Here is a 144,179-nt window from a genome sequence, read left to right as displayed (position 1 = left end):
AGGAATGCTGATGTTTCAGACTTAAGTATGAGTAAATCAGCTGATGTTCATTTGAATATCCGGTTGCCCTATGGTTCTAGACTACAAGAGAAGTTCTCCTTAACGAGCACTTTGAGAATGGTCAAAGTCTATGTAGATGAAAACCAAGCAAGTGGCATTGGCTCTTATGATTTAGCTGTTCGTTATCCTCTTAAAGTATTCAACGATCAAGGTATGAATATCGGGCACTCTACTTGCCTACTTGTTTTGCCTTAACTAATTTGCTTGATCGGTATGATCATGTTATTTTTTACTTAAGAGAATGGTTTTCTTGCCATTTCATTTCATTGCCTCCTTGCACCAATTTCTGCCATATATTATTTATATATTATGGGTAATTGGTTTGACGAAAAAGTTACATAGTTTACATTGAGAGTTATACTAAGGGAAGATGAAGACTAAGGTTAATGTGGGTAGAGTTAGTAAAGGAAGATATGATAGCATGTGGATTGACTAAGACTATTGTGAGTCGTACGCAGCAGAATAAACTTTAAAAAATTTTAAATTTTGTAAAAACAGATCTTGTGTTTTTCTAACTTACTTTATTTTAGCAATTAAACAGTTAATCACATGCAGATAAAATAAAGCAAAGTATAAAGTTAGTGATAACACCAGGATTTTAGCGAGGAAATCCTAGTGGATAAAATACGTCAACTGTTATGGGAAAAATCTCGTGGACTTAATCCTAAGGCTTTGAATAATATCTGAATAATAATGTAAAAGCCATTCATAAACCAATGTATATGACATGGTTTATATAGAGTTTAAAATGATCTAATCCCTCTGAAAATAAGATAAAATTCGTGCATAGGATCTGGTACAATTCTAGACCAACTAGGAGAGAAATCTGAAATAGGAAACTAAACTTTCCACAGGCTATTAGGACTCTTGAACCTTTTCAAAGAATTAGGAACAGGTTCAAGGATGGCAGAATGATTTCTAGGTGAAATTCTAATGGCTTGAATCTGTTCCAAGAATCATGAACAGGTTCAAAGCTGCCAGACTTGATTCTTAAGGTTCTAGGCACTGTTTTTGGTATATTCTAAAAATTACCAAATATAGAATGTGTCCTAACCTTTTTGGATTTCTTCCTAACATAGTGTTCTTCCTTTTTGTGATGATCACAGTTATAGCATCTTTGAACAACCTTCCAAATCTATAGTCTCCGCCGATCTTGATAACTTGCATTATAAGTAACTTGAATTACAACTCGACATAAACTTGTTGTCATAAAAAAAAAAAAAATAATATAAGTGATCACGGTTTATGAACCTCATATGGAAATAATATCTTTGAGCTTTAATATCTTTCCTTGGTTACCAAATACCTAGCCTATGTTAGAGTACTAATTAAAGTCCTCTTTGATTGACAAGCATCAGCAGAAATTGAAAACTCTTGCTTATTAAAGTCTCACATAATGAGCAATATTTGTCATCATCCCCTAAACTGGGGCAGTTTTTGAAGGAAGTTCAATAAGACATGGTTCGTCACCGAAGAATCGTTTTGCAGATTACTCAAGAACAAGTGTACACATGGATATTATATCAAGTGTTGGCAGAATTAATGCTACTTGTAAGCTGTCGACCACCTTCAGAATTTAAAAAAAAAAGAAAAAGACAAAAAAAAAAAGCCGGACTCAGTGAAAACCCACTTAAGGGCGCTGAGGGTAAAAAAAGTGCAAAAAGCAGACTTGGTGAAAACCCAAGAATGGGCGCCAAGGGTAAAAATGCAACCAATCTTGATGAAAATCTCTTTTGAGACGTTAAGGGCAAAAGTGGTAGACCAGACTTAGTGAAAACCTAGAAGGGCGCTAAGTGCAACAATATGGTTTTGAAAAAATAAAAAAAATAATTCTCACCCAACTAAGGGTCCTGGTCCTTAGATCAAACTATGTCTGACCCTATTCTCACTATGCTACTTATAGTTAACAATCCATATTTCACTTGGGTTTGGTTATACAATTATTTAGGTCATCATTTATCCTACCATTTTGCCCTACCCTCGAACCAATCCTTTGAGTTTCAACATTTTTCAAGAGGAAACTATGAATAACCTGATACTTGACCATTTGGGATCCATCCTAAGTGAGGTCAATCCACTTTCCAAACTTCATCACTCTATGATTATTCTGGTGTTGTCAAGCGACAAATCAAAGGTCGTGTCCCGTGAAGGAGGAATCAAGCTATATATCAAAAGCCATATTCAAGAGAGTAATGGATAATCGATAGACAAGGAGAACAGTATCCTTATTTGGCATTAGACAAATAAAGTTAATTATAGTATTAATTACTTTACGTTCATTACATTCAGAGTAGTACATTCATATCTATGTTGTATGCTAAAACACATGCTCAGACATTCTTCAAGCAGATCATAGAACCTAAGTCTCTATATTTTACATATTGCACCAGTAGATAGCATGCTCATCGTCCCAGCTCAGAAGATATATCATCTTGCTCATATTCAAAGTGTAAACTTGTGCCCATAATGCATCTATTTAATTACGTTTCTTTTCCCACTCATTTTTTTTCTTTAAGATATTTCCTTACTAAAGGATTATGAGAAGAAATATTTCCAATCTTTTCCATATAATATAATTTGTCTCTATGTAAACTGACAATGCACTCATGCAGGTACATAAAGTCCTATAAGCTTCATTAATAATCTTTTTGTAGTTCACCATGTCAAGACGTTGTGTGATGTTCAAAAAAGACAATGAAAGCTCCATCCACTAATTGAAGCCGGCCACTAGGCAACTCAATGAAATGACACATGCCACCTATGGTATGGAATAATGTCAAGTTTCAACCGAGTATGGGTAACTACATGGGCAATAAGGAAAAGATGTACAGAAACCTACACCTAAAGATGGGCTTCACTTAAATAGGGTGACATCTAGTCGACAAGTGTAAAGCCAAAGCAAGCAACACTTATGATTGCCACAATTTTACTCTCCTTGCCTTGACAAAGAAATAGTCATAACGTACAGAAGAAGAAGGAAAGGAAAGTGAAAGCAACAAAAGTGGTATGACGACCCAGGATTTTTAAACCCAGTATATCCTGTGATAAACCAAAAGATGACCCGATAACGGATCCAAAATGTGGAAGCGAAAGAAGTAAAATGGCCTCAAGAGATGTACGTCATCCCTAAGGAACCAAAGTGACTCCCCAAGAAGCCACGGAACTCAGTTGAGCCAACAAATGAAGCAAGAATGCCAACCAGAAAAGAAATGAACCAAGGCCAAAATGATCATTCTAAACTGAAATGGGTGCGAATGTGCACACTATTGGCAAGACAACAAAAAATGAATGAAGTTAGACTCAAAAATCACCTGATTCTGAGTCCGGACGGAAAAGATATGAATTAAAAACGAAGTGGCCTTCTTCGTCTAAGAGTTACCACGAACCTATCTCACTAGAACTGGACTAACTCTCACTACAGGTGGAGTTTTGATGAATGGTTAGTACCATTAGAAGGCTTACTTCAAGCTCTTAAAGTTAGGCTCAAGAATGAACCAATTTGGACAAGAAATGAAAGAGTTATGATCCCTCAAAGTTGGAACAACAAAGCTGTCCAAGGAAAAGATGCAGGAATTGTCCCCAGGGAGGATCGGTCGACTGAAGGCAAGGGTCAGCTGGCTGAAACTCAACCGCTGGTCATCTGAAACCCAATCATCAATTGGCCGAAACAAGGTTTTTCCTAAAAAGCCTATTGGAATGGAGTCTCGAGAATTGTCGGTCGACCGATGGTGCTTTATCAGCCGATCGACACATCTGTTGAAGCTATAAAAAGCTGTTGCAATGTGTGAAAATGGTGTCCGGTCCATTTCTATGGTTTTACATGCTTTCTACATGATCCGAACATGTCTCAAAACATTTCCTAACCCCGTTCAAGCATCTAAAACATGCCAAAACAAGGAGGAACTCTAAATGACACCCCATGGATGAATTTTTCATAAAAATTCATAAAATTGCCCAAAAATAAGTCAAAAGTTGAAACTTGAGTGTTTTATGCAATGTGGAGATGTACGCAAATGTAAAAAGACATTTAAGATGCGTTCCAATGGTCCGCAGCTTCAAAATGTCAAGAATGCAAAATATGACCTCTCAATGGCCAAAAATGCCTAAAAATGGAATAAATGAAACCAAAATGCAAAACCTAGAATGAAATGGTGTTTGGACCTTGGCCACACCTTATACATGATCATAGAAACCCTACAAAAGAAAAAGAATGGAATTCCCACACCCGATGCAAAAGTTATGAGATAATGACTTAGCATTTTCCAATATTTTCATAATGAACCTTGAAAACAAAAGTGCATGGTATACAAGATACATATCATTGGCCTCTGGCCTCATCTTATACATGTCAAATACATTAAAACGAGTGTACTTATGTACACTTTACATATACAAATCAAAGAATATTAATTTAGACAAAAAAGGCTGCAAAATGACATTTCATGCCAACTTTTACAAGAATTGAAAATCTTCAAGTCTACAAATCATCCAAACAATATGAGAATCTCAAACCTTGATTCCTGTACCTGACAAATGTCCCCACTACGTGGGTAAGTAACATAAAGCTATTCGTAGGAGATGAGCATGCATCGACTTAGCATTTTACAATTCTATCACCTTAAGGTGAAACATGTTAAAGGGGCTCATGCCACCTAACGTCTATGTTAAGTGAGACTCGGGGATCATCCTAAGCTACTTATGCAATATAAATGAATTACGGTATACAAGTACACATGCTCAAGTACACTAAACCGTATTAAAACATGATACATAACATACATGCATACATGCTCAAGTACCATAAATCATGTTAAACGAGTTATGCACTGGATAAGCATGCATATACAAACATACAATTAACATGGAAAGCTCATAAATCAAGTATACAGGCACATGTATATTAAGCTAAATGAATTACGTATAAGACAAGCGTGCACGGCACAAGTATACATAATGAAGTCCGATTGCACAAATCAAACATACAATGCGTAAGTATACTAATTAGGGTTTAGATACACAACCAATGACACAAGTTTAAGTATGGTACATGAGATCTAATTATATAAAACAAGTATATAGTTTCAAGTATACTAAATAAGATCTAAATAGAAGAAGCAAGTATATAGTTTCAAGTATACAAAATAGGATTCAAATACCCAAAGTAACCATCAATTCTCAAGCTACAAGTAATCCATGATTAACAACTTGAAATTAAATGCAAAATCAAATAGTGGAAAGACTAGGATCCTTGGCTGCAGACTAATCAAGTTATTTCGGGTTACTAACCCGCAAGGTACTACCTAGTGCGCACGTGTATAAGTTATTCCAGGTAATTACAACCCACAAGGTACTACTTACTATGCACTTCATATGACTTAGGAAACTCACGAATCCGTACTAGGGCCAAACCCTTGCCATCATATGAACATGATCCTTACAAGCCTCCAAAAATAATAAGTTCAAAACTTATGCAAAAATCAATAAGTTAAACCAAACTTATACATTTTAAATAATGTCTAGGAATCAATTTACATGCACAAGTAAGGTTGAATCACAAAGCAAGAATATTTTACAACAATTGAATTACATTACCATCCTAAGCCACAAGTACTAAATAAGCTACAATTTAGTAACAAGCTCCCAAGGTAAGCAATTGTAATATTCTAACAAGCTATATACCTATACAAGATATATTTAAACGAGCTATTTAAGACAATGATACCACTTACCATGCTAAGTCAAATTACCATCTTTAAGGGCTACAAGTACTAATTCCACAACAAGTTAGTAGCATGCTCACAAGGTAATTAAACGAACTACATTTCAAGGAATTATCATCCTATTACATCCAATATCAATTTAAGTGACTAACATATTTAAAACAAAATTAATTAAGCTAATTAATTAATTTTTCTCTAGATTTTCAAACATATCCAATTATCCTCAATTTAATATATGTTAAAGAACTCACCAAGGCCTACTTAAATATCACATTACAAGTTAATTTCATACTTGAAACAACTATGCGAATTAATCTTTCACTAAAGATAAATATTAAATAAAATTTTCAATTCTTAATCAAATGCCCCAAATTTAATATATGTTAGACAACTCACCAAAGCCTAATTTAATAGCATGCTACAATTTAATTCTAAACTATATACCATCATTAGAATTAAATCCTAAATAAAGAAAATAAATAAATTAAATTCTAAAAACTTGAACAAGGCATGCTCACAAGTTGTATAGGCTTATAAAATAATCAATACAACAATAATATAAACCTAAGACATCCCCTACCTCAATTTGAGATGAAAATCTCAAAAGCCTACTGAAAAAAAAGTGCTCCAAATCCGAGAATATCGAATGGTTTTGTTGGGGACAACACGATCTACATGAACCCCCAAAAAGCCCCATCAAAAGCACAACTTGACTTCAAACCCGAACTCGAGAAATGGTCAGAAATGAATTCTAATAAGGGGAAAAGGTAGAGCACGTCGAGGGGAATGATAAACGTTAAGGCTGAAGAGTTTCCACTAAGGAAATCAAGTGGAGGAGAAGAAAGAATGAAGGCAGCCCCTTGGACTCCCATTGCTGTCGGCCAAGAGGGTGAAGAAGAAGAAGAAAATTTGATTTTTTCTTCTTTAAGTCTCCTATTTATAGAAAATCTCAAAAAGTGCCTCGAAAGGGTCCCGCTAGGTCCGGAAAAGTAGATTTTGAGCAAACACGCTCAAACGGCAAAACTCCGTGAACAAAAAAGGTTCAAAATGAGAAAATATGAACAACAGAAGAAACAGCGTAAAAAATTGAGTCCCTGAGCAGAGAGTTATGCTCTGAACAAGTTCGGTGGCAATCGGGGCCAGAAACCCTGAAACTGGAGAAAAATGACCAGAAGAAAATTCTATGAGTACACGACTCGACGAAATGTGAAAATAAATCCCATACTAGGATCCAGGCTCCAGACGAGGTATTTTGTAATAACTTTAGTTTATTGCACAATGACCACTCCAAAAAGTTAAAACTGCACAACTTCCTTAGAATGAAAATATCTTCCAAAAATATTTTCTTAAAAACCCCTGAAATAAAATATCTTCAAAAGATATTTACAAAAAACACCTAAGAAAAGAAAAAGATTCTGAAAGACTGTGCATCCATGCCCCTATGGACACCGGGAGCAACTAGAGTATTTTACTACAAAAGTAAGGATACGTATTTCGTGGAAATCACTTAGAATGAAGATACGTGAAGTCAAAAACCAACTCCGAACACAAGGAGTGAGGTTATACCAACAAAGTGTCAAACGGCGAAAAGACAAAATAGGGAAGAGGACAAAACAGGGAAAAGGACGAAAAGTGAATAGTGTCGAAAAACGAAAAAATATGGAAATGACTCGGTCTTCAAAGGAAGTTGTCAATCCAAAGGAAAGAGTCTTAGAAACCATTTTCGAGCACTCGAGATGACACTAAGCCACGAGAACTGAACTCAGAAAAGAAATTTCAATGAAAAAAAATTCATCCGTGAAATTCTGAGGAAAAGAAAAGGAAGGAAATGACCGGGTTATTACAACCTACCCTCCTTAAAGAGATTTCATCCCCGAAATCAGGAACATTCCTAGAATAACCGAACAAGGACTGTACACAAGGTCACACCAAGGAACAGATCATAAAGTACCCAAGGACAACTCCAAAGGCCTCGAGATCAACGAAAAGACACGAAACCGCAACTAGTGAGACACCTCTCCAGCGAATTGACATACCAACCCAATGTCAACCACCCAAAAGAGATCAAGGCAACTACATAACTAAATAAGGAACACAACCAGAAGAAATATGACAACACGAATACTAACTAGAACCTGCCCACAACGTACCCAAGGTGTGGTAGCATCCACAGTGTCAAGTGCTTGCCCACACCCACATTACTAGCTAGGTAATGCAAGGTAGCATCAACGGCAACTAGCACTCGCCCACACACAACCTGTACGGTAACATGACAGTATAAAGCCCTAAGTCGTCACCTGCCCCCAACAAGCTCACCCGTAAAACCTATCGATACAAATGACATCAATGTCAAAATGATCATCACCAAAAGCATCACGGACACCAGGTATTCTGCTAGAGTTGCGATATGGTCTAAAATGTCCGGCTGGACCATTCTGGCCAATCCAAAACTCTGACAACAATGTCATAGGCACCGCTACGCTTAAGGCCTTTAATCCTTAATACTGGAAAAACTGACAACCCCAAGTCTCAAAACACTGCTATCAACCACATCAGTCATGAATCCAAAGCCTGACAAGTCTATGCCCTCAAGCCAATGGATCAGAATTTACAAATCAAACAACATCATCATCACCCTAGTCACAACGACTTCCAAAAAGACAATGCACCTAAGAACCTCCACGTTATCCTAAAACTGACCTATTACAAGGCTATGCCTATGAATCTAGACATCGGATCAAGTTCACACACACAATCCCTGACAGCCAAAGTCGCACAACCCCAGGCACAGTACAGGAATGATAAAAGAAATGAACTAATAAAGCAATTAGTCATGAAACATATATATATCTACGCAAGTATACATTTGTGATACCCCCGGATCTCCGGATGCAGGTTGGCCAGGCCCACGCCCGATTACCCAAGGATATCAAACCAATTAGCAGTTAACGAACACAGAATACAATTAAGAAAACAGGAATAAATAAATTGCGGAAAAGAAACTACAATGATAATCCAAAAACTAAAACCTCAAAATAAAATTTTATTGATAAATAAAACTATTCTGTTACAACTGATCCTTCACGAATACAAATCTTTCTCCAAATTATACAACTCGGGAATCCATCTAGTGGACCCCTAAAATATTCCACTGAACTCAAATGATTGGAAAAAAACCAGAGCCTAAAATATGAAACAAAATCCTACAGCATCGGTGGAGTGAGTGTCTGTATCTGCTCAGCACGATCCATCTCTAAGACTGGAACTAACGAACACCTGTAAAAATAAGAGTGGGTCAGGCCCACATGCAAATTCTTCTCTAACTGCAATCCAAACAGTGACCCAATACGCAGATACACCCTAGATATCTCAACAATAGCTATCTAGTCCATACATACATATATATATATATATATATATATATATATATATATATATATATTGATCGGTTGGTCAATCATACATCAACCTTCGCAATAGCACGAATCATTGTAAAATAGGGCTATTGGTCGGGTAAGTCGAACCACAGGGACTACGCTAGTCTAATACAACCTAAATGTCTAGAATCATTCTTAGAATGATGAAGGGTGTATAGAGGTTTTGTTGGATGTCACTTAAGTTAGGAAATTAAAAGTGCATAAAACAGTAAATTGCAAGAATTTAAGGGAGTGAGTACAAGTAAAGAAGGCTAGGGAAATGAATCCACCTCCATCCCTATACACATGCTAGGTTAAGATTAATTTAAGGGGAAAACAACATATATGATAGTCATGATACATAACAATACTAGGTTGCTATAATATCCTTAAGAAGTTCATTTAATTAGAAAGGCAAGAATAAACCATCAAAGGTTCACATGATCAACTACCTAAACTAAAATGTAGCTTAGAACATGCTTACTAAGCCAAGGATTATCAAGCCCTAATTTAAATGGTGAATGCACATAAAGCTAAGAATCAAGTATAGCCCATCAAAGGGAAACCCTAAGCCATGAACTATCTAGGTTCTCCAACTCCATGCCATTAAAACCATTCCATGATCTAACTTCCATTGTCACCATGGAAGTGCAAGCAATATGATTAAGAAAGGCAACCATCCAAGACAAGATGAGTAACTCACAATAATCATTTAAAACATTCAACATTCATTACAACAAAAGTGAGGCTCTTGACCATGGAAAGACTATCAAAAATACATTGTAATCCCCAAAAATAAACTATACTAATACATGCTTACAAGGGAGGGGTTTCATCACCTCCCTAGATGAGGTTTAGTTACCCATTGGTGAGCTAGAAGAAGGAAGAAGCATCATCCTCATCTCCATTTTCGAGCTCCTACTGTAGCACTCAAGAACACCCTCTCCTTCTCTCTTCTCTCTCCTTTCTCTTGCTCAAGATAAAGCTTAATGATATATGTGGCCTTTGGGTAGCCTTTTATGCTCCAACCATACCCTCTCTCCTCCAAGGGACACCTCCAACCACTTCATAAAGAGGGAAGATGGCATTGAGGAATCCAATGTGCAAGTGGGCTGAAATGAGCCATTTCCGAAGGGCATTCTGCCTGATTTTCGAGCGCACGCTTGGTGACTTCGAGCACTCTAACTTAGTGCAATGTGCAACATGCTCCTCTTGCTCAGTGCTGACCTATTTTGGGAAAACTGCTATAACTTTGTGCCCCGAACTCCGAATGACGATCTGTTTGAAGCTTTGGAGAGCTGATTCAGTGCTTTAAAAACTTCATGTTTTGATGAAGACCCAAATCTCCAGTCTGGTTGGTCGAAAATGGGGAGAAAGGCAGTACATCAGTGCTGCCAGGCAGTTCTGCGCACCTCTGTTGTGAAGATCATAACTCTCTGCTCCGAACTCCGAATGATGAACCACTTGAAGATTTGGAAAGCTGATTCAGAGCTCTAAATCTTTCATGTTATGAGGGAAGTCCAGTTCTCGAGTTTGGAAGGTCAAAATGGCAAGCAAAGACCAGGCTCTACTGCTGCCAGAATTCAGCATTGGTACCCTTTTGTTGCTCAAGACTCCACAAGGCCTTATTCTTGTTCCATTTTGGCCAATGAACCTGAAAATGCATAAAAACATAGAATTGGAGTTAATCTACATAAAATAATTAATAACTGGACTTTGTTAATGTAATTTAGGGCGCTTGAATATACATTATTCGGCGCTCATCATATATATATCTACACTAAGGGACATTCACTGAACTACAGTAGGGGTCTCAACCTGAATAGAAGGTAACATGCGAAAACGCACCCAAAGGTGGGCATGAGTACCTAGACCTAACAGGGTACACCTCAACCTACTATAGCCAGCTACGCATCCACTGCATGCGGCTTTTACTTTCTTTTCCAATTCCAAGGTACAAGTTTTCAAGTCAATGAATTCCCTTTTACATAAAGTCCCTAAGGCATGATTTTATTTTCAAGACAACTTTTGTTGCTTGTTAACAATTTATTTCAACACATAAGCGAAACATAGAATGGTTGTGCAATGCTGAAGTCCCTTAAGCTTTCTAACCAACCCTTGCAGCAAGCGTTAGGCCAACAACTCCCAAACCAGATGGCTTTAGGGTGCTAAGTGTAGAGACACTCCTAGGGCTTAATAGCTCGAGCTGGAAAGGCTACGAACTCCAACGAACCATGTTTATTACTAGTTTAAATTTTTTTTTTTTGAATGACCGTGCAATGTTTAAGTCCCTTAAGCTTTCTAACCAACCCTTGTAGCAAGCGTTAGGCCAACAACTCCCAAACCAGATGGCTTTAGGGTGCTAAGTGTAGAGACACTCCTAGGGCTTAATAGCTCGAGCTGGAAAGGCTACGAACGTCAACTGGTCATTATTATTATTATTATTATTATTATTATTATTATTATTTTTTTTTTTTTTTTTTTTTTTTTTTTTGAATAAACATGCCAAAGGTATCCATCTATCAGGTTCATCAAATCAGATTAACTAGGCCAAGGTCAAGGTCAATCAAGTTGCATGCCTCACAGTTAAGTTTCCAATGTGCATCTGTGCATTGTGAAGCTTATAAGAGTGTAAATCCAGCAAGAATCTAATTGAGGCATTTATACAGACTACATTGTATTTACATGATCATTTCAACTCAAATTTTTCTTTATTTTCAAAATTTTTCAATTGCTTCTATACACAAGGTATTAAACATATGTTTCATCTCCGACAAGTGTCAAGTTATACTATCATTGCTTAGCAAAAATTATGGAACCAAAAATATGCCAAGAATGCTTGATGCACCCCCAAACTTAAACGACACAGTGTCCTCAATGTGGACATGGATGCAAGTGAGAGACAAAAATGACAACGAGTATAAAAGGAACAACAATACCCGGGGGAGGGAATGGCATTTGGAGACAAAAACCCCCAAACTTGAACCGGACTGCGCAACCTGGAAAGCAATATGAAGAACCAAAAGAAACAACCACAAACATATTAATAGCACAAGCATAAAGACAGAAAACGAATGTATCGAAAGTTAACAGAACATAAAGAACTTGCATTGCAAAAAGAGTTTACATGATGACAAAAAGAACTGTACAGGGATCATGTCGACCAGAGTAACCTATACATAGCAAATTCTTACAGTTTAAAAGGAAAACAAAATGTACAAGAGAAATAGGTACAGATGAAACAAAAGAGAAGGTCCACACGCGCAACAAGCTACTGGCCAGAAGGTAAACGGGCGAGGATGGAATGGAGGAGAGATTGAGTCTTACGCCGTTCAGCGGAAGCCAAACGACGGTCCTCAGCGGCGACACGGCGGTCTTCAGCAGCAAGACGACGATCTTCCTCAGCACGTGAAGAAGACTCACACAGAGCCTGAGTGCACGCGGACAAAGAATGCTCAAAACGATCTAGTCGCGCATGAATACCGGCAATGGAAGCCCGGATGAAAGCCTGGTCCTGGTGAGAGTCGACCGAAGGCTCTATCCTCGCAGTGGCTGCGGCGGTGGAAACTGCCTCAGAAGGAGGAGGAGGTGGAGCGTGGATGAACAGGGGGGCAGGAGGCGGAGGGGTACTAGAATGGCTCAGAACATTGATCCACCGGCGCTGGGTAAAAATTTTGATTTTGTCGCCTCTTGGTTCGTGGGGAGGAACAACGAAACCCTTGTGCTGAAGGAGTCGAGTGATGAAAAACGGCAAAGGCAATTTCCGATTTTCAACTCGCGGAGCCCGTGCATTATGAGCATCATGCCAAAACTTCATAAAGGTGGACCAAATGAGCTCTGGGATGGAGAACCATTGGCCTTGGTCCATGGCATATAAGGCTTGCAGAAAGAGGCCCCGACGCTCGGTGCTGTGCACCAAAGGGCAAACATTGTGCTTGAAGACAGTGTCAATGAACCATAGGCGTTCCGGAAGATTGGTTTTGCGGATAAAAGACCGGGGCCGAGTAGGATCGTCAATAGGGCAAATGGCAGCGGCAATCTGCGCCACAGTTAATGTATCCGGCTCCTCATATAAAGGGAGATTCTCACGATTGACAATGTCATCGGGGCACTCAATGGGGCAACCAGAAACCTGAATGATGTCGGTCATAGTGAAAGCATAGGCGGTGCCGTCAATGGATGTAGTGAGAGAAATGGGTGGCTCTTCAGGGCACTGGAGATTCTGGTAGAAGAGGCGCACTACACGGGGGTAGGCAACCCTGGCAAGGGGTGCGCAAATGTGTTGCAGACGCCGGTTAGTCAATTCGGCGACAGCCCACGAAGTTGTGGGTAGAATGTCAAAGGCATCCGTGAGCAGAAATGAGAGTTCGTAGTTGAGTTGTTTGCGATCCCAAGGATCACGTGGTCGCTCACGAGTGACAGCACGGGCACCTGAAGAGGGTCGAGGAGGGCGAGAAGGACCGGCACGAGACATTTAGAGAGGTGGACTTGGTTGAGGAATTTCAGCGAACACCTGGCGTGCACCACAAAAAGGAGAAGAGGAAAGTGAGTGGGATGGAGGAGCAAACCCAAAATTTTTAACAAGGAAACAAGCACTAGCATTGACAAAGCAACAACAAATCATCAACAAAACCAAACTCCAACATTACTAGCCCATCCTCCGTGTAAAACACCATGAATGAACAAAGGAAAAGAAAAACTAAGGAAGAGGACACAAACCTGAATGTCAGGGTATCCGAGAGCAAGAAGGAAGGCAGGAAGAGGGAGGTGAGAGGATGGGGTGGTGAGGTATGGAGGTGGGTTGGTTATGCAAGTGGATGCTGAAGGTGGTGGGTGGAGGAGTTGGCTGCGAGGATGATGGGTGTTGGATGTTCATGCAAGCAAGGTGTGGTGCATGCTGGTGGTTGTGCACTTGGTTGTGAGTGGGAGGGAGAGAAAAGCTGGTGTGGTGTGTGAGAGGGTCGAGCAGGTGGTTGGGGAAGGTAGAGAGAGAGAGGTGAAAAGTGGGTGCAATAAGGGTGGGGAAGTTGGAGCCAAGAGAGGGGGAGGAAAGTGAGGTGGTAGCTTCGGGGTTTAAAAGAGGGAGAGTGAGAGCTTGGTTCGAGCACTCGAAGGCCCACTTCGAGTGCTCGAAATGGGGGCAGAGAGTTGGGTGAGGGGCTCGGGTGTGTGAAGGGGAGTTCGAGCACTCGAGGCTGGGTCTTCGAGTGCTCGAAGTTTGAGCAGTGTGAGGGTTTGAGGTTGGTTGTGAAGGTTGGTTGTGATGGTGGGTAGGAGGGTGGTGAGGGGAGTGGTGAGGGGTGGAAGGGGTGGAGGCCGAGAGGTGGTAGTGGTGCAGGGTGTTGGAGGGTGTGATGTTGAGAGAGAGAGAATGTGGGTTTGAGAGGTGGCATGCATGCATGGACGTGCATGCATGCATGCATGGTGGGGATGTATGGTTTGGTTTGGGAAGAGAGAGAGAGGAAGGTTGGTGTGCATGGTGTGAGATAGAGTTGAGGGTTTGCATGCAGGGTGTGGTTTGCATGGGATGGCTGCGAGGGCTTGGGATTGAGTGAGCTGAAAGCTGAACATGGTTGGTGGGTTTTGAATGGTGGTGAGTTGAGGGAGCTTGAAGTTGCCGAGAGAGAGAGAATGTGGGTTTGAGTTGATGCATGCATGGTTCTATGTGTGCGAGGTGGTGAGGTGGTGCAAGCATGGGTGAGTTGAGAAGTGGGTTGCAGAGAGGTGGGATGATGTTGGTTAGGGTGGGAAGGGTGGTTGTGCATGGTGTTGTGCATGCATGGGGGTAAGCCGAGAGGATGAGGGTGTGGGAGGGGTGATGAGGTGAGAGGGGTGGCATGCACGCATGGGCGTGCATGCATGCAGGCAGGGTGGTGGAGGTTGAGAGGTTTGCTGAGTGGGATGGAGTCTTCGAGCACTCGCAAGGGGGAGGGCGAGTGCTCTGCATGGAGACAGCAGGCTCGAGTGGGTTGTATGGGGAGTTCGAGCACTCGGAAGAGGAAGCTCGAGTGCTCGAAATGAGAGCAGTGAGTTGGCCAAGCAAATGGTGAAGCTTCGAGCACTCGAAGCTTGGGCTACGAGTGCTCGATTCTGAGGCAGTAGCATGCAGCTGCGGAAGATGGGCTAAAAAGCTTAGAGCACTCCAACTGGGAGCTAGAATGCTCTAAATGAAGGCAGCAGGCTCATGATTTGTGGTGCTTGAACCTTGAATGGAGCTTGAATGCTGTTGCATGGCCATGCATGAGCTTGCATGGATGGAAAAAATTGCATGGAAAAAATTTTTCTGGAAATTTTTCATGGAAATGTTTTTCTTTACTGATGCATGCATGAATTTAAATTGCATGGAAAAATTTACAACTTTTACAACATCACACAAAGCTTGAATGCAATTTCTGAAGAAAAATTTTTTAAACGTTGCAAATTCATTCCATTCCAATGCATGGATGAAATTTTTTTTTTTTTTTTTTTTTTTTTTTTTTTTTTTTTTTATTTTAAACTTTGCACTGCACACAATGCATGGATGAGTTTAAGAAAATTTTCAAGCTTTTGGCAACATGATGCAAAAGGGATAGAATTCTCAAAAATGAAAATTTCAAACTTAAAACATTTCAACATGATGCAAAAGGGATAGAATTCTCAAAAATGAAAATTTTAAGCATAGAGAATTTTTGAAAATTTGCATGTCAGTCCTAAATTCAAGGCATGCATGGAAAATTTGAAACTTGACACATTATTCCAATCCAATGCATGGATGGATTTTTAGAAAAAGTTGGAAAACTTTTCAACTTCTTTCTAATGCATGGATCAAATTGGAAATTTTTTCAAAATGTAACACCTCTCCAATGCATGGATAGAAAATTTGTGGAAAAATTGTCAAATTGCTCAACATTTCTAATGCCTGGATGAAAATTTTTCAAACTTTGCATTTCATCTCCAATGCCTGGAAAGTTTTGAGAAAATTTTCAAACCTTGCAGCTTCTCTCTAATGCATGAAAATTTTTTGAGGAACCATGATTCAACAATGCATTGAAAAGGAGAGGTTGTGCACATGAGTTGCATGCCAAAGGTCCTATGAAATTGCTCAAAAGCGATAGAAATTTCCGGGAATGAAAATTAGAGCTAAGAAGGTCTAAGAGGCCAGTCTAAAATTGCGAAACACAACTGAAGACCATTTTAGAAAAATCAAATTTTTGGCTTATCGAAACCATTTCCCAGAAAATTTCAAGGCACGAGCAATTTAAGAAGGTAGAGAAGCTTGGAACATCGAAAGAATTTATTCCCTTGCTTTGCTAAATTTAATGTCGATAGCTAGACGCAGTTAGAGCAGGCACTATTCCTCATAATTGGGATCCGTCAAGGGGACTTCCTCAACTTTTCGGGTTAGAATTGTGCTGTCAATGCAAGGCTTAAGCCTTTGGCCATTTACCTTGAAGAGTGATCCACTTGCAGGATCATGAAGTTCGATTGCTCCATGAGGAAAGACGGTAGTGACAATGTATGGACCATCCCATCTTGACCGGAGTTTACCGGGAAAGAGTTTCAAGCGGGAATTGAAAAGCCAGACCTTTTGTCCCGGGGCAAAAGACTTTTTGACGATGTGTTTGTCATGGAAAGCTTTAGTCTTTGCCTTGTAAATTTTTGCATTTTCATACGCGTCATTACGCAATTCCTCAAGTTCATTCAATTGCAACGCACGATTAGAGCCGGCTTGTTTGAGATCAAAATTGAACCTTTTTACGGCCCAATAAGCACGGTGCTCTAATTCCACCGGGAGATGACATGCTTTGCCAAAGACAAGTCGATATGGTGACATGCCAATGGGTGTCTTATAAGCTGTCCGGTAAGCCCAAAGTGCATCGTTTAGCCGTAATGACCAATCTTTGCGATCCGGTCTAACCGTTTTTTCTAGAATGTGCTTAATCTCCCGGTTAGAAATCTCTACTTGACCACTCGTTTGAGGGTGGTAAGGTGTAGCAACCTTATGAATGACTGAATACTTAGCAAGGACGGATTTGAGATAACGATTTCGGAAATGAGATCCGCCATCACTAATGATTGCTCGGGGTGTACCAAAACGACTAAAGATGTGAGATTGAATGAAATGGATCACGACTTTATGATCATCGGTTTTGGTAGCCGCGGCTTCAACCCATTTAGACACATAATCCACCGCTACAAGGATGTACTCATAGCCATAAGAAGATGGAAATGGTCCCATGAAGTCAATCCCCCACACATCAAAAATTTCAACAATTAAAATGTTGGTGAGGGGCATCATGTCTCTTCGGGACATGGATCCAAGTTTTTGACATCGTTCACACGATTTGCAAAAATTGTATGCATCCCGGAACAAGGTAGGCCAAAAGAATCCGCTTTGAAGGATTTTGTTAGCGGTCTTTTTGGCACTGAAATGGCCTCCACAAGCAAGAGTATGGCAAAAATTTAAAATGCTTGTGGCCTCGGTTTCAGGAATACATCGCCGGATGATTTGGTCCGGGCAATACTTGAATAATTCCGGATCTTCCCAAAAGAAATGCTTGACTTGGGAGAAAAACCGGTCCCTCTCTTGTTTGGACCAATGAGCTGGAATTTTGCCAACCGCAAGATAATTGACAATATCCGCAAACCACGGAAGAGTAGAATGTGAAACTTGAAGAAGTTGCTCATCCGGAAAGGAATCACGGATGGCTGCAAATTCCGAAGATTTCTCAATAAGTAAGCGAGAGAGATGATCGGCGATAACATTGTCGGTCCCTTTTTTGTCCCGGATGTCAATGTCAAACTCTTGAAGTAAGAGGATCCATCGAATTAAGCGGGGTTTTGTCTCTTTTTTCGCTAACAAATGCCTAAGGGCGGCATGATCTGAAAAGACGATGACCTTGGAGCCAAGAAGATAGGAGCGAAATTTATCCAAGGCGTACACCACAGCTAGCAATTCTTTTTCAGTGGTGGTGTAGTTCAATTGGGCATCACAGAGAGTTTTGCTAGCATAATAAATGACATGCGGAAGTTTATCCACACGTTGGCCCAAAACCGCCCCTAATGCATAATCGGATGCATCACACATGATCTCAAAGGGAAGAGACCAATTAGGGGGTTTCATGATCGGGGCAGAGGAGAGGAGAATGCGAAGTTTGATGAAAGCTTCCATGCAAGCGTCATCAAAATTGAACGGAACATCCTTGGCTAAGAGATTACACAAGGGCCGTGAGATTTTGCTAAAATCTTTGATGAAGCGACGATAGAATCCGGCATGGCCAAGAAAAGAACGGATTTGACGGACGGAATTCGGAGGAGGAAGATTAGAGATTAACTCAACTTTTGCTTTGTCTACCTCGATTCCCCGCTTAGAAATGACATGTCCTAAAACAATGCCTTCTTGGACCATAAAGTGGCTTTTCTCCCAACTTAGAATGAGATTCGTCTCTTTGCATCTTTGGAGCACAAGAGATAAATTTTTGAGACACGAGTCAAAGGAGGAGCCAAATACGGAAAAGTCATCCATGAAAACTTCCAAGAACCTTTCAACCATATCGGAGAATATGGACATCATGCACCTTTGGAACGTTGCCGGTGCATTGCATAGACCAAAAGGCATGCGTTGATAGGCAAAAGTACCAAAGGGACATGTGAATGTTGTTTTCTCTTGATCTTGGGGGGAGATGGCCACTTGGTTATAGCCGGAATAACCATCAAGAAAACAATAGAAGCTTTGGCCGGCTAACCTTTCTAGGATTTGATCAATAAATGGGAGCGGGAAATGATCCTTCCTAGTTGATGAGTTGAGTTTACGATAGTCAATGCACACACGCCACCCGGTGGTGGTTCGTTGTGGCACGAGCTCGCCCGCTGAATTTTCAACAACGGTGAGCCCGGATTTCTTGGGGACAACTTGTGTGGGGCTCACCCACTTGCTATCAGAGATAGGATAGATGATTCCCGCATCTAGCAATTTGATCACCTCTTTCATGACCACTTCCTTCATGTTTGGATTTAACCGGCGCTGGACCTCTCTAGTAGGCTTTGCGTCATCCTCCATATGAATGCGGTGCATACAAATGGAGGGGTCAATTCCTTTCAAATCTGCCACTGTCCAACCAATAGCTTCTTTATGCTCTTGGAGCACTGCTAAAAGGTTGGTCTCTTGGTCTTTTTGAAGGTCCGAGGCAATAATGACCGGAAGGGTTTGCTTTGGACCAAGGAACACATACTTGAGATGGGCCGGGAGCGGCTTAAGCTCAAGTTGTGGCGGAGATAACAATGATGGGACCGGAGGAGTGGTGGAAAGTTGGGGAAGTGGTTCTTTTGGAATTTTCCAAGGAGGTACATCCATGATAGCATTAATATCAAGCAAGGAATTGACTTCTTGAATGGCTTGATCAACATCAAAGTTTGAGAAGTCAAAATGAGACATGCAAGTTTCAAGGGGATCTTTGCTTAGGATGAAGGGGAGAGATTCTTCGACCACTTCATCAATGACATCCACAAGAAAACAATCATCCTCATTGGAGGGATGTTGAGTTGCATGAAAGATGTGGAGTTTGACTTGCATGTTTCCAAAAGCAATGTCCATCACCCCGGTTCTGCAATTAATTGATGCATTAGCCGTAGCCAAAAATGGTCTACCAAGGATCACGGGAATGTGCTTTTTTAGGTCATGGACTGGTTCCGTATCAAGAACCACAAAATCTACCGGGAAGTAGAATTTGTCCACTTTGATGATGACGTCCTCAAGAATACCTCGTGGATGCTTGACCGATCTATCGGCAAGTTGCAAAACCACGGAAGTCGGCTTAAGATCGCCCAAACCAAGTTGTAGGTAGACCGAGTATGGAATTAAATTCACACTAGCTCCTAAGTCAAGGAGGGCCCTCTCGATTTTGCTGTCACCAATGACGCACGAGATTGTGGGGGCACCCGGATCCTTATACTTCGGGGGAGTGCTGTGCTGAATAATAGCACTAACATTTTCAGTCAACCTCACTTTTTTTGGCAAATGATTTTTAGAAGTGCGCTTTTGAGTGCACAAATCTTTGAGAAATTTTGCATAGGGAGGGATTTGCTTGATAGCATCCAACAGGGGCAAGTTAATCTTCACTTGCTTGAAGACTTCCCACATGTCTTGAATTTTACAATTCTTGTTCCCAAAGTGTGTTGACTCTTGAAGACGTTGAGGAAACGGAGCTTTTGGCTCATAAGTAGTTTCCACATTTGGGGAGACATGTGTGGGATATCCGTGAATGGTATTGGGACAAGAATTTGGATTAGAAGAGCTTGAATTTGGATTTTTCAACGGCGAAACTTCTTCACTTTTGTCTCCATCGACCTTGTTGTCCACCACTCTACCACTCCGAAGGGTGGTGATAGCTTGAACTTGTTCATGAGTCGGCCCACTCGGAGGAGGGGTTTCGTCAATCACATGCATTCCTCTAGGATTTTCAAAAGGTTGAGAGGGAAGCTTGCCCTTGTCCTTTTGAAGCAATTGATTCACCGAGTTAGCTATTTGGCCCACTTGATTTTCGAGATTAGCTATGGATTGAGTATGAGAGTGGACCATTTGGAGAGTAGGCTGCAAGGATGTCAAGAGTTGCTTGTTGGCATCCATTATTTGCTTATTTAATGATTCCATCATTTGCTTGTTTGCAGCTACTATCTCGTCAGTTGGACACACAGGAGGTTGATTGGAGACATTTGGATTGTAAGGAGGACGGTAGCTTGAAGAGGCTTGGAAAGGTCTACCTTGATATTGAGAAGAGGGCTGATTTTGCCGCCCTTGGTTTTGGAATTGGGAATTCTGTGGGGCTTGTTGCCGCCATGAGAAATTCGGATGATCACGCCAACCCGGATTGTAGGTGTTGGAATATGGATTGTTCCCGGGCCGCGAGAACATGGCATTAGCTTGCTCTTGGTTGGGACTAGGAAATTGCTCCGTTGTGGGGCAATCTTCCGAGAGATGGAATGGACTAGTACATGAAGCACAAACTGAACTTGCCGAATTTTGAGACAATGAAGGAGGAAGATGTGGTGCCATCAATTGATAGAATTTATGAGCGATGGCATCCACTTGAGATGATTCCTCCCTTATTGACTTTGGTTGACAAGGGTTGGTGTTGCTTGGAGTGGTTGGGGTCGGAGCCCTACGAGAATTGTGTTGAAGTGAATTTTCACTCAAATTCTCAAGTAAGGTCCAAGCCTCATCCGCATTCTTGGACATGAACATCCCACCACAAGAAGAATCAACCATGAATCTATGGGTTTCGGTCAAGCCGGCATAGAAAGCTTGCACTAATTGCCATTTTGGGATCAAATGATGAGGACACTTCCGAAGAAGATCTTGTAACCTTTCCCAAGTCTCGTGGAGTTGTTCTCCATCAACTTGAGAAAAGCTTAGAATGGAACGCCTCATTTGGTTGGTTTTACTCACCGGATAATACTTCTTAAGAAATTCTTGTTGCAATTGAGCCCAAGAAGTAATAGAGTTGGGAGCGAGGGAGTTCAACCAATATTTTGCCCTATCTTTTAGGGAGAATGGGAAGAGATGGAGATGAAGTGCATTGTCCGGAAAACCTCTCAACCGGATGGTTGAACAGATTTCAAGGAACTCATCAAGATGCTTGTATGGATCTTCATTATCAAAGCCATGAAATGATGGAAGCATTTGAATGGTACTAGACTTGATCTCATATTGAGCTGCATCGATGTTTGGCATCACTATGCAAGATGGAGAAGCATAGGTGGTAGGGATGAAATGATCTCTAAGAGTCATTGGCTCGATATTAGGAATTTCAGCCCTTTCATTCCCCGGATTTCCTACGTTATCCCCCATTATATTGAATTCAGTTTCAAGGTCCCTTGTAAGAGTGGGTTCCCTAAGGTTCCGTCTAAGAGTTCTTTCAAGAGAATTGATATCAATGGGCGAATCGATTGTGGGTAAGGAAAGTGACCTACGACCGAACATCAACAATAAAGCATATACTCAATCAAAGCAATTCATCAACCACAACTCCACATACGATGTTCCCTTTCTCCTCAATTATCAAGACGGAAAATGTAAATGGCCACGACAAGGGCCGATGCTTTAACACAAAATTTAAACAGGATAAGAGCCTCAACAAGGGCTTCACAACTAAACTAAAACTAAATTTAACACATGCACAATATTCACAACTCGAAACTAGAAGTCACGAGACTTACCTGGGGTCCTCTAGACTTACAATTTGCTAGCATTCCCACGGCGAGCTTCGAGTCCCTAGAATCTTACAACACTTAAAACACAAAGGTGGTCAAAACACACAAGGAATATTCACAAGACACAATATTCACAATCAAACTAAATTTAACCCTAAACTTTGGTTGCTAAACCGTTTGCAGTCCCCGACAACGGCGCCAAAAATTGATCGGTTGGTCAATCATACATCAACCTTCGCAATAGCACGAATCATTGTAAAATAGGGCTATTGGTCGGGTAAGTCGAACCACAGGGACTACGCTAGTCTAATACAACCTAAATGTCTAGAATCATTCTTAGAATGATGAAGGGTGTATAGAGGTTTTGTTGGATGTCACTTAAGTTAGGAAATTAAAAGTGCATAAAACAGTAAATTGCAAGAATTTAAGGGAGTGAGTACAAGTAAAAAAGGCTAGGGAAATGAATCCACCTCCATCCCTATACACATGCTAGGTTAAGATTAATTTAAGGGGAAAACAACATATATGATAGTCATGATACATAACAATACTAGGTTGCTATAATATCCTTAAGAAGTTCATTTAATTAGAAAGGCAAGAATAAACCATCAAAGGTTCACATGATCAACTACCTAAACTAAAATGTAGCTTAGAACATGCTTACTAAGCCAAGGATTATCAAGCCCTAATTTAAATGGTGAATGCACATAAAGCTAAGAATCAAGTATAGCCCATCAAAGGGAAACCCTAAGCCATGAACTATCTAGGTTCTCCAACTCCATGCCATTAAAACCATTCCATGATCTAACTTCCATTGTCACCATGGAAGTGCAAGCAATATGATTAAGAAAGGCAACCATCCAAGACAAGATGAGTAACTCACAATAATCATTTAAAACATTCAACATTCATTACAACAAAAGTGAGGCTCTTGACCATGGAAAGACTATCAAAAATACATTGTAATCCCCAAAAATAAACTATACTAACACATGCTTACAAGGGAGGGGTTTCATCACCTCCCTAGATGAGGTTTAGTTACCCATTGGTGAGCTAGAAGAAGGAAGAAGCATCATCCTCATCTCCATTTTCGAGCTCCTACTGTAGCACTCAAGAACACCCTCTCCTTCTCTCTTCTCTCTCCTTTCTCTTGCTCAAGATAAAGCTTAATGATATATGTGGCCTTTGGGTAGCCTTTTATGCTCCAACCATACCCTCTCTCCTCCAAGGGACACCTCCAACCACTTCATAAAGAGGGAAGATGGCATTGAGGAATCCAATGTGCAAGTGGGCTGAAATGAGCCATTTCCGAAGGGCATTCTGCCTGATTTTCGAGCGCACGCTTGGTGACTTCGAGCACTCTAACTTAGTGCAATGTGCAACATGCTCCTCTTGCTCAGTGCTGACCTATTTTGGGAAAACTGCTATAACTTTGTGCCCCGAACTCCGAATGACGATCTGTTTGAAGCTTTGGAGAGCTGATTCAGTGCTTTAAAAACTTCATGTTTTGATGAAGACCCAAATCTCCAGTCTGGTTGGTCGAAAATGGGGAGAAAGGCAGTACATCAGTGCTGCCAGGCAGTTCTGCGCACCTCTGTTGTGAAGATCATAACTCTCTGCTCCGAACTCCGAATGATGAACCACTTGAAGATTTGGAAAGCTGATTCAGAGCTCTAAATCTTTTATGTTATGAGGGAAGTCCAGTTCTCGAGTTTGGAAGGTCAAAATGGCAAGCAAAGACCAGGCTCTACTGCTGCCAGAATTCAGCATTGGTACCCTTTTGTTGCTCAAGACTCCACAAGGCCTTATTCTTGTTCCATTTTGGCCAATGAACCTGAAAATGCATAAAAACATAGAATTGGAGTTAATCTACATAAAATAATTAATAACTGGACTTTGTTAATGTAATTTAGGGCGCTTGAATATACATTATTCGGCGCTCATCATATATATATCTACACTAAGGGACATTCACTGAACTACAGTAGGGGTCTCAACCTGAATAGAAGGTAACATGCGAAAACGCACCCAAAGGTGGGCATGAGTACCTAGACCTAACAGGGTACACCTCAACCTACTATAGCCAGCTACGCATCCACTGCATATACGCACCCTAACCGACGAGTCTGAGACTCAAGCTCATCTCATGGTACCATAACCATATATTTAAAATCCGTTCATATCCATCCATAAGAAATCCAATAAGTCTTTCAACTTATTCAGCCGCACAGACTTATATAAGAGATCCAGTAAGTCATTCAGCTTATTCAACTGCACAGACTTAAATATAAGGAGAATTATGTTTTTATAATTCGTACCCTTATTCCAAAATAGGTAGGACTGAGTATTTTGAATCAGTCTGTCCCTAGTATGACACCGTCCCATACCGGTTCGTACAATCCACAAAATCCATATAATTGATAAAACAGATAAAACTGTTCACCAATTAAAATCCATAAGGTAGGAATTAGCGTTTTGAGCTAAACCATACCTAGTATGCCACCGTCCCATACCGGTGCATACAATCCTCCATATCCATATAAATTACAACATATAAATACTAAGCACGTAATTTATAGTCCAAAACCAAATATCCATATCCTTGCAGAAAAGTGTTTTAAGTTTCAGCAATTTAAAATCCAAAACCATGTAAATTACAACATATAAATACATGTTAGTAATTTACAATCCGAAATCATTCCAAACAATTGCAGAAGAATATTTATTATTTCAGCAATTTAAATCCAGAAGTTAAACCATGTATTATTTAACGGTTCATCAACAAGCATCCAAAGCATGAATAAATTAGTTTTAATAAATCAACTATTCTATCATACATTCAAATAAGATTTAAAATCATAGTATTATCCAAGAATTTGCTAAAAATTAGTTCTAGCAATTCAGTTCCTTTTATCCGTTAATAGCAAGCTAGGTTGCATACTTGTATATTGTTTTGTTGTTTAAGCACCCAGCCACAAACTATGCTACGTGTCCAATTTATTAATTAAAAGACTCCCTCATGCATCTAAAATTTAATTTAGAACATATATAACACCTTAAATTGTCAAATTAAAATTAAACAATTTATTTCCTTCCAGCCGTTAACCGTACGCAAAATTGTTAATTAGCGCACTGTTAATTCCATTATTACAATGAGGGTAGTTTATGCAATTTAAGATCTTAATTACATGTTAAATTAATTATTTAAACCCCCATTAAAGTTCTAGAATTTTTCAAGAACCCCAAGTGCCCAAACAGTAGCAAAAAGTTCGTAAAAACATTAACTGAATATGCAAAATGAAGGGAGCCTGCTCTAATCCTAAAAGAGCAGGCTCTTTTAGAGGTAGAGCAGCCTCTTTTAAAGGTAGAGCCTGCTCTACTTCCTCTAGAGCAGGCTCTACTCATGGGGGAGGCGGCTCCTCCCTCCATGGAGCCGTCTCTCTTCCCCTATGAGCCTCAGTTCAGTTACTTCTCCGTTTCCGACCGTTCTGCTTCTTCTCCGGCCTTTTTCCCCCATTCAATTGATTTCAAAAACTGATCCTAAAGGTATTATTAATACCAAAGATCATCCCAATGATTTGAAAACAACACTTAAAATCAACTACAGAAATTAAATTCGCTACCGAATTAACATGTATTAAGAACAAAACTAAAACTATTTTTCAACAACAATTCTACTGAATTTAGGAGCCTTATCAAATTTAATTAATTCAAGGTCTTAATAACACCCGAAATCAACCTTCTAACCCTTTTGTGAAACCCCAGAATCAACAGAAACATTCCCACGCTCCAAAGTAACAAACAGTTCGTAGAAAAGTTTACAGAACATTCACTATTAAAGAGAGCCTGCTCTAAGTTATAAAGAGCAGGCTCTTTTGAGCCTGGACCCGGCTCTATAGGTCTTAGAGCCGGCTCCCACATCCATGGAGCCGGCTCTCACCTCATTTGAGAGCCTCCGTCCCCGTTCTGCTCCTTTTCAGCCTATCTGCTCCACCTCCGGTCATTCCAGTTCCTCTGTTTCTCTTAAATACTAAACTTACTAGTCTTATAAATACCTAGTATCATTCTAATGGCCTATCTACAGTAGTTGGAAACAATTACAGAGGCTAAAATTGCCACTAACTTAACATACTTTAAGAACAGAATGCTGAAACGAAAGCATGCATAAATTTTGTTTTACAGAATTGATATCAACACCTACAAATCATTGATATAACATGTTCTAAACATATAATTTCCAATGAAAGTTCATTTAAACCCTAGAAACTATCTAGGTGCACAGAACACAAGCCAAAGGGAAGGAGAAAGAGAAGAACTTGCCTGCAGTTTTGGTCTCAAAACTTTGTCGCCGTTTTCCTAATTTCCTGCAAACACTGACCACCTTCAAGCCTCCCATGGTTTTGTTTTAATCCACCATAACTCTCCTTTGGTCCTCTCTGATTTCCTCCTTGACAATCCTTATAATGCTCTATTCCTCTACCCTCTGTTTTTACAGAACAAACCTACGTGTATGATATGTGATATATCGTAAACCCTAAGCTTAAAGCATAATGGTATATTTATAGGCTTAATACCAAAACCCTAATCCTTGTCATAATAGAGACAGAGCCCTAAACTTAATCCTAGTCGGCCCATAATAAAGCCTACGATTAAATTCTATGTCGGCTACACCAGATGACGTCCCAAAACTTGTAAGTAAAAATAACTTAATATATTTAAAAACTCACGTAGTTTAATTCACATAAGAATTCCAATAAGTTAATAAATGCAAACAAACAATTTCAATTAAGTCACTATAATGCAATTAATTCAATTAATGCAAATAATTCAAATAAATCAAATAATAAACACAAATAAATAATCTGACACATAAACACTTAGCCACAAAATAAATAAATAAAATAAAAATAAAAATGCACATAAAATAACATTTAAATTCTAATTTTTATCCCTTTTAAATTAGGGGCATTATATTCTTCCCCCCTAACAAAAGGAATTCCGTTCTCGGAATTCACGAAACTTTGAATTATATATATATATTTTTATGATTATTATTATTATTATTATTATTATTTTTTATTTTATTATTATTATTATATTTTTTACTCCGTTTCGTTGTGGATTCTGCCTCTGTGTATGGGCTCCACTGATTTCCAAATCCGTAAAGAAAAATATTGGTCCGATATAAAGGGCACACCAAAAAAAAAAATTTATCCAGCTCGTAAGTTGTATTTAGCAACTACTCATCCTTACCCAAATTTGTTTATAAAAAAATTCACATTCTTCCAAATTCCATAGCATAAATGTGTAAAACTTCTATGCATCCCATCCCAATGTTTTAAAAACACCAATCGATAGGCTATCGCTTAAAAGGAGAACCATCATCCACGAAAAGTCAATTTAAGACATAAAAATTGACCTTCCTGAAATACACACTTTGCTTCTGATACGGAAGACATCCCTAATTAATGGTCTCTTGATTGAGAACGCTAGTGTAAAAGTGTACCGATCTACAAAATCGTACTGCCACCGCCTAACCACACGAAATCCATTATAAAGGGGAGTATTTCTCCCCGATGTATCTTTTAAGGAAACCAGGGTCTGATTATACAACCCATGCTGCCATTCTAAACCAACAGGTAAGAGGTCTACTCTATCAATATATAAAACCCCAAACTTGGTCACACAAACCTTCTGGTGCCATCAAGATAAGAAATGAAGTAAACACTTCCAACTTCCCATAAAAACCTAGGATATCTATCCCAAGTATCTCTTTCATGATCAAATGTACCCTCTCGATCCAATCCTCCATCGAGAGATATGTAACACAGTTATACCTCTGTTAGCAATGCAATGAGAACCTATTGCGAAGTCCAAAAGTGAACATTACTAGAATTTAGGCGAGCAACAAACTTGCTCTGTGACAACCCTGGATTTTTCAACCCAGTGCGTCCTGTGATGACCCAAAACGGATCCAAAATGCGGAAGCAAAAGATAGAACAACAGTCTCTAGAGATACAACACTCCTCTAAGACACCAATGTGACCCTCAACGAGGTCACGAAACCCAAAGGAAGAAAATGCGGAAGCAACATTTCAAAAACGAAAAGGAATGAACCTAGGGGCAAAATGGTCATTCCACCCTAAAATGGGTGCCACCGTGCACACCATTGGAAAGACAACAAAAAATCAATAAATATAGACTCAAGAATCACTTGATTCGGGGTCCGGACGGCAAAGATATCAAGTTCTGAAGTCGAAGGAAGGAATACCCTATCCCGGTTCGAACCAAAAACAGACACTACCTTACTAAAACTTGAATAACTTGAGGCACAAGAAGAATCTAAAGCTCTAATTAGTACCATTGGAAAGCTTATTTCGACGCGATCAATTTAGACTCAAGAATGGACTAATTCAGAGTTAAAACGAAGAAGTTATGATGATTTGAAGTCAGAGGTGCAGTGCTGAACCAAGACACACACACCCGAGAACAGTACTACGAGCGCTCAAACAAGGACTTCAAGCGCACAAAATTTTCCCTAAGAAATCTGCCCAAAGTTCGAGGGCCCAAACTCCCTATTTAGAGCGCTCGAACTCCTGTAGGCTGCGCCTGAAATGCTGACTTGAAATGCAATTTTGAGGACTTTCTGGGCTTTTTTGAGAAAAACACAAAGAAGAAACTACCCTCAAAATCATGTTTCCTAACCAACCATTCCAAAAGAAAACTTTATTTTTCAAGTAAAAACCCCAAAATGCCCTTATGCTCAGTTTAGGCTCAAAATGGTAAAAAATGTAAGTTTGCACCAAACATACTTTTGACCCCAAATACAGTTCTAGGCTGAAACGAATATGCACGCAAACGTAATAAACGATTTTGTGCACGCGGTAATGGTCCGCGACTCCCGAAAATGGTCGAGTCAAAATCCGACCCCCCGACGGCCAAAAATGCGAAAATGAAAATGAAATGGAAATTTTGAAAACCAAAATTAGCAAATGATTGGAAATTACCATTTGGCCCTTGGCCACACTGCATACATGATTAATGAAATCCTATGAAAGAGTAAGAATGGATTTCCCACACCCGATGCAAACATAGTGAGACAATAACTTAACATTTTTCAACATTTTCATAATATTTCATGAAGTTAAAACTACTTAGGATACAATTACATGTCATTGACCTCCGGCCTCATCTCATACATGTCAAATATATTGTAAGGAGTGCACTCATGTACACACTACATGTTTAAATTCAAATATATATATTTTGACTTATAAGGCAAATGGCTTTCCAAGCCAACCTTTACAAGAAATGAAAATCTTCAAGTCCACCAATCATCCAAGCATGACGAAAATCGCAACCTTGATTCTTGTACCTGAAATATGCCCCAGTATCGTAGGGGTGAGTAACATAAAGCTACTCGTAGGAAATGAGCATGCATCGACCTACGTTTTACAAGTTTGCATGATTTAGTTATTGTGGTTCATTCCACCTAACGTCTATGTCAAATGTGAGACTCAAGGAGCATCCTAGCTACCTAGGATCATTTCTAGCATCAATCACCTCATTCATGCAATTTTAGCAACATAGGGTGATGCTTACACGCAACAATATAAGAGCATGCTTACACAAAGCACAACATATAGATTCTCAAGGTAATCAACTTGAAGTCTAAAATGCAACATCAACTAAATATAACAATTTAGCATAATTAGAATATCTAATACCACACATCAAGACATAGGTTCTCTACGTTATCAACTACAAATCTGAAAGTGTGAAATCAACTAAATATATCAATTTAGTATGGATGTACTTAACAACATCAAAATCGCCAATAACTAAAACCACAAGTTACAATATAAACATGATTGTTAACTTGGAATTGAATGCGAAAACAAATAATGGAAGACTTGGACATTTACGCTCGGAATTCTGCCGAGACCTCAATGGTTATTCTGGGCACTAACCCGCAGGGAAGACCAGCCTAAGTGCGCACTATCTCAATGACTTAGAGGACTCACGTCCCCGTACTAGAGCCAAACCCTAGCCATCTCAACTCAACAATGTTCCAAGATTCCAAAATTAAAGCAAATAAGTTCACAACTTATACATAACTTATATAATGTATGAAAACACCTTCCATGCACAAGTAGGTTGAAACCACACAATCCATGCCTTAGAGTTTCAATTCTAAAATGACATACATAATGTCAATTATAAAGTGTGCAATTCACTACATATGGCATCAATATATTCTATAAAGAAAACATGTTCTCATGAATATAAATATAATAACAAAGTTGTCCAATGCTCAAAACACAATCAAGTGAATACATAACAAGTTTAAATCCATGATTTGAATATAGAAACAACTTCTAAAATACCAATAGATCCATGGAACAATTTGATAGAATTTAATTAAACAAGGTGATTAAATTCTCTAGATTTCAAATAACCTCAAATTAATATATGTTAAGCAACATACCATGGTCTTTACATATATCAAATCAAAAGTGCAAGACAAGTAATATATCATCAAATAGAATTTAATTAATTTAAATTAATTAAATCTCTAGATTTCAAAAGTTGTCCAAATGATCTCAAATTAATTTATATCAAGCACTAAGTGATAGTCATACCATATATCAAGTCTAAGATGGATTACAAGCAAAACACAATTTACTAGAATTTAAACCAAATTAAATCCATTTACTCTCTAGATTTGAAAACTCATCTAAATCAACCCAAATTAATATATATCAAAGATCAACTCATAGCCATGCCATTTACCAAGTCTAAAATGAGTTATAAGCAAACTACCATTAATCATAATTTCTCAAATTAATACACTACATGCATACAAGTTGTATAAGCATCCAAAAACATGCAAGACAACAAACATATAACCCTATAACATTCCTTACCTCACTAGAGAAGCGTCTTTCTAGCATCCAAGGCAAAATCAACACAAAACGGCAAACCCTTCTAGGGTGATGAAGAGGAAGATGAGGGGAACAAAATGTATTCCCAAGTTCAAGCTTGGAAATCAATGGAAGGCTCTCAAAAATCAAGGTCAAAGCTTAAGGCTTTAGGCTCCATCCATGGAGGCTAGGGTTTTCTTTACAAAAGAGGGAGGAAATGAAAAATGATGAAGATGAAATATGAGTGGAGGGGATAGAAATCCTCCACTCACTATGTGCTCTTACACTACCTCTCTCACACACACTAATGCAAGATCAAATTGTGAGCCTACACTTGTCACAAATCCAAGGCTCCATCCTAGGTTAAATCTCAAGCCTACACTTGTCAACCATCCAAGCCAACAAGTGCACCAATCCTAGGCTAACAAGTAATTAAATCTCCACCCTCCACATGTCCTCATCCAAGGCCTCAAAGTGTTTCCACACACATGTCAACAAGTGGACCAATGAGAGTGTGACACTTGTCACACTTTCTAAAAATTGCAAAAAAATCCTTTTTGAAAATATCTTCCAAATTAAATTGCAAAATGGTCCCTAAGACGAAAAATAATTACTTTACAGTAATTACACAAAAACCCCTAAAGTTTGGAAAATTACTAAATGGTCATGCATCTATACCCTTTACAAGAAAAGTAAGCACTTAGCATGCTTTTCTACAAAAGTGAAAATACATATAGTATGGAATTTAAATATCGTGGAAGCATGCAAAATCGGAATCAAATCCGAATACGAAAAGTGAGGTTATGCTAACAACGTGACAACCGAGAAAAAGACGAAAGTGAATAGTGTCACAAAAGTGAAAATGTGAAAATGACTCGATCCTCAAAGGAAGTCGTCAATCCACCAAAAAGAGTCTCAGAAACCATTCCCGAGTACTCAAGATGACCCTAAGTGACGAGAAACTGAACTTAGAAAGGAAAAGATCAACGAAAAAAAAAATATCTGTAAAAATCTGAGAAAAGGAAAGGAAGGAAAATGGCCGGGTCATTACAACCTTCCCACCTAAAAAGGATTTCGTCCCCGAAATCCAGCCCTAACCAACCAAAGGCGAAACAAGGAACACCACAGAGTACATCTCCGAGTATCCCACACAACACGCTACACCAGCGACCTCAAAGTTGAAAGGAACCCCATAACCTAATGTTATTTGCACCCACGTGCTCATGACAAGACAACCTCTCAAAGGGAAAATGACCACGCTGCCATACAACAAGTCAGAACTCACACACAGAACCCAAGGTCAAACAAGGGAACGGAAGACAACAACCGAAAGCATCCCTCCTGACAACCATCAAACGGATCTGAAAACAACCACTAAAAGAACTCCAAGATATCTACGTATCAAATCAGGGTATAGAATAAAAACAACGTGGCAGTACGAATAGTGACCAAAACCCGCCCACAATGCACTCAAATGTGTGCTAGCAATGACAGTACCTAGTGCCCGCCCACACTTACTCGTCAGTAAGGTAGCATCGACGGCAACTAGTACTCGCCCACAATATACAATTTTGTACGGTATCATGACAGTATAAGGTACTAGTTCATAACCTGCCCCCCACTAGGTCTACCCATGAAACCTCTCGATACCAATGACATCAATGTCAAAAATGATCATTACCAAAAGCACTACGGGGACCAACATTTTGTGAGAGTTAAGATATGGTCCAAAGATGTCCGGCCGGACCATCTTGGCCAATCCCAAAACTCTGACAACAATACTATAGGTACCACTATGCTTAAGGCCCCAAATCCTCAACACAGCAAAACCAACATCTCTAATGTCTCAAAATACCCCTATTAACAACATTAATCAGGAATCCAAAACCTGACAAGCAAGTCAATGCCTACAGAAATCAAAACAAACCTCACAATAAGATATTTCATCGAAAGTCCTTCATATCTCCCTGAAACAGATCAACTACAAGACTACACTGTAATCAAACATCAGATCCGCATCCCTATCATGGATAACTAAATCCTCCAAATACAAATCCACCAAGTGGCACATACATCAGAATGCCAACAACCAAGGTCACAAAATGAATCTCTCAAAATCGTACCTGGAAACACCAAGTTAAATCAAAATTCCTCAATTTTTGATCCACAACCAATCATCAGAACTACGATTCCTCAAAGCTACGCCTAGCCGTAACTAGGACGAGAAAACTCCCCAGACAAGCCATATCCAACAACGATCTTTCAAAACTCTTCTAAGAGTCAACCACATCAAGGTCTCCAAAACTGAAACAAGTCTCCAAAAAACATTCCTAAATAGTGTCAAACTCACGCAATGAGTCAACCATATCCCCAATCAAATGGACACAAGTCCCCTTAAAATGATCTCACACCAATCCACTCACACTGAGCACCACAACCCGTCAGCAACCACGGCAAAACTCCCCAAGGGAAGACACGAAAGAAAAGGAACCACCAGTCTTAAGAAGAACAACACCACGACTCCATTTCTGAAATGAAGACAGCAAGGTGAAAGACTTCACCTCCTATATGGAAGTAAGTCGACCAAATTCATCAAATCCTCACCAAGGACTCAAGACAACGATAGTGATCCTCACGGACCAACTAACCCTAAAGCTGTGCACACTGCAACGAAGAGAAGAGACTCACTCCTTGTGATGTCCCTAGCACGAACCAACACAAAACCCTTGTGGAAACCCACATACACACTACGTGCGACCGAGGGAAACGAATGGGGAAAACCAAACCTAGAAGTTATGCATATGATAAGGAAATGCAACTATCAAAAATAAATCTACTCACATAGATAATAATCAAAGGTACATGCAACACGTCTCCACGTAAGCACAAAAGCATGTCACTAAAGTGCAATAACAACATGGCATCTCTAAGCATATAAAGAAGGCATGCTAATGCCACACAACGAGGAAACAAATGTGGATACACTTCCACCTACTTATGAATCACAACATCAAAAATCATACTACTAACATGGTAGTTAACGAAACTGCAGAAGAACAAAAATGATGCAACAATGAACCCTATGGATACCGTGTCCTAGAGTGTCTATGTAATAGGAAAGACCAGTCCTAGTCATAACTATCTCCAAAAACCAATGCGACAATAACCTGTCTCAAAACAAACGTGAGCCCTTACCACAATGGTAAGACTCCAACAGTAATTACACAAAACCCCTAAAGTTTGGAAAATTACAAAATGGTCATGCATCTATACCCTTTACAAGAAAAGTAAGCACTTAGCATGCTTTTCTATAAAAGTGAAAATACATATAGTATGGAATTTAAATATCGTGGAAGTATGTAAAACCGGAATCAAATCCGAACACGAAAAGTGAGGTTATGCTAACAAGGTGACAACCGAGAAAAAGACGAAAGTGAATAGTGTCACAAAAGTGAAAATGTGAAAATGACTCGGTCCTCAAAGGAAGTTGTCAATCTACCAAAAAGAGTCTCAGAAACCATTCCCGAGTACTCAAGATGACACTAAGTGACGAGAAACTGAACTTAGAAAGGAAAAGATCAACGGAAAAAAAAAATATCCGTGAAAATCTGAGAAAAGGAAAGAAGGAAAATGGTTGGGTCATTACATGCTCAATCCACCACTCTTAATCTATAGGAAATTAAAATTCTAATAAATTTTGATGATCTCAACCAATTATCCACCCCTGACTAGGCTTACTCTCTTTTCCATCTACTAAAAGTACCCTTAGTCTGGTACCACCAGCTTCCATCTGCATCCAATACTTAATTTGGAGCATCGTCAATAGCTAACCCTGCAACTGAACCAATGCAGTACCAGTTTGTGATAAACTTACCGATCATAAAATCAACCGAAAATTCCGGTCATCGAAAGTCAACTTACTATGACCTTTTTCACACATACCGTGCACCGCTTCCTTATGATAAGTGATCGGTTTCACCATCCTATCTTCGACACACCCTACTTGCTTAATATAAGTAGTGTCAATTTGACTCCTTGTTTCGTTCCAAACAAATATGAAGCTTTTCCCATTCTCCATATAATCATTAATGTCCGAGGAACAACAAATTGTTGCAAATTAGGACCCTAAAAATTTTCACATTTTATTCTCAGTGTAGAAACTTAGATTCCTCCTCTAAGTGCAACACCAGCAACCCCTCCAAATGACACTCTCGTGAATCGTGTCTTAATTACGAATAGACTGATAAATATTTAATCAATCAACCCTCTTTTCTTGACGACATTCAAATAAATATCCACCAACACGAACTCCTCCTTTCGACTTGGTGGTCGCTTCAGAAATTTCTCTGAAGATATTTTGCACCTCCAACACCTTTCACAAATCATGGTGGCATGACAATGGTCTTTATCTACCACAACCCCATGGATATACTTATAATAACATCCACCAATCTCAGGGTGTTGCAAAAAAAAAAAAAAAAACAAATCCCTATCTAGTGTGAAATATATCAAACTAATCATTTTAAGATAGTTAACACGTATCGATAGTTTAACTATCCCATCCCATATAGCATACCATAATGCTACATGTCCAAGTCCAAAAGGTTGGCTAAACTCATGTATATTTACAACATCCTATGACCACATGCTCACGAATCCTAGCGCATATAGCGCTATTACTCCATGCTATAAATACAATAGTTGACGGATCACATACGTGTGCCCCAACCAAAACATAATCCCAATCCAGACTAATAAAATAAAAATAAAACACGTAAGATACATAAAATGACTAAAATGAAACATATAAGAGACACAACCTAAAACAAAAATATAATTCTACTTAAAACTTCGTTCCTTCCAGAAAAGTAAGTCTATTTTGGACCCAACCTTACCAAATTGGGTTCACTATTTCATTTTCTAGTTTCGTAGGTAATCATCCAACCTCGAAACCTATCCGTTAAACATAACTTAAAAGCAACCTTCAGTCGTCTAAGCAATAACCAAAGCTTAACTCTTATCTTCCTTATATGCGAAGAACAAACCGTCTAACATGGCTTTAATAAGCAACTTAAAATGTTACAACCTAATCCTCATACTCTCTAGAACGTGATCTATAATCTGGTATTTCATTCTGCGAAGAACTCCATCCGATCTCTAAACTCCTAAAGAGTATCTCATTCATATTTCTCTTAGAGATGCTATGTAAATTGACTATATGTAAATTGGTTCACTCCAACTCTACTTGTATCCTTCATTCCACTATGAGTGAATCAAAATCATCCTCATGTAATCCTTCATCCTGAAGATTTAGTATCATTTCCCGTGGATACTCTGAAATCTCCACCCTTAGGATCCTCTTCGGACTCCTACTCCCCACTTACCTCCTAGTTGAGATCAACTGAAGTCGTGTTGATCCCGATAGGCGGTGACCTAACGCATACACCTTAATCCTCTCTTGACTCATACTTTCTAAACAATGCCAACCTCAGAATTAAAACTTTGATCCCAAGTTCTATATCTGGCAAAGAACCCGATCACACACTCCTTTACTCCTTTGGGTCTCTATCGCTTTCGCCTTGGACCCAATCCTCCCTCCTAGTGTCAACCATTCTGTATCTACAGAATATAATTGACATCAGCTCCTCCTAACGAACCGTAAATAGAGTACAACGATTCCTATTATGGCTCTAAGTTTTAGAGAGACGCAACGCGGAAGTCCTATAACGAAAGACACTCCTAAGGACACTAGAACCTGGAGTGCTCTGATACCAACTGTGATACCCCCGGATCTCCGGATGCAGGTTGGCTAGGCCCACGCCCGATTACCCGAGGATATCAAACCAATTAGCAGTTAACGAACACAGAATACAATTAAGAAAACAGGAATAAATAAATTGCGCAAAAGAAACTACAATGATAATCCAAAAACTGAAACCTCAAAATAAAATTTTATTGATAAATAAAACTATTCTGTTACAACTGATCCTTCATGAATACAAATCTTTCTCCAAATTATACAACTCGGGAATCCATCTAGTGGACCCCTAAAATATTCCACTGAACTCAAATGACTGAAAAAAAACCAGAGCCTAAAATATGAAACAAAATCCTACAGCATCGATGGAGTGAGTGTCTGTATCTGCTCAGCACGATCTAGCTCTAAGACTGGAACTAACGAACACCTGTAAAAATAAGAGTGGGTCAGGCCCACATGCAAATTCTTCTCTAACTGCAATCCAAACAGTGACTCGATACGCAGATACACCCTAGATATCTCAACAATAGCTATCTAGTCCATATATATATATATATATATATATATATATATATATATATATATATCCACACTAAGGGACATTCACTGAACTACAGTAGGGGTCTTAACCTGAATAGAAGGTAACATGCGAAAACGCACCCAAAGGTGGGCATGAGTACCTAGACCAAACAGGGTACACCTCAACCTACTATAGCCAGCTACGCATCCACTGCATATACGCACCCTAACCGACGAGTCTGAGACTCAAGCTCATCTCATGGTACCATAACCATATATTTAAAATCCGTTCATATCCATCCATAAGAAATCCAATAAGTCGTTCAGCTTATTCAGCCACACAGACTTATATAAGAGATCCAATAAGTCGTTCAGCTTATTCAACTGCACAGACTTAAATATAAGGAGAATTATGTTTTTATAATTCGTACCCTTATTCCAAAATAGGTAGGACTGAGTATTTTGAATCAGTCGGTCCCTAGTATGACACCGTCCCATACCGGTTCGTACAATCCACAAAATCCATATAATTGATAAAACAGATAAAACTGTTCATCAATTAAAATCTATAAGGTAGGAATTAGTGTTTTGAGCTAAACCATACCTAGTATGCCACCATCCCATACCGGTGCATACAATCCTCCATATCCATATAAATTACAACATATAAATACTAAGCATGTAATTTATAGTCCAAAACCAAATATCCATATCCTTGCAGAAAAGTGTTTTAAGTTTCAGCAATTTAAAATCCAAAACCATGTAAATTACAACATATAAATACATGTTAGTAATTTACAATCCGAAATCATTCCAAACAATTGCAGAAGAATATTTATTATTTCAGCAATTTAAATCCAAAAGTTAAACCATGTATTATTTAATGGTTCATCAACAAGCATCCAAAGCATGAATAAATTAGGTTTAATAAATCAACTATTCTATCATATATTCAAATAAGATTTAAAATCATAGTATTATCCAAGAATTTGCTAAAAATTAGTTCTAGCAATTCAGTTCCTTTTATCCGTTAATAGCAAGCTAGGTTGCATACTTGTATATTATTTTGTTGTTTAAGCACCCAGCCACAAACTATGTTACGAGTCCAATTTATTAATTAAAAGACTCCCTCATGCATCTAAAATTTAATTTAGAACATATATAACACCTTAAATTGTCAAATTAAAATTAAACAATTTATTTCCTTCCAGCCGTTAACCGTACGCAAAATTGTTAATTAGCGCACTGTTAATTCCATTATTACAATGAGGGTAGTTTATGCAATTTAAGATCTTAATTACATGTTAAATTAATTATTTAAACCCCCATTAAAGTTCTAGAATTTTTCAAGAACCCCAAGTGCCCAAACAGTAGCAAAAAGTTCGTAAAAACATTAACTGAATATGCAAAATGAAGGGAGCCTGCGCTAATCTTAAAAGAGCAGGCTCTTTTAAAGGTAGAGCCTGCTCTACTTCCTCTAGAGCAGGCTCTACTCATGGGGGAGGCGGCTCCTCCCTCCATGGAGCCGTCTCTCTTCCCCTATGAGCCTCAGTTCAGTTACTTCTCCGTTTCTGACCATTCTGCTTCTTCTCCGGCCTTTTTCCACCATTCAATTGATTTCAAAAACTGATCCTAAAGGTATTATTAATACCAAAGATCATCCCAATGATTTGAAAACAACACTTAAAAGCAACTACAGAAATTAAATTCGCTACCGAATTAACATGTGTTAAGAACAAAACTAAAACTATTTTTTCAACAACAATTCTACTAAATTTAGGATCCTTATCAAATTTAATTAATTCAAGGTCTTAATAACACCCAAAATCAACCTTCTAATCCTTCTGTGGAACCCCAGAATCAACAGAAACATTCCCATGCTCCAAAGTAACAAACAGTTCGTAGAAAAGTTTACAGAACATTCACTATTAAAGAGAGCTTGCTCTAAGTTATAAAGAGCAGGCTCTTTTGAGCCTAGAGCCGGCTCTATAGGTCTTAGAGCCAGCTCTTTAAGTGTGGGAGATGGCTCCCACATCCATGGAGCCGGCTCTCACCTCATTTGAGAGCCTCCGTCCCCGTTCTGCTCCGTTTCAGCCTATCTGCTCCACCTCCGGTCATTCCAGTTCCTCTGTTTCTCTTAAATACTGAACTTACTAGTCTTATAAATACCTAGTATCATTCCAATGGCCTATCTACAGTAGTTGGAAACAATTACAGAGGCTAAAATTGCAACTAACTTAATATACTTTAAGAACAGAATGCTGAAACGAAAGCATGCATAAATTTTGTTTTACAGAATTGATATCAACACCTGTAGATCATTGATATAACATGTACTAAACATATAATTTCCAATTAAAGTTCAATTAAACCCTAGAAACTATCTAGGTGCACAGAATACAAGCCAAAGGGAAGGAGAAAGAGAAGAACTTGCCTGCAGTTTTGGTCTCAAAACTTTGTCGCCGTTTTCCTAATTTCCTGCAAACATTGACCACCTTCAAGCCTCCCATGGTTTTGTTTTAATCCACCATAACTCTCCCTTGGTCCTCTCTGATTTCCTCCTTGACAATCCTTACAATGCTCTGTTCCTCTACCCTCTATTTTTACAGAACAACTCTACGTGTATGATATGTGATATATCGTAAACCCTAAGCTTAAAGCATAATGGTATATTTATAGGCTTAATACCAAAACCCTAATCCTTGTCATAATAGAGACAGAGCCCTAAACTTAATCCTAGTCGGCCCATAATAAAGCCTACGATTAAATTCTATGTCGGCTACACCAGATGACGTCCCAAAACTTGTAAGTAAAAATAACTTAATATATTTAAAAACTCACGTAGTTTAATTCACATAAGAATTCCAATAAGTTAATAAATGCAAACAAACAATTTCAATTAAGTCACTATAATGCAATTAATTCAATTAATGCAAATAATTTAAATAAATCAAATAATAAACACAAATAAATAATCTGACACATAAACACTTAGCCACAAAATAAATAAATAAAATAAAAATAAAAATGCACATAAAATAACATTTAAATTCTAATTTTTATCCCTTTTAAATTAAGGGCATTACAACATTCACAAGTATACTAAGAAATGTCAAAATGGAAACGCAATATATGTATAGGTACAAGTATACACTCATAAGTATACTAAGCAGTACTAATCTATGGTAGACAAGTATACGGGCTGAAGTATACTAAACCAAAACGAAATGAAATAAACAACGTGTAAACATACTAGGTACAAGTATAGTAAACGTAACTGAAAATCTACGCACCAAACAACTAAACACATAGTGTACATGGGCAATCAAATATGCTACCTATCACATAGGGGTCAAGCATCAGAGACACGCTACACATCACCTATGACGCTAGTATGATAAGCAGATATAGTAAATGGAAAACACATCATCTATACCAGCACATAACCATCAAATAGTCACATCCCCTAGCATGTTTCTAAGGCATGCTTAAAACAACAAGGCATTTAAACAGGTAGGAATGACTATGCAAATAACAACCCCACAATAACAAAAGCAAGAAGGGATGAAATGCCTCTCTAAAGGACAAACTCACTGAAAGTGAATCCCAAAAACCTGGATAAGTCAAATCCCCCACCGCGAGGAAATAAATCATCTCCTAGAATGAACACTAAGGTCCTTGAAACAAAAGTCTACAAGTTTTTCCCAAGACTGGCTGAAACACAAGGTGGAATCCTAACACCACACAAAACAAACAACGAGGTAATGGGTAGCCCCAATACTAACCATTACGAGACACCAACAAGAGAACTCAACTCAAGATGCCAACGAGTTTGGCAAGAACTCTACAGGATCCTATCGGAGCCTTAAACATAACCCCAAGACTCCAATGATGATGAAGAGTAATTAATTGCACCAATGCAATTAATTACACGGAAACACTCACACCCCAACCTTAGCTCATAAGAGTTGCCCAAGATAAGACAGGAAGAATTACAGGTCAATGCACCTATCAAATCCCTAACCATCACTCTAAGAAGAAAAGACACCAGAACCCCGTTGTTGAGGCTCACGAAAACAAATCTCCCTATCCCCAAGGAAGGACTTAAGTTAATCTGACCTATCATCCCATAACGCTAGAAACAAGACCCTAATGATGTCATCACATCAAGGTCACCACGAAATCCCAAGAGATAATGCCCTAGCATCAATCTCAACCAACCAAGCTGGAATAACCCATAATGCCTAAATAAGACATAAAAGTAAACAGTTGACACGTAACACAACAATAGAATACGTACTCACACAAGTAGAAAGAATCACATAAGACATGTCAATGTAACCATCATACGATCATGCTAAGAATAACAAACACATGCAACACGCTAAGGCAAACAAGCATTACCATCATGCTAAGCATACAAGCGTAAATCAATATGCTAAATAGACAAGCACATACAATGTACTAAGACTTACAAGTATATACAATGTACTAAGGTAAACAAGCACATGTATCATACTGAGACAGTTAGAGTAAACTTCTAAACATACGTCCACATGAGCACGTAAATATGTTATCAAGAAGCAATTAAGCACATAGAGCATGGCAACACAAGCATGATATGCACCCAAAACCCGTCGTCCTAAGGTTTTCGAACCTAGGAGCTCTGATACCTATGATGACCCTGGATTTTTAAACGTAGTGTGTCATGTGATGAACTAAAAGATGACCCGATAACGGATCCGAAATGAGGAAGCGAAAGAAGCAAAATGGCCTCAAGAGATGTACGTCATCCCTAGGGCACCAAAGTAACTCCCCATGAAGCCACGGAACTCAGTTGAGCCAACAAATGAAGCAAGAATGCCAACCCGAAAAGAAATGAACCAAGGGCAAAATGATCATTCCAAACTGAAATGGGTGCCACTGTGCATACCATTGGCAAGACATCAAAAAATGAACGAAGTTAGACTCAAGAATCACCTGATTCTGAGTCCGAACAGAAAAGATATGAATTAAAAATGAAGTGGCCTTCTCTGTCTAAGAGTTACCACGAACCTATCTCACTAGAACTGAAGTAACTCTCACTACAGGTGGAGTTTTGATGAATGGTTGGTACCATTGGAAAGCTAACTTCAAGCTCTTGAAGTTAGGCTTAAGAATGAACCCATTTGGGTAATAAATGAAAGAGTTATGGTCCCTCAAAGTTGGAACAACAAAGCTGTCCAAGGAAAAGATGCAGGAATTGCCCTCAGGGAGGATCGGTTGACCAAAGGCAAGGGTTAGCCGGCCGAAACTCAACCATCGGTCGGTCAAAACCCAATCAGTAGCCGGTCAAAACAAGGTTTTTCCTAAAAAGCCTACTCGAATGGAGTCTCGAGAACCATCGGTCGACCAATGAGGTCGACCAATGGTGCTTCATCAGTCGACTGACACATCTGTTGCAACTTTGAAAAGCTGTTGTAATGTGTGAAAATGGTTTCCGGTCCATTTCTATGGTTCTACATGCTTTCTACATGATCCGAACATGTCTCAAAACATTTCCTAACCTCGTTCAAGCATCTAAAACATGCCTAAACAAGGAGGAACTCTAAATGACACCCCATGGATGAATTTTTCATAAAAATTTATAAAATTGCCCAAAAATAAGTCAAAAGTTAAAACTTGAGAGTTTTATGCAATGTGGACATGCATGCAAACGTAAAAAGATATTTAAAACGCGTTCCAATGGTCCGCGACTTCAAAATGTCAAGAATGCAAAATATGACCTCTCAACGGCCAAAAATGCCTAAAAATGGAATAAATGAAACCAAAATGCAAAACCTAGAATGAAATGGTGTTTGGCCCTTGGCCACACCTCATACATGATCATAGAAACCCTACGAAAGAAAAAGAATAGAATTCCCACACCTGATGCAAAAGTTATGAGATAATGACTTAGCATTTTTCAATATTTTCATAATGAACCTTGAAATCAAAAGTGCATGGTATACAAGATACATGTCATTGGCCTCTGGCCTCATCTTATACATGTCAAATACATTAAAATGAGTGTACTTATATGCACTTTACATTTACAAATCAAAGAATATGAATTTAGACAAAAAAAAAAAAAAAAAAAAGGCTACAAAATGGCATTTCATGCCAACTTTTACAAGAATTGAAAATCTTCAAGGCTACAAATCATCCAAGCAATATGAAAATCTCAAACCTTGATTCCTGTACCTGAAAAATGTCCCCACTACATGGGTGAGTAACATAAAGCTACTCGTAGGAGATAAGCATGCATCGACCTAGCATTTTACAATTCTATCACCTTAAGGTGAAACATGTTAAAGGGGATCATGCCACCTAACGTCTATGTTAAGTAAGACTTGGGGATCATCCTAAGCTACTCAGGCAATCGAAATGAATTACGACATACAAGTACACATGCTCAAGTACACTAAACCGTATTAAAACATAATACACGACATACATGTATACATGTTCAAGTACCCTAAATCATGTTAAACAAGTTATGCATTGGATAAGCATGCATATACAAACATACAATTAACATGGAAAGCTCATAAATCAAGTATACAGGCACAGGTATACTAAGCTAAATGAATTACACATAAGACAAGCGTTGTGATACCCCCAGATTTTCTGGATGCGGGTTGGCCTGGCCCACGCCCGATTACCCGAGGATATTAAACTAATTAGCAATAAATGAACACATAATACAAATAAGATAAACAGGAATAAATAAAATTTCTCAAAAGAAAGACGAATAATAATTCAAAAAACTAAAATCTCAGAATAAAATTTTATAGATAAAGAATTATTCTGATACATCCAACTTTTCTATTTTTAATACAACTCGGGAATCCATCTGGTGGACCCCTAATAAACTCCAACACTGGAAAATAACAATTGAAGAACTCCAATGCTAAACCATGAAGAAAACTCCTACATCGTCGAAAGAATGAGTAACCGTCTCTGCTTAGCACGAACAAGCTCTACAACCTGGAACCATCCGTTGCCTGAAAAATAATAGTGGGTCAGGCTTACGAACAAGTTCTAATCTAACTGCAATCCATACAGAGACCCGATGCGCAGATACACCCTAGATACCTCATAATATCTATTTAGTCCATAAGTATATATATATCCACACTAAGGACATTCACTGGACTACAACAGGGGTCTCAACCTGAATAGAAGGCATCATGCGAAAATGCATCCAAAGGTGGGCATGAGTACCTAGACCTAATAGGGTACACCTACCTACTATATCCAGCTACGCATCCACTGCATATACGCATCCTAACCAACGACTATGAGACTCAAGCTTAGATCACGGTACCATAATATATATATATAAAAATTTCCATCTAAACTAATGTAGTACTGCTTAACTGTTCGTTGCCATGACACGATATAAAATTAGGATTTAAATGTTTTAATTAAATCCCTATTCTTTTTACTACAGAACGTAAATAACCATCCAATATGTCGTTCAACCGTTTTAGTTGACAGGACATGCAACCATGTAGGATTTAACTGTTTTAGTTAATCCATTCCGTATGTATGAATGGGTAGGAATTAGCGTTTTGATCTAATCCGTCCCTCCATATGCCACCGTCCCATACCGGTGCATACATGTAAATGATCCGTAAATGATGCAACATTTATGCAGTATATCAAATAAATTCACATAATCCAAATAGATAATAAATAGAATTTAAACAGTTCATCATCTATAATCCAAATACCATACCTGTAATTGCTTGAACCTGATTTACTAGCCCAGCAATTATCGTCCAAGACCATGTAAATTACAAAAAGTGCATAACAATTCTGTAATTTAAATCCCATTAAATCCATAACCTAATTAATTGCAGAAAGAGTTTCATATCTCGTCAACACAATAATCCAGACTAGAATCCATGTAATTGTAGACAAGGTTTAATATTTCGACAATTAGCATCCCAAAACATGAATAGATCAAAACAAATACATAGATGACCCTATCATGCATTTAAAATAAGTGTTATAAACATATTAGATCCCACTGGATTGCCAAAATTAAGCTTAGGCAATTTAAGTTTTCTTCCATCCGTTAACCGTATACAAGATGCGTAGATTTTATACGGCTTGTTCCGTTAACTCAGAGATAAACTTTAACCAATTAAAGGTCCTATTAACACCCTACATTAATTCTTAATCACTTTGTAAAGTCCCAGAATAACTAGAATAATTCCCATGCTCAAACAGTAACAACAGCTCGTAACAAAAAAACACAAAATATCAAAGTTGAAAAGAGAGCCTTCTCTTTTAAAACAAAGAGCCCTCTTTTTTGACATGGAGCCTTCTCTTTCTAAATCCAGAGCCTTCTCCTTTCCATAGAGCCTTCTCTTTCTAATTCTAGAGCCTTCTTTTTTCCTTACTACACATCTTGTGCTTCATCTCCGGCAACATCCGACCTTACTATTCTTCCTTTAAATTGATCTTAAAGGTCTTAAATTACACGTAGTATTAATTTAGACCTTGGTTTATTTCAGTGAGTTTCAAAACAAACTTAAAACAGTGAGACGTTTTATGTCGAAATAGAGACGAGAAAAACCCATATGACAGAGCTATTACAAATACGTTTTCACATATTAGAGATGATCAAAGTCAAATATAAAAAATCATGCATTTTAAACAAGATTTATATTCATGCTATAATCCAGCAAATTGTTAAAATTAAATTAAACAATTCAGTTCCTCCTACCCATTAACCGTATGCTAAATTGTTTACTTTTATACTGTTCCATTCTTTTGCGTAGAACATAAATCATACAATAAGAGATTTTAATAACTCTTAAAACTTCACTTAGGAACCCCAGTACACTCACAAAGCAGTTTAGGAAACATTCAACCATCCAAACGCTGCCCAGAAAACTTCAGAAAACAACTCCCGTGGGAGAGCCTGCTCTAAAACCTGTAGAGCAGGCTCCAGAAAACAAAAGAGCAGGCTCCAAATTCTTGGAGCCTTCTCTAGGTAGGTAGAGCCAGCTCTACAATGGGGGGCATTCGGCTCCCTTCTCCTGGAGCCGGCTCTCTCCCTCTCTGAGGGCTGTCTCTTGCGTTTGCGCTTTAGGCGACCTTCTTCTTCAACGCCGGCCGCTTCCAACCCTTTCTATCTGGTTTTAAACTATTCCTAAGAGTCTTAACTATGTCTAGTACAATCCCCATGGTGTTTTTACAACAGTTGGAATCCAATACAGAGATTACAAGTTCTACAAACTAAATTTGCTTTATGAACACAATTTAAATAAGACATGCACGAACTATACTTAAACAGATTTCAACACATACAGAGCATCAATATAGATCTAATATAACTGTAAAACTCAGTTCATGATTAATGAAACCCTAGAGGTTACCTAGGTGCACAGAACACAAGCCAAAGGGAAGGAGGAAGAAAAGAACTTGCCTGTGATTTCAGTTATGAAATCCAGGCGCCGTGTCCACTGTTCCGGCAACACTGAGTTACTGTCTAGCCTTCTCTTACTTCTGCTTTTCCCTTCTCCTAGGTCTGACCTTGAAGCCTCAGTCGGAAACCTCACAAACTTGCTCTGTTTCTTTCCAACCTCACTTTGTATCTTACGTTCTCTGTTTACTTCAGAAGTTTGCTTATTTTACTAAAACCCTAAACCACCGTATAACTTATATTTATAGGTGTAAATCAATAACCCTAGTCCATGAATAATTAGAGACTATACCCTAATTCCAATCCTAATCGGCCCATGAAACTATATATGTTACCAACTAAGTCTGCTACAAAATTAATTATTTAAAACTGTTAATTCACCGAAAGCTAAACTACAAAATTAATCCAAATAATGCAAATAGTTATCAAATAAATCAAATAATAACTATTAATGCAAATAAATACAAATAAATCAAACAAGATGCAAATAAATAATAAATTAAATACTAGGAATATCCTTTTAAAATTAGGGGTATTACATTCTTTCCCCCTAACAAACAGAATTCCATCTTCGGAATTCACAAAACTTTGAATTATTTGCTTTTAAAATTCAATTCCGTTCTCACGTGGATTCAGTTCTATCAGTATAGATATATTTTTATTCATAATTGGGCAACTAACCCATGCCTCCCTAAATATAGTTATTTATACTTTGGCAAATAAACCATGCCCCCTTTTTATATCTTGTGTGAAACCTTTGCAAATCAACCATGTCTATGGCAAATCACCCATGCCGCCTTAAGTATATTTAGTTATACTTGAAAAATCAACCATGCCGACAATTCAACCATGCCTTTGGCAAATAAACCATGTCATCTTAAGTCTATTGAGTTAGACTTTGGCAAATCAACCATGCCTTAGTTCAACCATATACCGATTTTAAACTTAACAAAGAACTAACTCACCCATAGTCCCACTATGCACCTCATACACATCACATTAATTTAAAACTAACCTATCCAGATAGACAAATTAAACATGTCTAACATCATCCAATTCACTTGACCAGACATTCGACGTCCTGATGTACCTTATAATCGTCCGAGTGCATTGAAAAGAAGTGCCGATGTTAAATCACAATGCATTCTGACAACACTAACAACATCTACTAATCCTCCAGTAGTACCTTAAGCTCTAGTTGAGTAAGGTAACGCCTCCACAAAGATCAACCCCAATATTTGCAGTTGACTTCCGTAATTTCTGTGATAATAGCTTGTGTCATTATTATACAGGCTAACCTTGAACTGCTAATTCAACAAAGAATAGAAAGATATGAATATTCTAGCAGTTGTTGAGAACGTCCGCTTCCTTATTCCCTTCCACCAGACAGAACTTAATGCAAAGTGTGAATCACCACTTTGATGCATCTAAGTCGTCTTATATTCCCCTCTATTCAGATGAACTGATGTCCCACTAGTCTGAAAATAAACAAGAATTAAGCTGATGCAATACAGAAACTAACCAATATCCCAACCAAAATCCTGACCCTTTGTAAAAGTTAGCAACCCCTCATCCAAACTTATTGGTAATAAATTTAACCGGTAATTCCATTCATCAAAAGTCAATTTACTATGACTTTTTCACACACCCCGTACACCATTTCTTTATATAGGCATTCGGTCTCTCCTTCCAGTCCTTGACACACCTTATTTCTTTAATATACGTAAGTGTCAACTTGACTCCTTGTCTTGCTTCAGACGAATATGAAACTTTTCCATCCTCTATATAGTCATCAATGTCGTAGCAACAGCTAATTGTTGCGACTGATGGCCCTAAAAAAAAAAAAAAAAATCACATTCTATACAGTATAGAACCTGTGGTTCCTCCTCCAAATGCAACTCCAGCTACCCCTCCAAATGACATTCTTGAGAATAATGTCTTGTTTACGAATAAACTGATGAAGCTTTCCTCTCCCGGCGTCATTATAATAAGTACCTACCAGTACGAAATCCTCCATCCAAACCATAGTGGCATTACAGTGATCTTTACCTACCACAACCTCCACGAATCCCCAAAACATTAACAACCAACATTCCTATAGCATTGTAAAAATGAATCCCTACTTAGCATAAAGTATATCAAACTAATCATTGTAGATTATTTGACGCGTATTGGTAGTTAACCATCCCTTCCCAAGTAGCATACCATATTAAGGCACATCCAAGTCCAATAGATTTGCTAGGAGTTTGTATTTCTACCCAATCCTATGACCATATACTCACAAATCCTAGCGTACATAGCGCTATTACCCATGTCATCACAATAATAGTTGGCTGATCACATATTTGTGTCCCCAACCAATCCATACTCCCAATCCGGACTAATTAATAAAAATGAAACACATAATCACAAAATGAAACACATAATAACACAAATGAAACACGTAGATACACATATTATAATTCAAAATAATATTCTACTTAGGACATCCTCCATTCCAGAGAAGAAAACCTCTTTTGAACTCAAGTTCACAAAAGTTCGTTCCATAGTTTTGTTGGTAATCATCCAACCTTGAAACCTATCCACTAAACATAGCTTAATTGCACAATCATTTGCCTAAGCAAATACCCAAAGGCTTAACCCTCATCCTCTTTATACGCAAAATGCAAACCGTCCATCACGGTTTTATAAAGCAACCAAAGCGTCACAACCTAATCCCCATATGCTCCGGAATATGATAAAAAATTACGTCTTCATTCAGACAAGAACTCCATCAAATTCTGACCCTCCAGAAGAGTACTTCCCAAATAACTCCCAGAAAGATGATACAAAACTTTAACTATATGTAGATTGGTTCACACTAACTCTACCAGTATTATTCACTATACCACTAGTGAATGAAATCACCCTTGTGCGATCCTTCATCTTCAAGATTCATTATCCTCTTTCTTGGATATGCTGAAATCTCTTCCCTTCGGATCCTCTTCGGACTCCTACTCTTCGCTTATCTCCTTTTCGAGAACAACTGAAGTTATATTGGTCTCGATATGCGGTGACCTAACACCTACTCCTTAATTCTTTATTGGCTTATACTTTCTAAGTAATGCCAATCCCATAACTAAACCTTCGATCCCAAGTTCTGTTTCTGGCAAAGAACTCGACTACGTACTCCTTTACTCCTTAGGGTCGTTACTGCTTTTGCCTTAGACCCCATCCTCCTTCTAGTGTCAACTATTCTGTATCTATAGAATATAATTGACATCAGCTCCTCCTAATGAACCGTAAAAAGAGTACTACGAATCCTAATATGGCTCTAAGTTTTAAGAGACGCAATACGGAAGTCTTATAATGAAAGACACTCCTAAGGACACAAAAATCTAGAGTGCTTTGATACAAACTGTGATACCCCCAGATTTCCGGATGCGGGTTGGCCAGGCCCACGCCCGATTACCCGAGGATATCAAACTAATTAGCAATAAATGAACACATAATACAACTAAGATAAATAAGAATAAATAAAAGATCTAAAAAGAAACATGAATGATAATTCAAAAAACTGAAACCTCATAATAAAATTTTATAGATAAAGAATTATTCTGATACATCCAACTTTTTCATTTTTAATACAACTCAGGAATCCATCTGGTGGACCCCTAATAAACTCCAACACTGGAAAATAACAACTGAAGAACTCCAATGCTAAACCATGAAGAAAACTCCTACATCGTCGGAAGAATGAGTAACGGTCTCTGCTCAGCACGAACAAGCTTTACAACCTAGAACAGTCCATTGCCTAAAAAATAATAGTGGGTCAGGCCCACGAACAAGCTCTAATCTAACTGTAATCCATACAGAGACCCGATACGTAGAAACACCCTAGATACCTCACAGTATCTATTTAGTCCATAAGTATATATATATCCACACTAAGGACATTCATTGGACTACAACAAGGGTCTCAACCTGAATAGAAGGCATCATGCAAAAACGCACCCAAAGGTGGGCATGAGTACCTAGACCTAATAGGGTACACCTACCTACTATATCCAGCTACGTATCCACTGCATATACGCACCCTAACCAACGACTATGAGACTCAAACTTAGATCATGGTACCATAATTTATATATATAAATTTCCATCCAAACCAATGTAGTGCCGCTCAACTGTTCGTTGCCATGACACGACATAAAATTAGAATTTAAATGTTTTAATTAAATCCGTATCCTTTCTACTATAGAACGTAAATAACCATCCAATATGTTGTTCAACCGTTTTAGTTGACAGGACATGTAACCATGTAGGATTTAACTGTTTTAGTTAATCCATTCTGTATGTATGAATGGGTAGGAATTAGCGTTTTGATCTAATCCGTCCCTCCATATGCTACCATCCCATACCGGTGCATACATGCAAATGATCAGTAAATGATGCAACATTTATGCAGTACATCAAATAAATCCACATAATCCAAATAGATAATAAATAGAATTTAAACAGTTCATCATCTATAATCCAAATACCATACATGTAATTGCTAGAACCTGATTTACTAGTTCAGCAATTATCGTCCAAGACCATGTAAATTACAGAAAGTGCATAACAATTCTGTAATTTAAATTCCATTAAATCCAAAACCTAATTAATTGTAGAAAGAGTTTCATATTTCGTCAACACAATAGTCCAGACTAGAATCCATGTAATTGTAGACAAGGTCTAATATTTCGGCAATTAGTGTCCCAAAACATGAATAGATCAAAACATATACATAGATGACCCTATCATGCATTTAAAATAAGTGTTATAAACATATTAGATCCCACTGGATTGCCAAAATTATGCTTAGGCAATTTAAGTTTTCTTCCATCCGTTAACCGTATACAAGATGCGTAGATTTTATACGGTTTGTTCCGTTAACTCAGAGGTAAACTTTAACCAATTAAAGTTCCTATTAACACCCTACATTAATTCTTAATCACTCTGTAAAGTCCCAGAATAACCAGAATAATTCCCATGCTCCAACAGTAACAACAGCTCGTAACAAAAAACACAGAATATCAAAATTGAAAAGAGAGCCTTCTCTTTTAAAACAGAGAGCCCTCTCTTTTGACATGGAGCCTTCTCTTTCTAAATCCAGAGCCTTCTCCTTTTCATAAAGCCTTCTCATTCTAATTCTAGAGCTTTCTTCCTTACCTTACTACACGTCTTCTGCTTCGTCTCCGGTAACATCCGACCTTACTATTCTTCCTTTAAATTGATCTTAAAGGTCTTAAATTACATCTAGTATTAATTCAGACCTTGGTTTATTTCAGTAAGTTTCAAAACAAACTTTAAACAGTGAGACGTTTTATGCCGAAACAGAGAAAAGAAAAACACACATGACAGAGCTATTGCAAATACATTTTCACAGATAAGAAATGATCAAAGTTAAATATAAAAAAATCATGCATTTTAAACAAGATTTATATTCATGCTCTAATCCAACAAATTGTTAAAATTATATTAAACAATTCAGTTCCTCCCATCCATTAACCGTATGCTAAATTGTTTACTTTTATACTGTTCCATTCTTTTGCGTAGAACATAAACCATGCAATAAGAGATTTTAATAACTCTTAAAACTTCACTTAGGAACCCCGGTACACTCACAAAGCAGTTTAGGAAACATTAAACCATCCAAACACTGCACAGAAAACTTCAGAAAATAACTCCCGTGGGAGAGCCTGCTTTAAAACTTGTAGAGCAGGCTTCAGAAAACAAAAGAGCAGGCTCTAAATTCTTGGACCCTTCTCTAGGTAGGTAGAGCCGTTTCTACCTCTCCTAGAGCTCGCTCTACAATGGGGGGTAGCCAGCTCCCTTCTCCTGGAGCCGGCTCTCTCCCTCTCTGAGAGCCGTCTCTTGCGTCTACGCTTTCTGCGACCTTCTTCTTCAACGTCGGCCGCTTCCAACCCTTTCTATTTGTTTTTAAACTATTCTTAAGAGTCTCAACTATGTCCAGTACAATCCCCATGGTGTGTTTACAGCAGTTGAAATCCAATACAGAGATTACAAGTTCGACAAACTAAACATGCTTTATGAATACAATTTAAATCAGACATGCACGAACTATACTTGAATAGATTTCAACACATACAGAGCATCAATATAGATCTAATATAACTGTAAAACTCAGTTCATGATTAATTAAACCCTAGAGGCTACCTAAGTGCACAGAACACAAACCAAAGGGAAAGAGGAAGAAAAGAACTTGCCTATGATTTCAGTTATGAAATCCCAGTGTCGTGTCCACTGTTCCGACAACACTGAGTTACTATCTAGCCTCCTCTTACTTCTGCTTTTCTCTTCTCCTAGGTCTGACCTTGAAGCCTCAGTCGGAAACCTCACACACTTGCTCTGTTTCTTTCCAACCTCACTCTATATCTCACGTTCTTTGTTTACTTCAGAAGTTTGCTTATTTTACTAAAACCCTAAACCACTGTATAACTTATATTTATAGGTGTAAATCAATAACCCTAGTCGATGAATAATTAGAGACTATGCCCTAATTCCAATCCTAGTCAGTCCATGAAACTATATATGTTACCAACTAAGTTTGCTACAAAATTGATTATTTAAAACTGTTAATTCACCAAAAACTAAACTACAAAATTAATCCAAATAATGCAAATAGTTGCCAAATAAATCAAATAATAACTATTAATGCAAATAAATACAAATAAATCAAACAAGATGCAAATAAATAATAAATTAAATACCAGGAATATCCTTTTAAAATTAGGGGTATTACAAGCGTACACGACACAAGTATACATAATGAAATCCGATTGCACAAATTAAACATCAAATGCGTAAGTATACTAATTAGGGTTTAGATACACAACCAAAGACATAAGTTCAAGTATGGTACATGAGATCTAAATACACAAAACAAGTATACAGTTTCAAATATACTAAATAAGATCTAAATACAAGAAGCAAGTATACAGTTTCAAGTATACAAAATAGGATTCAAATACCCAAAGTAAGCATCAATTTTCAAGCTACAAGTAATCCATGATTAACAACTTGAAATTAAATGTGAAATCAAATAGTGGAAAGACTAGGATCCTTGGCTGCAGACCAATCAAGTTATTCCGGGTTACTAGCCCGCAAGGTACTACCTAGTGCTCACGTGTATAAGTTATTCTAGGTAATTACGACCCACAAGGTATCACCTACTATGAACTTCATATGACTTAGGAAACTCACGAATCCATACTAGGGCCAGACCCTAGCCATCATATGAACATGATCCTTATAAGCCTCTAAAAACAATAAGTTCAAAACTTATGCAAAATCAATAAGTTAAACTAAACTTATACATTTCAAATAATGTCTATGAATCAATTTACATGCACAAGTAAGGTTGAATCATAAAGCAAGAATATTTTACACCAATTGAACCACATTACCATCCTAAGCCACAAGTACTAAATAAGATATAATTTAGTAACAAGCTCCCAAGGTAAGCAATTGTAATATTCTAACAAGTTATATACCTACACAAGATATATTTAAACGACCTTTTTAGGACAATGACACCACTTACCATGCTAAGTCAAATTACCATCTTTAGGGGCTACAAATACTAATTCCACAACAAGTTAGTAGCATGCTCACAAGGTAATTAAACGGACTACATTTCAAGAAATTATCATCCTATTTCATCCAATATCAATTTAAGTGACTAACACATTTAAAACAAAATTAATTAAGCTAATTAATTAATTTTTCTCTAGATTTTTAAACATATCCAATTATCCTCAATTTAATATATGTTAAAGAACTCACCAAGGCCTACTTAAATCTCACATTACAAGTTGATTTCTGATCGGTTGAGAATTCGATTTATAATAAATCAACCTTCGCAATAGCACGAATCATTGTAAAATCGGGCTATTGGTCGGGTAAGTCGAACCACTGGGACTACGCTAATCTATAGTAACCTAAGTGTCGAGAGTCTTTTTAGAATGATACGGGGTGTTCATAAAGGATTTGTTGGTTGTCACTTAAGCTATGAAATTAAGATGCATAAAATAAAAGCTTTCAAGAATTTAAAGGAGATGAAATACAAGTAAAGAGGACTAGGGAAGTGAATCTGCCTCCATCCCTATACACATGCTAGATTAGAGCTAAATTGGGGGAAAAATCAATATCTGATGGTTAAGAAATATATAACAACACATAGTTGTCATATAATCAACAAGATGTACATTAAATCTCAAGCAAGCATGATCCTTCAAAGGTTAACATGTTTAGACTACCTAACTAAAGTGTAGCTTAACCACATTTACTTGAATGAAAGATTATCAAGCCCTAGATAAAATGATGAAGCACATGAAGGTAAGAAATAAGCATAAACCATCAAAGGCATCACCTAAGCAATGATCTATCAAAGTACTTATCAACATGCCATTAAACCATTTCATAACCTTGTCTCCATTCTCACCATAAAAACTCAAGCAATATGATTAATATAAAACATCATCTAAAACAAGATAATCAACTTAAAGAAATCATCCATACATATATTAACATTAATTACAACAATTAAAGTGCTCTTGGTTATGAAAAGACCATAGAATATACATTGTAATCCCCAAAATAGAGCTATACTAGATCATGCTTACAAGGGAGGAGCTTCATCACCTCCCTAGAGGAAGAATTAGTTACCCATGGAAGCCCTTGAAGAAGGAAGAAGCTTGGAAGATCCCTCCATTTTCGAGCTCCCTATTCTTGGCCACAAGAACTTTATCTTCTCCTCCTCTCTCCCTCTCCTCAAATCTTACCAAGTTGAGATATATTATGTTATGTGTGGTTCCCCCCACCTTGTAGACATCTTGTCCACCAAACCCTACCAAACAAGGCCCTTCTCTTTTCTACCAAAAGACATCTCCAACCAATTCATAAAGATGGAAATCAGAATTGAGGGAATCAAGGTGCAAGTGGGCTAAAATGATGGTTCCCGGAGAGCATTTTGCCCAATTTTCGAGCGCTCTAAATAAGCCCTTCGAGCGCTCAAAATTTCACCAGCTTGCACTCTTCCACTTGATCTGCTTTGCACTACTTTGGTAAAATAGCCATAATTTTCTGGTCCGAACTCCAAATGACAAACCGTTTGATGATTTGGGAAGTTAATTCAAAGCTCTAATTATTGTATGTTTTAATAGAAGTCCAGTTCTCAAGTTTGGTGGGTCAAAAAGGAAGAGAAAAGTCAAACTTCACTACTGCCAGACTATTCTGTGCACCTTTCGAAAAAATGATATAACTCTTTGCTCCGAACTCCAAATGAGGCAAAATTTATATCTATGGAAAGCTGACTCATAGAACTTCATATTTCATGTTTTACTAAAGACCAAATTCGCATATAAAAAGGGTCAGAATTGGAGGCCAAAATCTGATGGAAAATGAACTAGCGCCCACGCTGTTACAGCCTTGCACCAATTTGCTACTTGCAACCTGAAATGATTTGGCTCGGCCCGAAGATGCGGCAATTCTTCCTAAAACTTTTTGCATAGAGCGTCATGAGTCCCATGGATCATTAATGTTGGCCAAAATGAAAGTCCCTGGCAATGGCGTGCTTTGATTCTTTAAGAACTCGTCCAAGCATCTCTTTTAACTCTCTTTGGGGAACCAACCTGAAAATAAACAAAAGCATGCAAATGAAGCTAGAATATGCAATATGATAAAATAATGGATTTAACTAATGTAAATAAGGGCGCTTGAATATGCAATATTCGGCGTTTATCACACCCCCAAACTTACATTTTGCTAGTCCCTTAGCAAAACCAAAATGAAAAACTCAATGAAATGACAACCATGGGAATGCTACCACAAAAATGTCAACCATGGTAAAATGAAATACATGCATAGCTCAAATACAATTTGAAGCAAACAAAGGACTGAAGACGGGGTCATTAAGCAGACTACCATGCATATATGAAGCATTGATACAAAAGTTTGCTAAACACGTTTCAACATACATGCATCAGCATCCAAGTCTATATAAATAACTCAATTGTCATCTCTTGAATGGAAATCAACTCTAAATTCAGCAAAAGTGGATTGGATTCTTAACATGCGGCTTTTACTTTCTTTTTCCAATTTCAAGACACAAGTCTTCAAATCATTGAATTCCCTTTTAAATGAAGTCCCTAAGGCATGAATTTATTTACAAAGCAACTTTTGTTGCTTGCTGACAAATTATTATAACTCAAAAATGATACGTAAAATGGTTGTGCAATGCTGAAATCCTTTAAGCTTTCTAACCAACTCATGTAGCAAGCGTTAGGTCAACAACTCCCAAACCAGATGGCTTTAGGGTGCTGAGTGTAGAGACACTCCTAGGGCTTAATAGCTCGAATTGGTAAGGCTACGAACTCCAACGAACCATGTTTATTACAATATATATATATATATATATATATATATATATATATTTGAAAGACCGTGCAATGTCTAAGTCTTTTAAGCTTTCTAACCAACTCATGTAGCAAGCGTTAGGCCAACAACTCCTAAACCAGATGGCTTTAGGGTGCTAAGTGCAGAGACACTCCTAGGACTTAATAACTCAAATTGGAAAGACTATAAAAACTGGTCATTATTTTCTTCTTCTTCTTTTTTTTTTTTTTTTAAAAAAAAAAAAAAAAAAAAACCTTAGAAAAATCATGCCAAAGGTATCCATACAATAAGTTCATCAACTCAGATTGACTAGGTCAAGGTCAAGGTCAATCAAGTTGCATGCCTCACAGTTAAGTTTCCGATGTGCATCTGTGTATTGTGAAGCATAAAAGAGTGTAAAATCCAGCGAGAATCTAATTGAGACATTTATACAGACTAATTTGAATCCACATGATCATTTTAAATTCAAATTTTTCTTTATTTTCAAAAATTCACAATTACTTCTATATACAAGGTATTAAACATATACTTCATTTCTGACAAGTTTCAAATTATACTATCATTGCTTAGCAAAAATGTGGAACCAAAAATGCAATATTGCACCCCCAAACTTGAATGACACATTGTCCTCAATGTGGGACAACAAGTAAAACAAAATAAGAGCAAAAAGGGTTAAAGAACAATAATACCAAGTGGAGTGACGAAGGCAAAGGGTTCTATCTATGTGAATGCGCAAATGTTTCCCCCAAACTTGGACATGAAAACCTGTCAAAACACAACTAATATACACTTGTAAAAGCATAGGTCTTTTAAGAAAAACCAAAACAGAAATAATAACACTAACATGAATTTTATTAAAAGATAAAAATCCATACAAAACACAAATATGCACACATTAGCCACAAGTTTAAAATGGATAACAAAATAATGCCAAAAGCGGTGCCATTTAGAGAGATGAAGTTGGCTTAGGTAATTCGTCGAACATGTGGTGTGCACTCTGCAAAAATTAGAGGCAAAGACAGTGAATGGTTCTTGAAAACCCAAAATTTTTCGCCTGCAATTGACAATATACAAGCCCTAAACACGTACTACACCTCTACACAATCAATTCCATCCTCCATTTATACCAAAAACGTGAAAGAGAAAGAGAAAGAAGAAACTTACCCAAAAATGGAGAACCAAGGGCCCCATGTGCTTGGTGGTAAGTGGTGGTGATGTGGATGAGAGAGTGATGGAGATGGGAGAAGGTTGGAGATGAAGAAGTGAGGAAGAGGAAGGGGTGGAGAAGTTAAGAGAGGGTGCATGCATGGGGGGGTCGTGGGGGGCAAGGGGAGAGAATGAGTGAAACTGAAAAATGGGGAGAGGGAAAGTTGGTTTTTAAAGTAAGGGGTCAGTTCGACTGCTCGAAGAAGGCTCTTCGAGCGCTCGAAGAGTGGACAAAACGTTGGTGGAAGGCAGCTTCGAGGTTCGAGCGCTCGAAAAATGGACAGTGGGCTTTTTGGAACTTTCGAGCGCATGAAGGTGAGGCTTCGAGCGCTCGAAGACCTGGCATTGAGTAATTTGGCTCCTTCAAGCCCTCGAACTACCGTGCAAAATCTTTCTAAGTCTTAAAAGCACTTGGATTTCAATCTTTGCTAAACGGTAATGACAACAAGGTTAGAGAGTGTACTAATATAGGACTTAAATGCTCGGATGGACTTGGGGAACTATAATCAACCGGTGCATTGAAAATAGGAGGTTATGCACAAGAGTACCATTTCGAAGGTCCGATGAAATTGCTGAATAGAGCTGAAAACTTTTGGGAATGAAGACAAGGGTTGAGAAGGTCTAAGAAAACCAGTCTGAATATTTGGACACAATTTAAGATAATTCCAGATAAGGTTAAAGTTTTGGCTTTTCTTAACCATTTCCCAGAAAATTTCAAGGCTCAGGCAATTGGAAATTAGGGAAGCATGGAAATAGAAAGAATTTCTTCCCTTGAGTGTTGGATTTTCATTCTTAGCCGAATGGGATCAGTACCGGGGTCCAAGAATTTGTCAATTAGAACTTAAGATCTAATGGACTCGGGATACCTCGTAAAACCTTCGGAACGGGGTTCGGTGTTCATTTGCAAGAAGCGCTTTGTTTGAGGCCCGAATTTCCCGTGATTTTTGAATTTTTTGAGAAAATTGCCGGAATGACCTTGAAAATTTCTGAAAATGGTACTGAGACCTTAAAATGACTAAGAAAACCAAATGTGACTTTTGGAATGCAATTCGAGACAATTCTAGAAAAAGTCACATTTTGGTTATACTTAGCTAATTTCTAGAAAATTCATGGCCAAGGCAACTTAAAGGAGGGAAGCTTTGGAATTGAAAGAATTGCTTCCCATGAGTGCTAAATTTAATGTCGATAGCTAGACGAATCTCAAAGTAGGGTTTACCCTACACCAAGTCTCTCTAGAAAGTTATGCTTCCCCAAATAAGAAAGTTCTTTTAGAAGCGGAAGAAAAAGAGCTTGAAGAAAAAAAATGAAAAGGGGTAAAGGAAGACCTCAACCCACTCTTCTTCCTCAATGAAGAACTTTGCATTATGGGGCTGATTTGGATTATGGGAAGATGAATCAAGTGAGGGCACACCAAGCAAAGGTTTTTGAAAGATCATATTTAGCACGGGAATGCCCAGAAAATTGTCCTTCAAACTTTCAACATCCTCCTCACACTTATCCGGTGGTTCGGGCTCAACAGTTTGAGACAACTTAAGTGAGGGAATGGGAGGAGATGCAAGCTCCGCAGAAAAAGATATATTTGATGTTGCCCAAGGAAGAGAGTGAATGGGGGAAGAAATATCAAGCAAAGAATTTACCTCCCAAATAGAATTGTCAACATCAAAATCCTCACAATTGAAATGAGCCAAGCAAGCCTTTAGAGGATCCTCCATTAAAGGAGGTGTATCAAGCGAAGGATTCTTTAGGGGCTGTTTTGGATTTTTAAAGGAGACAATCTCTTCATCATTATTTTTCTCATTTTGAACCACAAATTCTTCAATTTTTTGTGTGGCAACAATTTGATCTTCAACCACAATTTCTTCATTTTCATATGTGGTAACCATTTGATCATTCTCATGATGAAAGTTACTAGGAGTAATCTCATTATTCATAGAATTTTCTTTTGGATTGGCCACAAGTTCAATGGGAAATTCTTCTTCCTTTTCATCATTTAGAGCATTAACCATTTGTTGAATTTGGGCTATTTGGTCATCTAACTCAACTCTAGATTAGGTATGGGAATAGGTGGTGGATTGCATGGTAACAGTGTCATCCAACATTTGCTTGTTGAAATCCATCAATTGCTTGTTGATAAACTCCAACATTTGTTTGTTGGCAGTAATAAACTCATACAATTGAGACGGTGGAAAAAGAGAAGATGGCTGGAAATAATGATCATTGGGTTGGAAATTGGCGTGAAAATGTTGCCCATGAGATTTTGGCGCTGAATTTCCCATGTCATGCCATAAGAAGTTTTGATGATCTCCCCAACCCGAGTCATAACCATTAAAGTATGGATCATTACCCGGTTCAAAGAGATTTGCATTGGGTTGCTCTAGATAAAAATCTGAAAATTGTCCTGGTGGAGGACAATCTCTTGTATGATGTGTATGACTAGAGCAAAATGCACAAAACTCATGTGGTGTGTAAAATTGAGTTGAAGGAAAATTACGCTCTATTTAGGACTAATTCAACCTCTTGTTGAGATACAAAAAAAAAAAATATATATATATATATATATACAACACAAATAAGATACACAACAACCCTTCACCAAAACTTCCACATGCAATGATCCCTTTCTCCTCAATTCAACTAGACAGAAAAAAATGGCCACAACAAGGACCGATGCTTGTAATTGATAATAAATAAGAAACTAGCCTCGATAAGGGCTTCACAACTACATAACACTAAGTTAAACACATACGAGATATTCACAATTCGAAAATAGAAGGTCAAAAGACTTACCTGGAGTCCTCTAGAGTTACGAATTTGCTAGGGTTCCCCCGGCGAGCATCAAGTCCCTAGAATCTCACAAACAACTTATACACAAAGATAGTCAAAACCACATAAGAAATATTTACAAATCACAATATTAACAATCAACCCAAAGTTAACCCTAAAACTTCGGTTTTTCTAAACTGTATGCAGTCCCCGGCAACGACGCCAAAAATTGATCGGTTAAGAATTCGATCAATAATAAATCAACCTTCGCAATAGCACGAATCATTGTAAAATAGGGCTATTGGTCGGGTAAGTCGAACCACTGGAATTGCGCTAATCTATGGCAACCTAAGTGTCTAGAGTCTTTCTAGAATGATACGGGGTGTTCATAGAGGATTTGTTGGTTGTCACTTAAGCTATGAAATTAAAATGCTTAAAATAAAAGCTTTCAAGAATTTAAAGGAGATGAAATACAAGTAAAGAGGACTAGGGAAGTGAATCTGCCTCCATCCCTATACACATGCTAGATTAGAGCTAAATTGGGGGGAAAATCAATATCTGATGGTCAAGAAATATATAGCAACACATAGTTGTCATATAATCAACAAGATGTACATTAAATCTCAAGCAAGCATGATCCTTCAAAGGTTAACATGTTTAGACTACCTAACTAAAGTGTAGCTTAACCATATTTACTTGAATGAAAGATTATCAAGCCCTAGATAAAATGATGAAACACATGAAGGTAAGAAATAAGCATAAACCATCAAAGGCATCACCTAAGCAATGATCTATCAAAGTACTTATCAACATGCCATTAAACCATTTCATAACCTTGTCTCCATTTTCACCATGAAAACTCAAGCAATATGATTAATATAAGACATCATCTAAAACAAGATAATCAACTTAAAGAAATCATCCATACATATATCAACATTCATTACAACAAATAAAACGCTCTTGTTTATGAAAAGACCATAGAATATACATTGTAATCCCCAAAATAGAGCAATACTAGATCATGCTTACAAGGGAGGAGCTTCATCACCTCCCTAGAGGAAGAATTAGTTACCCATGGAAGCCCTAGAAGAAGAAAGAAGCTTGGAAGATCCCTCCATTTTTGAGCTCCCTATTCTTGGCCACAAGAACTCTATCTTCTCCTCCTCTCTCCTTCTCCTCAAATCTTGCTAAGATGAGATATATTATGTTATGTGTGGTTCCCCCCACCTTGTAGACATCTTGTCCACCAAACCCTACCAAACAAGGCCCTTCTCTTTTCTACCAAAAGACATCTCCAACCAATTCATAAAGATGGAAATCAGAATTGAGAGAATCAAGGTGCAAGTGGGCTGAAATGATGGTTCCCGGAGAGCATTTTGTCCAATTTTCGAGCGCTCTAAATAAGCCCTTCGAGCGCTCAAAATTTCATCAGCTTGCACTCTTCCACTTGATCTGCTTTGCACTACTTTGGTAAAACAGCCTTAACTTTCTGCTCCGAACTCCAAATGACAAACCGTTTGATGATTTGGGAAGCTAATTCAAAGCTCTAAGTATGCTATGTTTTAATAGAAGTCTAGTTCTCAAGTTTGGTAGGTCAAAAAGGAAGAGAAATGTCAAATTTCACTGCTGCCAGGCTGTTCTGCGCACCTTTCGAAAAAATGATATAACTCTTTGCTCCGAACTCCAAATGAGGCAAAATTTATATCTATGGAAAGCTGACTCATGGACCTTCATATTTCATGTTTTACTAAAGACCAAATTCGCACATACAAAGGGTCAGAATTGGAGGCCAAAATCTGATGGAAAATGAACTGGCGCCCGCGCTGTTACAGCCTTGCACCAATTTGCTACTTGCAACCTGAAATGATTTGGCTCGGCCCGAAGATGCGGCAATTCTTCCTAAAAATTTTTGCATAGAGCGTCATGAGTCCCATGGATCATTAATGTTGGCCAAAATGAAAGTCCCTGGCAATGGCGTGCTTTGATTCTTTAAGAACTCGTCCAAGCATCTCTTTTAACTCTCTTTGGGGAACCAACCTGAAAATAAACAAAAGCATGCAAATGAAGCTAGAATATGCAATATGATAAAATAATGGATTTAACTAATGTAAATAAGGGCGCTTGAATATGCAATATTCGGCGTTTATCACACCCCCAAACTTACATTTTGCTATTCCCTTAGCAAAACCAAAATGAAAAACTCAATGAAATGACAACCATGGGAATGTTACCACAAAAATGTCAACCATGGTAAAATGAAATACATGCATAGCTCAAATACAACTTGAAGCAAACAAAGGACTGAAGACGGGGTCATTAAGCAGACTACCATGCATATATGAAGCATTGATACAAAAGTTTGCTAAACATGTTTCAACATACATGCATCAGCATCCAAGTCTATATAAATAACTCAATTGTCATCTCTTGAATGGAAATCAACTCTAAATTCAGCAAAAGTGGATTGGATTCTTAACATGCGGCTTTTACTTTCTTTTTCCAATTTCAAGACACAAGTCTTCAAATCATTGAATTCCCTTTTAAATGAAGTCCCTAAGGCATGAATTTATTTACAAAGCAACTTTTGTTGCTTGCTGACAAATTATTATAACTCAAAAATGATACGTAAAATGGTTGTGGAATGCTGAAATCCTTTAAGCTTTCTAACCAACTCATGTAGCAAGCGTTAGGTCAACAACTCCCAAACCAGATGGCTTTAGGGTGCTGAGTGTAGATACACTCCTAGGGCTTAATAGCTCGAATTGGCAAGGTTACGAACTCCAACGAACCATGTTTATTACAATATATATATATATTTTTGAAAGACCGTGCAATGTCTAAGTCTTTTAAGCTTTCTAACCAACCCATGTAGCAAGCGTTAGGCCAATAACTCCTAAACTAGATGGCTTTAGGGTGCTAAGTGTAGAGACACTCCTAGGATTTAATAACTCAAATTGGAAAGGCTACAAAAACTGGTCATTATTTTCTTCTTCTTCTTTTTTTTTTTTTTTTTTAAAAAAAAAAAAAAAAAAAACCTTAGAAAAATCATGCCAAAGGTATCCATCCAATAAGTTCATCAACTCAGATTGACTAGGTCAAGGTCAAGGTCAATCAAGTTGCATGCCTCACAGTTAAGTTTCCGATGTGCATCTGTGCATTGTGAAGCATAAAAGAGTGTAAAATCCAACGAGAATCTAATTGAAACATTTATACAGACTAATTTGAATCCACATGATCATTTTAAATTCAAATTTTTCTTTATTTTCAAAAATTCACAATTACTTCTATATACAAGGTATTAAACATATACCTCATTTCCGACAAGTTTCAAATTATACTATCATTGCTTAGCAAAAATGTGGAACCAAAAATGCAATATTACACCCCCAAACTTGAATGACACATTGTCCTCAATGTGGGACAACAAGTAAATCAAAATAAGAGCAAAGAGGGTTAAAGAACAATAATACCAAGTGGAGTGACGAAGGCAAAGGTTTCTATCTATGTGAATGCGCAAATGTTTCCCCCAAACTTGGACATGAAAACCTGTCAAAACACAACTAATATACACTTGTAAAAGCATAGGTCTCTTAAGAAAAACCAAAACAGAAATAATAACACTAACATGAATTTTTTTAAAAGATAAAAATCCATACAAAACACAAATACGCACATATTAGCCACAAGTTTAAAACGGATAACAAAATAATGCCAAAAGCGGTGCCATTTAGAGAGATGAAGTTGGCTTAGGCAATTCGTCGAACATGTGGTGTGCACTCTGCAAAAATTAGAGGCAAAGACAGTGAATGGTTCTTGAAAACCCAAAATTTTTTAACTGCAATTGACAATATACAAGCCCCAAACACATACTACACCTCTACACAATCAATCCCATCCTCTATTTATACCAAAAACGTGAAAGAGAAAGAGAAAGAAGAAACTTACCTAAAAATGGAGAACCAAGGGCCCCATGTGCTTGGTGGTAAGTGGTGGTGATGTGGATGAGAGAGTGATGGAGATGGGAGAAGGTTGGAGATGAAGAAGTGAGGAAGAGGAAGGGGTGGAGAAGTTAAGAGAGGGTGCATGCATGGGGGGGTCGTGGGGGGCAAGGGGAGAGAATGAGTGAAACTGAAAAATGGGGAGAGGGAAAGTTGGTTTTTAAAGTAATGGGTCAGTTCGACTGCTCGAAGAAGGCTCTTCGAGCGCTCGAAGGGTGGACAAAACGTTGGCGGAAGGCAGCTTCGAGGTTCGAGCGCTCAAAGGTTGGCTTCGAGCGCTCAAAAAATGGACAGTGGGCTTTTTAGAACTTTCGAGCACTCGAAGACCTGGCATTGAGTAATTTGGCTCCTTCAAGCCCTCGAACTACAGTGCAAAATCTTTCTAAGTCTTAAGAGCACTTGGATTTCAATCTTTGCTAAACGGTAATGACAACAAGGTTAGAGAGTGTACCAATATAGGACTTAAATGCTCGGATGGACTTGGGGAACTATAATCAACCGGTGCATTGAAAATAGGAGGTTATGCACAAGAGTACCTTTCCGAAGGTCCGATAAAATTGCTGAATAGAGCTGAAAACTTTTGGGAATGAAGACAAGGGTTGAGAAGGTCTAAGAAAACCAGTCTGAATATTTGGACACAATTTAAGATAATTCCAGATAAGGTTAAAGTTTTGGCTTTTCTTAACCATTTCCCAGAAAATTTCAAGGCTCAGGCAATTGGAAATTAGGGAAGCATGGAAATAGAAAGAATTTCTTCCCTTGAGTGTTGGATTTTCATTCTTAGCCGAATGGGATCAGTACCGGGGTCCAAGAATTTGTCAATTAGAACTTAAGATCTAATGGACCCGGGACACCTCGTAAAACCTTCGGAACGGGGTTTGGAGTTCATTTGTAAGAAGCGCTTTGTTTGAGGCACAAATATCCCGTGTTTTTTGAATTTTTCGAGAAAATTGCCAGAATGACCTTGAAAAATTCTGAAAATGGTACTGAGACCTTAAAATGACTAAGAAAACCAAATGTGACTTTTGGAATGCAATTCGAGACAATTCTGGAAAAAGTCACATTTTGGTTATACTTAGCTAATTTCCAGAAAATTCATGGCCAAGGCAACTTAAAGGAGGGAAGCTTTGGAATTGAAAGAATTGCTTCCCATGAGTGCTAAATTTAATGTCGATAGCTAGACGAATCTCAAAGTAGGGTTTACCCTACACCAAGTCTCTCTAGAAAGTTATGCTTCCCCAAATAAGAAAGTTCTTTTAAAAGCGGAAGAAAAAGAGCTTGAAGAAAAAAAATGAAAAGGGGTAAAGGAAGACCTCAACCCACTCTTCTTCCTCAATGAAGAACTTTGCATTATGGGGCTGATTTGGATTATGGGAAGATGAATCAAGTGAGGGCACACCAAGCAAAGGTTTTTGAAAGATCATATTTAGCACGGGAATGCCCAGAAAATTGTCCTTCAAACTTTCAACATCCTCCTCACACTTATCCGGTGGTTCGGGCTCAACAGTTTGAGACAACTTAAGTGAGGGAATGGGAGGAGATGCAAGCTCCCAAGAAAAAGATATATTTGATGTTGCCCAAGGAAGATAGTGAATGGGGGAAGGAATATCAAGCAAAGAATTTACCTCCCAAATAGAATTGTCAACATCAAAATCCTCACAATTGAAATGAGCCAAGCAAGCCTTTAGAGGATCCTCCATTAAAGGAGGTGTATCAAGCGAAGGATTCTTTAGGGGCTGTTTTGGATTTTTAAAGGAGACAATCTCTTCATCATTATTTTTCTCATTTTGAACCACAAATTCTTCAATTTTTTGTGTGGCAACAATTTGATCTTCAACCACAATTTCTTCATTTTCATATGTGGTAACCATTTGATCATTCTCATGATGAAAGTTAGTAGGAGTAATCTCATCATTCATAGAATTTTCTTTTGGATTGGCCACAAGTTCAATGGGAAATTCTTCTTCCTTTTCATCATTTAGATCATTAACCATTTGTTGAATTTGGGCTATTTGGTCATCTAACTCAACTCTAGATTGGGAATGGGACAGGTGGTGGATTGCATGCTAACAGTGTCATCCAACATTTGCTTGTTGAAATCCATCATTTGCTTTTTGATAAACTCTAACATTTGTTTGTTGGCAGTAATAAACTCATAATATTGAGACGGTGGAAAAAGAGAAGAGGGTTGGAAATAATGATCATTGGGTTGGAAATTGGCGTGAAAATGTTGCCCATGAGATTGTGGGGCTAAATTTCCCATGTCATGCCATAAGAAGTTTTGATGATCTCCCCAACCCGAGTCATAACCATTGAAGTATGGATCATTACCCTGTTCAAAGAGATTTGCATTGGGTTGCTCTAGATAAAAATCTGAAAATTGTCCTGGTGGAGGACAATCTCTTGTATGATGTGTATGACTAAAGCAAAATGCATAAAACTCATGTGGTGTGTAAAATTGAGTTGAAGGAAAATTACCCTCCATTTAAGACTAATTCAACCTCTTGTTGAGATACAAAAAAAAAAAAAAAAAAAAAAAAAAAAAAAATTCACACATAACATATATACAACACAAACAAGATACACAACAACCCTTCACCAAAACATCCACATGCAATGATCCCTTTCTCCTCAATTCAACTAGACAGAAAATAAATGGCCACAACAAGGACCGATGCTGGTAATTGATAATAAATAAGAAACTAGCCTCGATAAGGGCTTTACAACTACATAACACTAAGTTAAACACATACGAGATATTCACAATTTCGAAAATAGAAGGTCAAAAGACTTACCTGGAGTCCTCTAGACTTACGAATTTGCTAGGGTTCCCCCGGCGAGCATCAAGTCCCTAGAATCTCACAAACAACTTATACACAAAGACGGTCAAAACCACACAAGAAATATTTACAAATCACAATATTAACAATCAACCCAAAGTTAACCCTAAAACTTCGGTTTTTCTAAACTGTATGCAGTCCCCGGCAACGACGCCAAAAATTGATCGGTTAAGAATTCGATCTATAATAATTCAACCTTCGCAATAGCACGAATCATTGTAAAATACGGCTATTGGTCGGGTAAGTCGAACCACTGGGATTGCGCTAATCTATGGCAACCTAAGTGTCTAGAGTCTTTTTAGAATGATACGGGGTGTTCATAGAGGATTTGTTGGTTGTCACTTAAGCTATGAAATTAAAATGCATAAAATAAAAGCTTTCAAGAATTTAAAGGAGATGAAATACAAGTAAAGAGGACTAGGGAAGTGAATCTGCCTCCATCCCTATACACATGCTAGATTAGAGCTAAATTGGGGGAAAAATCAATATCTGATGGTCAAGAAATATATAGCAACACATAGTTGTCATATAATCAACAAGATGTACATTAAATCTCAAGCAAGCATGATCCTTCAAAGGTTAACATGTTTAGACTACCTAACTAATGTGTAGCTTAACCACATTTACTTGAATGAAAGATTATCAAGCCCTAGATAAAATGATGAAGCACATGAAGGTAAGAAATAAGCATAAACCATCAAAGGCATCACCTAAGCAATGATCTATCAAAGTACTTATCAACATGCCATTAAACCATTTCATAACCTTGTCTCCATTCTCACCATGAAAACTCAAGCAATATGATTAATATAAGACATCATCTAAAACAAGATAATCAACTTAAAGAAATCATCCATACATATATCAACATTCATTACAACAAATAAAGTGCTCTTGGTTATGAAAAGACCATAGAATATACATTGTAATCCCCAAAATAGATCTATACTAAATCATGCTTATAAGGGAGGAGCTTCATCACCTCCCTAGAGGAAGAATTAGTTACCCATGGAAGCCCTAGATGAAGAAAGAAGCTTGGAAGATCCCTCCATTTTTGAGCTCCCTATTCTTGGCCACAAGAACTCTATCTTCTCCTCCTCTCTCCCTCTCCTCAAATCTTGCCAAGATGAGATATATTATGTTATGTGTGGTTCCCCCCACCTTGTAGACATCTTGTCCACCAAACCCTACCAAACAAGGCCCTTCTCTTTTCTACCAAAAGACATCTCCAACCAATTCATAAAGATGGAAATCAGAATTGAGAGAATCAAGGTGCAAGTGGGCTGAAATGATGGTTCCCGGAGAGCATTTTGCCCAATTTTCCAGCGCTCTAAATAAGCCCTTCGAGCGCTCAAAATTTCATCAGCTTGCACTCTTCCACTTGATCTGCTTTGCACTACTTTGGTAAAACAGCCATAACTTTCTGCTCCGAACTCCAAATGACAAACCGTTTGATGATTTGGGAAGCTAATTCAAAGCTCTAAGTATACCATGTTTTAATAGAAGTCTAGTTCTCAAGTTTGGTAGGTCAAAAAGGAAGAGAAAAGTCAAACTTCACTGCTGCCAGGCTATTCTGCTCACCTTTCGAAAAAATGATATAACTCTTTGCTCCGAACTCCAAATGAGGCAAAATTTATGTCTATGGAAAGCTGACTCATATACCTTCATATTTCATGTTTTACTAAAGACCAAATTCGTACATACAAAGGGTCAAAATTGGAGGCCAAAATCTGATGGAAAATGAACCGGCGCCCGCGCTGTTACAGCCTTGCACCAATTTGCTACTTGCAACCCGAAATGATTTGGCTCGGCCCGAAGACCCGGCAATTCTTCCTAAAACTTTTTTGCATAGAGCGTCATGAGTCCCATGGATCATTAATGTTGGCCAAAATGAAAGTCCCTGGTAACGGCGTGCTTTGATTCTTTAAGAACTCGTCAAAACATCTCTTTTAACTCTCTTTGGGGAACCAACCTGAAAATAAACAAAAGCATACAAATAAAGCTAGAATATGCAATATGATAAAATAATGAATTTAACTAATGCAAATAAGGGCGCTTGAATATGCAATATTCGGCGCTTATCAATTTCATGCTTAAAAGAACGATGTGAATTAATCTTTCATTAAAGATAAATATTAAAAAAAATTTGCAATTCTTAATCAAATGCCCCAAATTTAATATATGTTAAACAACTCACCAAGGCCTAATTTACTAGCATGCCACAATTTAATTATAAACTATATACCATCATTAGAATTAAATCCTAAACAAAGAAATAAATTCTAAAACTTTGAACAAGGCATGCTCACAAGTTGTATATGCTTATAAAACAATCAATACAACAATAATATAAACCTAAGACATCCCCTACCTCAATTTGAGATAAAAATCTTAAAAGCCCAAAAAAAAAAAAAAAGTGCTCCGAATCCGACGATACCGAAGGGTTTTGTCGAGGACAACACGATCTACATGAACCCCCAAGAAGCCCCATCAAAAGCACAACTTGACTTCAAACCCGAACTCAAGAAACGGTCAAAAATGAATTCTAATAAGGGGAAAAGGTAGAGCACGTAGAGGGGAATGATAAACATTAAGGCTGAAGAGTTTCCACTAAGGAAATCAAGTGGAGGAGAAGAAAGAATGAAAGCAGCCCCTTGGGCTCCCATGGCTGCTGGCCAATAGGGTGAAGAAGAAGAAGAAAATCTGATTTTTCTTCTTTAAGTCCCCTATTTGTAGAAAATCTCAAAAAGTGCCCCGAAAGGGTCCTGCCGGGTCCGGAAAAGTGAATTTTGAGCAAACGCTCTCAAACGGAAAAACTCCATGAACAAAAAAGTTTCAAAATGAGAAAATATGAATAACGGAAGAAACGGCATAAAAAACCGAGTCCCGAGCAGAGAGTTATGCCTCGAACAAGTTCGATAGCAACTAGGGCCAGAAACCCTAAAACTGGAGAAAAATGACCAGAAGGAAATTCTATGAGTGCACGACTTGATGAAATGTGAAAATGAATCCCGTACGAGGATCCAGGCTACAGAAAATGTATTTTGCAATAACTTTCGTTAATTGCACAATGGCCCCTTTAAAAAGAGAAAACTGCACAACTTCCCCAGAATGAAAATATCTTCCAAAAATATTTTCTTAAAAACCTCTGAAATAAAATATTTTCAAATGATATTTACGAAAAACACCCAAGAAAAGAAAAAGATTCTAAAGACTGTGCATCCATGCCCCTATGGACACCGGGAGCAACCAGAGTACTTTACTACAAAAGTAAGGATACGTATTTTGTGGAAACCACTTAGAATGAAGATACATGAAGTCAAAAACCAACTCCGAACACAAGGAGTGATGTTATGCCAACAAAGTATCAAACGGGGAAAAGACAAAATAGGGAAGAGGACAAAATAGGGAAAAGGACGAAAAGTGAATAGTGTCGAAAAACGAAAAATATGAAAATGACTCGGTCCTCAAAGGAAGTTGTCAATCCAAAGGAAAGAGTCTAAGAAACCATTTTCGAGCACTCGAGACGACACTAAGAGATGAGAACTAAACTCAGAAAAGAAATTTTAACGAAAAAAAATTCATCCGTGAAATTCTGAGGAAAAGAAAAGGAAGGAAATGACCGAGTCACTACAAATGGCATATCCACCTTAAAGCTCAGTCACTACCTATGCAATCAAAACCCTTTTCAGCTCAAGTATCATCTCCATTGCCATCCTTGCCATCCTTATCTCAAAACCGAAGTCACTATTTCTACAATCTCAATGCCCCCTCATATGGTATACCGTATCTCAATCCTTATCCATTGCAGATCGAATTTGGCATTTTTCAAGCAGCGGCATTCAGATCATTAGAGTCTGGTAAGATTGTATTTTTACCAAAGCAGTGCTAGAATAGGTAAAATAAATTTTTTTTTTTCCACTTCTCACATGGAAAGAAACATAGTTTTTACTCACCTAATATATATCACAAAGATAAAAGCTGTCTTTGACATTTTTTTAAATTCATGCAAAGTCTAGTATCTAAATTTCACCCTTAGTGTGTTAATCATTTGCCAATAAAGCACCCGTAGTATGTGATTCCAAATATTCAATAAAAGCCTTAGCGTGCCATTCATCAAAGTAAGCACCTCTTTTGTGCTAAATATATCTTTTCAAAACACACCCTTATTGTGTTATCCTAATGGATGACCCAATTCGTAACTAGGACTAGAATGCTCCATGCACACACTTAAAGAACCCGTGACCAATTTTGTGCCAACCAAGGCGCAAAATGGGTTATGTCTATGTCTTTGTTTGTCATTGCTTCACAACACCGAACAAAGAGGGGCAGCTGTAGACACCCAATTTTGGCCCTACCCATTTGTAGGGGTATTCCAGTAAAATTAGTTTGGCCAAGGTAGGAAAATCAGGAAATCCGACCACCAAATCATAAAATGGATGCCGCCAATGGTTCCGGAAGGACTCAAAACATTAGAGTACACTTAGAGTCAAGTTCGCAATACGACTCCTCGCATTTGATCAAGGAGGGGGCAAAATAGTAATTTTTGCATCCCTAACCCATTTTAAAAGGTCAAACATAATCTCTAAATGAATAAATGGACCTTGCCTTCACGTCCAGAATGCTACGAAACCATACGGTATAAAAAGATAAAAAAGAAAAAGAAAAAAAAAAGTGTAATAAAACTAACAAATATAATGTATACAAATAAAATAATAATAAATAATAATTAGTATATATAGTCGTGGCTTAAGACCAGTACCTAATCTCATTAGGTGGGGCATTAAGCCATGGCCCAATGTAATGGTAATAAAAATATATAGTAATAATATAATAATTAATATAGTAATAATATAGTATATATATATATATATATATATATGTGTGTGTGTATACGTATATATGTACCAAGTAACCAATTTTGGCATTAGAACACTAGCTGATTAGAGCAACTCCAATGGTCTTCTATATTGGGCTCTCAAACTCATAAATTAAGAGATGAGTAAAAACAGGTGCTCCAATGGCCTTTCATTTGGCCTCTCAAAATTTGGAAATCTCATTTTTTCTCTCAAATGTAAGAGCTACCAAATTTTTTTGGTAGGTCTGTTTATTGGCCTAAGACGCCGTTTTTTCATGTCTCAGCCGACCCTTTCTCTCTTATCTGCAACAACCCTTTCCCTCTCATCTGCAATGTCCCCTTTCTCTCTCATCTGCAACAACCCAAGATGCTGCTCAGCCGTGGTTCTGAGTGGTCCAATCGTGGCTCCCTTCGCCATCGCTGTGGTTCTAGGTTGTGGCATGAGCTCCGGTGAAGAGGGCGGTAGTGACCGGAGATCGGATGAATATGACGACTTTGGATTCTTGCAGACAGATAGATTCCATTGGCTCAGCAGCTCCAATTGTCAGCCTTGAAAGAGGAAATGAAAATAAACCAAATACCGGCACTGAGGGTTCGCATCCCATGAAGACACCTGCAGTAGTAGATTCCTCGGGTCTTCTTAACCTATTGGTGGGATGGGGTGGTAAGATGAACTGAAATATATGGGTTTTGAGCTTCTGATTCTTGTAGATTTTGTGGTTTGCAGTTGCAGAGAGAGAGAGAGAGAGAGAGGGCAAGTTCTCGGAATTGAGAATGAGCACACATATACATAATATATATATATATATATATATATATAAAGAAAAAAAATTATATAAAAAAATTAATTCCCAAATAGTAGTAAAAAAAATTATAAATTTATTTTTTATTTTTTATTTTTGTTCCTTTTTTGACCGATATTTTAGATTTTTGCTCTTTTTTAATTAGATTTAATTTTAATTTCCTTCAATATCTACAACTTGACTTGGAATGTGCCTAATATTTATATTATTGATGCAAATATGAATGGTAGGAATGGTAGTTGAAAAAAAATGGTGGTGGTCAAAAAATAGCATTTTGCACCATTCGAGCAGAATTACTAAATTGTAGAATTTTGACACTGTAGCACCTGTCAAAATATAGATTTGGCATCTAATTTAGCATTTTACCATTGGAGATGCTCTAAGGCAATGTGTGGGGATCAAGCCGAGAACCATTAAAATAAAATAATAAATAAATAAATAAAAAGTAAAATAATAAAATAAATAAAATAGGGTATTGCAATATATCATGTTGTGGACCCGATCATCGTTGATCATTCAGGTCGTGCCATAAGCCACGACCCAAGGAAAAGGACCAAATATATAAAATAAATATAATCCAATCAATATCATAAATATGTGGTTGGTGGCAACAATCAAATAATTAAGGCAATAAAATTAAATATTCATTATATGAAAAGTAACGTATAATTAAATATTCATTACATGGAAAAATAACGTAGAATCTTATTTATTGTCCAACACGAATCCTTCATCTACAAATACAACCTCAGAAAGAGGGAGAGGGGGAACTTGGTGGAAGACCAATGAGAAACCCTGAAGCTATAAACCGTTCTGCCGGCAAGAGACCAATACACTACACCAACCCTAGACACGAATGAACCATAAAAGATACCCATTATCAGTAGATGCACGCATCAGCCCCACTCCAACAGTCTTGAGCATTCAAAAAGAGTTGAAGCTTCATTGGAGGTAGGCATCGAAGCTCTGATGAGTAACTTTCTAAGAGACGAAGGTATTCGGGAAGTCATTAGGGGTAGGCGATAACTAGATAACTGGCTCGCAGATCAACGTAAAAGTTAGTGCAGTTATGATTTTTATTTAATCAGACTGTTTCTTTTGATCATTTTATTATGTTATATCGTAAACATGATCCTTTTCCAGGTATACATCTGTTGATTTTTGGAGTGATGATATATGCTTTTTATGGTCTCTGGTTAATATCTATGATGTGTGTGTATATATATATCTGCTATGTATATATTTATATATCTATTATGATTTATTTGCAAAAACCATGTTCTAAGGAAGTCTTATCTTAGAAAATATATATACTCGTATTCCTAAAGCTCCATTTTCTAGAAATTGTATTTTTAAATTATAAAATATATATATATATATATATATATATATATAGAATCATACATTTCTTAAAAATAATACTTTTAAAAAAAATCTCATTAGAGATTACTTTTCCAAAAGTAATGCTTTCCAAAAATTATATTTTTCTAAGCAATATTTTTCATCCTCCATTGGTCATTATTTTCTGTGAAACGTTAGAATTCTCCAAAAAAAAGTGTCCTTCCTTAGAAATGGTATTTTTTAAAAATAACTACCCATTTTAAATCATATTTCCCTAAAAAAAAGAAAAAGAAATGTTGTATAGATAATCAAAGTTTTACCCAAAAGGAATAAATTTCTTTTCTTTTTTACATCTTCCAAACAATTTAAGTGAGTATTTGGTTTTCTTAAAACCAGGTTTTTACTCACTTTGGTTTCCTTAACAACTACCTCTAATGAAATAAATGTCTGTTTTTACTAACTTTGGTTTTATTAAAAATCATCTCTTTAAAATATAAATCTATTTTCTTAAAACCACCTCTATAACTTTATTTGGTTTTCTTAAAAACTATCTTTATGAAATAAAATTTAATTTCCTAAATAATCAACTCTATAAGACTCTGGTTTTTAGAAGTAAAATTCACTTTAATCATAATGTTTTATCTGAAATCATATTTTCCGAATAAACTTTTATTTTATTTTATTTTCCAGTCAAAATAATATTTTTCATATATCAGAGAAATATATTCTCTAAAAGCTATATTTTCTAAACAAGGATAAGTTTTCTAAAACAAAGCCATGTTTTCCCAAAAACAAAGTTTCTTAAAACATAACTCTAAAACAAAACTCTCCCAAAAATCAAGTATATTAAAATATAAAATTTCTAAATATCATTTCCTAAAGAGTCGAAAATAACGCATCTCTCCTATATATATATATATATATATATATATATATATATATACAATTTTCCTAAGTATCAGTTTTCCTAATCCAAATAAAATATTTTTTTTATAGGTTATATCTTTTCAAATAAAATATATATATATATATATATATATATATATATATATATATATTTAAATATATAAATATATATTACTTTCAACATAGTAATACTATATTCGAAATCAAAGATTACTATATTTTTCAAAAATATTATTTTTCCTAAAAGTAGTATCTTTTCTAAATTAAATAATATTTAAACCATATCTCTTTCAATGTAATACTAAAATTATATCTTTTCCAAACAATAATATTTTCTTTTAAAATAAAACTCTTTAGAACAATGTTTTCTTAAAATAAAGCTTTCTTAAAAAGTCATTTTTCCTAAAAGAATCCAAGATTTACATTAATTATACATATATGTATATATATAAGGCTTTTTTAAAAAGTCTTTAAATTAAAAAATTTCCTTAGAAACATTTTGAAGATATAAGTTACCTTAGAAACCTATATACAACTCCTAAATTGTAAGTTTCCTTAGAAACATTTTTTTTTATACTTTTCTAAAAACACACACACATATATATATATATAGATATATATTGTCAAATCATAGTTTCTTAAAAGCATATATATATTTTCATAAGTTATATAATTTCGTTATAAACATTTTTAAAAATACAAATGTCATTAGAAACATATACTCATACTTTCTTAAAATAAATATTTTCTGAGAAATAAATATACCTTCTTAAATTATAAGCTTCCTAAGAACAATTTTAAATTTCAAATTCTCTTGGAAATATATATATATATATATACACACACTTTCTTAAATTATAATATTATATTAAAACACTTTAAATTACCAATTTCCTTAGCAATGTATATGCACTTTCCTTAAAAATATATTTTGCTAAACTATAAGTTTCCTTATAAATATATATCCTTCTTAAATTATAATGTTTCCTCAGAAACATTTTCAAAAATCAAATCTTGATTTTCAAAAATCAAATCTCGTTAGAATATATATGTTTCCATAGTAACAATTTTCACTTTATTAAAAATATATTTTCTCTTACAAATATTTCTCCTAAGATAATTATTAAATGCTCATCGAACTACATCTGACCTGATCCTCGCCACTTATGGGATGAGGTATGTAGGCAACCTAGGTTGTCATGGACAAAAATCTATATTCTCTTATAAAACTCGTATGTTTATATATGCATTTTTTTTTAATGATCAATCCTTAGGAAAGAAATGATCTTATTTTCCTTTAGGTAAGATTAAATTTTCAAGTCATTCAAATAAATTATCTTTAATTATTAAATTACCAATATAGTACTTTTTGGAATGCAATATAAAAATAAGGTAACCGTGTTTCACAGATGTTGTGGGGTGCCTAACACCTTCCCCATGCACAATCAAACCCCCGAGCCCTTTATTCTGGTTTCGTAGACTAAAATGGATGCCGAATAAATAATACTTAGATATCATTTTTTTTTTTAGTCCTTATACATCATAGGGTGACCTAACACACCGAAATCCTCTGTTAGGTGGCGACTCCAAAATAAATAATAATTTGACCATAGTCACTTCGTCGCATTAAACCCATTTTCGAACCCATAAGTGTTTAGTTTGACCCCCTTATATAAAAGGCGGGGAAAATCCGGGCTCGACATTGTCTTACAAAGTTATTGGGATGTTTGTTATAAATTATTAACGAGGATAAATAGAACATATGTATTTGCATAAATGATTTATTGAGAGTTGTATTTCGATTATATTCATTTGGGCCTTCAAAATTGTCTTACTAATTTAATGGGATGTTTGTTATAAATTATTAAATGCAATATTTGGATGTTTTATTAACAATGATATTAATTATAATCCTTAGAGAAGTAAACTCTAAAGTAAAAAACATTTCTTAGCATTGATATGATTTATATAATTTGCTATTTCGTTCTCAAGTTATAGCAAATTATATCAATTATAACCCACACATGTAAACCCTAAAGTCATTCATAATAAATTAATTAATATGAAATATATAAGTTTATCAAATTATATCAATTATATCCTTGTCTTTAAAAGGAAAAGAAAAATGAAATTGTGGTAATTTAGAATACCCTAAAATGCTGGACTATATAATGTTGTGTGAAACTAAATTAGAATCGGGCAATTGAATAAATATTTTGCACAACTTATTTTTTCGGTGCAAGGTTAGGTATCAATCAACTGTATTTGTTCCACTAGCTATCCGAAATTCTTAAGGAAGGTAGGTACACCAAGTTTTATATCAATCAGTCGAATACATTTATTTGAATTATGTACTCAAATAGATAAGCAAGCAAATACAATATCAGCTCGCAAAAGGCAAAAACCTTAAACCATAACCCCAACAAACCCTAGCTTTGTAGCTTCAAGGGTCAACTCTGCAACTCCACTTCCACAGACTTGTAATTCTTATAGAATCTTACTTAATAGAAAATAATAATAAGTATAGCAGGATATTCAAAAGTCGTAAGCTCAGCTTCAATACAAGAGTAAAAACACCAAAACACAAGGTTTATCAATCACATCCTTGGAATACACCACACATCAACGTAGTATGATTTCAGTAGCAAAACAGCTCAGTTCAGGGTATCTTTTTAAGCTTTTGTGGTGCTTCAGTTCAGAGGGTACAATAGGTATTTTGAACTGCCTCAGGTCAGGAATATACTCTCATATACTCAATTCAACTTCACATAAAATCTCAGGAGCAAAGCACATGAATAAGGTTATTAAATTCAGCCTTAAAAACTACTCTCAGCTTATTTCTGCAGAAACCTGTGAGTCCTTCATTGCACCAGAAATACCAATGTAATACCAGAAATGCCCTCACAATAGTGCTGTATTTGCTGTCACCTGTGTGTGAATACAAACCACACTACGAACCTGTGATATTTTACAAAACATAGAGAAATACTAATCCATTGACACACACATAAGTGTAGAGACCAAAATACCCTTGTGATGGATACCAATATAACAATGTATAGCCATGAACTCAATCAATTGATTTTACTGTTGACATTAATAGGGCAAACCTCAACCAACATAAGACATTTAACATCATGGAATCAAACTTAGCTATATAATATTCTATGCCATTATGATTAAAACACAAAATTTTATCAAGGAATGATTTTATTCAACAAACAAAGCTAAATAGAATCAACTTAGCAAATTTGTGATCATAACCATTCCTTTCCCATAGAAAATTTATACAGTCAAGGAATCACAGACTTGAAAAATTCAATAATGTCATCCAATTACACCTGTAGAGATAATACAAAAATAACATAAAGTTGCACCACCTAACTGCTATAACAATAACAACTCACATTAACAACAATTCCTTCTCAATAAGCAATTAATGAACTTGTAACGACCCACTCCACCACATGGTATGATATTGTCTGCTTTGGGTCTGAGCCCGCACGGTTTTACTCTTGGGCTTCACCCCAAAAGGCTTCATACCAATTGGAGATGACACACTTACATATAAGCACTTCACCTTTCCTCTACCCAGGCGATATGGGACTGTGCACCAGTAGCTCGCCAGTGTGGTAGCCTGACAGTGTCTCTCGCACCCTCCCACAGCACACCCGCCCACAAGGTCATCACAATCCACCCTTCTTGGAGGCCCGACGTCCCCGTCGGCACACTTTCGGCTGGGTCAGGCTCTGATACCATTTGTAACGACCCACTCCACCACATGGTATGATATTATCCGCTTTGGGCCTGAGCCCGCACGGTTTTACTCTTGGGTTTCACCCCAAAGGGCCTCATACCAATTGGAGATGACACACTTACATATAAGCACTTCACCTTTCCTCTACCCAGGTAATATGAGACTGTGCACCCATAGTTCGCCAGTGTGGTAGCCTGACAGTGTCTCTCGCACCCGCCCATAGCACACCGGCAAAGGTGTTAGAGCACTTCCTTATTCTACCCACAGTTTCAGGTTCTAGTCTTTGGCCAAAATTTAATCATTGTGATGACCTTATGGGTGGGTATGCCGTGGGTGGGTGTGAGAGACACTGTCAGGCTACCACACTGATGAGCTACGGGTGCACAGTCCCATATTGCCTGGGTAGAGTAAAGGTGAAGTACTTATATGTAAGTATGTCACTCCAATTGGTATGAGGCCTTTTGGGGTGAAGCCTTAGAGCAAAACTGTGTAGGCTCAGGCCCAAAGCGGATAATATCATACCATGTGGTGGAGTGGGTCAGTACAAATGGTATCAGAGCCTGATTTAACCGGAAGTGTGCCGACGGGGACATCGGGCCTCCAAGGGGGGTGGATTGTGATGACCTTGTGGGCGGGTGTGCCGTGGGTGGGTGCGAGAGACATTGTCAGGCTACCACACTAGCGAGCTACGGGTGCACAGTCCTATATCGCCTGGGTAGAGGAAAGGTGAAGTTCTTATATGTAAGTATGTCACTCCAATTGGTATGGGGCCTTTTGGGGTGAAGCTCAAGAGCAAAACCGCGCGGGCTCAGGCCCAAAGCGGACAATATCATACCATGTGGTGGAGTGGGTCGTTACAGAACTCCTCCTCTAACACTAGGTGGCAATACCCTACACTATTCCCTCAATAACCAGGAACTCCTCCCCCTAGAAATCTAGTTGGCAACACCCTGCACCATGAGGCCATAACTTCTTTTGCTTACTTCAATAAAATCAATTTCATTTAGGACACCATAGTGGTAGTATTTCCTTCATGGATAAGATTAAAATCTGCTTCATACTCCATAAAAATGGTCACCTTATGTATTTTGACAAATGAATAAATAATTAATTAGCATCAAAGTCTTGTAGCATCTATACTGTCAAATAAATTAATAAAACATGTAATCCACTCATCAATGGTGTTCTATTCATTCCAAAAGCATAGATATATTAAGAGGCGGATGGTGTATGTGACCCGAGTCTCATATATTATTGTTTTATACTTACAAGTTCTTCGTTCACAATTAAGAGAAATTTATTGTTATCTTTTTTCATGCAAAGTAGTTCTTAGTTCACAACTTCATAATTATCTGTGTTCAGGAAATATTCATTAGGTTAAGGCAATATTTAGGTCTATTCATTTAATTTTTTCTATTCTATCAACTTTAAACTTCTAAAAATGAAGATCAATTAGTACCATTTAATAAAAAATGTTGTTGATGGAATAGAGGAAGTGGACCTACTTTTCATTTAGTAATTAAATTAATTTAAATATTTCAAAAAATAATTTTTTACATCACTCTCAAGTTGCCACATACCAAGAAATCAATGACTTTTTAAATTTTTTGTTTTCTCCAGAAATCAATGACTTGAGCTTTGTAGCAAAAAGAGGGTGATAAAGGCAGTTCATTTTTCCAAATTTTGGTGAAGCAAAGAAGATGTGCTATATGGTGGAGTTCAGGAGTTAGCTTTTGTGGCTGCTAATGGAATTGTTTAGGAGGTGCCAAATTATTTTTTTGTTGATCTTGCTAATCTTATGGTTGCCTTTCCAAATGGTGTGGGTTGAGCAAGTCTAAGTTTAAAGAAAGGACTATCAGAGTTATTTGTTTGATTCATAGAAGATGCTGCTCTGTTCGTGTTATAGTGTCATTTCGTTAAGGGTGTGTTATTGTTGTGTTTTCCTAGTGCAGTGTGTTTCAGTGATAGATGCTTTGATGCTGAAGTTCTTTTGTAGGCTACTAAGTTCTATTTACTAGATTTTTGGTTTGTTGTTGTTTAAATGGTCTGTTAGTGGATTTTATCCACTCTAGTTTTGAGTTTGAGCTTGGTGTGAACATGTAATTGTATTTTTATTGATCTTTATATATGACCAAAAAAAAAAAAAATCCCCATTCAGGAAAAAAAAAACAATTGATTATGCATAACCAAACTCATCCAACCAACCAAATCTATAACCAAATTCATAAAGAAAACAAAATCCATAACCACAAAAACTTACTACAGAAAAAAGAGTGTGATTTGTGTTTACCTCAAAAATTTCTGAGTGGTAGTATTTCCTTTATGGATAACATCAAAATCTGGTTGATACTCCATTAAAATGGTCACCTTGTGCATTTTGACAAATGAACAAATAATTAATTAGCATGAAACTCGTGTAGCATCTATACTGTCTAGTAAATTAAGAAAACATGTAATCCACTCATCAATGGTATTGTATTTATTCCAAAACCACAGATATATTAAGAAGCGAATGGTGCATATGACTAGACTCTCATATATCATTGTTTTTTAGTTACAAGTTCTTCATTCACAATTAAAAGAAATTCATTGTTATCTTTGTTCATGCAAAACAGTTCTTAGTTAAAAACTTCATAACTATTTGATATTCTAGTGTGTGCGAGTGTGTGTATATTCAAGTGTAGGACATGTCAATGGAATATATATATTCATCACACTGCAAATAAAAACAAGGATCCAAATATAACTCCAAAAATCAATTCCAAATTAGTGACAACAAATTCTGATTTTGTCCGCTGCATAATGTTTAGTTTGACGTAAATTGAAACAAAGGTATGTTAATCTATACGGAAATCGGATTATTTTTTATTATGGCAGTACCTGTGAAAGATGATTAGTTTCATGGAGAGTGTGATTTGTATTTACCTAGTTTCATTCCAAGCAGGGCCTAAGTGACCCACTCTCAAAATCCTCCTTATAAATACACCATTGACATCAATCATCTCCTTCTTCAACATTGGTAACCTTATACAACTCCTCTCGGACTTTATTCCTGGGATAATCCAATAGTTGCACAAGGAACTCAGAACGCATTGGCTTGGAGTCTACTTGCAATATTAAAAAATATTATTGCCAAACAATAGGACAACGTATACCTTATGTATTTTACACATACATAGAAATAATAATGATAACATTACTTACACAAAATTTCTGATTGAAGTTAGTGCCATTCCAGAACTGTATGTACCTCATAATGAACAGACCACAACTATCCCTAATATGCAAACAGTATTTAACTGATCTATGATGAGCACTGAAAAGTGCGCATTTAAACCCGTTAAGCTTAAGCATTCTAGTACCTTTATCTATTTTACTTTGCCGTTTTAGACTTATTACGTGTTATTTATATTTTCAGGCACTAATCCCAAAATTTAGCTAACTCAGCCAAATAAGAGCTTAATTGAAGTAATCCTGAGATAAACCAAAGGAGGGAGCAAAGTGGAGAAAGAAAGGAGCAAAAAGGAATCAAGTTGTGCAGCTGAAAAGTTCGATCGATCCAACTTAGAGTTCGATCGATCGAACATCTATGATCGATCACAGTACTTCTCAATAGATCCAACATTGGCCTTTGCTGAAATTCCAAGTTCGGTTGATCGAACATCTCCTTCGATCGATCGAACCCTATTTTGTCCTATTCAAATGATTGATCTTATCCACAGCTATACGCCTACCAACCACTTTTGTCTTTTTCCCTATAAATATCTTGAAAATATCCCAGCCTTGTCATTATCCGGAGGAGTCAGACCACTTCGATCGATCCAAGATGCAGTTCGATCAATCGAACCCATTTTCGATCGATCCAAGTTAAGGTTCAATCGATCGAACTTCCTCCAGTGAGAAAAAGTTAAAATCCAGCTCATTTATTCCGTCCTTCATCCAATCATTGGAGAATATGCCTTGCACGACCACAGCTCATCATGGGGTGTATTTGACCTACCTATATAAGGAATATGATACACTTTTTGAGGGAGTCTCTTGTCACACATTGAAAATTGATCTTAGAGGCTCTTCTTGGAGATGAGGAAGGAGGGAAGCTAGAGCACCATTGGAGGAGATCTTCACCAACAAGGAGCAGCCATGGAGTTAGCCCTTGAGGGTTGGATCATCACTACCATGAGTGGCTAGACATCCTCTTGGGGCTAGAGTTAGCCCCAAGCATGCTTTCTATACTCTAATCTTGTGTATTATTGGGGGATTAGTGTTGTATGATACATCTTGATATTCATGTATATATAAATCTTGATTATTTCACGGTTTGTATGGTTTAATGCTTCCAATTGACTATTCTATTCTATCCATATGTCTATGTATGCTAGAGTAGGATATTCATGTGCTTATCCCTAGATTTAGTGTTTTTGATGCATGTCTATGTGTATTGATGCTATAGATCTAGAGATTATCAAGATGATATGCTTAATGAATGCTATTTTGGTTCATTTGATTGTTTATGGCTATTCTTGATGGTTTGTGCCTCTCCCCTAGTCTAGATAGCTTTATTTTCATGCTAGTAGTGTAGATTTAGTGTAATGGTAGTGTAATGTTAGATGGGAGGACAATCTACTCTTAATGTTTGATGTTCCATGCTTGTGAGTCCAAATGGCATATTCCTCTAATATTGTGTTGTATGTGGATTGTGAGCTTAATGAAGGATTAATAACTTGTTTTGATCTATTGTGCTATCCCCATTTTGTCTAGACAATATATGCTCTATTGTTTAGATATATTATGCTCTTCACATGATGTTTAGACAATCCTTGCTTGATTTGTCATCCTTGCCAATTGAATCAACCTAATGCACACACACCCTTATCATATTGCAACACATCCATTACCCTCAATTGATCACTTGTTAGTAGTATAGAAAAGTATTGCTTGGTGGTGATCTCTACATCCCAAGACCTCTCTCTCTCTTGTTTACTTCATATTATTTTATTTAGTTGAATTCAATTTAGCTTAATCAACCAACCAATCAATTGTGTGATCACTCGACCTACTAACCCTAATTACCATAGTTTCACAATTCACCATCTAATCCCTTGGGACAATCCCTACTCGCCCTATCTATATTTTACATAGAGAAAGGTAGTAGTGGCTTTCTATAAATGTAAAACTTGGCCACCTCTTAAATTCACAACTCTTCAAGCTTAACTTGGTATCGCGACCCTTGTAAAGGACCGGTCAGTTTTTGGCGCCGTTGCCAGGGATTTTAAATTGGCAACGTTGAATTGTGAAATTCAATTAGGATTAGTACTCTTTTGATCGTGTCTTTACTTTCTTTTTATTTCCTGTTTTTTTATTACTTATTAAGTTTGTTCTTCATTAACAAGGTGCATTGAGCAAGGATCTAGCAAAGAACTTCAAAGCTAAGGAGCAAAGCAAGCAAAAAGGAAAAAAATGCTAAAAATGAAGAGTTGCTAAAAAAAAAAAAAATTTTGCTAAGCTAAGCTTTTAATTTTGGATTTGAAGTGCTAAAGGACTATTGTGAGACCTTCTTACTCAATCTCCTTAGTTAAATCGGGGGCCCACGTGGAGGCATTGCATAGCATCATTAGATAAATCGGGGGCCCACGTTGAGGCATTTATTTGACATACATTGCATTTAAAAATTGTGGTTGTGAAGTTTAATTGCATTGTTGAGAAAGTTGCTTATTCGTGTTGCATTGTGCATGCATAGTCGTCGTTCATTAAGACCTACTCTTGTCCCTCTTGATTTGCATTTAGAATCCACTATTAGGAATCCAAGGGGAAGAGGAAGTTCACATAGAACCAATCTACCAATGGACGCTCTCAATGATGATCATGTTGAAGACCTTGGTCACATAGACCAACAAGGCATCCTTCATCCTAATGTGCAAAATGATAATATGCAAGTTCCATTTGGCATGCCTAGGCCATACATTCATCAACCTCCTCAACAACAAGGCCAAATTCCAATGGGAATTCCAAGGCCAATGTATGCACCACAACCCCCCATCATTAATCAAGCTCAATATAACCAAGGTGTCCATGTTGCACCTCAAGTTGCTAATCCACCACTCGCATTGAAAGATCACTATGTGCCTAATGAGTATAATGCACCTACATGCATTCAATTGCCACCATTTAGAGCACACCATTATGAGATTAAAGCACAAACTATCCAAATGCTACCTAACTTTCATGGACTTCCTAGTGAAGAACCTTACAAGCATTTGGATGAGTTTCTTGAAGTTTGTTCTACCGTTCGATACACGGACATGCCGGAAGAAATTTTAAGGCTGAAAATTTTTCCATTCACCCTTAAAGATAAGGTGAAGTATTGGTTTAACAACCTTAAGCCTTTTTCTAGAACTTCTTGGGCAGAAATGCAACAAGAATTTTTGAAAAAGTACTATCCGGTTTCGAAGACCAATGCTATGAGAACCGCCATTAGAAAATTCACACATAGGGAAGGAGAAACTTTCCACGAGGCATGGGAACGCTTCAATGAATTGCTTAGGAAGTGTCCTCACCATGACATGCCTAAATGGTAATTGGTCCAATTCTTCTTTGAAAGCTTATCGGACAATTATAAAGGCATGGTTGATGCTTCAATGGGAGGTTCTTATATAGACCGGCAAGAGGAAGATGTGTGGCGTCTTTATGAGAGCATGAGTGAAAACTCTTTGCATAGAACATTGTCATCTAGGAATGGTAGAAATTCTTAAGGTAGGAAGAGTGTTGGCTTGCATCAAGTTGACCACTCAAATAATAAAACCGCCGAGATGAAGTCTTTATCTCAAAAGTTTGATCAATTGATCAATCAAAACTTGGCGAATCAAGTGTCTTCCTTTCCTAACCATTCTCCTAGAGCTCAAAATGAATCATGTATGACTTGTTCTAGTGTTCTTCATTCTACTTCTAATTGTCCTCATGGACAAATTCAAAATGAACCCATTGCGCAAGTTAATGCAACATTTGTGAACCAAGGGAACAATCCTTATGGTAACCATTACAATCCCAGTTGGAGGAATCATCCTAATTTTTCTTGGAAAAACCAAGGGGAGGGCTCAAACTCTTCCCAAGGCGGTTTTCAAGGGAAATACATTCCACCTCCACTTCAAAACCAAGGATCCCAAGGTTCAAGACCATATAACTCACAAGGAAATCAATTTGCTAGTTCTCATTTTCTTAACCAATCATATTCTCAAGGAAATTCTAGAGGTTCCGCTTTTGAGGAAAAGGTTTTAAATGCTTTGGGCACTCTAGAAGCAAATACTCAATTGTTGCATTCTCATTCTCAATCAATTGCCAAGCTAGAAACCCAAGTAGGGCAAATAGCTGAAACACTTAATGCTAGAGAGAAGGGAAAGATGCACATGAATGCCCCAATCAAACAACAATGTGTTGTAGAAACCAAATCCTCATTGGAAGGGCATAATGTTGAGCATGTCAATGCGGTAACAACCTTGAGAAGTGGTAGGGTAGTAGACAATCAAGTTAGAATGCCTAATGAAGAGAGTGAACCAGTACAACCTCAAGTTGTCACCCGTCCCGTTCCACACATTATTCCTCCTTCATTGTATGTGCATGATCTTGAGAATGAGAAGCCCTCAAATTATGAGTTGAAAGATGATTTCCAAAGAGATTAATTGAAAACAGTGTTGAAAAATGTGTTTGAGAAAAGTTCTTTGAAAAATTTTATTCATGATTCTTCTTTGAAAAGTGATTTGAAATCCAATGAATTGAACAAGTCCAATGCTGAGAATTCTTTGAAAGAAAATACTGAAAGAGTTTTTGAAAAAGCTCCATTTCCGGACGCCTTGAAAGGGTCCATTTCAAAAGAAAGGCAAAAGACTAAGAACAATGAGATAATGGATATGTTTAGGCAAGTCAAAGTCAATCTTCCACTTTTGGATGCAATTAAGCAAATTCCGGCTTATGCCAAATTCTTGAAGGACTCATGCACCCAAAAGCGGAAGAACAAGAGCCAAACATCAAAGAAAGTGGTCTTAACCGAACAAGTGAGTTCCATTCTACAACACAACACTTTGCCAAAGTTTAAGGACCCCGGTACACCTACAACATCTTGTATCATTGGTGAACATGTCATCAACCGGGCACTTCTTGACTTAGGGGCTAGTGTTAACCTTCTTCCCTATTCGGTTTATGTCAAATTGGGCCTAAGTGAATTGAAACCGACGTCGGTGGTTTTACAATTTGCCGACCGATCCATTAAGAAGCCTAGGGGGATAATTAAGGATGTGTTGATTAAGATTGATAAGTTCTTTTTCCCGGTTGACTTTGTCGTCATTGACACGGAACCGGTGCCCAATTCAAAGAACCAAATTCTGGTTATCCTTGGCCGTCCTTTCTTGGCAACCTCAAATGCCAACATAAATTGTAAGACGGGGATAATGAAGATTTCTTTTGGGCATATGAGAGTGAAGTTGAACATCTTTAACCCCACACCCAATCTATTTGACAAATATGAGGAAGAGGTTAATGTGGTAGAGGAATATCATGATCTTGCTTGTGAAAGGAATGAGCTTTTGTGTATGAACAATGTTTCAAAGCCTTCATCTTCATCTTCAGCATTGCATGCAAGAAAAGTGATTTCGAACTCTTGTTGTGAAAGGGCGTGGAAGCCCAAGGAAAGTTTTGACAAGGAACTCAAGACGTCTTTTGAGTTTACCCCAACAAGTTCTTCCAAGAACCATTTGTTGGGAGTGACTCAAAACATCTCTCATCCCAAAAAGGAGGGGATGCATTGTAAGATTTTTGATCCGGGTTAAAAGAACCCTAGGTCTTGCTAGAGACGTTAAAGACTAGCACCGAAACTCGTAGGATGTCAAAACCCTATTCCTCCCTCATTTCTATCTTGCATTTTGATTCTTGCGAAGTCTAGATACTGTTTTTGTGGTTTATATACATTGGAAGGAACTGAGTAAGGGATTGCATGAGCATTCAAGTCATTTTGAGCATTTAGGCATAATTTCGATCGATCCAAGTTTTGGTTCGATCGATCGAACATTGGTTCGATCAATCCAACTATGGACTCGATCGATCCAGCTCTCATTTTGCACCCAACACTTAAAAAAATTTTGGACCTACATCCAAATTCCAAACTGCATGCTCTCGGGATCTCCAAATTTTCAAAAGTTCGATCGATCATAAACCATTTCGATCGATTTAACTACCTTTCGATCGATCCAACGTGTGGTTCGATCGATCATGAGTCCCAATACTTAGAAAATTTTTTAAGCCTCATCTATTTTTCAAAAATGTATGCTCTCGGGACTTTTCAAAATTTTTCCTGTTCGATCGATCGAATTCCAAGTTCGATCGATCCAAGGTTCCAACACGTGTCAACTCTTGAGCCCTTAAACTTGTACATTCTTTATCCTCTTCGATCGATCGAAATCTTTCTTCGATCGATCGAAATTTGCATCTCATTAATTTAATTTCCTTTGATTTTTCAAAATTCAAAATTCAAATTCAAAAAAAAAAAAAGAAAAATTTTAGAGTGGGGACCTAGGTTCGATCGATCGAACTTAATGTTCGATCGATCGAACTCTGCATATCGTGTTTTTAAAATAAAACCGAGTTAGATCGATACACTTGGATCGATCCAACCTCGAAACAAACCCTAACCTTAAGTCTCCCTTTCTCTCAATCTCAAGCTCAATCCGGCCAACCTCTATCCCAATCATCTTCCCCATCTCCGGCGAGCCAATTCCGCCAAGGATAAGCTCCATTTTCATCGCGGTTTTGCCCCTTCTCTCTTATCTCATCTCTCTCGGTTTAGAGGTAAACTGAATGCAATTTTCTTGATTCCAAGCTTAAATTGATGCATGTTATTGATTTTTTATGTTAAATCCTGTTCAATATGTATGAATCATTCATTGTTGAAGCTTCAATTTCATGATTACATTCTATACATACACACATGCATTCGGCCAAACCAAAATTGGGGGTTTTTGATTTGATTTGAAGTTGGGGAGTGTTTGGGTGTTGTTGATTGTATGAATGGTGTGTAGATGGGCCCACAAACACGTTTGTGTGGGCCCCGTACTCTAGATCTCACAGATCTGCGACTTTTCAAATTCGGCATTCGCACAGTTCAATCGATCGAACTTGTGCTTCGATCGATCGAAGTAGTGAACTTCATTTCACTACCTTCAATCGATCCAATCTTGTGCACTTTCATGCTTCGATCGAAAATTTTCGGTGATCGATCGAACTTAAAGTTTGATCGATCGAGCTTTTAAAGATCACACATACACACTCCATTCATCTTGTGTCGTCTTCATGCTATCTTTATATGCGCAATGCCTGTGATATTTCACATTGGATGCATTTCATACCTACATTGCTTAGCATGACTCACATTTCATTATTATCATAGATTCATGTCATCCATATTTTGTCTATCTTATTTGACATACATGTTTCTATTATGCATTTAAATTCTTATATATCTGGCACTGACTTATATATTGAAATTTTCTTGTCTTTTTACAGATCATGCCTCCGCGGTTCAAGACAGTAGCTAGGAGATCTTCGGGGCCAAAGCGACCCCGCAGACATATACGGCCCAGGATAGAGATGGTTGCAGAGCCATCTCATGCTCAGGAGGAGCCCGCACAGGCTACTCCCTCTCAGTCCCCATCTCACGAGGCTGGGAGGGAGCTGACCACGTGCCATCTACATCACAGGCTCCTCTAGCCATCACACCATCACCTTCTCCTGCGCGCCATCAGGCAGATGCAGCCGCCATGCCATCACCGCAACCACCTCTACCGGCTCAGCGCCGTGACCAGTTGCTGCCGAGATATGCAGCCATGACCGTGGCTTAGGAGTCGTACTTCGATACTGAGTACTTCTCTAAGTTTATCCTGACCCGGTCTGGCTATCAGGATATCATGCAGCGGGGCCTCTCAGCCATCCTTGCCCCAGTCACCGGCCTTGTATACCCGCGACTGGTGCGGCTATTCTTTCAGCATCTCTGGCCCTCGCTACGATCTACCGCGGAGATGATCATTACAGTGGACGACCACGAGATTGTCATCACAGTTGACACTCTGGCCTGTGCTTGCCGGTGCCCACACCGGTGTCCACCTGAGCTTGCAGAGACATACCCGAGGTTGCATAGGCCTTCATTTTCTGACATGGCTGTCTCCTTGACAGGCCATCATGCCGGTGGTCAGACATTCGCCACCAGGACCTTCTTGCCTGACGACCTCTGGTTCATCGACACAGTTCTCTTCCAGAACATTTACATGGCGGGCCACAAGATCCAGAGGCGTCATGACTACTTGACAGCTCTTTACGCTTTTTACACGGGCTGCTGGGTATCTATCCCAGTCCTCATCTGGAGTGTGATGAGGTTGCTGTATGATTCTTTCATTTCCAGGGAGGACCCTAAGTGGTCCAAGGTCCTGCCCTTTGGACACCTCATCACGCAGATCTTTCTTGACCAGTGCTACAGAGTGCCCCCAGATGAGGAGCCCCTTGCACGGTCCAGCTTCTATGGGAGGAGCGACTGGAAGAAGAGCTACAATGCACTTATTCGGAGTCTTCAGAAGCCAGTTGTAGAGGCAGCAGCTGAACTAGAGGAGGAGGAGGCAGCCCAGGCACAGCCGGCACCTCCAGCAGCAGCAGATATCGCAGTGGACGACGCACCAGTCGGTCCGGCTGCCGATCGCATGGACATTGACTTGGAGTGACCTGCGGAGGAGTATGACGATGCTGCAGATGATGCTGATGCCGATGATACCAGTGATCGAGCCGCTGCTCAGGAGCGAGTTCGGGATTCTTCTTCAGAGGCATCTCTGCCTGAGTCTCCAGTTCCCACTCCCGGATTCGGAGCACGCTTGCAGACACTGGAGGAGGACGTAGCAGCCATGCGATTTGACATCACTACCCACCGAGCTGAGTTCACCTCTTTCAGGGCGAATGTCATGGCTTGCTTTGCCGATCTCTCCAGCCAACTCCCTGTACCTGCACCCGCACCTGCACCTCCAGCCACTGCAGATCTTCACGATCAGGCCTCCTGAGACTCCACTTCTAGTTGTTCTATGCTTTCATTTCTTTTATTCTGGATCTGTATTATACTGTCACTATTACTATATTATACTTTGCGGCCGGTCTGTCGGCTTTATTATTTTATTGATGTACCTACACTTTATATTCTCTATATATTGCTTTTTGATTATGGATGTCTCTTAGTATCTCATATTTGTATGTTTGACTCCATCAGGTACACCATAGTGACTTCAGTGAGAGAGTGCTGCCCAATTTTTCAGGACCACTCTTACACCTCTCTCTCTATTCTCTATTTATCCCATTTTACACTTGCATGTCCACTGTGCACTGATTATCCTATCTTGTTATCTAATGAGCTTAACTGAGTGCAATCTTTTCAGGACCACAGTTTTTCCCAAGTTTGGGGGGGCCATGCCACCCACTTTGGAAACTTCTATCCCGATCATTCATGTCTAAAGCACTGGTATACTCTTTCCTTTGTTCTCTTCACACATTGAGGACAATGTGCAGTTTAAGTTTGGGGGTATTGGTGTATGTTTCAGTGTTGCTTTAAAATTCAAATTTTGAGCATGTCTTGTGTATTTGAGGGATATTTCTATACTTGGTTTATTTCTAGCTATGATTTTGATCTTTTGAGGACTATATTGCTTAAAATTTAAAAATTGCTAGACTTGAGAGTCCAATACTCCTTGTATGCCTTTTGAATGCCATTTAGGAGTAAATTTTTCAAAAAAAAAAAATAAAAATAAAAAAAATAAAAAATAAAAAAATAATATCATGCTTGCACTTGTGGTCTACATCATCTTGATTCTGTGATTGTTTTGAGATTCATTCTAGGATTCTACACTAGCACCGGCGCACACTAGCATTCAATTGTGGGGTACATGCTTTGTTGATTATTGAATTGGTTATATCCCAATTGGGCTAGTAGTGCATTGAAAGCTTTCATTCTTGATAAAGGTGAATAACAACCCCTTTTTATTGAGTAGCTGGGATTCTTGCCTCATTAAGTAGTGAACTTCTCGCGCCGAAAGGTAGAGGGCCCAAACTCTAGGTTAATAATTGATTAAAAAAAAAAAAAGTTACAAAAGCAATAAAAGTGAGGACTTCTCCCAAAAGGCGAGAAGTGGGAAATGATTAGATGGTTGTTGTCTTGATTTGTAGCCTAGTTGATTTGAGTTTGTAAGTCCGTTGGGGTGTCTTAACACCTAATGCCCTAAAGCCATCTGGTTTGGGAGTCATTGACCTAAAGCTCGCTATATAAATCTTCTAGAAAGCTTAAGAGATCAACACATTGCACAATATTTCCATCTTTGATCCTCAATAAAAAATAAAAAATAAAAAATAAAAAAAAGAAAAAAGAAGAAGAAAATGAGTGAAAAGAATAAGCGCACCTAGAACAATAAAGCTTTAATAAAAGGTCCACTCTCTTATCTTGATGATCGGTACTAGATTTGTGTGCTAGTTTGAGGGTAAGGATGTGATTACTTCTCTAGTTGGCTAAGATAGCAACACACTTGATGCCGGACCTCTCACATGGATTCTAGACTTGTTTCGATTTTCATGATCATTTTCTTGATATGTGGAGGACCATACTTGCTTGCTTGATATTGAAATTTTGGGAGATTGCTTAGAAACGGTTGAAAAATTGCATACTTGAGGTAGTTTTCTCCCAATGCTTGTTTGCAATATTGGTGCCTCTTTTGAAAGAATGAGCTTAATGTTTGTGGGTACCATTTCTAGAAACCCTCACGAGACTTTACTCGTCCACTAGGGGTAACCTAGGGGTTTAAAAGGCTTGTTGCATATGCTAAATGCAATCGTGTTCCCTACGAAAATGGTGTTATCATTTTACTTGCTTTCCAGTTTAGACATGTATAATTGTTTATTTCATTCCTTTACTTCTTAGTTCATTGCTAGGGACTAGCAATATTTAAGTTTGGGGGTGTGATGAGCACTGAAAAGTGCGCATTTAAACCCGTTAAGTTTAAGCATTCTAGTACCTTTATCTATCTTACTTTGCCGTTTTAGACTTATTACGTGTTATTTATATTTTCAGGCACTAATCCCAAAATTTAGCTAACTCAGCCAAATAAGAGCTTAATTGAAGCAATCCTGAGATAAACCAAAGGAGGGAGCAAAGTGGAGAAAGAAAGGAGTAAAAATGAATCAAGTTGTGCAGCTGAAAAGTTCGATCGATCTAACTTAGAGTTCGATCGATCGAACATCTATGATCAATCACAGTACTTCTCGATAGATCCAACCTTGGCCTTTGCTGAAATTCCAAGTTCGATCGATCGAACATCACCTTCGATTGATCGAACCCTATTTTGTCCTATTCAAATGATTGATCTTATCCACAGCTGTACGCCTACCAACCACTTTTGTCTTTTTCCCCATAAATATCTTGAAAATATCCCAGCCTTGTCATTATCTGGAGGAGTCAGACCACTTTGATCGATCCAAGATGCAGTTCGATCGATCGAACCCATTTTCGATCGATCCAAGTTAAGGTTCGATCGATCGAACTTCCTCCAGCGAGAAAAAATTAAAGTCCAGCTCATTTATTCCGTCCTTCATCCAATCATTGGAGGATATGCCTTGCACGACCACAGCTCATCATGGGGTGTATTTGACCTACCTATATAAGGAATATGATACACTTTTTGAGGGAGTCTCTTGTCACACATTGAAAATTGATCTTAGAGGCTCTTCTTGGAGAGGAGGAAGGAGGGAAGCTAGAGCACCATTGGAGGAGATCTTCACCAACAAGGAGCAGCCATGGAGTTAGCCCTTGAGGGTTGGATCATCACTACCATGAGTGGCTAGACATCCTCTTGGGGCTAGAGTTAGCCCCAAGCATGCTTTCTATACTCTAATCTTGTGTATTATTGAGGGATTAGTGTTGTATGATACATCTTGATATTCATGTATATATAAATCTTGATTATTTCACGGTTTGTATGGTTTAATGCTTCCAATTGACTATTCTATTCTATCCATATGTCTATGTATGCTAGAGTAGGATATTCATGTGCTTATCCCTAGATTTAGTGTTTTTGATGCATGTCTATGTGTATTGATGCTATAGATCTAGAGATTATCAAGATGATATGCTTAATGAATGCTATTTTGGTTCATTTGATGGTTTATGCCTATTCTTGATGGTTTGTGCCTCTCCCCTAGTCTAGATAGCTTTATTTTCATGCTAGTAGTGTAGATTTAGTGTAATGGTAGTGTAATGTTAGATGGGAGGACAATCTACTCTTGATGTTTGATGTTCCATGCTTGTGAGTCCAAATGGCATATTCCTCTAATATTGTGTTGTATGTGGATTGTGAGCTTAATGAAGGATTAATGACTTGTTTTGATCTATTGTGCTATCCCCATGTTGTCTAGACAATATATGCTCTATTGTTTAGATATATTGTGCTCTTCACATAATGTTTAGACAATACTTGCTTGATTTGTCATCCTTGCCAATTGAATCAACCTAATGCACACACACCCTTATCATATTGCAACATATCCATTACCCTCAATTGATCACTTGTTAGTAGTATAAAAAAGTATTGCTTGGTGGTGATCTCTACACCCCAAGACCTCTCTCTCTCTTGTTTACTTCATATTATTTTATTTAGTTGAATTCAATTTAGCTTAATCAACCAACAATCAATTGTGTGATCACTCGACCTACTAACCCTAATTACCATAGTTTCACAATTCGATACACCATCTAATCCCTTGGGACGATCCCTACTCGCCCTATCTATATTTTATATAGAGAAAGGTAGTAGTGGCTTTCTATAAATGTAAAACTTGGCCACCTTCTAAATTCACAACTCTTCAAGCATGACTTGGTATCGCGACCCTTGTAAAGGACCGGTCAATCTACTCAGTAAGCGATAGTATTGAATTTATGATACAGTGAATAAAAAATTTATTATGTACTTGTATTGAAATATATATTTACATATGCATCATCCTGAAGAGGGATTTTATGGTCTGTCTTTATTTTGTAAGCTGGCCACTTCTCTTTCTCTAGGGCAACCGCAATAAACTTTTTCTGTCATACATATCAACCTGAAGTAAGTATGCATTTCTCATAAAACAAACTTTAACAAATGGGGTTAATTTCATTAGATAGATGTCTACCACACAATTACTAAATGCTTTGTAGCTGTGTGATTTTTCAATTCCACATAGGTAGTCACCTACTTTGTTGGGCCAGTTGATAACGAGTACAAACCTGTTGATCTAAGATACCTATCTTAAAGTTTGCTCTTTTAATGACAAAATGCAAACTAAAGGCTTAAAACAATTGTATATCATTGGCTCAACACTTGAAGGTTCAGCCTATCTTGAGGTTTGCTCTTTTAATGACAAAATGCAAGCTAAAGGCTCAAAGTAATTATATATCATTGGTTCGGCACATAAATGTTTGGCACCTACAAAGGTTCGGCACTTAAAGGTTCGGCACTTACATATGGTTCAGCACTTATTAAGTAGCTTCAGCACCTATGGTTCAACACTTACTGAGTAGGTTCAGCACCTATGGTTCAGCACTTACTGAGTAGCTTTACAACTTATAGGGTAATGAAACTCATGGTTCAGCGCAAGCTACAGGAAAGTTCTATTATTTATCTACTAAAGGCTAAATGCATGTCTATACAAGGCTGAAGGCTGAAGGCTGAAGGTTAAATGGGCTACAGCAAGCAACATCTGGTTTTAGCATTTCTATATAAGGCTGAAGGCTAAAGGCTAAATGGGTTGCAATAAGCAACATCTGGTTTAAGCAACAAGTGTCAAGTTAAAGGGCATTTTTGGAAGTCCATATACAATTGTGGTCATAAGGTTATATAATGAATATTCAAATGACACGTGCACAGTGGTCCTTTAGAGAGAGTGTGACACAAGTTGTACAATGAATACTCAAATGCCACATGGCATAGTGGTCCTGCAGAGAGAAAGGTGCATGGCTGTCCATTGGCTGTAGTGAGAAAATCTTATCCATAATAGGGCTGCAATGAGGACCCTATATATATTCTGTTATAGCATCTATAAAAGGTCTGCCTCCTCTAAGAAAAAGGGCTTCAAAATGAGCTAAAAAGAAAGAACTCTCGAGATATCAAATAAAGAAATTTTTCTTGAGAGATTAGTGTATCAGGAGGGCTGAATTTATTCTGTGAAATGCACTCGTAAATGTTTATAATCTGAAGATGAAGAAGAGGGCTGGCTGCTGCTGTTTTTCTCATGTAAAGAAAGGTTAAAGAGGTCCAAAGCTGCTGTGGTCACTTCTGGAGTTGTTTCAAGGCTTGAACAAATGTATGTTGATGTTTTACAACTGCTGAAGGTGACTGGGACTACAAATTGAGGCTGGTATTGAATTTCACATCTCAAACCTCCTTCCTAGCTTGATTTTCTGATCTTTGCTTCTGTAACTGAACTACCTTGCTTTAACCTGCTATGAACCTTGTGGTTAACATCTGAGCATGATTACTTTAATGATCTGAAGCTGTAAAAATTGGATTCATCTCAGAGAATTGCTTAGTTTCAGCTTTGACCTTAAGAACCACACTAAACCAAGGTGTTCAACTTGTTTAGTTGAGACTTGAGAATTGAATTGAGATATCCATGTTATTATTACTGAGATCATCATTTGAATATGAGTGTTATAGCTATATAAGATTGTGAGAAACCAGAAAAGGCCTGAGTAAAGTCGAATTTCAAGTTTGATCCTTAGAATCAGGTTGCTGCTGTTTTTAGTCTGAACTAACCTGATGCATGTTGTTTACCTCTGAAATCTACATTGAATCTTTATGTCTTGCTTGGCTCTTGAATCTAATATGTTAAGCAAGTGTAAAGGGCTGTTTGAGAGTTAAGGTAATAGAAGTTTAAACTGAATTGAGAGTTACATTGTCTAAGCATTGGTGCTGTTGCTAGTTGAAATATTCTTCAGAAATAGGTTTATTATAGATTTTGGGGATAAAATTGAAGTGCCAAATGAAGTGCTTGAACTCTGAGCTTTTGTGAGAAGATAAGCCAAGTATGTGAGAATATTTTCCAAGCCTGAGACCTTACTGAATACCATTTATACCCTCAGTTTAGAGGCATCGAAGTGGCAATAAAACAGATCCTGTGTTGAGCCTATTTGTTACTGGTCTATACTGAAATATCCTAATCTTAATGGGCTTATTGAAGACATTGTTTGTGCAAGTGTGCTATGATCATGTGAAGCTACTGTGGATATATAAGAATTATAAGTGCTGAAGCCACAGGGTGATTTGATTGATATACCCTTGAAGAGGGTTTGAAGCCTTGTTAGTAGCAATATGTTGTATACTTGCTACTTGTTGTCCAAGACTAATCTGAACTAGCTTGTTGAGCTGAAACAAGGTTAAGTGAACCTAGTTTAATATTCAAGTGAAGCTGTATTGTGTTGAGGGAGGTTTATCCAATTAATTACAGAAAATAGTAAGCTAGGATTTCAATTCATTCCACTTAAGGCTATGTATTGCATTCCTACATTGTGTTGCAGCTTAAGTGTATTGTACTTTGTGTATTGACACTTAATGTAAGTGGTTGTGAGGCTTTACATCCTCACCCCATTGTTGAGTTGTGTTGACACTTATTGTAAATGGCAGTGAGGCATGATCCTTCACCCTATTATTGAGTGGTAATGAGGCTTTACATCCTCACCCCATTGTTGAGTGAACTTTGACAGCTTATTGGGTCCAAATGTGGTTGCTTTGGACAAGGGGAGTGTGTGGATGCACTGAAGTGTCCTAGTGTGTGTGAATTGGTTGTGAAAGCTACTGTCTATTCTGGTGCCTGGGTGTGTGCAGAAAGTGAGACAACTGAATGTGTAAAAAGATACATACAACTAGTGGAGGCTTTTATTGGCTAAGGCCAAGAACCAAGGTTTTTCCCTATTGAGAGGGTTTTCCTTGTAAATCTTGTGTTGTGTTGAGTAATAATTATTCTTATTCACTTAAGTGTGTTTTGATTCCAAAATAATCTTGAAAAGAGGAAGGAATTTACTTAGACCAATTCACCCCCTCCCCCTCTTGGTTTAACAATTGGTATTAGAGCGTTTGGTCTACTATCTTGAGGTTTAATATACTTACATTAAAGATCCTATTAATGGAAGAAGGGCTTGATCCAAACACTACACCTATCTTGGATAGTTCAAGCTATAAAGATTGGAAAATTAGAATGGAGTCTTACTTGATTTTCCTATCCTATGATGTATGGAATGCAGCTCTAAATGGTGAAGAAGTTTAAGATTCAGAAGAGTTCTTTAATCATGATCTCAAAGCAAGATAAATGTTGATAAGTGGGCTCAATCTACTGGATTTCATAAAAGTCAGACATTGTAAATCATCAAAGGATGTTTGGTACACTCTTGGAGCTATTTATGAACCAAATGAAAACTTTGAAGAACCTGTAGCTTCAAATACTTCAAGAAATGGTGTATTCACTCATTTCACCAAAGCTTAAAATGATGTTTGCATTGAATTGTTCAAGTCTAAGCTTTCAAGTTTGGTTTTATTCTCACTTGTTGTGTTCAGCATATTGAAGCTCAGATCAAAGGATGTCTTGAAGAAAAGGAAAATTGAAAATAAAAGCAGGCTACTGTTGTTTTTCTCATGCAAAGAAAGGTTAAGGAGGTCCAAAGCTGCTGTGGTCACTTCTAGAGTTGTTTCAAGGCTTGAGTAAATGTATGTTGATGTTTTACAACTGCTAAAGGTGATTAGGACTATAAATAGAGGCTGGTATTGAATTTCACATCTAAAACCTCCTTCCTAGCTCGATTTTCTGATCTTTGCTTCTATAACTGAACTACCTTGCTTTAACCTACTATGAACCTTGTAGTTAACATCTGAGCATGATTGAAGCTGTTAAAATTGGATTCATCTCAGAGAATTGCTTAGTTTCAGCTTAACCTTAAGAACCACACTAAACCAAGGTGTTTAATTTGTTTAGCTGAGACTTGTGATTTAAATTGAGATTTCCATGTTATTATTACTGAGATCATCATTTGCACATGAGCTATATAAGATTGGGAGAAACCAGAAAAGGCCTGATCAAAGTTGAATTTCCAGTTTTATCCTTAGAATCAGGTTACTGCTATTTTTAGTCTGAACTAACCTGATGCATGATGTTTACCTCTGAAATCTACATTGAATCTTTATATCTTGCTTGGTTCTTGAATCCAATATGTTAAGCAAGTGTAAAGGGATGTTTGAGAGTTAAGGTAACAGAAGTCTAAACTAAATTAGGAGTTACATTGTCTAAGCATTGGTGCTGCTGCTAGCTGAAATATTCTTCAGAAACAGGTTTATAATAGATTTTGGGGATGAAATTGAAGTGTCAAATGAAGTGCTTGAACTCTGAGCTTTTGTGAGACAATAAGCCAAGTATGTGAGAATATTTTCCAAGCCCGAGACCTTACTGAATACCATTTATACCCTCAGTTTAGAGGCATCGAAGTGGCAACAAAACAGTTCCTGTATTGAGCCTATTTGTTATTGGTTTATACTGAAATATCCTAATCTTGCTGAGCTTATTGAAGACATTATTTGTGCAAGTATGCTATGATCAAGTGAAGTTGCTGTGGATATAGAAGAATTGTAAGTGCTGAAGCCACAGGGTGATTTGACTGATTTACCCTTGAAGAGGGTTTGAAGCCTTATTAGCAGCAATCTATTGTATACTTGCTGTTTGTTGTCCAAGACTATTCTAAACTAGCTTGTTGAGCTGAGACAAGGTTGAGTGAACCCAGTTTGATATTTAAGTGAAGCTATATTATGCTGAGGGAGGTTTATCCTATTGATTGCAGAAGATAGTAAGCTAGGATTTCAATTCATTCCACTTAAGGCTGTGTATTGCATTCCTACATTGCGTTACAGCTTAAGTGTATTGTACTTTGTGTATTGACACTTAATGTAAGTGGCTGTGAGGCTTTACATCCTCACCCCATTGTTGAGTTATGTTGACACTTATTGTAAATGGCAGTGAGGCATGATCCCTCACCCTATTATTGAGTGGTAATGAGGCTTTACATCCTCACCCCATTGTTGAGTGAACTTTGACAGCTTATTGGGTCCAAAAGTGGTTGCTTTGGACAAAGGGAGTGCGTGGATGCACTGAAGTGTCCTAGTGTGTGTGAATTGGTTGTGAAAGCTAATGTCTATTCTGGTGTTTGGGTATTTGTAGAAAATGAGACAGCTGAGTGTGTAACAAGATACATACAACTAGTGGAGGCTTTTATTGGCTAAGGCTAAGAACCAAGGTTTTTCTCTATTAAGAGGGTTTTCCTTGTAAATATTGTGTTGTGCTGAGTGTTGATTATTCTTTTTCATTTAAGTGTGTTTACTTAAACTAATTCACCCCCTCCCCCTCTTGGTCTAACAAAACCAATGTTTGTTAATGATTGAAGGAAAGAATAACTATATAGTAATGAACATAAAGTTAGGGACAACAAAACATATTGGTTAACAATAGGACGATTCAATCATTCGTACTTAAAACATCTTCTACTTTACTATAATGCACAACAAATTACTCCAAAATCATTAATCTAACCAGCTCGAAATCCTTGAACACCATCAAATCTTTAAGCTTACATACTTATTTGTATTGTTCCCAGACTTTTTTTATTAGAGGCATGCACTTCTTTGCAGTGTCATATTTAATGACATTATGTTCATTCATAAACTGGACAACACAATTATCAAAATAGTAGTGCTTTAAATTCCCTCCTTGCTCTTGGTTCAACACCATTGCCCAGAATTTGACCATCTAAATTGACAAATGCAATTGTAATAGGTTCATCATATCATAATCGTAAAAATACATATAAATTAATTAAAATGTGTGGTGTAAATGCACGCACCAAGTTCGAGATCCAGTTCGGGTGAAACAACTTGTGTATGTCCGTCCGAGAAAAATACATATCGTATATGGAAACCAGAATTTCACTAACAAATGTACATCTTTCTTACAAATTAGTATACGTGCACTAATAGAATTATTCTTACTAAATAATTAGAGACAGACAATACGATGAACAATAATATATGGACTTAGGAAATTCACAAATGTGGGTTACACTTACCCTTGATCACGACCTCGCGTAGCAGCATAACTCAATAATTTCTTCTGCTTTGGAGTCAATTGAATTTTCTGACTATCCCTCGATACCTATGGAGAGAAGTAATATGGTGTGGGGTTTCTGCTCCTAGTACCTCTTCTGACTTGTCCCACCCCATCCTTCCCTTTACCATGTAAAACTTCAAAAGAAATATCAATGACTGAACAACTGGGAGTTGCATGTGCTGGTCCTAGGTTCTCCTCCAAAGCCATGCCCACAGCGTCATTCAACTCCGTCCTCTCATCCTCATTCAATAAGTCATTGCTGTTGGGAGTAAAGTGGGCATGATTTGTACCGCAAAATTCTGGTTCCTCACCTGTGTCAATAGGAGAGTCAAATGTTTCCCTCTTAACTTCATTTTCAGAATTATGTGGTGTATTTTTGTCCTCAACAGACACTCCCCCATCTGCTGTACAAACACTTGGTTTTCCTCCAGCCCCTTTTGACTTTTTTTCTCACCAATCTCTCCATTTTCTTTACCTTCTTCTTCAACATTTTTCTGTTTTCTGCTTCTCTTTCCATTTCGTTGCGAATTTTTTTAACGCAACGCTGCATAAAAAATTGTAATTGCTTGTCACTGATCAATTGCATATTCACAATTTCATTCATACTCATTAACTGTAAAGTAATATATCGTTACCTCAACCTCACTTTCCGAACAACTACCATTATCTTTTTCATCTCTAGACCACGACAATGACGGAGAATGGGACACATACACCTTGAGAGGAATTAATTGTTCCATATAAATATTTTGAACCAAATGTACATAAGCAAGGAAACGGTATCATATACAACAAAATTTGGGAACTTGTAAATACTTATAAAATTTAGTGTCATACCTGACCCATTCCAAAACCTCCCATTTTCAACTCCCATTTTAAGTTTTCCAGTACTAGGGCTGTGTCCCAAAAACCAAGACTACTTTTTTCACCCGTGGTAGGATAACAGGGGTATTGCACCTTAAACCTCATCAGATATAGAAGCTGAATTAAATTGAAGCGAGTTTAATCAGTCATGATTCATACTAATGACATAAATGATAAAGTTTTTTGCAAAATATAAGTAGGTTATGTTATTTACTTGCAAGAAGAGCATGCATCCGATATACTCGTGCTTCATTTTCTCACCTCTTTCAGATTTACCAAAGTGAGCCATCAAAGTTTCAAGCACATATGTACACCAATTGTACAACTTGATTTCATTCACATTATGCGCAACCTTTAATTCTTTTACATGCGCACTATAACGTCCATTAGGCGTTAGAAAAGTGGCACATGCAAAAAGAACAAAGGCTCTTTTGAAATCATTGCCCGGCTTACATTGTTCTACCCTTTTCATCAGATCATTTACATGTAACCCACTTCGATATCCACCTTAAGTTACCCAATCAGCTTTAAAAAGCTGACACGTAGGCACGTCTGTGATTCTAGCAGGTAAGCCAAAGATTTTGTGGACATCAATTGCATTAATTGAAAGATATTGATTATTTTCAAGTTTAATGCGCTATTTCTTTTGGTCCAAATGCCCAATGTAATCAAAGAGTGAGGTAGACAAATAATCACATAAAACCTATATCTACCACATCCTTCCCCTTTTCGTCTCCAAGTTTAGATACTGTGTTAATGAATTTGGAGATTGAGCATTTATTCCACCCACTTTTAACCTTGTATTCAACCTACAATATCCCAATAAATTTAATGTCACATTAACAATTTCATTTAACTACTAGTAAGAAAACATCAATTGCATTCTTTTCAACTTCATCTTATGTTATCAAAAGAATAACAAATTAAATGAAAATTTTAATCAAACTCCCCAACTTACCTTCTCCTTCTTCTTTTTGTTCACTGTTAAGCCTCCACGGCTTTTGACCTCCAAATTGTGCAATCTTTTATCCTCATAATATGGAGCCTTATCTTCCATGCTTATACCATTCCATACATCCTTGCATTTCAATTCCAGAATTTTTACTATCACCTCCCTTCATTGGTCCATGCACTGGTTGATAGTTCTTCATGAAAATAGCCCTTATACACACGATATCATATACAATATTACCAACTCAACATTAGCATTTCAATTCAATGCATATGCTTCACAACTTACTTATAGACTTATCAATTCAAAGATAAACATGTTAAACCAGATATTTCCTGAACTTTCATATTTACCAAAGTAACATATCAGTAAAACATCAATTCCATTTCAAAGGCATGCAGAAATTTTGTTCAACCATTATAAATAATTCCAAATCCTAAACAATCAATTTCCATGTCAATGTAAATATCAGAGAAATGAAAAATATATTTGGTCAACAGGGAACCATAATTCATACAAATGCTATTCTTAACATGAATACTAATATGAATGTATACTTAAACAAAAAGTAAACTCCTCCTCCATGATGCATACTATTCATTGATACTGCTTGGATGGGGATCATAATTCTCTTCGTCCGCCTCAACATTATAATCCTCATTACCAAGGTTAGATGATTTAGGGGTACGAGTACGACTACGAGTACGAGTACGAGTAGATGATTTTTTTTGGGGGGGGGGGGGGGGGGAGGGGGAGGTGTACGATCCACAGAAGAATATTGATTACACATGCTTTGCATCATACATTGGAGAGTAGGAGAAAGAGGTAGATTAACACGATATTGTCTGCATTTTTTTTCCGTATAGGTATTTTTTTTCGTACAGGACCTTTTTTTTGAGCTATCGACTTCTTTTGACACATTTCTAAACCAGTCTTTACAGCGCAACAAAACACACTCTATTATGCACAAACAACCTTTCCACCAATTGTCAGTCAACAAAATTTTAACCACAAACATATAAAACAAACACACACACACGCAATTAACTGCAAAAATAGCACAACGGGAAAATCATACCACCCAACAACAGATACAACACACTAATTACCATTATAAATTCTATAAAACATTGCATTCCTTTACACGAATAAAATTTTCATAATTTTTAATTCATTTTCCCACAATTTTATAATAACAAATAACTTTTATCACGAATTATATTGGACTATCTGGGCCACAGATCGGAACTGGCGGGAACAGGCACATGAGAGGATTCCTGCCCGTGTGTGTGATTAAAGTACACTACAGAATTAAACAATTGAATAGACCCTTAAAAAACTTAGAACCACTCAATTGCATACTATTTTGTATGGTATAAAGTGCATAACATGTAAATACATCCTCTCAACCATATGATTAGTTAAATGTTTTATGAATTATGATTAGTAAGTAGAAAAAAGAGTTTGTACCTACAATTTTCTTGGCCATTGTGTTGTATGGTATAAACTTATTTTAGTTGTGCTATAGCACAATTATAAATTAGAGTTTGAAAATTTTGCAATGTATCTCATGTGGATGATCTAAAGAATTTAATAAATCTAGTATCATCCTTTTCAAATTTAATCTAAATTACATGACTGGAAGAGCTTCCACTGTAAAATTCCCATAAACCATTATCTATCTACCCTTTGACTATTAAGATGTGCAGAATTTAGATGATGATCTTTCACATTTCAAAATAATCAAATAAAACAGAATTTAATATACTATATTCAATCAAATTAAACCTCTTAGTTTCAAAAGGGATGGACAGAATTTAATAGGATTCAATCAATTTATACTATATTATTTATCACGAATAACTTTCTCAGGATTTCACAAATAATCCAACAAAACTAATAACATAGAATTTAATATAGTGTATTCAAAGAAATTAAAACCTCTGCCTTTCCGAAAACCTTCCGCAAACTTAACTCCAACCACTGTAACAACCGTCTGACAACTGTTACAATAACTTTTTTCAGGATTTCACAAATAATCAAACAAAACTAATAACACAGAATTTAATATAGTGTATTCAAAGAAATTAAAACCTCTGTGTTTTCGAAAACCCTCTGCAAACCTAACTCCGACCACTGTAACAACCATCTGACAACTGTAACAATAACAACCTCTTCTCGCAACCTTCTTCCAACTCCACTTTCCGAAAACCTAAGTCTGACAACCTATTCTCGCGATCTTCTTCCAAGTCCCCCTCCTTCCCTTCTTACGATCTTTTCTAAGTCCTTCTCCTTCCCTTCCGACCTATTCGACAACCTAGAAATGAAGGATATTTTGAGGAATTTTTGAATATGAAGGATAGTTCAATAAATTCCCCCAAATATTTAATATATAAAAGTATATATACACAATATAATATACAGATACACTAACATATACATTACAAATACAGAACGTAATTACTGAGGGTAACTTTTTCAGCAACAAATTTTTTTAATTGATGTGGCGCTATCTGGGCCGCAGATCGGAACCGGCGGGAACAAGAACAGGAGAGGATTCCTACCCAACACATTGTTTGCTGCTATTTAACTATTTGTATTTTATTTATTATTATTATTATTTCCAACCCACCTATTTTTCTTTATTTCACATTTGACCACCATTAAAATACTTTTCATTTCTACTATAAGTCCTTTAACTTAATATAGAAAGTCTTACAAACTTTTTATTTTATTTTATTTTTGTTATTTTATAAATTTTCCTAAAATTCTCAGCACACTAAAATACTACTATTATTTTCTCATTTAATTCATCTTATTTATTTTAATCAAAATTTTTAAGTCCAGTTTCACCTTCCCAACTAAATATGAAATGTTAGCTCAGGTATTCACTATAAACTCATAATAGCCAATATAGAACTTTATGAAATTCACAGTCCCGCACTCTATGATCTAGGGTTAATAAAAGCACTCGCTTCGAAGAAATCCGAACCTCATGCTTCTGGGGTCTTTGATACCGTCTCTTTTGGGCAAGGAAGTTCTTCAAGCATAGATATTTCGTCACCTTCAACAGCCAAACATGTCCAATGCTTTGAGGCTAAAACTAACTCTTAGATAATGAAGGAAAGTAGTGGTTGTGAACACTCAGTTAAGGTAAACTCATACTTTTGGCGTTGGTTGGTAGAATACAGATCAACTTTACTGCATATTTTTATGATTTCATTAACCTGTTATGCTTTATTTACATGAACAGGAAATTATTTCCAAAGATGGTGACAAAGTCTCCGTTATTGACATTGTGAGATATATATTTTGGGGAGATTGTGAAAAATATATATTTTGTATATTGGCAATTTTCGGTGTCAAAACAACTCCTAGTCGAGTTGTAATTCAAGTTACTATATCGGGATCAATAACGACTGCAGAATTGGAAGGTTGTTCAATGTTATCATGACCGAGATCATTTGAAAAAAAATGTAAGAACAACACATTAAGAAGGATTTTAAACATATTAGGACATATTTTACAGTTGGTAGTTATTTCAAACTTACCATACAGTGTTTTCAGGCTTAAAAGAACCAAGTTTCAAGTTCTGAACAACTTGAACCGGCTCAGCCCCTTTGAACCAGTTCAAGGTTTTAAGATTGGATTCCAAAACCAATCTGCCAAACTTGAACTGGTTCAGCCCCTCTGAACCAGTTTAAGGTGTCTTGACAGCATTCTACTTTCAGTTTCCTTTTCTAGAATTTTTTCCTACTTGTTTTAGAATTGTACCAAGTCCTATGCATGAATTTTTCCATATTTTTAAAGAGACTAGGACATTCTAAACTCTTTATAAACCTTGTCATACACATAGGTTTACTCACGGCTTTTGTATACAAAATTCAGATTAAATTGAAAGCCATCTTTGAGACATATTTTTATTTAGAAAATCAATCTAATTTTTCTGATTTTATTTTTGAGAGCACACACATCAGCACAAGAGTGATTTAGAAGTGTTGTTCTCTATCTCATCGGAATTGTAGCATAATTAAAGATTCAGAAATTCAAGAAAAGCAGAATTCATTCGTTCTTCATCAAATTCAGATTTAGAATAAAAGGGGTGAAATGATCACACTTTGAAAGAGTCAAAGCATTCGTAGAGTGTTGTTTGATCTACTTGTAACTTTTTTACAGAGATCGAGAGTAAGCATGAGGTCGAGAGCAGTTAAACGGGGAGTCGCAAAGCCGGGGATTGTCAGCAATTGCTTTTTGGTAGAACAATAGGGTGTGAGACTGAGGCAAAGTTCGGTATACTTTGCTTCAAATATAGTGGATCATTTATCTCAGGACTGCATAGTCCAACGAGGTTTTTCCTGTTACAATTGGTCTATTCTACCAATTGGGGTTTCCTTAATAAAATCCTGGTGTCATCTTTCAAACTCTATTTACTTTACTTGCACTTTATTTTTGCTTTGTGATTTGATTTTAGTTTTATTTTGATAAAATTAAAATAAGTAAAAATTGGATAAAAGAGCAAGTTAAATATATTTACCATCCTCTAGGTTATTTATCCATATTATTTTCCATAACCATTCCGTGTGAAAACAGTGTTAACGCGGGGTGCAGAAGTTATTAGTTAATTTTAATTGTGATTAACTTCTTTAATGACTTAGATCTGATTATTAGGTCAACTTGCTCAATTTATGATTGATTAAATTATATGATCAATTTAAACATCCACAATCATAAATATAAATACTTAAAAGTAAAGTAAGTTAGAGTTAGAGAGATTGCACCAGGATTTTTAGTGAGGAAACCATAGTTGATAAAATACGCCAACTGTTTGCATGGGAAAAACCTCGTGGACTATTCAGTCCAAAGTAAACCGATCCACTATATTTGAAATAAAGTACACCAAACTTTGACTCTGGCTCACACCCTATCATTCTACCAAACACCAATTGCTGACAATCCTCTGGCTTTGCTACTCCCCGTCCAACAGCAACTTGACCTCAGGCTTATGCTTGATATTTGTAGAAAAATAGCAACTAGATCATAAAACATTCCACGAATGCTCTAACCCTTTCAAAGTGTGATTGTTTTTACTTTTATTCTTAAAGATCCGAACTCGATGTAGAAGAATTAAATCATGCTCTTCATTCGGAATCTCTGAATCTTCAATATAGCTCCAATTTTGATGAGATAGAAAAGAACATAACTAAATCAGTCATAAATATATGTGTGTGCTGTGGCCCTGGTTTTTAGGCTAGTGCGTCTTATGATAGACCGTACGTATATCCAATAATTGATGAGCGCTGAAAAGTGCGCATTTAAACCCCTTAAGCTTGAACATTCTAGGACTTTTATCTATCTTATTTTCCCGTTTTAGACTAATTTCATGTTATGTCCCTTTTTAGGTCAATGTTAAAACGTGCTAAAAATGGTTTCTTAAGGCCTTTTTGGAGTCAAACTAAGTCTGGGAGAGAATCTGGAGCAAAAGAAGGTTGATTTGGAGCAAAAAGGAAGCTGATGCTAAAAACTGCCAAGTGAGATAGATCACAGAAAAGTGAGATCGATCAGAGTTGGATCGATCGAACCCAGATTGATCAAAAGTTGGATCGATTGAACAAACTCTGATCGATCAAAGAAAAGTCTGATTGAACAAAAATGTGCTGGCAGTGAGCTGTCTAATTCCCGAGAGCGCCGATTTCTACCTACCACATAGTTGCAGGATTAGATATTTTTGGGCTATATTTCTGACTTAATGACTAAGAAAAGGACCTTGTATTTAAAGGGAATTGAACCAATTTGTAGAAGAGCTTTTATCATTTTACTACTTTACATTGCAATTTTATATTCTCTCTCTAGAAAAGTTAGAGATTAGGGTTAAAAGAAAAGAGGGAAGTGGAGGCTCATCTCAAGAACACATCTCTAGATCCACATACTCTCTCTCTCTAGAGCTTTAAAGAAGAAGAAAAAGAAGAGGAAGAAGAAGATGGAGCCATGTTTGGAGCTTGCTCTTGAGGGTTTCATGACCACATCCACCTCCTCCATGATTGGCTAGATCTACACTTAGGGCTTGGATAACCCTTAAGTCTTATGTAATCTAAACCCTTGCAATTCTATTTTTGGGGATTTATATATATTGTTGTGATTAGTGTCCTAGCCTTGTAAATTTAATGGATCTTGGTATATTTATATGATTTCTATGATTTAATTCTTCCTATTAATTCTTTAGTTTATTTACATGTCTATGTGTGATTAAATTAGGAATTATTTGTTATATGATTCATATGGATTAATTCTTTCTATTGGTCCTCTATTTGATTATATGTTGTCTTATATGTGATTATTTGGGAATTGATCTCTACACTAGTTTCTCTATGTTGGTTGCATGTCTATGTGTAATTAATTAAGGATCTAGTGATGGCTAAGCATGAGTTTTCATTGAATGGGTTTGTCAATTAATTTGATGGATTATTCTTATACTTGATGGGTTGTTCTACAATTTAATTCATGCTTGTAGGTAGGTAGACAATCTATACTTGATTTGATATTCTATGGCTTATTATTGCAAATTTCATGATTCTCTAGATTGATGTGTGCTACAATTCTGACTACTTTGATGGGTCATGCTTAGATTTGATGGGTTATTCTACACTTAGTTTATTTATCGGTTAGGTAGACAATTCATACATGAATTTGATGGTCCATGCTTAATATTGCAATTAGTAGTCGTATTTTGTTCACAATAATGTATTCCTCATTAATGGAAAGCAAGTGGTTAATTACACGAGCTTAGTGGTGATTCCAACACCCTAAGACCTCTCTTCATATCTCTTAAATCCCTATGTCTCACTAATTTACTTTAATTGCATTTTAATTTAATTATTTTCTAGAGAAATTAACCAACCAACCCTTCTTTGCAATCTTGTGATACGGTAGAGTCGAAGTTAAATTCAAACACGTATAATCCCTTGGGACGATCCCTACTCACTCTTGCTACATTAGTAGTAGTGGTGGTAGTGGTTTTTATAAATTTAAACTTGACCTAAAAGGCTTTTCTTGAACCGCACATTTGATAAGCGCCGAATATTGTATATTCAAGCGCCCTAAATTGCATTAGTTAAGTCCATCGTTTGATTATTTAAGTAGAATATCTTCATTTGTGTGTATGTATATATTTTCAGGTCCATTTGCAAAAAAAGGAGCAAAATCAAGGTTTTGTGGAGTTTTGGCCATCAAAAAGCACAAGGTTGAATTTCTGGCAGCAGTGAAACCTGACTTTTGTTGCCATTTTCGACCTAGTAAACTCAAGAACTGGACTTCCATCATAACATAAAAGATTTAGATATCTGAATTATCTTCCTAAATCTTCAAATGGTTTGTCATTCGGAGGTCGGATCAGAGAGTTATGGCCTTGTTACCAGAGGTGCGCAGAACTGCCTGGCAGCAATGAAATTCTGCCTTGATCTTCATTTTCGACCAACCATCCTTGAGAATTGGATCTCCACCAAAACATAAAGTATTTAAAACTCTGAATTAGCTCTCTAAATCTTCAAACGGTTCATCATTCGGAGTTCGGAGCACAAAGTTATGGCCATTTCATCAAAGTAGGTCCGGGCGGAGCAAGGCAAGAATGGAGCATTCTACTCCAATTTCGAGTGCTCGAGCCCTTATTTCGAGTGCTCGAAATTAGGGCAGAATTGCATCCAGAAATGGCCCATTTTCAGCCACTTGCATCTTGGGTTCCTCAATTCTAATTTCCCTCTTTCATGGTTGGTTGGAGATGTTGGTTGGTGGGGGTTTTTAGAGCCTTATCTATACAAGAGAAGGGAAGCAAGGCCACACATATCATTAAGCAAGTTTTGATCAGATTTTGGGGAGAGAAGAGAGCAAGGAGATAGAGTTCTTCAAGCTTGAAGAAGGGAGCACGAAAATGGAGGAGGTCTTCAAGCTTCTTCCTTCTTCCATTGCTCCTATGGGTAACTAAATCTTCTCTAGGGAGGTGATGAAGCCCCTCCCTTGTAAGCATGTTCTAGTGTAGATTTTACTTTTGGGATTTCAATGTATTATTGTTGGTGATTTTATGATCTAGAGCATCATATGTGTTATAATGAATTCTAATGTCTATACATGATTATTTTGAGCTATTCATCTTGTCTTAGATGGTTTCTCTTCCTAATCATATTGCTTGCATTTCCATAGTGACAATGGAAGTTAGATCATAGAATGGTTTTAATGGCATGGACTTTGAGAACTTTGATAAATCATTGCTTAGGATGCCCTTTGATGGTTTATACTTGATTCTTAACTTTGTGTGCTCTCATCATTTAATTAAGGGCTTGATAATCTTTGGCTTAGGGAGCATGTTGAAGACTACACCCTAGTTTAGGTAGTTCAAGCATGTGAATCTTTGATGGATTATTCTTGTTTTTGATTTAATGAACCTCTTGAGGACAGTATAGCAACCAAGGGTTGTTATGTGTCATGACCATCATTTATGTTGATTTTTCCAATTTAATCTCAATCTAAAATGTGTATAGGGTTGGAGCGGATTCATTTCTCTAGTTTTTCTCTACCTGTATTTCATCTCTTTTTAATTCTTGCAAGTTTCTAATTTATGCAATTTCAATATTCTTAGCTTAAGTGACAAACAACAAAACCTTTATAAACCCTTCATCATTCTAGAAAGATTCTAGACACTAAGGTTGCCGTAAGACTAGCGCAGTCCCAGTGGTTTGACTTACCCGACCAATAGCCCTATTTTACAATGATTCGTGCTATTGCGAAGGTTGATGTTAATTGACCAACTGATCAATTTTTGGCGCCGTTGTTGGGGACTTGCATACGGTTTAGCAACCAAAGTTTATGGTTAATTTTAGTTTGATTGTTAATATTGTGTCTTGTGAATATTCCTTGTGTGTTTTGATCATCTTCGTGTTGTAAGATTCTAGCGACTCGAAACTCGCCGTGGAATTGCTAGCAAATTAGTGATGGCGGATCTTATTTCCGAAATCGTTATCTAAAATCCGTTCTTGCTAAGTATTCCGTCATTCATAAGGTTGCTACACCTTACCACCCTCAAACGAGTGGTCAAGTAGAGATTTCTAATCGGGAGATTAAGCACATTTTAGAAAAAACGGTTATACCGGACCGCAAAGATTGGTCATTAAGGCTAAACGATGCGCTTTGGGCTTACCGGACAGCTTATAAGACACCCATTGGCATGTCACCATATCGACTTGTCTTTGGCAAAGCATGTCATCTCCTGGTAGAATTAGAGCACCATGCTTATTGGGCCATAAAAAGGTTCAATTTTGATCTCAAACAAGCCGGCTCTAATCGTGCGTTGCAATTAAATGAACTTAAGGAATTGCGTAATGACGCGTACGAAAGTGCAAAAATCTACAAGGCAAAGACTAAAGCTTTTCATGACAAATACATCGTCAAGAAGTCTTTTGCCCCGGGACAAAAGGTTTGGCTTTTCAATTCCCGCTTGAAACTCTTTCCCGGTAAACTCCGGTCAAGATGGGATGGTCCATACATTGTCACTACCGTCTTTCCTCATGGAGCAATCGAACTTCAAGATCCTGCAAATGGATCACTCTTCAAGGTAAATGGCCAACGGCTTAAGCCTTGCATTGACGGCACAATCCTAACCCGAAAAGTTGAGGAAGTCCTCTTAACGGATCCAATTTATGAGGATTAGTGCCTACTCTAGCTTTGTCTAGCTATCGACATTAAATTTAGCACCCATAGGGAGCAATTCTTTCTACTTCAATGCCTCCCTAATGTTCAATTATCTGAACCATGAAATTTTCTGGGAAATGGTTAAGAAATGCCAAAATTTAACTTTTTCTGGAACTATCTTAAGTTGTGTTCCACATTTGTAGACTGGCTTCTTAGACCTTCTCAACTCTTGTTTTCATTCCCAGAAGTGTCCGGCTCTATCAGGCAATTTTCTCAGACTTTCGACATGGCATTCACATGCATAACCTCTCATCTTCAATGCATTGTTGAAATGTTCTTAATCTCATTCATGCATTGAAGAGATGTTCCAAAGCTTGAAAATTTTCTCAAAATCATCCATGCATTGTGTGAGGTTTCAAAAGTTGGGAAATCTTCTTGAAATCATCCATGCACTCATTGAAAAAAAAAAAAAAAAAAAAAAAAAAAAAAAAAAATTTGCACAATTTGAAAAAATTTCTAAATTTTCCATGCTTTGCAATGAAGTGTAGAGTTTGACAATTTTCCCTCCTTGCATTAGAATGGATTGAAGTTCAAAAGTTTAAAATTATCCATGCATTAGAAAGAAGTTGAAAAGTTTTCAACATTTTCCATCCATGCATTACATTGGAATGAATTTGCAAAGTTTTAAAAAAAAAAAATTTCAGCAATTTAATTCATGCATTGTGTGATGTTGCAAAGGTTTAAAAATTTTTCCATGCATTTGAGATGATGTGCAATTTCAATTTTTTTTTTTCTCCTAAATTCATCCAAGCATTGGAGAAAAATTGCTCAGTCTGAAAAATTTTCAAAATTTTCCATGCATTGCATTGAAGCTTAGAGCTTGGCAATTTTTCCATCCATGCTAAGTTTAAAAATTTTCCATCCATGCATTTGTCCATGCATGGGAATGGCATGCAAATTGCATCCAAGCATTGTTTGGGAATCATGTTGCCAAGTTTCAATTTATTCCCAGGGAATTCATCCAAAAATTCAACTTCAATGTTGCTATGTTGCCTAAGATTGTTCCAAAACTTCCTCACCATCATTCTGAGGCTACTGCTTGTATTTTGAGCACTCTAATTCCATTTTAGAGTGCTCCAATTGTGAACCAATCTCATCCCAAGCTCACTGCCCAATTTTGGAGCACTCTAAATCCCATTCAGATTGCTCCAAATTACCACACCAACTTGCCGAGGACACTGCCTTCATTTCGAGCACTCTAGCTTCCATTTAGAGTGCTCTAAAATTTCATATGCCATTTCAAATTTCCTATCCAAATTTGGGCACTTCTCTGTTTTTTTCTCGAGTACTAGAACCATGTATTTCGAGTGCTCGAGCCTCCTCTCCAAAAATTCAGCATGCTCGAAACTTCAAGTGCTCGCTTCTGCTTGTTTTTGGAGCACTCGAAGCCATATTTCTAGTGCTCGAAATACCAACCCTCTCACCAACCAAAGCTCCCACATCCAAACCAACTCCCATCTCTTGGCATATCTCTCTTCAACCTTAACCAACCTCCAACCCAACCACCATCTTGCTCGACACCACAAACCAACCTCTCCCTCACTCTCTCGGCAACTTCAAACCCCACCAACATAACCATTTCTCTCTCAAAAAAAATAACCAACCTTCCTCAACATGCATGCCCCCACAAACTAACATAACCAAACCCAACCCTCTCCACCAACTCACTGCCGAGTGCTCGAGCACTCTCAAGCAACCCCACCTTCAAGCCCATAAACCCACCATGCCGAGTGCCAACCCAATCCTCACAGCAACCAACTCCACGAACCCCATGCATCTCTTCCTTCTCGGCAACCCCTCATCATCCTCAACCATGCATGCCTTCCACGGCCACCCTCCCAACACAATCCCAACCATTCACATCAACACCATGCACACACCAACACCATGCAACCCCCATGCATGGCCCTCTCGGCATCCTCTATTTTCCCAACCATCCAACCAACCTCACCAAACTTCCTCATCTCACCCCACCATGCATGCCACCATCTCTCTCTCGGCACCTTCACTCCCTAACCACCCACCACCCTTCACACTCAATCAACCCCATCCTCAATTCCTCCACAACACCCTCATGCATGCCATTCAAAAAAAAAAAAAAAAAAAAAAAAAAAAATGGCACACTTTTGGCATTCTTTTGCTATCCATTTTAAACTTGTGGCTAATGTCTACATTTGTGTTTTGTTTGGATTTTTATCTTACACTACAATTCAGGTTAGTGTTTTTAATTCTGTTTTAATTTTTCTTAAGAGCCTATGCTTTTACATGTGTATATTAGTTGTGTTTTGCTAGGTCTTCATGTCCAAGTTTGGGGGAAGCACTTGCACATTCACATAGATGGAAACCTTTGCCTTCCTCACTCCACTTAGTATTATTGTTCCTTTTACCTTCTATGCTCTTTATTTTTATATCTTTGTCTTCATACATTGAGGACAATGTGCCATTCAAGTTTGGGGTATAGTGTATGGTATTGTATATTGTAAAGGGTTTGCATCTGCTATTTTGTTCAAATAGATTTGTATAAAACTGAAAATTTAAAAAAAAAAAAAATGATGAAAGCAATGATTTTGGAATTTTGGAATTTGTTGGAGATTAAAGCATGTGTTGAATACTTTGTGTATAGAGGTAAATGATAGTTTTGAATTGAGAAAAATCTGAAATGAACATATGGATTCAAAAAGGTTTATATAAATGCTTCAATTAGATTATCTTCAAGTATCATTCTCTTCCATGCTTCACAATGCATAGATGCACATTGGAAACTTAACTGTGAGGCATGCAACTTGATTGACCTTGACCTTGGCCTAGTTAATCTGATTTGATGAACCTGATAGATGGATACCTTTGGCATGTATCTATTAAAAAAAAAAAAAAAAAAAAAAAAACTGAGAAAGAAAGAAAATAATGACCAGTTGACGTTCGTAGCCTTTCCAACTCGAGCTATTAAGCCCTAGGAGTGTCTCTACACTTAGCACCCTAAAGCCGTCTGGTTTGGGAGTTGTTGGCCTAACGCTTGCTACAAGGGTTGGCTAGAAAGCTTAAAGGACTTACACATTGCACGGTCATTAAAAAAAAAAAACTTGTAATAAGCATGGTTTGCTGGAGTTCGTAGCCTTTCCAACTTGAGCTATTAAGCCCTTTGGAGTGTCTCTACAGTTAACAACCTAAAGCCATCTGGTTTGGGAGCTGTTAGCCTAATGCTTGCTACATAGGTTGGTTAGAAAGCTTAAGTGACTTCAGCATTGCACAACTATTCTATGTTTCGCTTCTGAGTTACAATAAATTGTCAGCTTTGTTTTGTAATAAATTCATGCCTTAGGGACTTCATTTAAAAGGGAATTCAATGATTTAAAAACTTGTGCCTTGGAATTGGAAAAGAAAGTAAAAGCCGCATGTTGAGAATCCAATCCACTTTCACTGAAGCTTGAGATGATTTCTATTATAGATATGACAATTGAAGTATTTATATAGACTATGATGCTAATGCATAAAAGTTGAAACTTGAATAACCATTTTGTTCTATCAATGCTTCATATACACAAGGTAGTCTTTATAATGATTCCATCTTCAGTGTTCTCTATATTCTAAGTTTTCAAATGAGCTTTGTGCATCTTCATGCACCATGTTTGATGTTTGTGGGTATCATTTCTGTTAAACCCTCACGAGACTTCACTAGTCCTCTAGGGATGCCTAGGGGTTTAAAAGGCTTGTTGCATATGCTAAATGCAACCGTTTCTCTCACGAAAGAGGAGATTTATTGTCATTCCATTGAGTTTTCCATTTTGGTTTTGCTAAGGGACTAGCAAAATGTAAGTTTGGGGGTGTGATAAGCGCCGAATATTGTATATTCAAGCGCCCTAAATTGCATTAGTTAAGTCCATCGTTTGATTATTTAAGTAGAATATCTTCATTTGTGTGTATGTATATATTTTCAGGTCCATTTGCAAAAAAAGGAGCAAAATCAAGGCTTTGTGGAGTTTTGGCCATCAAAAGGCACAAGGCTGAATTTCTGGCAGCAGTGAAACCTGACTTTTGTTGCCATTTTAGACCTAGAAAAATCAAGAACTGGACTTCCATCATAACATGAAAGATTTAGAGCTCTGAATTATCTTTCTAAATCTTCAAACGTTTTGTCATTCAGAGCTCGGAGCAGAGAGTTATGGCCTTGTTACCAGAGGTGCGCAGAACTGCCTGGCAGCAATGAAATTCTGCCTTGATCTTCATTTTCGACCAACCATCCTTGAGAATTGGATCTCGACAAAAACATAAAGTATTTAAAACTCTGAATTAGCTCTCCAAATCTTCAAACGGTTCATCATTCGGAGTTCGGAGCACAAAGTTATGGCCATTTCATCAAAGTAGGTCCGGGCGGAGCAAGGCAAGAATGGAGCATTCTACTCCAATTTTGAGTGCTCGAGCCCTTATTTCGAGTGCTCGAAATTAGGGCAGAATTGCATCCGGAAATGGCCCATTTTCAGCCACTTGCATCTTGGGTTCCTCAATTCTAATTTCCCTCTTTAATGGTTGGTTGGAGATGTTGGTTGGTGGGGGTTTCTAGAGCCTTATCTATACAAGAGAAGGGAAGCAAGGCCACACATATCATTAAGCAAGTTTTGATCAGATTTTGGGGAGAGAAGAGAGCAAGGAGATAGAGTTCTTCAAGCTTGAAGAAGGGAGCACGAAAATGGAGGAGGTCTTCAAGCTTCTTCCTTCTTCCATTGCTCCTATGGGTAACTAAATCTTCTCTAGGGAGGTGATGAAGCCCCTCCCTTGTAAGCATGTTCTAGTGTAGATTTTACTTTTGGGATTTCAATGTATTATTGTTGGTGATTTTATGATCTAGAGCATCATATGTGTTATAATGAATTCTAATGTCTATACATGATTATTTTGAGCTATTCATCTTGTCTTAGATGGTTTCTCTTCCTAATCATATTGCTTGCATTTCCATAGTGACAATGGAAGTTAGATCATAGAATGGTTTTAATGGCATGGACTTTGAGAACTTTGATAAATCATTGCTTAGGATGCCCTTTGATGGTTTATACTTGATTCTTAACTTTGTGTGCTCTCATCATTTAATTAAGGGCTTGATAATCTTTGGCTTAGGGAGCATGTTGAAGACTACACCCTAGTTTAGGTAGTTCAAGCATGTGAATCTTTGATGGATTATTCTTGTTTTTGATTTAATGAACCTCTTGAGGATAGTATAGCAACCAAGGGTTGTTATGTGTCATGACCATCATTTATGTTGATTTTCCCAATTTAATCTCAATCTAAAATGTGTATAGGGTTGGATTCATTTCCCTAGTTTTTCTCTACTTGTATTTCATCTCTTTTTAATTCTTGCAAGTTTCTAATTTATGCAATTCAATATTCTTAGCTTAAGTGACAAACAACAAAACCTTTATAAACCCTTCATCATTCTAGAAAGATTCTAGACACTAAGGTTGCCGTAAGACTAGCGCAGTCCCAGTGGTTCGACTTACCCGACCAATAGCCCTATTTTACAATGATTCATGCTATTGCGAAGGTTGATGTTAATTGACCAACCGATCAACATTCACTACATTATTTTGGCGTATAGGAACGGCCATCGTCAATAATGAATCCAGAATGCGGAAGCAAAAGGTAAAACAATGGTCTTTAGAGATACTACACATCTATCAGACACTGATGTGACCCTCAATAAAGTCACAAAACCCAAGGAAAACAAATGCAGAAACGACGTCTCAAAATTGGACAAGAATGAACCTAGGGGCAAAATGGTTCTTTAAGACTGAAATGGGTGCCACCATACATACCATTACAAAGATAACAAAAATTTAACATAGATGGACTCAAGAATCACTTGATTTGGAGTCCGGACGAAGAAGATATCAAATCTTGAAGTCAAGGGAAGAAAAACCCCCTTCCGGTTCAAACCAAATCCTGACACTACCTTACTAAAATTTAAATATCTTAAGCTACAAATGGAATCTGAAGCTCTAATTGGTACCATTGGAAAGATTATTTTAATGCGGTTAGTTTAGACTCAAGAATGGACCAATTCGGAGTTGAAACAAAGAAGTTATGAAAGTTCAAAGTTGAAAGACCAAAGTTGAACCTGCAAACAAGTTCTGAAAGACTTGAACCGGTTCAACATTCTTAAACTGGTTCAACATGGATAGAACATCCATGCTGGACCAAAAATAACCCTTGAACTGGTTTAACCCAAACAGAAACAGTGAAATTGCACAAAAATAAGTTTGAAATGGGATTTTTGTGACCAAGATGACATTTTCTTGAAAAAGTCCATGAAGAAACCCGCCCTAAAATCACATTTTCTACGTGACCACATCAAAACCAGAATTTATTTGTTAAGGTAAAATCCCTAAAATGCCATTGCATCAGGTTTGTAAATAAGGTGTCAAAAAGTGTCCAAATGAAGTTCATTTCATGAAATGGTGTGAATTGTGCCCAAGTGAGCATGCACACAAATGTATTATGATGAAATAAATGCGCGACCGATAGCCTTGCTTTACAAGGGTCGCGATACCAAGTCAAGCTTGAAGAGTTGTGAATTTAGGAGGTGGCCAAGTTTTACATTTATAGAAAGCCACAACTACCTTTCTCTATATAAAATATAGATAGGGTGAGTAGGGATCGTCCCAAGGGATTATACGTGTTGGAATTTTAACTTCGACTCTAGCGTACCAAATGATTGCAAAAGAGAATTGGGTTGGTTGATTAAGCTAAATTGAATTCAACTAAATAAAATAATATAAAGTAAACAAGAGAGAGAGAGGTCTTGGGGTGTAGAGATCACCACCAAACAATACTATTCCAAACCATAATCAAGTGACTAATGAGAGAAATGAATGTGTTGCAACAATGTTGTGTGTGTAAAAGACATTCAATTGGTAAGGGTGACTCAACAAGTGCAAATTGTCTCAATCAACATGTGTGAGGCCACAATACATCTATTGGTAGAGGAATATATTGTCTAAACATCATGTGAAGATAACAAAATAACAATGCAAGTCATTGAACCTTTCATTAAGCTCATAGTCCAAGCAATCCATAAGGATGATTTAGTTAAACATGCATTATCTAAACATCATGTGAGAGGTACAAAATATCTATTGGGAGAGGAATCAATTGTCTAAACACATGTGAAAGATACAAAATATCATAACTAGTCATTAATCCTTCATTAAACTCACAATCCACATACAACACAATATTAGAGGAATATGTCATTTGGACTTACAAGTATGGAATATCAAACATCAAGAGTAGATTATCCTCCCATCTAATATTACACTACCACTACACTAAATCTACACTACTAACATGAAAATAAAGCTATCTAAACTAGGGGAGAGGCACAAACCATCAAGAATAGGCATAAACCATCAAATGAACCAAAATAGCATTCATTAAGCATATCATCTTGATAATCTCTAGATCTATAACATCAATACACATAGACATGCATCAAAAACACTAAATCTAGGGATAAGCACATGAATATCCTACTCTAGCATATATAGATATATGGATAGAATAGAATAGTCAATTGGAAGCATTAAACTATACAAACCTTGAAATAATCAAGATTTATATATACATGAATATCAAGATGTATCATACAACACTAATCCTTCAATAATACACAAGATTAGAGTATGGAAAGCATGCTTGGGGCTAACTCTAGCCCCAAGAGGATGTCTAGCCACTCATGGTAGTGATGATCCAACCCTCAAGGGCTAACTCCATAACTGCTCCTTGTTGGTGAAGATCTCCTCTAATGGTTGCTCTAGCTTCCCTCCTTCCTCCTCCCAAGAATAGCCTCTAAGATGATTTTCAATGTGTGATAAGAGACTCCCTGAAAAAGTGTATCATATTCCTTATATAGGTAGGTCAAATACACCCCATGATGAGCTGTGGTCGTGCAAGGCATATTCTCCAATCATTGGATGAAGGACGGAATAAATGAGCTGGACTTTAACTTTTTCTCGCTGGAGGAAGTTCAATCGATCGAACCTTAACTTGGATCGATCGATCGAAGTGGTCTGACTCCTCCGGATAATGACAAGGCTGGGATATTTTCAAGATATTTAAGGAGAAAAAGACAAAAGTGGTTGGTAGGCGTACAGCTGTGGATAAGATCAATCATTTGAATAGGACAAAATAGGGTTCGATCGATCGAAGGTGATGTTCGATCGATCGAACTTGGAATTTCAGCAAAGGCCAAGGTTGGATCTATCGAGAAGTACTGTGATCGATCATAGATGTTCGATCGATCGAACTCTAAGTTGGATCGATCGAACTTTTCAGCTGCACAACTTGATTCCTTTTTGCTCCTTTCTTTCTCCACTTTGCTCCCTCCTTTGGTTTATCTCAGGATTGCTTCAATTAAGCTCTTATTTGGCTGAGTTAGCTCAATTTTGGGATTAGTGCCTAAAATTATAAATATCACGTAATAAGTCTAAAACGGCAAAGTAAGATAGATAAAGGTGCTAGAATGCTTAAGCTTAACGGGTTTAAATGTGCACTTTTCAGTGCTCATCACACCCCCAAACTTAAATATTGCTAGTCCCTAGCAATGAACTACGAAGTAAAGGAATGAAATAAACAACTATACAAGTCTAAACTGGAAAGAAAGTAAAATGATAACACCATTTTCGTAGGGAACACGATTGCATTTAGCATATGCAACAAGCCTTTTAAACCCCTAGGTTACCCCTAGTGGACGAGTAAAGTCTCGTGAGGGTTTCCAGAAATAGTACCCATAAACATTAAGCTCATTCTTTCAAAAGAGGCACCAATATTGCAAACAAGCATTGGGAGAAAACTACCTCAAGTATGCAATTTTTCAACCGTTTCTAAGCAATCTCCCAAAATTTCAATATCAAGCAAGCAAGTATGGTCCTCCACATATCAAGAAAATGATCATGAAAATCGAAACAAATCTAGAATCCATGTGAGAGGTCCAGCATCAAGTGTGTTGCTATCTTAGCCAACTAGAGAAGTAATCACATCCTTACCCTCAAACTAGCACACAAATCTAGTACCGATCATCAAGATAAGAGAGTAGACCTTTTATTAAAGCTTTATTGTTCTAGGTGCGCTTATTCTCTTCACTCTTTTTCTTTTTCTTATTTTTATTTTTATTGAGGATCAAAGATGGAAATATTGTGCAATGTGTTGATCTCTTAAGCTTTCTAGAAGATTCATGTAGCAAGCTTTAGGTCAATGACTCCCAAACCAGATGGCTTTAGGGCATTAGGTGTTAAGACACCCCAACGGACTTACAAACTCAAATCAACTAGGCTACAAATCAAGACAACAACCATCTAATCATTTCCTACTTCTCACCTTTTGGGAGAAGTCCTCACTTTTATTACTTTTTGCAACTTCTTTTTTTTTTTTTTTTTTTTCAATTATTAACCTAGAGTTTGGGCCCTCCACCTTTTGGTGCGAGAAGTTCACTGCTTAATGAGGCAAGAATCCTGGCTACTCAATGAAAAGGGGTTGTTATCCACCTTTATCAAGAATGAAAGCTTTCAATGCACTACTAGCCCAATTGGGATATAACCAATTCAATAATCAACAAAGCATGTACCCCACAAATGAATGCTAGTGTGCACCAGTGCTAGTGTAGAATCCTAGAATGAATCTCAAAACAATCACAAATTCAGGATGATGTGGACCACAAATGCAAGCAAGATATCAATCTTTTGAAAAATTTACTCCTAAATGGCATCATCAAGGCATACAAGGAGTATTGGACTCTCAAGTCAAGCAATTTTTAAATTTTAAGCAATATAGTCCTCAAAAGATCAAAATCATAGCTAACATCAACCTCAAATCTCAATCATGTATTTAAAGCTCAAATCTTAAGTAGAATGCAACAAGACACCTTACCCCCAAACTTAAACCGCACATTGTCCTCAATGTGCAATGAGAACAATGGAAAAAAAGTGGAAAGAGTATACCGTGGTGGTGTAGACATGAAGCCCGGTCATGATCCAATTCGAAAGACGTCTCCCCCAAACTTGGAATCAACAACCTACTTGAATAACCACGCTAGCAAACTCACATCAAATATCAAATGGGATAAGAATAATCAAATCAAGCATTCTAAGGCAATGTAATCACATGATGCAAGAGAGATATAAGATCAAGCCCTAACTAAAGCATAAAGTATGCATGACTACACATAAGGGCACAATGATGAATCTTTTTATATTTTTCATTTAATGAAAGCAAGTATATACAAAATGCAAGAAAAACAAAGAATAAAATGCATGAACAAAATATAAAAAGAATATTAAATAAGGCAAAATGTAAGGAAAGAATATGTTCAATATAAGAAATGAAAAACAATATGTGCAATGCAAGAAATGAAAAGGAACATGTACAATGTAAAAAAAATAGAAAGAATATGTACAATGCAAGTATATACAAAATTTTCTTACTTTTTGTTTTTCATTCATTCATTTTTTTTTTTTTAAATATATATGTGAAAACATGCAAAGAAAAATGAAAAATGTAAGAAATATGCAAAATGGGTGCTAAGTTTAACGTCTCTAGCAAGACGGAATGCTTCTTTGAAAAACTGTCTTTTTTTATTATTATTATTTTAGACAAAACAAATATGTACACAAACAAAAATAAAAAGGCAAGTAAATAAAAATGTAAGAAAATAAGGAATGCAAAGAATTTTTTTTTTTTTTTGATAAGTTAGAAGAATTAAAAATTAAAGTTAAACAAAATATTTTTGGATTTTTGGAAATAAGATAAAAGGAAATAAAATAAAATAAAAGAAAAATATTTTTGGGATTTGATTTTTTTTTTTTAATTTTAAATATTTGAAATAAAAATAAAAATAAAGCTTGGAAATAAAAGTAAAAATGAAAATAAAATAAAAATCTTTTTAGAATTATTGAAAATAAAATAAAATTAACAAAAATATTTTTGTGTTTTTAACAAATTTCCAAAAACTTCTTTTTTTTTTTTAGTCGAGAGAGAGAGGTAACTAAATGAAATAAAATAAAATAAAGTAAAATAAAAATAGAAATAGGAAAAAGTCAAAAAGTGAAAGGGTCAAAGGGGCAAAGTTGTGATCGATCGAAAATGAAGTTCGATCGATTAAACATAGCTGTGATCGATCCGAGATGAAATTCGATCGATCGAACATGTAAAATTTTAGAGATCCTGAGAGCATGCATTTTGGAATTTGGATGCAGGTCCAAAATTTTTCTAAGTGTTGGGACTCATGATCGATCGAACCACATATTGGATCGATCGAAAGGTAGTTCGATCGATCGAAATGGTTTACGATCGATCGAACTTTTGAAAATTTGGAGATCCCGAGGGCATGCATTTTCAAAATTGATGAAAGCTCAAATTTTTTTCTAAGTGTTGGGACTCAAGTGGAGTTCGATCGATCGAATCCATAGTTGGATCGATCGAAGAACAATTCGATCGATCGAAGGTGCTCTTGTGATCGATCGAACTGGCACCAAATGCCTAATTTTGAACTGAAAGTGCAGAAAATCGTATGCTAAGCCCCAATGATGGTAACAAGAATGAAAATTTGAAAAATAGATGGAAGAATGTACACAAGAATGAAAAATAAAAAGAAATGAGGGAGGAATAGAGTTGTGAAACTCTACGAATACTAGTGTTTAACGTCTCTAGCAAGACGTTAGGTCAACTCACTAATCAAATGAATCAAAAACTGGATATGAAACATTCTTATTGACCCTCTTTTCACTTTTCTCATTTAATGTCCCACTTATGACAATAAAATCATCCTCCAAAAGAATGACTTGAAAAGAAATAAAATAGATGATATTGTTCCTTTCATCCACGGTCTTGAAAACAAAATCAATCATGGTTAGGCTTGCCTCTTTGTTGTGTTCTTGAAACACATTCAAATGATCATCCATATTGATAATTGGTGAGGCATTGTCTTTCAAAGACTCATTTGGATTAATAAGAAACACCCTCTCTTCATCCCTCTTCTCCTCCTTATAAATTACCATTTCCTCACCTTCTAAGTAAGCTAAGGAGCCCATTAGAGAGTTTATTTCATTTTTAGAGCTTTTAAAGTCAAAACCACAATTTTTATACATTTCCAAAAGACATTCCTCAAGAGGGTCATTAGAGATAATAGAAGGAAGGCCCTCTTCAACAAGTTCCTCCTCCTTCTCTCCTACCTCAAGTGTGGTCAACATCTCCTCACTCTCTAGAGTAGCCATGTCCGAGATAAAATCATAATCAAAATAAGGAAAGTCCTCATTAGTCATGTTATGTTCTATTGGATTAGCCACTAACTCACTTGCCACTTCCTCCTCTATACAAGATAGAGTGTTAGGCATTAGCTCACTTGTTTCATTCTCCTCACTCTCATCATCCTCATCTATATACATTGAAGTTCTTGCCATCTTTTCATTTGCCTCTTCCTCCTCCTCTTGATGAGAAAGAGTATTTGTAATTTGCTCAACTTGAGCTTCTAAGTTGGCTAAAGTTTGAGAATGAGAATTAATAAGTGAAGTGTGTGAAATATGCACATCAAGTAAAGCTAACACTTTTTCTTCAAATCCGGGTGAGTACTTAGAAGGTGGTGGAATTGATTCATCATAAAATGGTGGTGGAGGGTAATAGTCACAAGAAGGGTTAAATGAGTGATCAAGTCCATAATAAGATGATGCATGAAATGAATTGGACTCAATCTCATAAGGATTAAAATATGATGGAGGAGCATAAGGTAAAGGGATGTAATTCCCCCCCAAACTTAGATCAAATAATTCCTCCATTCACAATTAAAACCCAAATGCAAGAAAAAATTGGCCTCAACAAGGGCCTATGCTTGGACAAAAATTTAGCAATAAAATGAGCCTCAACAAGGGCTATCACACGCATACAAAGAAGTGAAACAATTAAAATACAAGAGTGCCAAGAATTGCTCACAATGGTCCTTTAGCACTTCAACTCCAAATTTAGCTTTTAAGCTCCAATGATTGCTTTAAGTTCCAAAGTTCGCCTTCCTTGTAGTCAAGTACCTAATTGAACAAATAATAATGAGAATCAAGAGAAAAGAATATACAATGGAAAATAAAATAAAAATAGAAGCAATCTAATGAACACTATTGTCTAGTTTAATTCCAACAAAACCGTTAATCCCCGGCAACGGCGCCAAAAACTGACCCGATAGCCTTGCTTTACAAGGGTCGCAATACCAAGTCAAGCTTGAAGAGTTGTGAATTTAGGAAGTGGCCAAGTTTTACATTTATAGAAAGCCACTACTACCTTTCTCTATATAAAATATAGATAGGGTGAGTAGGGATCGTCCCAAGGGATTATACGTGTTGGAATTTCAACTTTGACTCTAGCGTACCAAATGATTGCAAAAGAGAATTGGGTTGGTTGATTAAGCTAAATTGAATTCAACTAAATAAAATAATATGAAGTAAACAAGAGAGAGAGATGTCTTGAGGTGTAGAGATCACCACCAAACAATACTATTCCAAACCATAATCAAGTGACTAATGAGAGAAATGAATGTGTTGCAACAATGTTGTGTGTGTAAAAGACATTCAATTGGTAAGGGTGACTCAACAAGTGCAAATTGTCTCAATCAACATGTGTGAGGCCACAATACATCTATTGGTAGAGGAATATATTGTCTAAACATCATGTGAAGATAACAAAATAACAATGCAAGTCATTGAACCTTTCATTAAGCTCATAGTCCAAGCAATCCATAAGGATGATTTAGTTAAACATGCATTATCTAAACATCATGTGAGAGGTACAAAATATCTATTGGGAGAGGAATAAATTGTCTAAACACATGTGAAAGATACAACATATCATAACTAGTCATTAATCCTTCATTAAGCTCACAATCCACATACAACACAATATTAGAGGAATATGCCATTTGGACTCACAAGCATGGAACATCAAACATCAAGAGTAGATTGTCCTCCCATCTAACATTACACTACCACTACACTAAATCTATACTACTAGCATAAAAATAAAGCTATCTAGACTAGGGGAGAGGCACAAACCATCAAGAATAGGCATAAACCATCAAATGAACCAAAATAGCATTCATTAAGCATATCATCTTGATAATCTCTAGATCTATAGCATCAATACACATAGACATGCATCAAAAACACTAAATCTAGGGATAAGCACATGAATATCCTACTCTAGCATACATAGACATATGGATAGAATAGAATAGTCAATTGGAAGCATTAAACCATACAAACCATGAAATAATCAAGATTTATATATACATAAATATCAAGATGTGTCATACAACACTAATCCCTCAATAATACATAAGTTAGAGTATAGAAAGCATGCTTGGGGCTAACTCTAGCCCCAAGAGGATGTCTAGCCACTCGTGGTAGTGATGATCCACCCCTCAAGGGCTAACTCCATGACTGCTCCTTGTTGGTGAAGATCTCCTCTAATGGTTGCTCTAGCTTCCCTCCTTCCTCCTCCCAAGAATAGCCTCTAAGATGATTTTCAATGTGTGATAAGAGACTCCCTGAAAAAGTGTATCATATTCCTTATATAGGTAGGTCAAATACACCCCATGATGAGCTGTGGTCGTGCAAGGCATATTCTCCAATCATTGGATGAAGGACGGAATAAATGAGCTGGACTTTAACTTTTTCTCGCTGGAGGAAGTTCGATCGATCGAACCTTAACTTGGATCGATCGATCAAACTGCATCTTGGATCGATCGAAGTGGTCTGACTCCTCCTGATAATGACAAGGCTAGGATATTTTCAAGATATTTATGGGGAAAAAGACAAAAGTGGTTGGTAGGCGTACAGCTGTGGATAAGATCAATCGTTTGAATAGGACAAAATAGGGTTCGATCGATCGAAGGTGATGTTCGATCGATCGAACTTGGAATTTCAGCAAAGGCCAAAGTTGGATCTATCGAGAAGTACTGTGATCGATCATAGATGTTCGATCGATCGAACTCTAAGTTGGATCGATCGAACTTTTCAGCTGCACAACTTGATTCATTTTTGCTCCTTTCTTTGTCCACTTTGCTCCCTCCTTTGGTTTATCTCAGGATTGCTTCAATTAAGCTCTTATTTGGCTGAGTTAGCTCAATTTTGGGATTAGTGCCTGAAAATATAAATAACACGTAATAAGTCTAAAACGGCAAAGTAAGATAGATAAAGGTGCTAGAATGTTTAAGCTTAACGGGTTTAAATGCGCACTTTTCAGTGCTCATCACGCTACAATATCCTATAGCCTCATGGCATGTCATATGCAAAATATGACCCATCAATGCATGAAATCCCATAATTTCCATAAACAAACAATGAAGTTAAGCTAGCATACTTGTCATATAATTGTTCTTGGCCCTTGGTCTCATTACATATACCTTTAAAGAGTGATAAAATGTGTACTTAAGTGCACATTACATAGCTAGAACAATAATTATAAGTTTTGATACATTAAACCAAAAAGGAAACATGATATTCTAACAAGTGCATATTCTAATACAGCAAAAGTGCTCCAAGAAGTTAAGCAAGTCTAAGAGTGTTGTCCATCCCGTAATAATGCTTTTTTACCTAAAAAATAACCCGGTAACTTTGGGGTGAGTAAACAAGTTTACTAGTAGGGAATGAGCATGCATAAGTTCAACTTATTACAAAGTTTACAATTCAATATAATTTGATCTATGCTATTAAAATGACATTGGAACTTTTAACATAGCACTATGAGATGTAATTTCACAAAGTTATCAACTTGGAAATTAAAGTGCAAAATCAAACCAAAGTGGATACTTGGATATCGCCCGGACTAAAACCGTACTCTTGGGATCACTTTAGGGCTATTAACCCATGGGTACCTTCCCCTAGTGCACACTATAGTGTAGGGAGCTCTCTATCTTCCGTACTAGAACCAAGTCCTAGCCAAGTCAAGTTCTTGATGATATCCCAAGTTTCCAAAATCAACACGTTAAGTAACAAGTCATTATATGTGATAAAAACACAATAAAGCTCCATGAATTACATGACTAAATCATTAGATCAATAAGATATAAACTAGATAAACTAACTAGTTAATTTCTCTAGATTTCAAGATTTGTTCAAATGGTTCCAATTTAATATATAACAAGGAGGAAGTTATGGCCAATGCCATATATCAAGTCCAAATTGGAATACAAGCATGGTACAAATAAGTAGAATTAAAATAAACTTAAATTAATTAATTCTCTAGATTTAAAAGCTCATTTGAATCATGCCAAATTAATATACAACAAGGTTCAAGTCATGGTTATGTCATAAATCAAGTCCTAAGTGAATTGTATACAAGTTACAATTAATCACTAACTTCTCAAATTGGTACTAGACATGCATACCATTTATAAATCACTACAAGAGCAATTAATCTACTTAGATGATAAACTAGAACACCCCCTACCTCAATAGAGAATTGTATCTCTATAATCCAAGGCAACCAAGCTTGAAAATGGAAAACCAAACAAAGGTTTTGTAGATGAGAGTGAGAGGAAGCAAAAGTATTCCAAGCTTAAAGGTTTAGGGTGAGTGGAAGGAGGCCAAAAATGAAGTCAAAAGCCTTAAATCAAGCTTTGCTCAAATGGTGGCCAAGTTAGGGTTTGAGAGGAAAGAGATGGAATAAAATCTAAGTGTAAACCCTAAGCTAAATGTGGTGGGATTCTCCACTCATTATGTACTCTTGCACTACCTATCACACACACACTTGCAAGACTAATTGTGAGACCTACACTTGTCATTCATCTAAGGCAACAAGTGCTCCAATCCTAGGCCAACAAAAGGGTGAATCTTCACCCTCCATGTGTCAAGAGATTAAGCCTCTAAGTGGTTCCACCACAAGATCAACAAGTGACACCATGAGAGTGTGACACTTGTCACATTTTTCAGAAATTACAAAAAGGTCCATTTTGAAAATATCTTCCAAATAAAATTACAAAATGGTCCTTAAGATGAAAAATAATTACTTTATTTAATTGCACCAAAAATCCCACAAGTTAAGAATATTACCAAAAGTTATGCATCCATACTCTTTACAAGGAAAGTAAGCAACTAGCATGCTTTCATACAAAAGTGAAAATTTGTATATCACAGAAATTAAATATCACTGATATATGCAAAGCCGGAATCAAATCCGAACACAAAAAGTGAGGTTCTGCAAGAAAATAATGAAATAGAGAAAAAAGAAATTACCGAAAAAAAAAAGGAGAAGAATGACCGGGTCATTATATATGCTCTCAAAAATAAATTCAGAATAATCAGATTTGATTTTCTAAATTTTTCTCTCTCTAAAGGTTTTCTCAAAATATAGAATTGATTTTCCCTAAAGCCATGAATAAACCTAGAAGACAAACAAGGTTTATATAAAGTTTAGAATGTCCTAATCCTTCTAAAAATAGGAAAATTTTCATGCATAGGACTTGGAAGGAAATTGGGATAAAAAAAAGAAACAATCAGAAACAGGAAACTGAAAGTTCTAATGCTGCCAGGACTTCTGGCACCGGTTCCCAACTGTGGTACTGGTTCAAGAAGGTCAGAAGCTTTTCCGACGCACTTTGGCTACCGGTTGCCAATTGTGGTATCGATTTAAGAAAGGCAGTGAAGAATTCCGCTATGAACCAAGGTTTGCTGTCGGCTTAAGGATTCTCCTACCTGTTCCCAATGGACAGAAGTGAAATCTCTATTTCCTTCAACCTTCTAAACTCCCTAAGTTTTCTTACTCACTCACATACCTTCCTAAAGCATTGTTCTTATCATCTTGGAGTGTAGTAAATCATGAACACTTGAACTTATTCAAACTCGCATCTGATCTTCAATCTTGAATTTTAAAACTAAAAAATTACAACTCGATCGGACTTGTTTTGACAACGAAATTAGTCAATTATAAAATATATCTCACAATCTCCTCTTTTGGCAATTTCGTAATAAAACCCTAAAAATAAATTAGCAATCTACCTAAGCAAGAAAGTAAATTACAATGATTGTTAAAGGAAATAAAACAACGGAAATTTCTTGAACCTCATGAAGCTTCAACACATGTAGCAACTTGTAATCTATACATTAGCTCAAACACAACTACCGTGAAGCTAAATCAAGAAAATAAACACAAGTATAAAATAGCCATTGCAATGTAATGCAATGAACAATGGTTCTCTCCCTCAGCGCAAAAATTTCTCCCCCTTAATGCAAAAAGTATCTCTCCCCCTAAATGATAGGTATCTCAACTATCTCCCCCTTTTTGTCACAAATTAACAAGGGTCTTAAGGATGACATATCCTGGAAATAGGAAGCAACCAACCATATAAATCTTGTAAATTGAAACCAATGATGTAGACTCCACAAGACTATATATTTCAACATAAATAACCAAAATTAATTCATTTAAATTCCACAAACTTAGTAAATGTAGTAAAATCACTACCAAGTTTTAAAAACATATGATTTGTCAACTATTCAGATTTCAGATAATAAATCAATGATATTATATATCCTTAGAAATCAAACAATCAACATGTGCAAAAGACAATTTTTTTTTTTTCCCTCTCTTTGTGCTCCTTTTTTTCTTTTTGCACATTGGTAGCTTTCACTCTTATGGATAGCGAGTTCTTTCCCTTATTCCAATTTGTTTTAAGTCAAGGTAGCTTCAGACAAATCCCAAAGGTAGCCATTTCCATATCACCTTTTTCAAAATAGCAAATATTTTTCTTTCTTTTTCAAAATTTTTTCATTCCAATTTGTTTTTCAATTTTCTTTTCTTTTCACTCTTTTGGTCTAAAACACCTAAATCAAGTTTAAATTCCAAGATAATGATCAATCATGTCAACATTATCTTAAACCAAAACAATGACATTAAATACAAGTAAATGTACTATCAATGATTCATTTACTATACAAAATAATTAAGCAAAACTAATTTTCATCAAATTATAGCCATAATATGTTTTACACATATAATCCATATGTCATGAAACTCCTTGTGTTCAACATACTCAATCAATATGGTTTGCTTAACTTCCCAAAAACATAATCTAGACACTCAAGATATGTATGAAAATCCTTTCTAGACTATATTCTTGTAATGCATCTAATCAAGACAACAGACACCAATAGATTTCCTAAAATGAGAAAACTTAGGAGTCAATCTTTTCTAATGGTTTAGTGAGAATATCAGTCAAATTCTGATCAGTATGCAATTTTTTCAACGGCATGACATTTTATTCAACAAGTTCCTTAAGAAAGTGATGTTGAATGTCAATGTGCTTAGTCCTAGAATGCAAAACTGGATTCTTTGAAATATTAATTGTACTAGCATTATCACAAAAGATAGCAATAGTACCTTAATCAACTCTATAATCCAGAAACATCTATTTCATCAAAAGCAATTGTGTGCAATAATTTCCAGCAACAATGTATTCAGCCTCACAAGATGATAAAAATATACAATTTTGCTTCTTGCAGTACCATGAAACAAGATTAGTACCAATATAGAAACGACCACCTAAAGTACTCTTTCTATCATCCTTGTTACCACCCCAATCAGCATTAGTATAACATACAATCTCATAGTTAGATTCAGAAGAATAATGCAATCCATAATTTAATGTACTATTGACATAACGAATAATGTGCTTGACTGCAAGAATATGTTGTTCTCTAGGATCAGCTTGATACCTAGCATAAACACCTACACTAAATGAAATATCTAGCCTAGTTGCTGCCAAATACAATAATTTACCAATTATACTTCTATATAAGAAATGATCAACCTTGTTAGGATCAAAGTCTCTATCCAATTTGGATGAAGTACTCATATGAGTTTGAATATGCTTTGAATCTTTTATAACAAATTTTTTAACTAACTCCTTTGCATATTTTCATTGAGAGATGAAAATCCCATCATCAAGCTATTTCACTTGGAGACCGAGAAAGAAAGTTAGTTCACCAACCATGCTCATTTCAAAAATATTACTCATATCTTTAGAAAAACTATGAACAAGGTTATCATATGTAGCACCAAAAACAATATCATCCACATAGATTTGAGCAACAAGAAAATATTTTCCTTTCCTAAAAATAAACAATGTTTTATCCGCTCCATCTCTTCTGAAGCCCTTGTGCATTAAATAAGAAGTTAACTTCTCATACCATGCTCTAGGTGCTTGCTTTAAACCATAAAGAGCATTTTTAAGATGAGAAACAAGATCAGGATTATGTGGATCAATAAAACCTTTTGGTTGTGCTACATAAACTTCTTCCTGCAAAATTTCATTTAAAAAAGCACTTTTAACATCCATTTGAAACAATTTTAATTTAAAGTGACATACAAGAGCAAAAAGAAGTTGAATAGACCCAAGTCTAGCAACAGGTGCAAAAGTCTCATCAAAATCAATTCTTTCAACTTGAGTGTATCCATGTGCAAACAATCTAGCTTTATTTCTCATCACAAGACCATGTTCATCAAGTTTATTTTTAAAGATCCATTTGGTCCTTATAATATTAACATCACTAGGTCGAGACACTAATTCCCAAATATTATTTTTCACAAATTGAAGCAATTCTTCTTGCATAGCCATAAGCCAATCAGAACTTTGAAGAGCTTCATCAACATTCTTAGGTTCAAACTGAGCCATGTGACATGAATGTCCTTTGTCATCTATAATGCATGAGTGTCCTAAATGATCACGGACTGTACTCCTAGTACCGGGCTTATCCCATGGGCCTATCATATTGTCAACTGGATGACTCGATCAAACTCTAGAACTAATAGATGTGGGAATATCTAAAGAAGGGGCATGAATTCCTATAAGTTCATCAGTGTTGACCTCTAATTCCTCATTTTCTTTTTCAACCTCTTCACCTTCTCCATCTAAATTCTCAACTCTTTCTTACTCTTAAATAGGTTATATCCTTTCACCTGTAATTTCAAAATTAGTTTCTTTTTCATCAAGTTGAGAAAAGGTTATCTTAGCTTTTGTATCATCAAATACAACATTTATAGACTCTATGACCATTTTGGTTCTAAGATTAAAAACCCTATAAGCCCGACTTGTTTCTGAATAAGTTGACAAATAGACTTGAAATTCACAAAAGTATCAAATTTTTCTCTCAAATATGCAATAAAAGTAAATCTAGAAAAATCATCAACCATAATAAGCATATATCATTTTCCTCCAATGTTATCAGGTGTTATACGACCCATCAAATCCATATGAATCAATTCTAAAGGTTGAGAAGTGACTTTATGAATAAGTCTCTTATGTGACACTTTAATTTGTTTTCCTAATTGACATGGACCACATATTTCATTATAAGGCATCTTCAATTTAGGCAAACCTCAAACAAGATCATTGTTAGACAAAATCACTAGATCATTAAAATTCACATGTCCAAGTCTTTTATGCCATAAAACTGCCTCATCAGTAATTACGAAAAAAAAAAAACATTAATAAAGGATCTGAAAACACAACATAGGAATTATCAGAAGTACTAATTTCTTTCAAGATACATTCACCTTTTTTATTAGTTACAAAACACCTTTGTTGAGTAAAATTGACTTGGAACTCCTAATCACATAATTGACTAATACTTAATAGATTAGCAGCTAAACTTTTAACATATAGAACATTTTTTAACTCCACAATTCCTAGAAATTTGAACTTACCTTTACCACTTACAGTAGAAGCATTACCATCACCAAAAGTAACAGTACCAACTGAACATTCCTTAAAAGTGGTAAACAATGTTCTATCCCCTATCTTATGCCTAGAGCAACCACTATCAAAGTACCAACCACAAGGACCAAGTGCTCTAAGTGTTGTGTGCATGGTAAGACATTTAAAGTTCTCTTTCTTTACCCACACAATTTTAGATTCACTATGCAATGATTTCTTTATTGTTCTAGGCAAAGTGTTACAAGGCTAGATTCAAATTGGAACTCTCTAGATTTTTTAATTTCTTTCCTAGTTCAAATTTTCTTTTCTGACACTTATATTTGATATGCCCTTTTCACCACAAAAATGACATGTTGAAATAAGTTTGGGAGAATTAGAAAAAACACAAGGCTTGGTTTCAACTTTCATAAAAATGTCTTTAGGTTTTTCAAAATACAAATCCTTTGAAATTGAAGCCAATTTGTTGTTATGACTAATATTCTCAATGACTCCTTTCAACTTATCAATTTTGCAAGTATCAATATCAACTTCCTGAAAAGACTATGTTGATTTAACAAACTCACTAAAATTATCAATTTTAAGTTCCAGTGATTTATTAAATAAATTTACATTTTTAAGTTCATTTTCCAGAAAATCAATTTTATGAAGAAGATTCAAATTCTTATGGCCAATTTCTTCCAAATTCTTATTAGAGACAGAAACTTCTAACTTATAAATATCTATATCAAGTTCCGTAAAATTTAATTTCTCTAACAAATTTTCAAAATCCTTTTTAAACTTGGACCACTCAATTTGTATGCTTGTGACAGAATAAAAAACAGGAGGTAAAGATAACACATCAACAAAAGCTGAATTTTCAGACATGATGGAAAAATCAACAACAAATTAACAAATATGATCTACTCTGTATATTGAGTATCCCGCTATGATACCAATTGTGAAAATAGTGTTAACACGGGGTGCGGAAGCTATTAGTTGATTTTAATTATGATTAACTCCTTTAATGACCTAGATTAGATTATTAGGTCAACTTGCTCAATTTACGATTAATTAAATTATTTTATCAATTTAAATATCCACAATCATAAATATAAATACTTAAAAGTGAAACAAGTTAGAGTTAAAGAGATTCACCAGGATTTTTAGCGAGGAAACTATAATAACCCTAGTTTTCAAAAGGATAAGATTGGAGTTTAAATTTTGTTCTATGTGCAATTTTCTTTTGATTTTGTGGCTAGGTGCTTATGTGTCAAATTGTTTATGTGATTGATTTTATTTTAAATTAAGTGTTTGTTTTATTTTGTGGATTTAAATAGATTGTTTTCTTTATTTGTATTTTTAATTGATTTAATTGATAAATTGTTATTTAATTGACTTGTTTGATTATTTCTTTGTATTTTTGTTTTCTTTAATTAAATTAAATAGTTTTTGGTCGTGTAAATGTTTTATTGGTTTTTGAATGGAATTAATTGGATTAATGGAATATTCCTAGTTGTAATGGAAAAATAGGGTTTAGTCTCTTACTATCTCACGCCGACTAAACTGGGCCTCAATTAGGTTTTCTATGGTGGATTAACATTAGGCTTAGTGTTTTGATTAGTGCCTATATATACACTGTAGTATGTCTTCAAAAAGGGTTGAGAACCCTATATACGTACAGTGTTAATAGAGAGAAAAACAGAGAGAGTAACAGAGAGTTACAGGGAGAATTACAAAGAGAGATAAAGGGAGAAAGTCTAGGGTTTTGCCTTAGGCTAGGGCTGAACCAAGGAGGAGGAGGAGCAGAGGTTGGCTTGTGGGTAAAACCAAGAGCAACAGAGGTGGAACGGTCGTCGGAGATTTCATCGGAAAATTTAGAGACGGTTAAGGCAAGTTCTATTCTGTCTCTTTCCCCTTGGCCTGTGTTCTGTGCACTCTTTGATGGTCTCTAGGATGTTAATTAAATATTAATTGAGAGTTTGCATGCCTATTATATGCCAAATTAATCATCTGTATATGTTTACAATATGTCTGAAGTTTTCCTCGCACCTCTGTTTTCCGTTATTAGTTTTAAAGCATGAAACTGTTTTTATTTTAATCATTGTTGTGGTACTTACTGTTGTAAACTAAGTACTGGGATGTCATTGTATAAATATTAGACTGTTAAAATTAGTCTTAAGGAGAACAGAAGGGTAAGAGGAGGCCGGAGATGAAGCAGATGATTCAAAACGAAGTAGGAAGCGGAGCAGTAGGCTCAAAGGAAGAGAGAGCCGGCTCCAGGAAGTTGGAGCCGGCTCCCCTCTTCATAGAGGCGGCTCCAAGGGATAAAGGAGCCGGCTCTAAAGTGTTTTGAGCCTGGTCCAAGATTTTAGAGCAGGCTCCTTTGGTTGTGTGGTGTTTGGAAGTGTTTGGGGCACTGTATGGACACTGTTTGGGCGTTGTTTGGAATTTTACATGGTTTCAGGGACTGGAATGAAGATTTTAAAAGTACTTTTAATGGATTTTAATCCTTCTAATTGTATAATTTGGTCCATAGGGCAAATGGAATAAACCGTGTAAAAATAAGCAAATTAGTACGCTGCTAACGAATAGGAAAGACTAAATTGCTAAATCTTGTTTTAAAAAAAAATTTAACGGATTGTAGCATGGACTCTAAACATGATATTAGGCTATACTAGAGCCACATTAAATAAATTAATGGTTTGGTACTCTTGGATTTAACCGTAGGAAAGTATATAGCGGTGCCGGCTGTTAACGGATGAAAAGGGTTTAATGGCCTAATTTAATTTTAGCAATTTAACGGATTATCACAAATCTTATTTTGGTTGCATGCGGGGTCATTTATATATCATGTTTGATCTATGCATACCTTGGATGTTAATTGTTGGAAATATTAGTTCTGTACTGCGATACATGGAATTAAGCTTGGGATTGTAACTGCTGTAATACTAAGCACTACACAACAATTATTGGGATTAGGGTTTGGACTTAAATTGCTGAATTAGTACTTAGGTTTCATTAACCTAACTAGAGGTTTGCCTGGAATTAATTGAAGAATTAATTATGTATATTTTTTTCAATTACTTGGATGGATGCTGGATAATTAACTTGATGAACTATTAAATCTTGTTTTGTTAGTTACATGGATGGATTCTGGATTATAGATGATAAACTATTTAAATTCTGTTTATTATCTATTTGGATTATATGGATGTGTTTGATGTACTGCATAAAATGTTGCATCATTTACGGATCATATGCATGGTATGTACCGGTATGGGACGGTGACATATGGAGGGACGAATTAGATCAAAACACTAATTCCAACCCATTCATACATACAGAATGGATTAACTGAAATAGTTAAATCCTACATGGTTTCATGTCCTGTCAACTAAAACGGTTGAACGACATACTGGATGGTTGTTTATTTTTCTGCGATAGGATGGATAGGGTTTTAACTAAAACGTTTAAATCCTGATTATATGTTTTGTCTTGACCAATGAACTAGTAACCGGCATAACATTGTATTTGGAAGGAACTTATATATATAATTGGAGTAGGAATTTAATGAAAACACTTAAATCCTAATTTTATGTCGTGTCATGGCAACGGATCAGTTGAGCGGCACTACATTGGTTTGGATGGGAATTTATATATATATCAATTATGGTACCGCGATTTGAGGTTGAGTCTTATAGTCGACGGTTAGGGTGCGTATATGCAGTAGGATGCGTAGCTAGCTATGTTGGTTGAGGTATACCCTATTAGGCTTAGGTAGTCATGCCCACTCAGGTGCGTATTGCATGTTACCTTTTATTCAGGTTGAGACCCTCAGCATAGTTAGTGAGAGTCCTGTAGTATGGATATATATTTATCTATTACGGACTATATAGATATGGTTGAGACATCTAGGATGTATCTACGTATCGGGTCTCTGTTTGGATTATAGTTAGGATAGAACTTGTTCGTGGGCCTGACCCACTATTATTTTTCAGGTAACGGACAGTTCCAGGTCTTAGAGCTTGTTCATGCTGAGTAGAGACGTCTTCTCATTCTTCTGATGACGTAGGCGGTTCCTGTATGGTTTAGCATTGGATTCTTTTTCGGTGGTTCATTTCTCAGTGATGATTTTTATTAGGGGTCCACCAGAGGGATTCCCGAGTTGTATTAGAAATGGAGAATTTGGTTGTATCAGAATAATTCTTAATTAATTTTATTTTATTTTGAGGTTTTAGTATTTGGTTTATCATTCTAGTTTCTTTTCAGCAAATTTTTATTTATTCCTGTTTCCTTAATTGTATTCTGTGTTCGTTTATTGCTAATTTGTTTGATATCCTCGGGTAGTCGGGCGTGGGCCTGGCCAACCCGCATCCGGAAATCCGGGGGTATCACAATTGGTATCAGAGCACTCCAGGTTCTAGTATCCTTAGGAGTGTTTTTCGTTATAGGACTTCCGCGTTGCGTCTCTTAAAACTTAGAGCCATATTAGGATTCATTGTACTCTCTTTACGGTTCATTCGGAGAAGTTGATGTCAATTATATTCCTTAAATGGTTGACACTAGGAGGAGGATGGGGTTCAAGGCGAAAGCGATATAGACCCAAAGGAGTAAATGAGTAGGTTGTCGAGTTCTTTGCCAAAAGCAGAACTTGGGATCGAAAGTTTAGTTCCAAGGTTGGCATTACTTAGAAAGTATACGCTATGAACAGATCTGGGTGTAGGTGTTAGGTCACCGCATGTCGGGGCCAACATAACTTCGGATGATCTAAAAAACGAAACAAATGAAGAGTAGGATTCTGAAGAGGATCCTAAGAGAGGAGATATCAGCGTCTCCAAGAAAGGGGATATTGGAGCTTGAAGATAAAGGATCGCACGAGGGTGCTCACATTCACCAGTAGTATAGTGAATAGTACTAGTGAAGTTGGTGTGAACCAATCTACATATAGTTAAAGTTTCGTAGCATCTCCGGGAATTAATTGCGAAGTACTCTTTAGGAGTTTGGGAACCAGATGGAGTTCTTACCAGAACAATGACGTGATTTTATATCACATTCTGGAGAGTATGGGGATTTGGTTGTGACATTCTAAGTTGGTTTGTAAAGCCACGATAGACGGTTTACATTCCACATATTAGGAGGATGAGGGTTAAGTTTTTGGATATTTGTTTAAGCAAACGATTGTGTAGTTAAACTACGGTTAATGGAGAAGTTTCGAGGTTGGATAATTACCAACGAAACTATGGTATGAACTTTTACGAACTTGAGTTCAAATGAGGTTTTCTTCTCTAGAATGGAGGACGTTTTAATTGGGAATTATATTTTGGTTATTTTGTTGCACTGGGTGTATCTATGTATTTGATTTTGTTATTCTGTGTTGCATTTTGATATTATGTGTTTCGTTTTGTTGTTACGTGTTTCATTTTTGTTAATTTGTCCAGATTGGGAGTATGGAGTGGTTGGGGACACAAGTACGTGATCAACCAACTATTATGTTGATGACATGGATAATAACACTATGTACGCTAGGATTTGTGACAGTATGGTCATAGGATTGGGTAGAAATACAAACTTTTAGCTAATCTAATGGATCTAGATATGCATCAATATGGTATGCTAGTTAGGATGGGATAGTTAAACTATCAAAATGAGTCAAATAATAAAAAATGATTAGTTTGATATGCTCAATGCTAGGTGGGGATTCGTTTTTACAACGCTATAATAATGGTGGTTGTTAGTGTCTTGGGGATTCGTGAGGTTTTGGTAGGTAAAGATCACTGTAATGCCACTATGGTTTAGACGGAGGATTTTGTACTGGTAGGTACTTATTAGAATGACACTGAGAGAGGATAGTGGGCTGATAAAATCTTTAGCAGTCTATTCGTAATCAAGATTTTCTTTTTACGAGGGTGTCATTTGGAGGAGTTGTTGGTGTTACACTTAGAGGAGGAACCAAAGTTTCTACACTGTATAAAAAAAAAAGTGGAAATTTTTTTTTAGGGTTATCTTTCGCAACAATTAGCTGTTGCTCCGACATTGATGACTAAATGGAGGATGCGAAAGGTTTCAAATTCAATTGAAACGAGACAAGGAGTTAACTTGACACTTACCCATAATAGAGAAGTAGGGTGTGTTAAGGATAGGAAGGTGAGACTGAACACCTATATAAGGAAGCGGTGCACGGTGTGTGTGAAAAAGTCATAGTGAGTTGACCTTCGATAAATGTAATTACTGGTTAATTTTATTATCGGTAAGTTCATCACTAACTGGTGATGCCTAGATACAGTTTCTGGGTTAGCTTTTGACAATGCTTCGATGTAAGCAATGGGTGCATACGATAGCTAGTGGTACCAGACCAGTTGGTACTTTCTATAGACAACGGGAAGGAGGATATAAAAATTGAGATTCAGATCTCTTAGTTCTTTATTTATCCTGGTGAAAACAGAACGTTTCACGGTGTGAAGCCGAGGTTTGGGGAATTGGCAAGCAGAGGGATGTAGTGATTTTGACATCATTTCTAATATGATCGAGAGGGACCATTCGAGAATCCTAGACCCTTGTAGACATTTTCTATATTCAACTGATAGACCTTTTTCACGGATTTGGATTTGGATTTGGTTAGGATGTTGGTTCGTTTCTTTATTAAGTCAGCTAAATTCTGGTTTATTGCGAACTGGTGGGTCATCAGTTCATCTTAATAGAGGGGAATACAAGATGACTTAGATGTATCAAGTTGGTGATTCACACTTTGTATTAAGTTCTGTTCGGGGGAAAGGAATAGGGAGGTGGACGCTCTCAACAACCGATCTTATATTCATATCTTGCGACTCATTGTTGAGTTTGTAGTTATAGTTTCGCCTGTATAATAATGACACAGGCTATTATCATGGAAATTAAGGAAGATAACTGAAAATATTAAGGTTGATCTTTGTGGAGGTGTTACTTTACTTAACTAGAGCTTAAGGTACTGACGGAGATTTAGTGGTTTCTGTTAGGGTTGTCGGAATGAATTGCGATTTAAAATCGGCACTTCTTAATGAATTGCTATGCATGCTCGGATTAGGTGAGATTTAGTTCTTTGTTAAGTTTAAAATCGGTATATGGTTTCAAAGACATGGTTGAATTGTCGGCATGGTTGATTTGCAACGGTTATCACAAGATACAACAAGGGGGCATGGTTTATTTATCAAAGTATAAATAACTATACTTAGGAAGGCATGGGTTAGTTACCAAGTTATGACTCAATCTATTCGTACTGATAGAGCGAAGTCTACACGAGAATGGAAATGAATTTTAATAAAAATAATTCAGAGTTTCGTGAATTCCGAGGACGGAATTCCTTTTGTTAGGGGGGAAGAATGTAATAACCCTAGTTTTCAAAAAGATAAGATTGGAGTTTAAATTTTGTTCTATATGCAATTTTCTTTTGATTTTGTGGCTAGGTGCTTATGTGTCAAATTGTTTATGTGTTTGATTTTATTTTAAATTAAGTGTTTGTTTTATTTTGTGGATTTAAATAGATTGTTTTCTTTATTTGTATTTTTAATTGATTTAATTGATAAATTGTTATTTAATTGACTTGTTTGATTATTTCTTTGTATTTTTGTTTTCTTTAATTAAATTAAATAGTTTTTGGTCGTGTAAATGTTTTATTGGTTTTTGAATGGAATTAATTGGATTAATGAAATATTCCTAGTTGTAATGGGAAAAAAGGGTTTAGTCTCTTACTATCTCACGCCGACTAAACTGGGCCTCAATTAGGTTTTCTATGGTGGATTAACATTAGGCTTAGGGTTTTGATTAGTGCCTATATATATACTGTAGTATGTCTTCAAAAAGGGTTGAGAACCCTATATACGTACAGTGTTGATAGAGAGAAAAACAGAGAGAGTAACAGAGAGTTACAGGGAGAATTACAGAGAGAGATAAAGGGAGAAAGTCTAGGGTTTTGCCTTAGGCTAGGGTTGAACCAAGGAGGAGGAGGAGCAGAGGTTGGCTTGTGGGTAAAACCAAGAGCAACAGAGGTGGAACGATCGTCGGAGATTTCATCAGAAAATTTAGATACGGTTAAGGCAAGTTCTATTCTGTCTCTTTCCCCTTGGCCTGTGTTCTGTGCACTCTTTGATGGTCTCTAGGATGTTAATTAAATATTAATTGAGCTTTTACATGCCTATTATATGCCAAATTAATCATCTGTATATGTTTACAATATGTCTGAAGTTTTCCTCGCACCTCTGTTTTCCGTTGTTAGTTTTAAAGCATGAAACTGTTTTTATTTTAATCATTGTTGTGGTACTTACTGTTGTAAACTAAGTACTAGGACATCATTGTATAAATATTAGACTGTTAAAATTAGTCTTAAGGAAGAACAGATGGGTAGGAAGAGGCCGGAGATGAAGCAGATGATTCAAAACAAAACAGGAAGCGGAGCAGTAGGCTCAAAGGAGGAGAGAGCCGGCTCCAGGAAGTTGGAGCCGGCTCCCCCCTTCATAGAGGCGGCTCCAAGGGATAAAGGAGCTGGCTCTAAAATGTTTTGAGCCTGCTCCAAGATTTTAGAGCAGGCTCCTTTGGTTGTGTGGTGTTTGGACGTGTTTGGGGCACTGTATGGACACTATTTGGGCGTTGTTTGGAATTTTACATGGTTTCAGGGACTGGAATGAAGATTCTAAAAGTACTTTTAATGGATTTTAATCCTTCTAATTGTATAATTTGGTCCATAGGGAAAATGG

The 144,179-nt window shown here is 36.9% G+C and overlaps 1 non-coding gene across 1 annotated transcript; it reads right to left on the bottom strand.

The window, feature by feature from the left end:
- Positions 1–86,420: 86,420 nt before the first annotated feature.
- On the bottom strand, positions 86,421–86,522 carry LOC132284376 (small nucleolar RNA R71). Its single transcript, XR_009472259.1, has one exon. It is a non-coding gene; the product is annotated as a small nucleolar RNA R71 (small nucleolar RNA).
- Between the last annotated feature and the right edge of the window lie 57,657 nt (positions 86,523–144,179).

Source organism: Cornus florida, unplaced genomic scaffold (genome assembly GCF_030987335.1).
Source record: "Cornus florida cultivar Cherokee Brave unplaced genomic scaffold, ASM3098733v1 CherokeeBrave_3.0.0_Hap2_Chr01, whole genome shotgun sequence".
Classification (NCBI taxonomy): Eukaryota; Viridiplantae; Streptophyta; class Magnoliopsida; order Cornales; family Cornaceae; genus Cornus; species Cornus florida.
This window is presented reverse-complemented; position numbering and strand designations above follow the sequence as displayed.